A 142181-nucleotide genomic window follows, 5' to 3' on the forward strand; every position below is an offset into this window, starting at 1 on the left:
ACAATACAGAGGTAGGCTCCAGACCTGTAAGCTGTTTCTTGTCAGTAAGACCTTGCAGCGTTGGAGGCCCTGTGTGACAGATGTTTGTACAGACTGACAGCCTGTCCATCTGAAATACTTAAAAGGATCTAGGCTTTAAGGCTTAATTGTATTAGTATGGGATAGTAAAGCCTTTGTGCAAAGCTGTCACCTTCAATGGACTGTAGGAGTTAAAATAGACTTGAGTAACTGCAAAGGTTTAAGGTTGTAACAGCTGCTGTAAAGTTGGGTGACATCACACTGAGTAGTGTTTTGAATCTGTAAACCTGACATGTAATTTGAACAGTTTTCCTACTAAAAATCACGCTGAGCTGGTAAGATAGCAAAAAAATCTCATGGTAGTTCCTGGGGAAATTTCTTATGGTTCCTTGGTGATTCAGAAGTACAAATGGCACTGAAAGCTACCTCTGAGCTTTCAGAAATCTTCTCTTAAGTGTTCGTACTATTTAAGCTTTTCAGAAAAGCTATGAGAGCCTCACTAAAGAACTGCTAGTTATTACAGAGACAGTATTTAATTAAGAGTCAAGGCTGGGACAAATAAGCGACAGCTCAGAGGTAGCAGTGAACAGACCCTTTTCACCTCATTGCAATGTAACTTAGATTGATATTAATAAAGTTAAACTTTGACAATTATTCTGCTGATGACTGTTTCAGCTGAAACACCAGTTGTTTCTAAAACAGAGGAACCAAATTATCTTATTCTAATCTGATCATGCTGGCTTTTTTATACCATGCTACCCTCTGGTCATTGCTGGGGAATAGTTCTTCTAGTAGAGATAAGCATCTATTAGAGTTACAGAATTTTTATATAAAAAGAAAATATCTCAAATATTTTGCTTTATATTTTAATCTTTAAAAAGAGTAATCTACCTAGTTGTTGTAACTTCAGTTGGTCAGCAAAACTTAAGTTATCTTGCTGTTCACTGAAGGTCTGTGCCTTTGCAAAAAGGCAGTTGTGTTAATGGCTTAGCACATCTTACAAACTAACACTTAACTTTCACCTTCTTTGCTTGCAGCAGTAATGTCAGTAATTGCAGTCTCTTAAAACTCCATGGAAAATTACATTCAGTGCAGCCATTCGGAAAAGATCAGTTTCCCCTGCAAAACAGAACAGGTCATGTAGCTGTACATATCCTGGAAGAATGTACTGCTCTAGAACAATCTGTCCTGGCTCCAAGGAAAGGTTTTAGTTCAGTTATAGACATACACAGATTAAATTATTTTCTAACACTTCATTTATACAAGGGTTTTTTTTCCCCAATGGGGATTTTCAGTGATAGCACTGGTTGGTTGGCTGTTTTGGGGTTTTTTTTCAGTTCTTTGGGGAAATTTGTTAGTAGCATACAAACCCATCAACTTCAGTTTTGCTGCAACCTTGCTTACATCTACACTACGTGGAATTTGTGTTTGCAGAAATTAGTGCAAACTACTGGTATGTGAACTTGTGAGATTGGATCAGAGAGCTTTGTTTTCAGTCTTGGATTTGAAAGAATCACTGACATCTTTGAAATAATTCTATGGTTTCCAGCTTCCTCAGAAGCCAAGGATATCTAGGATCGTTTGGATAAGAGGTGTAAAAATCACAAATCAGTCATAAACTGAAAATGGCACCTAGTAGTCATTTAAAAGCAATTCTTGGATATTTCCTTTGGTTTTGTGGGTCTTGAATTGTCTCAGTTAAATATTTTTCCTTTTATGCTGATTTATTTATGCAATTTTAAAATAGGAAGAATCTAAACCCCTGAGAAGTTACTAACAATACAATAAATACAGTGACATCTTATTAAAATAATTTTAGCAGTGAGTCCAGTGGTGAACACAAATAGGGACTTATTATTTTATAGGAAGAATATTTTTGCAAAGAATCCTGCGTTATTTGGAGCACATTAGTTCTGTTCTAGATGTCCCTGATGTTTGTAGGTTGTGAAGTGAAAGAAATATACAAACAAAACCTGTAATTTGCTGGTTTTTGTTGATCTCTTGAAGGTGTGTGCTCCAGTCAACTACAGATGAGATCGTATTGTCTAGGAAATAGGGGAGCAGAAATAAATGGGTCAGTTAATCCATTGTAGAAAAAAACCCAGATCCATAAGCATTCTGGCCAAGTGAGGAACTGAGGATTAAACCTCAGGAATGGCCAATGCTTTAAATAGGTAAGTGAAAAGGTTGTACCAAAGTGGCTTGTTGCCAAAATCAGTTATCCTGACTTCTACATGCACTGTCAGTCATGAAGAGGGAACACACACATGCCGGAAGAAGGTAATTGTAGCGGATTAAAGCCCCATGTGAAATGAAAGAGCCATCAAGATTCTTTATAGTTGCTTGGCATGAGTTCTGATAAGACAAAGTTCTCTTTTATTATTATTTTAAAATGAAGCCATTTACCACAGACTAAACAAAAATCCCACAACACAATAGCACCGGCCTGTACATATAGTATGTTTAATTGCTGTGCACAGCTGGAGCTGGCCGGTTAAAAGTAGAGACATGACTTCTTATTCAAATAAGAAGATTTAGATTTCTTCTTTCCTGTTTAACTTCATGTCATATTTTAGCTGCAGATAGGATTTTGTTGTTTTGCTATATTTTGGATCTATCTACCTGTTCTTATTTATTTTACATACAGAGAAACATTTTTTGTGTTCTCTTGTGTGTCTCATTGGCAAGAATAAAAAAGGCACAATTCCGTAGTGTTGGGGTCACAGTGTACAAGCCTGATCATTATGCAAGCTTAAAGAATAATGCTTATTAAATGTAGCTCTTGTGAAAATCACACGTAACAACATTGACTTATTGTATATGAAGCCAACCCTATGATGATAGTGTTAAGACAGATGTATGCACTTGAGCAGAGATCCATAGGTCATAATTTTCTTCAGGGTTGTGTTTAAACTACTGAAGAGTTTACACACCAAGGAGGAGGAATACAGGACACGATCTTACAGTTGTATTTTCTCTCTTGCCAGTCATCAAGTATTATGCAGTAATATTGCTTGTTACATTTAAAACAACTAACATGGGTTTGCACAGGTATTGATTCTTCTGTGCTCACCGTGTTTTATGCTGGTTTAGGTCCTATTGTTCCTGTTTGAAGTCAATAGGTGCTCTTATCACACAAAAAACCACAGCCTTAAATGTTATGCAGCCAAATTAGGTTTCCACCTGCCCAGTCCTCAAGGAAACATCAACAGTTGGTGACAGGAAAAGGCCTCATTATTAAAAGGTAATTACTGTTACTTTGATGCTTTTCAGTGCATTTGCTAGCATATTATCATCAGCGCGATCACACAATTAAATTGCTAAGATAGTTGCACGTATAAAAAAATGACACTAGCAGTTATGAGAGATAGCATAGTAGTTCAGATTTGATAAAACAGTAGAATAAATATTTAAAAAGGAGCTGTTTCCTTCTTTGAATAACTTAGGACTACATGTTATATGTATAGACAATGTCTATGTGCATGCATAGATACACACTGTAAAATGTTGCTTTCTATATCTGTGCTTTAAAGACAAATTATGATTGTTGATGTTGAGAAACTAAAAACATTTACTTTCTTGGGTTTTGTGTTTGCAGAACCTCAGGCACAGTATTATTGACTTTGATTCTGATTAAGGGGAAGAAATATTGTAATGTTATTGGTGGTTTATGTGCTTGTACAGTCAAATATATTTGAAAGCATGCTCCATGCTGTTTGCCTGCGTGTGTACTGTGCCCTGTGCATAAACTTCCACTCAGTGTTGCCTGGTTCTAAATTAATTCAGGCTGACAGATGCTGCCGTGCATTCAGTGTGGATGGATTTCACAGAGATTTTGAAGTTTTAAGTTACCAAATACTGAAACTCAACTACTATTACAGTATTAACAACTGTTTTTAGTGATAAAAAGACCTAGTGTTATGTACAAGTATGTAAATGCAAGATGTTGTTCCAACTAAATAAGGTACCAATAAGAAAAATCTCTCAAAGAGAATTTTAAAAGAAAATCATTGTTCCCAAAAAATGAAAACGTCAACTGAACTCAATTTTTCCATTTGAGCTTCTGCCAAAATCATAGAAACATTTGTCATTTCAGTTTTCTTCTGTACATTTTTTGATTTGGACAACTATGGAATTCCCAGTTTTGTTTTTGTTTTGCTAGCGCAACTAAACCAACCAAGGTCATTGTAGAAATGAAACTTACAGTAAAATTTGAACAAAACCATGACTTCCCTGCATCTGCTCTTTCTCTGTTGTCTGGCCTACTATTTCCTTTTGTGGTGCTCTAGTCTTTTCCAGAGTCTGCATTTTCACTCATCCTCATGTTTCTTCCCTTTTTCCCTTCTTTGCTTTATGGTGGGCACTCTTCTCAGTTTGCTTTTTCACCATTTTTCTTGTCAAAGTTTCCTTTTTCCCCTCCTTTTATTTTTTTTTTGGTCAACCTTTCCTAGTTCTGTCTCATTCCATCATCTCTGTTCCCTTCTGCCTCCTCTGTCCCCACAGCCCCCCTGGCCGCAGCCATAATCACAGGCTGGTCTGGTTCTGAGGTGCTGGTAGCTGGACATGCCTGGGGAAAGCTTTGTCCAGGGGTCTGACACTGCCCCCGTGCTGTTCCCTCTCACTGCATATGGTGGGTACACAGAGGGAACCGTAAATTATCCCGCTGTCCCAGGGACATCCCTGGCTTGGTGAGGCAGGGGACCAGTTACGGGGAATGAGGGAATGATAACTGGAGAGGGAGGCTTGCATTTTGCTGAGTGAATTCCCACTCATCTCCACACAAGTCCAGCAGCTCTAGGTCTTTGCCTTTTCTTAGGGACCACAAAGTGTCCCAGTCCCACTTCCCGTCCACAAGGGAGCCATCCTTGCCCTGCCAGTAGCTGCAAGGGTCTTGTTGTCCACAGTGAGTCCTGTTTCTGTTTGCAGGGAGCAATGCCTATTCCTGTGAGGGATGTACGCTTTTAAATGTACTGCTCTACTTATTTGAAGAGATCTGTCAATGACAGACCCTGTACTTTCAACATACTTCTTATTGTTCCTTGGTGAGTACCCATGCATAGAAATTTTATTGAAGTTGTGTAATTTTCACTCTCCAGACATTTGCAGCTATCATTGATTTGACTGTAACAGAACTTGTTGGGTGCAAAAATTTGATAGTAGTTTAGAGTTGCTTTAATTTTTTAATTGTGCGTGTTCATGGATCAATTTCAAATTAAAAAAAAAAATCTGTAGCTATTAGAGATTTATTTTTTCTGATGTTTTCCCATAATCATTACTTTTGCTGCCATCTCTACCGTTCAACCAATTAATAATTCACCAAGCCTGTAATGAGACAGATGTTTGTTGTAGGAGTTTACACAGATCTTTGCTACCTTCAGACTGCTCGGGAGGAGGGACAGGATAATCAGCCTGTTGCATAGTTCAGTGGTAAGCATAGAGATCCTGGGATGTGAGCATGCTGTGAGCTCAGACTCTAGCTGCACTGCACAATTAATCTTTGTGAAGGTAAAACACTTGTGATGGCATCTGGTAGGAAGAGCTGCAGTGGGGGTGAGGTATGTTTTTTAGGTATATTGTGTGGTGGAATGCTTGCAAAGTAAGAATGTGTCCATGTCTTTATTTTCTTGGCATCTGTTTTTCTCTGCTCTTTTTTACCTTGTTCCACAGGACCTTCCATGAAAGGTGTAATCTTGGGAGGAATGGGTGGGTTAGAGCTAGTTTTAGTTGCACCTGGCCTCCAGCTCTTCCTGCAGATAGACTGCTCCTGTTCTTACTGCTCAGCTTCATAGCGTCTGAACTGCATACGGATAATGAGTCCATTTTCTTCCTCAGTGGCAACAGGGCCAGACTTTGAAAACTTCCTTTGCTCCAGTTAGATCCCTGGTTAAATCTGAAAGCAAATGGGAATATCCCTTTCATGTGATTTCATAAAGAGATGGTTCCAAAAATCCTTACTTTAGTTTGGTTGGGAACTTAGAACAGATAAGACAAATGTATTTCACTTGCAGCTCTACACCCAGCAGAAGAGTTACTGGCCTTTGATAAGTAAGTATGCAAAAGTAAAGATGAGCTTGGGAAGTGGATATACTAGGGAAGTGGGATCTGTATTTTTGGGTGGAGTGACTCAATGCTAGCATGGAGGGGCTTGCAAATACAAATATCTGTGTAATTAGCCCTTTTTTGAAACATTTTTAAATTGCCTTCCATTTTGTACTCTGAAATTTGCTGCTCTTCTCCCTCACTACAATAAAAATTCTGTATGGTAAGTGCTGAAAAGTGTATTATTAGTTCTCTTCCTCCTCTATGGAATTTGATGTTTACCCTCATCAGTGGCGTATAGGAAACCTGCATAATAATAATAATAATGGGTTATTTATTTGTCCTTAAAATGTAGTCCTTTTGGTTTGTTTTTAAGAGGTTATTCAGAAAATAAGCAGAGCATCTGGAGAAAATACGTTTGCTGGCACTATAGCTTAAATACATGTTTGTCTACCAATGTTAAGGTGACAGCTGGGAGAAGGAAAACTTGAAATGTTTTTTAGTTTGTTGCTGACTGTTAGGCAGGCTTTATCTGGGTGAAGAAAGATCTGAATCTGGAAATTTCCACCAATTGGTAGTGTCCACATTTTCATGTACTTGCAGTAATTCTGTATCAGCTGTTTTAGTTGTTCGTAACATTCTCAAGTCTTTTTGCATTAAAACTGCTGACAAGCATATATATTATTTGCTTTCTTTGGAGCTAAAAAGCATATATACTCTGAAGTATATCCTGTCTGTTTCATAACAAGAACATGACCAGCTCTTATTCGTTAGCCTCCCATACAAAATTGTGTACACTGTTTTCTGCCTGCTGTACCTCCCCTTCCTCAGTGTCTGTAGTTCACATACTAAACATGCACTGGTACAGTGTCTCCAGGAAATGCTTCTTTAATATACCATGATATTTATTCCAGAAACCAGGATGGTGATGTGAGAATGCAGGTCTTGAAATGCCCATCTTTGAGAGATTTATTTTTCTCATCAGGGACAAGTCGTGCTGCCTTTTTTTTTAATTTTTTTTTTTATTTGGCAAGGATAATGCAAACATTGCTTATCATAGCTTGCAATATATATCTTCTTGTCACAAGCAGATGTTGCAGCAGAATAGGGCAATGGGCATGATGTTGGTCTGGCTGCTCTACTGACTTGCCGAGTCGCAAACAAGCTATTTAATCTCTGCTTCTGAGCTATCCCCTCCTTCTCCTGGAGCACCCTAGCAAAGAAAATTCCGCCCTCACACCTGCAGCAGCTCTGGCATAGAGGGTGGGCTGTCCTGCATAGATTCCTCGCCCGCCCCGCTCCACCCCCACCCTGTGCTGCACTCCAAAGTGACAGGGACGCTTGGCTCCTGCTCCCTGCCACATAGCCCAGTGCCTTTGAGTCTGGCAGTAAGTCCATTGTGTTGAACTGCCACAAATCACAGATGTTGCTCTGGTTTAGGCTGCATGCATGTTGTCATTTTGTTTCTAAATAGCCTAATAAGGTGTATTTGCTGTTTAATGTAGTGTTAGGATAGGCTATGGGGATATCTATGCAGGCACAGGTGTTCCCCCTCTAACAGCATGTGGCTGCAAAAGCAGATGGGTCTCCTCTTTACTCTCTCTGGCAGACCTTGTTGCAGGTGAGTGACACCACAACAGCCTGGCAGCATTTACCTGGCATTGCTGTTTAAGTGCAAGTCACAATCCAAGAACTGTGCCATAATTCAGAGTCTCATAGGGTTCATCCAAAGCCTCAGGATCCTTTTCCATGTCCTCAGTGTGTTTTGTACTGGGCCTCTGCTGAGAGTGAGTTTGGAGAAACTGCCATCCACACTGCTCTCCCTTCCCGAACAAGCGCAGCAATTTGACAGCACACCCGTTTGGTTTTGTTTGGTGATATCCATTGCGCAAACTTCCTTTGTCTGTGGCTGCTTAGCAGGCAGTATAATTTATCCTAGTTTAATGTGAGGTATTAAGCCTTTTGTGCAATTCTGACTGTTCCTTTTTAGACAGGACGAATGTTTTGTAAGAAGAAAGGCAACAAAGTAAAGATCATTACATATGTTGTCCTTCCTGCTGTGTTTTAACTAAACACCATCTGCTGAAAGGCTGAATCCCCTTTGGAGAGACATCAGTTGTCTACTGAAGCACTTCTGAAAAACTTGTTGTTTTAAAGAGGAGAGTGGCATTTGGATAGTCTTTAAAGGAATTTTGAATAGTTGAAATAGCACCTGTTCTGGGAAACACTTTATACTGTCAGTTGTTATTTTGAGTGTTTATGGTGTAGTAGGCACTATAGAATAGAGGAGCAGAATAACAGTATTTTGAAAATCCAACAGTAAGGATACTAAATAGCTCTGAACATGTGCTAGTCTTTTACATCCAAAATTTCAGAGGGATCCCCTCACTTTGAACACCTAAATTTCTATGGCTAATCTTTTTTGCATACTTCAAGTGTCTAGAACAAGGAAAAGCAATAGATTGTAAAAGCTGGATGAAAAAAATGCACCAAAAAAAGAGCCGCTTCTGAAAGTGTTGGCATTAACTGCTTGGAAATAATAGAAAGGTATTGTGCTAGGTCGTTAGGATTTACCAATTATTTGTAAACAATCTTAAACACTTGGTGCTGAGGAATCAAAATAATTTTCTTTTACAGCTATTTTTCAACACAAGAGAGGCCTCTAGCTAGCAAAATAATTTCAGGCTTCCACTAGATGTGTTAGAAGAGCAAATATAATTTAAGTCACTGATTCCTGCCTGTATACTAATGCTTATCAGGTTATTTCAGTAACATGCATGTTAAATTAATATTTGGATTTGCTGTTGATGGACTAACAGTGACAATTGAGTTCTTTTGAAACTGGACTCTGTTCTTGGGGTCAGTTCTGTCCATTGGCAGGCTTACCAGCTGAGTAGAACTGCTACTTATACAAACTTTTAAGGTTGCCAACAGAATGATCAATCGAGTTCACAGCATGAGTAATCTGTGAAGCAGGCTAGGAACTTCAGGAGAATTGTCTTGCTGATCAAAGATTACCTGCAGGTTACAGTGAATCTCTTTGTTAGAAAGGTGCAAAAACTCTTTGAACCCCTGTGCCTCTAAATAAATCCCCCAGCCTGGGTGGGGATGTCTGTGAGAGTAAGGACTGGGTAGAACTGGAGTGCCTGAGGACAAGATGTGATTCACCATATCACAGTTGGGGTCAGCAAAGTCAAATAAGGAAATGAAAGAGAGTGAGAAATGTCTGATACTCCAGGCATGCTGGCTGCCAACATTAAGCAGAGCAGTCCTGCAGAAGTATTTAGTAATTTGCTTTGCTGGATTTGAGATTCAGTATTTTGCAGCACTGGAAACTTGAGTGTTTAGAGCCTAAAGCAAGATATTTTGGGGGAAAGGTGAACCCCCTGTACCTGCTGAAGACATCGGATGGGAGTTGTGTTATAATGACTATAATGAGGCTAAGATTTGATTGTACATCATCTAATTCCAAATTTCTGAACTAATTCTTGGCTGTGTTTATTCTTGTTTGACCTTCTTAAGTCTAGAGGGGGCGGCTTTGGCTTTTTGCCTTTGTGCCAGCATTAGTAAATCCGGCATCTCTAAAACTTCTTGAATTCTGGGTAGTTCAACAGAATATTTTAAGCACAAGGAATTAGAAAATCAGTGATGCGTCTAAATCATTCTGTCATTAAAAAAAAATAGATCTGTAGTCTGAGACTATTTTGGTGCATTTTGTTTAGCTTGAAAGATGAGACTAAGAACTTCCTACTACTTGATACAGTTTGGGGAAAAAAAAAAGTCTAGGAAGGCAGATTGCATTCCAGAAAACTGTGGAAACAATTACATAATTAGGTTGTATTTATTGTTTACAAATAGGCATTGTCTTAGTTCCAAAACTTGCTTCTAAATTTTTAGCTTGCAGCATTGTTGTAACCTGATAGTAAAATAAGTGTAGCTGAGCTTGATTTAGATTTGATGTTTTATTGTGCTGTAATAGATAAGACTTCTGTTCCTAAAATGTTGCAGTAAGAAGGTTTTTGAGGTCTCTGAAAATGAAACTGTGAGGAAGAGGTTAGATGGAAAAGCTGTGTGAATTACTTACATTCACTGTCAACACCTGGGAAAATTTCTGGTTTTTTCTTTTGAGTAGTCTTTTATAGCATTTATACTACATTCTGAAGTACTAATCTGTTACTTGAAAATGACACCTTTATTATTTTATGGTAGAAATCTTTCACACTTCAGCAGGCAATCGTTTTCCCTTTGCCAGGTTTCTTTTTTCAGCCAGAAGCCTTTTGCTGTATATTGCTATCTGTGAGCCTTTTGAACAGCATAACAAATTCAATAGTGCCTATGAAGCACACACTAATATTTTCAGTGCTACTATTCTTTGTAGCGCACACCAAGACAGGACAAAAGAAAGATGCACATGAGAGAATGCATAAGGTGACTTTATCTAGTGTATTGCCTTTTGAAGGTGGTGGATGGCCCTCTGAGGAGTGGTCCGAGGTATGAGTGCTTCCACATTATGAGATTAAATTTTGCTTTGTAGCTATATATGGATATGTGGATGGCTAACTGCCCTGAGAGGGCTCATCCCCTGCCTTGTGCTAGCTTTGGAAGAAGAGTGGGACAGTTTAGCGAGCTAACTGGCAGAAAAGTTCTTGTGGGACTTGTTGCTGACCATTTAGTTTCCTGAACTAGCTCCCTGGAGGGATATCAGGTGAGCAGTTCAGCCAGCACAAAGACTGACATAAAAGGACTGGGTTACATCTTGCTGTAGCAAAGACAAAGTGCTTCCTGTCTGGGAAGAATGAAAGGTGTGAAGAGTTACCAGTCAGGAGAGCATCTCTTGGAAGTGGAGAGGTTTAAGCATGGCTTGTTGAGCTACAGCTTTGCAGCACTGGAAATAACAAGTTGCAGGGGTATCTGATCAAAGATAGTGGATATGCCAGAAATGCCGTCAGGATTGAAACAGATAGGGTTCCCAGTTTGTGCACCTGCTACTGCTGGAACTTGCGTACCCATCAAATGGACAGCACTTATAATATAAAATTGGATCCTGTCTTTTCATTAAGAGAGGAGGTTGCAACTCTTATTTTATGTTAAAAGCTTTTGTCTGCTTCTGCATAGAAGAAACATGTTCCCCAATGCTTCTGCTGTTGAACAGAAAAAGCCAATGGATGTGTAAAACTAACTGCAAAGTGGATAAATCTTTAGACTGAATTTGGCTGGATTTGAAATAGGTTCAACAGGATCAACCAACCATCACATTAATGTGTTAAATTCCATAATATGAAAAATTCTTGTGCTGGAAAATTAAAAGCTGATCTCCAAATAATTTATTCAGCATCAGGCAAGAGGAAAAAAATTAATCAGATTAAACAGTAACATATTTCTTATCCACAAAAGTTATTCCATGATATTTTAGAGTATAAACACCATGAGCTGACTTCTGGAACTATCACACAATCAAAGTACAGGGCTATGTATGCATGTAAGGCTATGTGTCTGGTCCCCACTCCAAATTCCAGTAAATCACAGATTAAATTGAGATGTGGTTTATCTGCATTTGTTTCCACTTATCAAACATTTACTGTCTTCAAATTCCCTGTCTTCAACTGGGAATTCTGTGACAGTGAGAAATGGATGAAAGTGGGAAGTCTGGGGACAAGGTGCAACTAAGGAGGCGCAGACACCTTCCTGGCCCTTTTCAGAGAGCTCAGTCTTGTCTGGTGTAATTTGGCCTTTTGAAACTGAAACAAAAACATTTTCTGGTACTCATGGGATGAAAGGGATTTTGGTTGCCCTATCCAGAAAACACTGGGGTGAATTTACAGACTTCGGGTGCCACTGCAAAATGATGATTGTTCCCCTTGGAACGGTAGATCCGTCCTGGGAATTCTTAGTCCCTCCTATGCTATGTCATATCAAAAAAAGTTTATGGCATTGCTCCTGGCTGTCTTGTCTCCCTTCAGGCAGGGACTAAAGCAGTAGCTTTCGAAGATCATGTAGCAAAGGCTTAGTACTTACCTCAGCCAAGGAATGAAGGTCCTGAGTCCTAGACCTTGGAGGCACTAGGAGCCTGAATTCTGGGCCAAGTGGTCTGTGGTGCAAATCTAGGTTGTTCTTCTGACAGGATCCTGGTGAATTTTTGAGAGAAAAATGCTGTCTGGCTTATCAAGCAGGCTGAACATCACTCGGAAATTACACTTCCACTTATTAGCTTGGCCACGCTTCTTTACAGGAGGCTGTTTACTCTAGTTCTCAAAAGCTGTACAACAGAAGTACCCTGAAAAGTCCCTCTAAGCCCTTTGAAAATAAAGTTTTTCTTTGTCATGTCATCAGAAAATGCTGTGTAAGAGAATACTTGCACCTGCTGTATCTCCCATAATTATCCTGAACTCGGCACTGGATTTTGTGTTCCTATTTTTAAAAGCCATCTTGCTAAATAGATGTAGAGAATGTTCCTTTGGAAGAGTTAGTGAGCAGCAGCGCAGCATTAGGGAATCACCATGAACTTGGCATGCCTGGTATCAGCTGAGAGACTGAAAGGAGGAAGATAAGGGAACTGAGTAAATGAGCATGGTTTTTTGTGTGCAGAATACTGACTTGCAAATCTGGCAATGACAGAAAGAAAAACTCTCTTTTTAAGTCCCTTTCATGTAGTACCAATCACCTGAAGGATAGTTGGAATCTTTTTCTGAAGGCATTTATCTTATATACTGTTTAAGATGGAATAGTTAACCAAAGGAAAAAACCCTTGGCTTGCAAGCATTTGAAATAAGCATCTACAAAAATAGACAGCAAAGCAGAGATATTGCAACCAGAATTCTGCATACTGATTGCCAGGTTTTGAGTCTGTTTATAGAAGCTGGCAGCCTTGCATGAAACAAGAGCCAAGTCGTTGGTTACAGCTTTTGAGAAAGCAGAGAAAACAAAGAGAAGAAAAAGACATACAGAGCTCCTGTTTGGATATGCTACGTATGATTAAACTGAGGTTTACAAACCTTGGAGCCACATTCTGCAATTTGCATGGCTTATGCTCAGCAGAGTTACGCTCAGAACATAAGGGGAGGGCTGTGAAAAGTTGGCTGTCAGTCCCTCACCTGCCGTATCAGTTGTGGAGCCAGCTGGGGACTGCTTCAGTCTGCACTTCAATTTAGTACAGGCTTAGCCCAGCCAGTAGTTGAAGCACCTGCTGGCTGTCAAAGCAAGAAGGCCATGAGTAGTAGTGAAGGCTGTGCTGGCTTACGTGTAGGGAGATACTATGTTTCGTAGGAAAATGCCTACAGCAGACCTATCCAACAACTACGTTGTAATATCTGAATGGCTCAGCACAAACCATGCATGCCGTCTGAGCAACAAGATGAGTATGTTTGGGCAATGAAGTGGGGAGAGAGGGAAAAAAAGAGTTAAAACTTAGTGGGTCTCTCCCCCCCCCCCCCCCCCCCCCCAGTTTTTTTTTTATGTGTTCAGTAGAAATACACTGCAGGGCTTGTCTGTGCTTAAACTTGCCTAGTTTAATTAAACTGATCATTTAATCAACGTTAATACCTCAATGTGTGCATGTATCATTTTCTGCTTCTTTGTATGAGTTTTGTGCTCCCCTGTAAACTACAGAGCAGTTTTAACTGGACTGACGAGCATTGCCAAATGTGTTTGAAGAGTCCAAATTGCGACGGCCAGTCTTTCACATTCTTTTACTTAGTGTGTAAATGTTCTGTTTTGGGAAGATGTATTGTGCTGATAGTTCTTTTGGGATTATTCAGGACTGTGTAGAGGTCCTGTCCGAAATGGTGTAAGTCATAGGAAGCCTTATTCTGTCTTGATCTTTGAGTCTTTTCTTGATTTACTTTTGGCCTTGGGGAACCAGCCAAAGATACTAGACTGGAATTCCTGGGAGAAGGAATTGCTTGCTTATGTTTGACTTTTTGTAGCCTGCATGCATATAAAGCAAAGCAATCTAGAATACATCGTTGATTTCTCCTCCAGCATGAGACTGATGGCAAGACTGTAGATACTGGCTGCTGCTTGGCAAAATGTTGATAATGATGTCAGAACAGGACATGTGTGCGCCCCCCCCAATTTCTAGACAGGAAAACATTAAGAAAGGGGTAGCTGTATTAAATGAAGTGGCTTTTATGAGAGAAAAGCAATAATGAATCTAAATAAATTATGTAAAACTCCTCTAAAAGGTTATTAACTTATAAGAGGGCAGAAGTGTAGACTATTTCAATGCTATAGGAGTGTGAATCCATATGAGGATAAAAGTTTAGACAGAGCTGAAAACTTCTGGTTGCAATGAATATTATCACTTGAGAACAAAATAGATCACACCAAAAAGTCCTCATCGTTTGTGGATCTTTACAAAGGAGGGATTTGTATATGCAACAATATGGGTGGTGGTGGTGGTTGCCTGTTTGTACCAACAGACATTCACATACCCAGTGTTAACCAACAGAAGTACCTAATGCTCTACACTTCAGTTACAAAGCGGCAGATGCACAACTGGGTGTGCTGCACCTAACAGTACAGTAGGATAGAAGAACGTGAGCCGTAATAAAAAAATTACTGCAAGTGGGTACATGGATGATATTAGCGGAATCATTTCAGTGTGTAGATGAGGAACATATTTTCATCTTATCTAGATGAATGAGCTAATTTGACTGGAGGCTATTATTTGCTTTTGCATTTATATATTTAATGAGCATTTCAGGAGGGAAATTGAGAGGAAAACAGATGTGAAAGGTCTCTCTCTACTTTGTTTTCTAAAATGAACCAAGTTCCAGACCTGGGTTAGTCTGCCACCACCATCAAAAATGGATCATTTTTCTTGTGATTAAAGAAAATCACCATTAAAGCTATGTTCTGTAGGAGGTGTCAGCACACAGTGAAGAAGGCACTGTTCACTGCTTTGGAAAGGAGCTCCACATTTCACTTCCACACAAGGTATCTCTGTACTCAGGCAGTCTCGGTACATGCAGGACTTGGAGCAGACCTCAGCCTAGGTCGTGGAATGCAGAAAACAGCTGTTTTGCCTATAAATAAACCAAGAGCCTCTTCTCATACAAGACTTTTTTAACAGATATGTGGTAGGAAACGAATTGTCATTTTAACTATTGGTGTTTGGATAGTAACGGGATTCACATTCTAATGTATGAGAGTCACACTGTGATCAGGTTTCAGTCTTATCGTGTTGGTATCATGTTATAGTAAAACCACTTGTGCTGCAAGAGTTAAATCTGTCAGCTTTTCTGTTTCTAATCCCCAGGGTGCCAGAGGTTTTTATTTTGGGTAGAAAACAAAACTGCATGGGATTTACTCAAAAACATCTCCATGCACCAGTGATTATTCTGTTGTTTCATTCTCTTGTTAGATGCTTACTTTTTTTAATATATGAATTAACACAGAATTTTACCATGGGGGGAAATGCCTGTTTGATCTCCTGGGCTGATTTGTTTTCATTTTTTGGCTTTGGTTTGGGTTGTTTATTTTTTGGTTTGGTTGGGCTTTTTTTTTTTTTTTTTTTTTTTTTCCCCTCCTTTTTTTCATGTGAATCCACAGAGCAGCAGTAGGAATTCCACTGATCTTGCCAGCTGGCTCAGTCCCTGGTGACAGTTTCTCAGTGACCAGCTAGTTCAGATGGCTCCGCTTGACCTTTGGCTACTTGCGGATACTCCTGCCAGGTAACTACGTGCATTTGTGATAACAAGTAATGTGAATATTTGTCATATAGTGGGATACTGTGGCAGTAAAGGGGAAAAATCTTTAACTAGCAGCCAGAAGTTCTACCACCTGTTTAACGGGTATAAATCAATCATCGAATTAGCCCCAAAACAGCAGGCTTCCGCTTTCCATTACACTCAATTCTAATCAGTCGTTATCAGAGAGCAACCTTGGCTGTACCTCGTGCTCGTGGAAAAATAGCAGTTTTCCTCATCTCAGAACAAAAGCAGGAGCTTTGAATTGCAAGGGTATTTGCTCAACTGCAGTCTAGCCCTGTACCAGCCTTGCTGAACCCGAGCAAGCTGGGACAAGAACAGAGCCAGCAAAATTACCGATAGTGAGTGTTGGATCCGCCCAGTATGAGAAGAGCCCGGCACTCCCAGTTCCCGCAGTGCTGAGCAGTTCGTGCAGCCCTGGGACTGCAGCGACTGCTGTCGGAGATGGGCAGCAGCCAGGTCCTAGCACCAGCGATCTTCCTTAAACGCTTCTGGCTGCCTTTTAAGGGGCTGGCCTGGGGCCATGGTTTGAGTTTATGTCATCTTATCTCCTGATTGCTTGGGCTGGAGGGAGGGGAGAAGCTTTTAACCCTGAGCATTTCTGTCCCTTCTCCTGAGTGGCAGCTGGAGCAATTGGAGACTAAGGAGAGCACAGCTCCCTTTAAAGGAGCTAAAGGAGATAAGGCACAACTCCTTTCTTCAAAGGAGCTCTGGACCCCTTCAGTCTTTCTCTCTGTTTTCGCTCTGAAGTGTAAATGCCCCATTTTTGAACAGGACTGCCAACCCAAAAAATAAAAGGAAAAATGCTTGAATTATGTTTAATAGGCTTTGACATTCTTGTATTTGCTTTGTGGTTTCTGAGATTTGGCATTCACTTGGAGGAAGAATGGGGGACTATAATAAAATTCTTCCTTCTCTGTCTTAAAAAAAATATAAAAATCTACAGTTGATGTTTTTCTCAAACCATACATTGAAAACAAAACAACCCCCACCCCACCCCCCAAATGCTAAAATAAGAAATTTAAGCATAGTGGCTGTTCACCTAACAAAATTGGCATTGACAGTCATGTAGCCACCCCCCGCGGTAAGCAGTGCCTCTGGTTACCCCGGTTTCTGGAGCAGCAGGCATGTCCGAGTCCCATACAACACAGGCAGCCCGAGTTGGGTATTAGTTCTGAATTTTATGCTAATAGCTCTAAAAGGTTTCATTAAGCTTTTCTTCTCAGTTTAGCCAATCAATTAGTTCTCAGAAAGCAGCTTACATGCTAGCAGCCCTGTCCTCAGGGCTGTGGTTTCTATTCTGTTAACAGAATATTTGGTGTGTTATTTCTCTGACAAAAGAACCCCCTCCCCTTCTGTGATATGACCTCTCTGTGTCAGAGATGTTAATGAAAATACTTTTCTGATTACAGTTCTTCTGCACTGGTTAAAAGGGTTTTTCAAGTAGTACAATAACCTTCCAATAAGGAGAGGATAAAATGGTCCAAATTTCTTACAGCACGTTTTGCCATGGGGAGGGGGAATTGCTTAGTTCTCCGCAGCTGGGTCCAGCCAGACTTCTCTCTGGGACAGGTTCCCTGAGCAGACCCTCTGCTGAGGCCAGCAGCTGTTGCCTTTCTTGTTTGTTAGAGAGAGGATATTAAATGTTCTCCCTGCTGCTCTCTGAACAGAATATATGCATAGTCAACCAGTTAGTAACTGAGGATGGTAGCTAAGGGGGTGAAAGGATGGTCTATTGATAAGGGTAATAGGCATCTGCAGGCCTCTAGGGAAACTTGCCAAAACCTTTTTCTAGTAACTGCAGGGATTATCTAAAAATCAATAATAAAGGCGGTAACTAGGAGAAGGAAAAATACATCTCTAAGGGAAGCCGAATTCTGTAAGTGCTCTAGAAGAGCAATCATGGCAGGATTTAGTGTAATTGTAAAGCAAATCAGATTGAGGAAAATTGTTTTAAAAAGGACCCTTAGCTGGCAGTAAGGACCATATGTTCTTTCTTATCTCTGCAGAAATACCCTACTTTTTTAGCATATTGACTTATGTGAGTAGCTGTCACAGTTATTCTGTGTTATTCCTAGCAGATGGTCTGTAGTAATGATGTAATCTCTTCTCATGGCACTTCGAAATGCTAGTTTGGTTTGTGTGTGTGCATTAACACTTTATCGTTCCAGAAGAGCGGTAATTGCTATTAATACTGAAATCTTATTTTGTCCGTGATGCTGTTTAGATCAGGAATATCAGCTGTTGAACAGAAGTCTTTAAATATGTAATTTAACACTGTCTGTAAAATTGAATCTGGGTAGGACTTCACAAACACTGATTTCTTTTTCGTTTCTAGGGGCAGGATTTTTAGTGAACTTATTTCATTGTAGCATCTAGGAACACTGGCCATCAGGCTCCCCTGTGTTTAGATAAATGCATGAAAAATATAAGAAATATTTCTGCCTCCTCGTAGCTAGTGACCTGTAAGGCATATTTGTAGCCTTTTAAATGTCTGCTTGTATAGAGTAAATGGGAGTGTGGGCCCCTTAGCTGCTTTCTAAAAGGTTCAACTTTGTGTTTTGAGGGTGTGGAAGTTAGGTGCCTACATGCTGTTAAAAATCCGTCAATTAATCTCACTTAGAAGGGACAGGGAATTGTGTTAAGGTTTTTTCTTTTGTTTTATTCCTGCCTTTGTTCTTAAATGGTTGTGTGATATTGGGCAACTCTGTATCAAATCTAAACAATGTAGCAATTAAAAGATTAGCTGCTATCTTCCCACTCCAGAGTCTTCCCCACCTGTGCTATTAGCACTCTATTTCTTTCCTTTTTCTTTCCTCACTCTCTCCACTATTTATTTGAAAGGCCATTAACTTATATGAGTTTCAACCTTCCCTTAGCCTAATGCTTTCCATTATGTCTTTTCCCTGGCTTGCTGTGTCCCATCCTACAATAGTATTCTTACCCGCTTTTTAACTAACTCGGCATACAAAGTGCTTTTCTGAAGTCCAGACTGCTAAGAAGTGGTTTTTATATAGATAGATAGATAATAAAGTAGATCTATTCGAAGGCAAATGCCTGGTTCATGGAGAACTGATCTTTTACCAATCTGTGTTGCATTATATCTCATTTTTCATACTAAACTTTGTATCTTTGTTTTTGTAAAAGTATATACCTTTAAACTTTGCATGTTGTCAAGGCTAGGTTAACAGATCCACAGCTGATTGTGTCCTGTTTTCCTTCACTTCTTAAATATAGCTGCCATATTTGCAACTCTCATCATATGATACTACCCCCAAATTATTTTCACTGCTTACTCCCAGATCTCTAACTTCATATGGCAGTTCTTCTAGAAGTCTGGGATGGAAATTGCCTAGCACTTCCTCTTAGAATCATTAAGATCTTCAGGTTTTGCTTCTACCTGGGGAGTGGCGATGTCTGTATGTGTTCCCACTCTGGCCTATGTTCCACTGGCTGCCATTATCAGTGTAGATGGTCATGTAGGATTTTAAGTTTTTAGCTTAATTTTGAAACCTGTTTATTTTCATTGTTTATCTTTGATTTCTACCTGGCTTTATTCCTCCCACCTCAGTTTCAATTCTGCTTTCCCTGAGTTGATCTGTTAAAAGTGCAAAGAACTTCTGTCATCTTTCTAGTGTGCTTTGTGAGATCTAATCCATCTTTACTGCTGCAAAGTCTTTTATTATCACACTTCCTTATCACTTTCAGAAGTAATCTAAACTGATCGCTTTATCGTCAGTATGTCTTTGTGCCTGCTGAATACCTAATATTTGTTATTTTCAACATGGTTGGTTATTCAGTTTGGTTTGGACACTTTCCTACATTTTTGTTCTCTTCTTGTTGAGGATACAAACTCATGATACAAGATAGACAGGAATTTTATTCAAGGAAGCTCCAAGCTTCCCACTTCTGACTATAGAAATTCTTTACCTTATATTATAAATATTAGGTGTATTGATTTCCTTCTTGATTGCAGAACTGTACATATTGTATTCTTCATTTTATCTATTCAGATTCCTTAATTTCACATTTAAGGCCTAAACTGCACAAAGGTCTTTGAAACCAGATGGCTGCACAGACAATTACTAATGCAGTTTTACAAGTATAGAAGTGTACCCCTCAGTGTTTGATATAGGATACTGTTGGCCTAAGGGATGTATTTTTTTAATATATTAAGAGAAGCCTTAAAAATGCATATTTGTTTACTGAAAACCATATTCCAATAAGGAGACCTGCAAGTATGTTTTGAATCTGGACTTCGACATTTCTCTAATAGCAGGATTTTTAATAAAATACTAAAGTGTTGATTACGAGGTACCATTCGTATTAAAAAAATACTGTCCTTAATTCCTTTTCTTTTTCCCTGGGTGGAATTAGTCACACGGTAATATTTTTCTGAATTAGATGGTAAAAACACTGATAAAATCAGTTTGGAATCATGGATAAGTCCTTATTAAAATATATTATACTGTGCCTATAAGGCTTACTTGTAATAAGAATGTAGCTTTTTCTGCCATAATTACTTAAGATTATAAACTCTTGGGAACTGTTTTTATACTGTGTAGTTCTTAGCACAGCTTCAGGCTCAGTGGTCATGAGGTACTTCTTGCTATGTAGATGCAATTAATCATGATAATTTTGTCATATGCAAACCTTTCCCATACAGCAATGACAATTTAGATTAAGATTCCAGAAACATTATTTCATTTGGCATCCATACAGAAGTGAACAGCAGCCCAGCCCCACTCAGGCTACTGTCAGAAGCAGTCCCACAGAAATACAAGACCTTTTGGGCTGTCCTCTTTAAAGAAGCAGAACTTGGTTCTTGGATGATGATGATCCACTGGAGATCATGGCAAAACATTTGTCTTTTTTCTCTGCAGAAGTGCTTCTGTCTTTGTGCTAGCCAATACTTTCCTAGTAAGTGCTGTAGAAATAATAAGATAATTTATACTTCTCTACTTCAGCATTCTCGGCTCCAAAATGGTTTCCATAATGAGCTAATCCTAACATTTCTGTTGTGAGCATTACTGCTGCCATTGCTGCTTTTTTTTTTTTTAATCTGAGTGAGCTTATGAGACAAACCCTTGGAAGTTATATGAAAAGAGTGCAAGTTGCTCCATATTCCCTGAAATTATGTTGAACAGTCTTTGTCAGTATCAGAACTTACACACATCTTTTATCTTTTCAGCTCCCATGGAAACTGCTTTTTATCACTTCTTTTGAGTATGAAGCTATGTCTGTAAAGTGAGATGAATCAAAAATCAAACTATGAAGACCTCCCAAATTCAAGGTAGTGCTTGTCAGGTATAATGTAGGTATTTTTTTCCTGTTCCTGGCAATGTTTTTGCAGCAGATTGTGAAAATTAATGTATTCATGGTAGATAGGCGGCTTTTGCAGGTGAATTCACCCAAATGCTATAATCTAAAGTCCTTGATTTTCCTATGAGTATATCTAAATGAATAGGTTTAAATGAGTACTCCTCCCAACTTTCTCAAACCTTTATGCTTTTATTTCTAATTGTAAAATATCACCAGTGAAAAGTGAGTTAGGTATGCATTTCTCATGCATATAGCTGTAGGCAGTATGCAAGCGTATGATATAGTTTCTTCCTGGATCTGCAAAAGGGTGGCCTTAGAGCCTTCACTGTCAATTAGAACTTCCACTTGATGCTACACAGTTAAAGCTATTATTTTTTCCCTTGTAATAAGCACAGACATTTGCAAAAGTTGCAAAAATCAGAGGCTTCTTACCCTGCTCCATGGGAAATTATGAATAGAACCAACCATCAGCACTGTTAACTCCTGTGGACAATTACTCAAATCCTCTGGTCTAGAGGAGTTTGTTTATGACACAATTGCTAAGTCACTGTTGATTTAAAAAATGGATAAGCCACCAGCAAGGCAAAAAGTGGTGTGCCAGAAGGGCTCCTAGCGTCCTTCCTTTTCTCTGTGTTTGTGTGGAGTTTGGTCTCTCACCTAAATGCTATTTTGAGACAATGCTTTTTCCTGTCTCAATCTCATCTCTTAACTGGCCTATAGCTAGTAAGTAATGGTTTGCCACTTAAGGGTTTGGAGGTGAGAGAAAGGTTATTGTAATTGCATAATGCTGAACTGGGTATGACATGCTGTCCTTCCCCTGTATGTTGCAAGAAGTATGACTGAATAGAAGACAGAAATTGGAAGTAACAATGACTACTTCTCACCCTGGGTTGGAGCCTGGATATTAAATACCAGTTAAAGCCCTTAAATCATAGATTCATAGAATCATTTTGGTTGGAAAAGACCTTTAACACTGAGTCCAACCATTAACCCAGCACTGCCAAGTCCACCACTAAACAGTGTCCCCAAGTGCCACATCTACACGTGTTTTAAATGCTTCTAGGGATGGTGACTGAACCACTTCCCTGGGCAGCCCGTCCCAATGCTTGCCCACCCTTTCAGTGAAGCAATATTTCCTAACACCCAATGTAAACTGCCGCTGGCATAACTTGACGCCATTTCCTCTTGCCCTGTCACTTTTACTTGGCAGAAGAGACCTACCCCACTGTACTACAGCCTCCTTGCAGGTAGAGACTAGTTGTAGAGACTGATGAGGCCTCCCCCTGAGCCTCCTTCGCTCCAGGCTGAACACCCCCAGCTCCCTCAGCCACTCCTCATAAAACTTGTGCTCTAGATCTTTCAGGAGCTTCGTTGCCCTCCTCCTCACATCTCAGCACCTCCGATGTCTGTCTTGTAGTGAGGGGACCAAACCTGAACACAGTGCTGCAGGTGCAGCCTCACCAGTGCCAGGTACAGGGGGACAGTCACTGCCCTACTCCTGCTGGCCACGCTATTTCTGAGCCAGGATGCTATTGGCCACCTTGGCCACCTGGGCACACTGCTGGCTCATCTTCAGCCGCCTGTCAACCAACACCCCCAGGTCCTTTTCTGCTGGGCAGCTTCCCAGCCGCTCTTCTCCAAGCCTGTAGCATTGTGTGGGGTTGTTGTGACCCCGACGGTGAGGTATAGTGTTGTTAAATGCTAATGCAATGCTGTGGTGTTAGTGTAGTTACTCTAATGACTGATTCTGATAATCCTGTGACAACATGTATGGAAATAATAGTAGGCCTTTTTATTTAGGTTACATTAGTTGGGTGCTGTAGCAGATGTCAAGCATTTTGAACAAAGCTCGCCGTCTAATGGGTAATACTTCTGCAGTGTAACTCAGTCTGTGTAACGTGGCCAGTTCTGCAGGCAGATGCTTTCATGAGGCTGTACTTTAATTTGTAACTGAAACTTTCGTATGAAGAAGCTCTTTTACTGACTTCATCAATAGAAAATCACTGCCGTGGAGAGTATAAATTATAGTTCCATGAGACATTGGATTTTATTACTATTATTCTGATGAAAATCTTTATTGATCTTCTGCTATTTCTGTTTTAATTGAAGACAAACTGTGCACTTTATGCCCAGAAGAATCCAAGGAGAAAAAAAGGGATTACTTGAAAATCCAAATGAAAGAAAGGTAAAGCCAAAGTTTTTGCCATTAGACTAATTGTAATAGAATTGTGGTTTGGTAAATATGCCTTGTGTTCTTCCAAGAAACAGCAAGCAGGGATGCGTACTGACATGCTGCTTGTGCTGCATTTGAAGAGTGTAATGTTGTTAATTTCAGGCTGCTATTTCTGACTTCTACTGGTACAAACGGAGATTTATAAAAGCTCTGTAAGATCAAGGTAAATCTGAGGAACAAGACTGTATAAAAATTCAACTTAATTCCGTTGGCGCTTCTGAATTTTGTTTTGCTTCCATGGCCCCTCTTCATCTGTTACAAAAATCCTAGCATTTCCCCCATCCTCTCTTCAAAAATTAAGAGTTATTCTTCCTTTGTTGCTTTTATACCTGTCACCTGGTGATGCAGAAGAAATTTGTTTTGCAGTCCAAAAGAGACAGATACCTGGCAGAAAAGGACTGTGGAACTGGAAGCTGAACTGAAAAGATGCAAACATGAGACACCTTCAGACCAAGGGAATGAATACGTCTGCTTTTCTAAGATAAGTCTTCTGCCTTTCAGCTGTAGAGGATTGCACCTTTTCTTTTTCATTTCCTGTGCTTGTTGTCAGTGTATGTTGGAGTGTGTTTCATGATGGAATTCTACACAGAAATGGCTATATTGACTTCTATATGGAGTCACTCATCCCTTCTGTATGAAGTCATGTCTAGCTCCTGTCTATGACACCCACATCTTTTCTAATTATTTCTGAGATAAGGTGAAGGGATAAGAACCTATAGTATTGATAGTATGGATTATGTCTGCTGGGGTTTTTGGTTTGCTTTTTAATGGATACTCTCAAAGATTTAAACAAAGCTGTTTGTCAGCGTTGTCACTTCTTGATGACGTTAGTGGTAAACAAAACGCTCATAGGTCATTATTTGTTTGGTTTGCTGGTAGAACTGATTACTTGGAATAATACCACTAAGTTTGTCTCATGCTGTAAATCCCACCTTAATAAAACATTTTTCAAGGAATAGGTAAAACGAAAATTAGATGTTTCTTTGTGGAATGATGTGCTTTTATACGGTTAAGAAAATATTTTATCCGTAACACCAAGAAAGCCTTCCTGCACAGTTGTTGCCTGTTTTGTTTGAACTTCTCAAAAAGAGAAAAATCAGTGGATAACGTAAAGCTTAAGCACTTTTTTTTCCGCACTGTCTTCCTCTCCCCACATTCTTGTCCTTGAGCCCCCTGCCAAAAGCGGGACCTCCTGCTCAGGCTTTGCTTGTCACTGCTATCAGCAGATTGTCACCTGATGGATGCCCTCCATGGTGTCCTTGGTCTGTGCTGGGACACTACCTGCAGCTCCGTTAGCAGGTGTGGCAATCTGGAGTTGGGAGCTCTCAGTGCAACAACCTGATGTTTGATCTGTGGGGGTTTCAAGGGTTTTACTTTTGCCTAGCTCTTAGTCCTTGGGACCAGATGCCCAGTGGTGGCTGGGATGCATCTTTTGGTTGATTTGATCCAAAAGGAATCCAATTTGCATTTTTTCAAGACTACTCAGTGATATGAACCACAGCGCAAGATGCATAGACAATTGGAAGACTTGCATCAAGTGCATTCTGCAGCCAACCAGATGGTGACGTGGAAGTACCCTTTGATTTGTTTCATCTCTTTTATGTGCTTCAGAAGCTTGAAGATGAGTTTAGTTCTCCTGAAGCGTGCCTGCTGACCATTATTCAGTGGATGCCCTGCAAGCACGGAGCAGCCTCTGGCAGGAGGGCCTGTGCTGCCAGTGTGTTCCAAGCTGTCTTGTGAAGACTGTTCTGAGCTCTGAAGGCAGCCCATCTTCCAGCCCAGTGAGACTGATAACACTGCCAGGGAGGTCTGATGCAGACAAATCCTGCCTGTGAGTACGTGCATTCTTGCTTCATTGCCTGTTCTGAGCAGAAGCTAGATTTCTGGGAGACAAGGAAATCTCCCGGTCTCTCCCCTGGAATGTCCTACTTAGTAATTCTGCATGCATGAGGCCTTTCTGCCCAGTAATCTCATGGAGTATTGGGAATGTGGATGAATATTTGCACTTTATGGCTGAAGAAGCCAGAAAGCTGCTGTCCTGCCACCCACCAATGGGTCAGAAAGAGAAGACTGAATCCTGTTTTCCTGCTCAATAGATTCTGTGAGTGAGTATTCTCTGTATTCACTACTTGAAGCTTTGTATGCCAGCCCCCTGCTCATTATACAGGGAATTCATAACTCTCTTACGTGTCTGTTCTTTTCTCCATGGCTGTTAGATGCACTCTGAGAAGGGAAGAACAAAAGAAGAAAACATTTAAAATCCTAAGACACTCTTAATGTCTGGCAGTTAGACAATATTAATTATACATGTATCTGTGTATTTGGAAACTCAGTAGAACTTTTATTTCTCAACGGTTCAGAAGAACAGCCTTTTCTGTAAAAGGTGTTTTCTAACTATAGACAGATATCAATTCCTTTATTGACTGAATTGATTCCTTCCTCTGCTAATGTGTCTACCATCCTACACTGCCTGATGAAGGTGACTTTGACATAAAAATTTACATCTTTGATAGAGGGGATGAAGAAAGCTGTTTCGTTCCCAATGCTGTCAGTGTACAGCCACTGCACACTGGTGCTTTGAAACAACTGGTTGCTTTCATCATCCTGAAAGTTCCCTGGTATCTGTTAACTTAAATAGCACACCACTCCATATTCTACTTTTTCCATGGGCCAAACATATTATAGGAATGAAGGCAATCTTGGATATTCACCAATGTTATTTTTGTCTCTGACCACAAATTTAATTTGTTCAAAGGCTGATGAGCTTTATGTCTTTGTGGTGTCCCACACACTAGAAAATGAACTCCAAGCTCTCCTTGTCTAGGAAGCATTTGCCAGAACTGATAATACCATTAAGCCAGAATATGCCAGAAGGAATTCAAGTGCAGGTGAGCTCTAGTCTTTATATTGCTGTTGTCCCTTAAGAGAGTTGTTTGAGTCAGTCTCAGATATTTAAACATAAACTTGGAACTTTTTTTTAAAGGAATTCAGAGGCTTTTGAAGGTGCTTTTAAATCATCACAGCAGGAAGATCTAGCGTCATAGTTTTAAGATGATACAGGAAATGAGTATACCTCTTGGGCAGAGTGTTGGGGAATAGGGAAGTTCTGAAGGAATCCTAATGGAAAGACAGCAAGAGAGCTAGTGAAGAGCAACATTCTCTGGTGGTCTGCAGCTGAGAGATGTAAAAGACCCTAGGCATGAAATTCTTCTGCATATCTAGAGAAAGATAGGTCTCTCCTGTATTCTGCACAGCTTGAAAAGAGAGGAAGCACTCAGCCTTACCGCATGACGCATGCTGTGTCTGGCAACGGCTTCCTCCTTCAGAATGTAATTAGCATTGGACTTGGACATATCCAAGAAAGGGCTAACATAGACACAATTTCATTAATATTAATGGACTTGCTAAAGAAGAATACTAAATGTTGACAAGATAATGCACAGCTTTAATATAGACAATTTCTAGAGCTGGCAGGGATTCTGGAGTCTTCCTTGTGGAAAGTGCCCAGCTATAACATTTATTTTCAGTGTTTAAAATTACTCCTGAGAGAGATGTGGGTGAAACCCTGGTCCCTGTTTCAGCCAAAGCACCCACTTCTCTTACTGGCACCTAGCCTTTCACCTCGCTTTTTCGAATAAGTGCTCACATTCTTGAGGCTGAGCAGAGAACATTGAAGCTGTTTTTCAAAATAAACATGGAGCACGTGGTGTCTTTTTCCCTCTACCCAGGGCAGCTTGTTTAATTAAAGTGGAGGACACAAGCCTGTCTGGAAGGAACTCAGGATGGAGAGGAGGTGCAAACCCAGAGGACCACCATGAAACACAGCAAGCTGTTTGTTTTTTGTTTAAATGGAAGAAGGACAAAGGAAGGGAAAAAGGAAAAATCTTGATTCTGGAAAATGAGAAGGTGCTTATCAGAGGAAATGCAGGTGTGTTGATGTATGTATACCAGTGCACAACAGTTTTCTTTCCAGTTCCCATGCTTATTCTAAAGTGTTTTGACTTTTGAAATATATTAAAAGACAGGTGGGTTGTTGCTTGTTTCCGGTGTTGAGAGAGATGAAAAAAGAAGAGGGGGGCAGGTTTTGCACCATTGAAGGGAGGAGAGGCATTTCCTTAATGTCCATTGGTATTGAGTAGAGAGAAACAACCTTTTAGCTTTGTACAGTAAAAAAAAAAAAAAACTAACGTGATATTTTGGTGTTCCTGTTAGGAGAGAAGCATACAACCTCAATGTAAACTTTGGATTTGCTACAGTGCAAAGAGAAACACTATGTTGCTGGTAGTGAAGATGTATTCTTCATGGCAAAACGCTGGGGGAAGCAGTTAAGACCTCCCAACACTTCCATGTTCTCCAGGGCTGTGAGTCTGCAGGTCACAATACTGCTGTGTGACTAAGGGGGGTGGGAGAATTTTTTTCCTCTAGTAAGTCAAATCTTGAGAACTGAATTCTTACCGTTCCTGTAAAGTCAAAGGTAGGGGTGTTGCTAGGAGTAAGAATGCTTGGAAATCTGCTGCTGAGTGCTTTTCTGCCATGTATCCCTCATGTATCAAACTGGGATCTGAGCCTCATCAGCAGTTGGTCGCTGAACCTGCCCCATTGCAAAATGGATGACTTCATCTAGAGAGTTGAGATGTTCCAACAAGTCACCTTCACTTTCCATAACCTGCAGAGCTCTCCAGTCCTGCAGGTGTTGTCAGAGTTGTGCTCTAGGGAAACTTACCCCCTGAAAAAGCTGTGTTAACCTCTAGCAAGTCCCTTGGAATCTGCAGTGCTGTCCCAGACATACAGTGCGAACAAAGCCCAGGGTGCTGTAGCACATTTGTACCAGGGTTTCCTGATTCTAAGTGCAGTGAGATATGGCCTAAAATGAACCATTGTTATAACAATGACAAAGATGCTGGGGTAAAAATAACATTATTTCCTTTGGAAAGAAAAGAGTTCTATTTTTAATTATTTTTTTCATTAGTCTTTCTATTTCACTCTACCAGTGTTTATAGTACAGAGTACAATACTTTTTGTTATGATTGTTCTTTGTGTGACTGGGACATAAGTAGGCATTCTGTAGCAAAATGTCTGGGATACAGAATCCAAAAAGCTTGTGCTGCAGGAAGTTCTAAAAAAGCCCCACACAATCCCCTCCCACCCACCCTCCAAAAAAACCCAAACCCCAAACAAAACAAATGAGCAAAAACCCTAAAAGACTGCCATAGTTTCTGTGTGGAAAGTTATTGTATCCTTTGGAATGTAAGCTTGCCTATCTCTTCTGTTAGGACACTTCTCTTAAAACGAATACTTTCTTCGTGGAAAATCAGATTTGCTCCAGAATTGAAAATCTTGATTTTGATTGCTAAAAGACATCAATCTGCCATTGGCAATGATTTTTTTGTTGTTGTTGTTGTTGCTTTTTTTAGTGGGGAGTGGTTGGCGGGGTTTTGGTTTTGGTTCTCCTGTTTTTCCATACAGCCAGTTGATCCAAACAGACCCCTGTGACTGCACGGCATTGTAGTCTTCAGGGAGGCTTTCACACACGTCAGGCTGGTATTACTGCTGAAGGAGGTTGGTTTTTCCTCTTTGCTATTATTCACATTTCTCCCTGTGATGGCAGAAGCGGCATGGTTAGCAAGGGAACAGATCAGGAAACTAAACTGAGTGAAAATTTGTAGAAATTTGGAAGGCTTAAACTGATTTGAGGAGTCAGGGGAGAACTAAAATCTTTAGTTCTCTGTTCATTTTATCTCCTCCAGCTTTGTGGGGAGGGAGGGTGTGGTTTTGGTGGGTTGCTGTTGTTTCCTTTTCTCTAAATTTTAAAGGGTTTTGGCCATTGTTAGAGGGGAGAATGGACTGTTTGCTTGTACCTCAAAAACCATTAATTCCGTGACTGTGGCAGGACAATGTGAGGAGTTTGCAGTCCAACTGTAGACAAGATGATATACTGTAGGTGCTGCAGAAACACAAATATTGTCTGTTCAGCCTCTTTTGTGGGCGCTAAGGCTGCACCCAGTTGAGGAATTCCAGGGGCACACCGGTATACCACTGTGTACCCTATGCAGCTACTGGCAAAATTGTATTTGACATTAAGGGGGTCAGAGGTGGGGGAAGCTGTAGCTGAATATGTCTTCCAGCAACACAGTCTTGCTGGTGAAAAAGTTGTTTCTGTGTACACGGTTTTGTCTTTTGACCTGCACCTTCCAGCTGTCCTTTGTAGAAAGGAAAAGTCTTAATGAACAACAAAGGTAAAATTTTAAAAATTATTGTAAAATATCTGTGCTAGGCTTATATCAGAAGTCTGGGGAAAATGATAGTCAGATCCCTCCATGTGTTTGAGAAGTGATTTTTGTGCAGTAAACAAAAAATAAGAAATGCAGGCTTGGGATGTGCTTGTACATTATGACTGAGACAAATTAACAACTCATCTTGTTCTTTACTTCTCCCGCCTTATTGGCAGTCATCTGATCTTCCCTCCCCTTGTGCTTGCCCTGCTGCTCACCAAAATGGCTGGGAAGAGCTTTTGTTGTGGTGTGGAGTGTTTTGCTAAGATTATTTCTACTATTTTAGCAAGGTGAATAGGCTTGCTGGGTGCTCAGAAGGACTTTTTGATCTGCACTTTACACGCCTCAGACCCTGTTCAATAGTAAACGGTCAGGAGAGAGGAAAGGGACTGGTCCTTTTCACCTGAAGCAAACTTTTAGAAGCAAACTTTCAATTCATTTCAAACGTTTCTGTGAAAGCACAGGTTGATTAAGAAAAAAATTTCACAAGTACTTTATCAAGTATGTCATGCTGACTCAGTCCTTTGCTCTTGTTTATGGTGAGTGAATTGTATCCACAGACTTATATGCACAAATTGCAAATAATTTATCAAATTAAATCTTTTCCTTTATTTTACAGGGTGCCTGCCTGAAGGAAATAGCAGAGCTGAAGGCTGTGTTGAATGGGTACTGTATGAAAGGGGCTCTTGTGGTGGTGAGTTAGGCTGGAATACAACTCGCAGCAGAAAAGGGAAGCATATTTTCAGCATCTCTATGCTGTTGTTTAGATAATGTGTTTTACTGAAGTTTTTCTAAAATTGTTATTAAAAAAACCCAAACAACAAACTAACCAAAATCTTACCACATCATGGAAACTGCTTGGTTTCCTGCAAGGTGACTTATGAAAGCAGACAAATTCTGCTGTGCAGCTTCTTTGGATTGTTTTGCGCTCTGTTTGGAGAAACCTTTAATGATACAATGCTGTAATTGCTGCATGAACCTTTGTTCTAGAGATGAATGTATTTAGAAAAGAGGATCATAGCTATAAAACTATGAATCCTTAAAAGAAAAGGAGCAAATAAAAGAGTTCTGTGGAAGTTTGGATTATGTAGAGAAACTAGCTTTTAGTTGCAGGTTGGCTGTGTCCTTGGGCCAGCTGTTGTTTAGGCCTTGTAGTTCTTGTATGTAGCTACTAACCATGTAAGGAAGTGTTTATCTTAGTCAAGGAATGTGTTAAGTGATAAGAGAGGATCTGTAGCAGCAAAACCAGGCCGAGCTGGTTCTATGGTTTGTGAAGAAATGCCAAATAAGGGATGTGTACCAAATCTAGGGGGTCACAGAGTGAACCATGGGATGAAGAGGAGTGAAGAGGAAGTAATGACCACAGACCATCAAGACAACCACCTAGAGGCCTAACTGCACAGCCATAAAAGGACACCATAAGGTCCCGGGAAGACTCGTACATATGCAAATAATTCTGGGAAATGTAGTGAATCTGTATAGCTATGTGACATAAAATGGGACCTGTGAAATAGTTTGGGATGCACGTTAGGTGGAGCGATCCCCCGTGCATCCAGCACTGCAGTAAATAATGCCTGCTTCTTAATACTACATTGCTGTTAAGGAGTTGTAGTCCCAGGTTTTGGTGACATTAGGAATCTCATCTACAGACTTTGTTCTTTATCCTAATACTTGTCCTTCCAGAATGTCTTCTACCTGAGGAATTAAAAGCTTTTTGCAGGTTTTGTAGGAGTTGTCTTTGTCAAGATACAGGCCTTGTGAGAATGGGGTGGAAAGTGCTCTGTAGGCTGCATGCTGGATGGTCCTTGGCGTACCTGGACAGTCCCCACTTAGGTTTCCATCCCCTTCAGCTGCCAGCGGTTGCAGGGGATGGAAATTCCTTTAGGATGTGGCAATGCTGTCCTGGAGAGAGGAGTTATGCAGGGATTCATTTCACAGAAACAACTTCCAAGGTGGATTTTCTTTCCATTTAGTGTTAAACTGAGTGTGTTTCACAGGTAAATAGTGCTGAGCTCAGCTGTGTGGCCTAAAGTGGAGTTTGCCCCATGTTTTATAGTTGCTGGTTCTACGTTAGAGTAAGGAGGGCAGGCAGTAGGCTTTGGTATTGTACTGTCTAAAAGAGCAGTAGTTGTTGAATAAAACTGAGAACTTTTTCATAGTTACTCTTTATATGATGATGAATATTACCCAGTATATTTGCTGCCTCATCAATGCTAAATGTATCAATGACTGGGTATTCTGTAGCTAAATCTCATTTAGAAATAATGATGTCTCCAGCCATTGTGAAGTGGCATCATTGTGCAATATCCCTGTGCTTTGTAAGTAACTTCAGAAACATAAAGATCTTGGTGGATAGCATTTTCTTTAATGTGTTAATGTATTCGCACATCTGGTTTGGCCGGTAAGAACAGAGGACAGTTTGCTTCTGGAGAAGATGAGAGAACTGCAGGAAGCCCTTGAGAAAATCTCCCTCGCGTAGCTTGGCCTCAACTGTTCATGAGAATGGAGCAAGGTTACCAGCTTCCCAGCAGAGACCAGTGGATGTTGGGTCAGGTACGCAGATTGCAGAGGCATCATTGCCTGTGCTCAGAAACATGGTCAGTCACTGAGATAAATTTGTTCTGCCCCAGACTCAAAACTGTTGGCATGTGGTTGGTGATTATTGGCTTCTGAAAGCAGTGGTGCAACTTGGCTGTCTCAGTTTTAAACAGTTTCATTATTTTATGCATGCACTTTTATTATCCAGTGAGGAATGGCTCTAGCTGTTACAATCAATTAGAAAAGTCTAGATACTCCTTTCAGAAGCTGCTCAGCCCCATGAGTGAAGTTGCATGGCTGGTTTGAAGCTGAAGGCTATTTCTGTGCAACATTGAGCTGCCTTTCGGTGGGAAAGGGAGGAAAGGGAGCTGTGTGGACAGGCAAGCCTGTGTGCTGCATGGGTAGTTCTGCTGCTAGTTCTCAGGGTTAGAAACAAGCTGGAGCAGGCAAACAGGTACCTAGCCAGCTACACGAGGAGGGTTAAACTCAGCTTCAGCTTGCTAGGCCAAAATTAAATCAGCCTTAACAGGGTATGAGGAGAAAGGAATTCACCCAGGAATAAACTATGTATCTAGTTAACAAGCAAGGGCTATGGGAAATTCTGACTGAGGAAACTAAATGGACAAGGATTTAAAATAAGAGTTTTTTCTAGTCTTCATAGTGGGTGACTCTGCAAATTTATTTTCTGAGTTTTATTTAAAGTCTTAACTGCTTAGTATCTCAGCTCTGATACTCACGTGCTTCTGGTCTGACTGCCTCAGGAGGTATCACAGTTTTGCAGTATCATAAACCTTATGAACCCATTGATAGCCATTTCTTAATAATGGATATTTTGCAAAGGCATGATAAGCAGGCCTGTGGTGTCAGCCAGACTAGCCTTAGCGCTTTGTGCTGAAATTCTGCTGTGTAATATTTGGAATTGCTTTTTTTTTCTTAGAAAACTCTTTGGAGTTCAAAACCCCAAAATGGCCATCAACAAGCAATATGTTAACTCACACCTAGCTGTTTGCGTGGCCCCTTGAGCGTTAGACCTGAGAGCTCATCACTTGGCTAGCTGTGGTGGTGCCCTTGGCAATTCCAGTACTTTCAGGGATAAAGTTGTTACTGGACTGAGCTCCCCAGAGCTGAATTCAATGAATGACACACACACACACACACAGAAACAGCTATAAGAGCTGATTTTTCTTTATTTGCTTCTACTGCTTATTACAAACATCACTTGTGTATCTTTCATCCATTTTAGAAAATGTAAGATGGCCTAAAATACTCATTTAAAAGTATAATTATATATATATCTATCTAATGCATATATAATATGCATTAAAAAGCCCTTTGTGAGAACCATGTACATCTGTATGTATGGAAGGCTATGTTTGAAAAGACAGTGATGATCTGAATGTGGTAATGGGATGGTCTGTAACAATTCGTTATGCTGGCAACTCAAATTTCCTAGCTGTGTTAGCTGTGTGGTTCCTTATTGTTAATTGGTAACCTGCTTAATCTTACTAACCTTCTTGTGAACCTGCCTAACTATTGTTAGTAATCGGCTTATTGTTAGAAAGCTCTAACTATTAGTAGCAAGTTTTGAGTCGTGCAAGTGCAAATACGCTTGTTTTGAGTTCTGTTGACAACTGGCTTTCATGATACCATTTGTGTTCATGAAATTAAACATGGGGTCATTTACAGTCTTAATTATCATTAAACAACAGTATTTCTTGCCTGTTAATGTTTGCCTTCTCTGAACTACAGCGGCTTAAGTATAGGAGGGATTTTCTCATGTGGCTATTCCTGGGATGCAGTTCTTTGAGATGCTGATTGTAACTGGCCAGCATGAAAAAGGTGAAGTCCTGCTTGTCCCTGTCATCTCCTAATCTCACCCCCTCCATTTGGCTGGGCTGTTTTAGTAAGTTAATTTGGGTCAGTGAAAGTGTCTGAAAAACAGGGAGGAAAATAAAGCATGGGGAGAACGGAGCTTGTGCTCTTTGGGCACAAGCAAGCTGTTTTATATGCACAGCTGGCTATGAAAGGATTTACTCTGAGAGTGAAAAATGAGGTACTTCCTCTGAAATATGCAGAGATGCCCAGTAAGACTGGACTGGGGTTTTTTTTCCATGTGTTTGTGCACACTTAGCACAGTGGAAGCCTCTTAATACTGTTACTGCTCAATACAGAACTAATATTTTTCTGATACTATTGCAGGTCTGTTCTGATCTGACATTCCTCAAACACCTGAAATTCCTATTGAAGAAAGAAGCAATTTTGAGTTTTGCTGGAGTGTGCAAGGGCTTTTTTTTTCCTAAAGCCAGGTGATTCTCAAAATACTATACAACCACAGATCTAAGACTGAAATTCCACTGAAGGGTGAGGAGGACAGACATCAAACCCTTTCCAATTTTATCTGCATGCTAACATTTGCAGCTGCTCTAACTTGTAATAATGGACTAGTTAGTATTCCTGCACAAATGTGTTTTGCATACAAAACTGATGTTTGACTTAAATTTGTGGGCAACTGTATAGACATACTTTTAGAAATAATTTTTAATATATATTTTGATCTTTATAGTGCTTATTATCTGCTAAGCTCAGGCAAATATTTTGCTTTCTGTCATTCCAGAAGCCTGAGGATTCTGAATGAGACTATAATTAAATAATTTCAAAATAGTGATGACTTCAAACATTTTTTTTTCAAAAAGTTGAATTATATTGTTGTTCTCTTCATTTGGAGCAGCTGTAAAAGGTGGTGATGTAACTTTTTTTTTTCTTAAAGGAAAAAAGAACGTAACATCCTGCTTGATATTATGGTAATTATGTACATGAGAAGATGGTTTCTAGAGGAAGTGTTATCGTACATATGAAGAATGTTTGAGAAATGCAGGTAAATTTGGAATGCAAACCAAAAGGTAGAAACACCCCTAAAAGAGGGGTGATTGGCTGCCCAAAGCTCAAGATGTTGTTTAACAGTTCACAGTAGCAACTCTTCTTGCTCCCATAGCCTCACTGGAGTCCAGCTAGGGAGTGTGCTTTTGGAGCCTGTTTTTCAAGTTTTATATTTAATATTATATTTATATATTGAGTTAGATTATATATAAATAGAAAGAAAATAAATATTTATATATCGAGTTAGAAATATATAAAAATATACATATAAGTAGGCTTGATGTACAACCTGTCAATATTAATATTTTAGGACTGTATTTAGTCCTAAAATGAGTATTTTAGGTGTGGGTGCTGAACAGTCACACAGGGCACGGCATGTGGCTGTAACTTAAAAGTAATCCTTATTTCTCTGTGGGCCTTGTACCTCTGTTTGGTTTACTTGACAGTGATATTCCTTTTCCTGTAGAATTTGCTACTGCTAAAAACATACCATTTCCGATGTCTCTAAACTTCAGCAAACACAGATGGTTTATTACAGTGTAGGTCCTATGACCTTATGACCATTTTCAGCCTGGGCTTGCCAGATATTAGAGCCTTTTCATAGCAACTGCACTGCCTGCGAGCACTACACTTCCAGGATCTGTATCCCTTTCCTGGGATGTGTATCCCCACTTGCAAGCCAGTGCCTTGCAGCCGAGTGATCATGCTGACCCTTGAGACTGGCTGTAACACCAGCCTTCTCCAGCGCGGTGGATACGGCTACAGCTTATCTCTGTGGGAACCTGTTGGCGGGTGTAAGCAGATACGCAGTGGGAGGCTTAGTACAGAATTTCCAACCAAGGCTATTGCTCATATTCAGTACCATGAGAATCACTCAGAAACCCAGAATGGGATCTGCAGTGTTTGTGGACATAAAAGACATAAAAGTATTTCCAGTCCTGCTGGAAATACTGTGTCTGCCATATCCTTTGATTCTGTCACCTTTTTTTATGATCACATTTTGTGGTACAATATCTGTTGCTCAACAAGTCACCTGGGTCTTTCTCCTTAGAGCTTCAGGTGATGAATTTCCATTAAAAAAATGTTATTCTTGCGTTTAGAAATTACTGTTTAATACTGCAGTCTACATGTGAAGTTATCTTCTTCTTCCCCTGTGGTATTTTTAAACCTGTTTTTGGATACACCTTTCTCATTTTCTTTGCAAATTTTTGAACATGTTTCTACTTCTGTGCTGTGGCCATTAATTAAAATATTAAAGACAGAATATTCAGTAATCTGTGAGAAACTTTTCTGTTCTTCTCAGTCCTGCTAGGTGGCTTTCCTGAAAGTACAACTTGCATCATTTCTCCTGTAATGGGCTTTTTACCTTAAAATGTTGTATTATATCATCTTTTATGAACCAAATGATATCTTTTTTCCTCCATGTTAATTGCATCAAAACATTTTGACTTCTGACAGGAAGTACCGCATATTCTATTTTCCTTTCTATGGTACTACCCTGCATCCTGTAATTTACCAAAATCCTAGATTTGGATTTTCATGTTGAAGGTACAGGGTTTTTTTCCTTAAAAAAAAAATTCCTTTCAGTGCCACAATCCTATTAGTTTTTTCCTGTTTTGTCTATGCTTTAAACCATCCTCCCTGCCAGAAAAATAAAAGAAGATCAAATGATGACTGGAACAATAGGCCAGTCCAAAAAATATCCCATGACAGTGTGATGTATGTGCCTCATTCTTTGTCTGAAGAATTTTTCTTTGGTGTACTTTGCTTCATGGGGTTTAATTCATCCTGACCTGTCTCTCGCCATTTTTGTTCTGTCATCTGTGATTTTTCTTTGCTGTTTCTTTCCTTTTTAATTCCTTATTGGCACACTTACCCTTTTCTTGTTTGTAATGCAATTTCTGAATGTTTTTTTTGACTGCAGTTTCATTATTCTTCCGCTTTCAAAATCTGTGCTGCTCAAAGTGATTTTCATAAATGGTTCCTTTAATATCTCAAAGTTTGAACTCTGCAATCTTTTCCCAATTAAAGAATCCTACTATGTATTGTCATATGAAAACCAAACTACCTTCTTGTCATATAAAAACCATTCTCTATCTTTGATCATTCTCGTTGCCTTCTTCCAGTTACATAATAAAACCCTTTTAAGATGGGAGGACCAGGACCACACACAGTATTCAAGATGTAATTGCTTTGTTTCATTTTATAGTACTACATAGTTCAGGAGTATTTTTTTACCTTCATGTGCATTTATTTGCACTTATTAAAACTTCTGTAATTCTCATAAGATCCTTCAGCATTTTTTTACAGTCATTTTCATTTTTTCACAGCATTGAATAACTCTGTGGCCTCAGCAAACTCTTTGGAATGGATACGACAGATCCCTTCGGAGTACGCTGAGCAGTCTTAATCTCATTGCATGTCTGCCAATAACTGCATTTACACTGTGAAAACTGACCTTTTCTTTCCTAAACTTTTAACTAGTTACTAATTTATGAAGACCTTTCTTTTCCTACAATCAGGCTGGTTTCTTTAAGATCCCTTGATAGCAAATTGTGTCAAATACTTCCTGGAAATCTAGGTTAACCTTGGTAAATTCTTGGTAAACCAAGTGTCAGTCGGATCCCTTTAGTCCACATGATTCTGCTTGAGTTTTTTGGAAATGCTAAAAAAGTCGAGACATAACCTCCAAAAGCTGTACTACCCTGTCCTTGTTGTATCATATTTATCAGTGTTCATTAATTTGGTTATTGTTAAGGTTAATATAGTAAAAAATTGGTGAAAAACCCAATCTAAGTTATACATAGGTCCCTAACTCCTCCTAAAACCTTTAAAAAAAAAAAGGGCATTTGTTGTTACTTCCAGTTCAAAGGAGTCCTAGTAATGTTTTCAGTCTCTGTATTAACAGTTCAACAATTACATATTTATTCTTTTACAACACTTAGTTGAGTGCTGTCAGATCTTAGAAACTTGATTTTTTTTCTGAGGAAAAAAATCTTCAAGTAATGTTTGAAAAAAAACCCCAACCCATTATTTAGAGCTCCTCTGCCTTCTTTCAAAAAAACCTGATTTCCCATAGAGACAAGAATCAGTAATACGTAACTGTGAATTCAATAACATATTGTACAGAATTACAGAACACGGACAAAGACAAGCAAACCAACCTCAAGTTTGTATTGTGGGGCTGTCAGGTATAACTAGAGATTGTAAACAGCTATTTTCCTTATGAAGTAATGATTCATATTTTCATTTATGACATGTATATAATGTATATTTTATTTAAGTAAAAAAATGTTTCACATTCACAATAATTATGCTCACACTTCAAAAATAAATAAAAGTAATAACGTTTAAAAAAATTCCAAACATTGTTACACAGTTTCTCAAAGTCAGGAGGAGGAAATAATAACAGATTTAGCTAATGCTCTTGCATGCAGCAAGGAAGAAAATAAAAAATAATCCTTGTTGTTAGTCATTGTAGATGCTTTTTCAAACCTGGTAGTGTTAACAAATGCATTTACTATTCAGTGAACAGGTTCTGAGCACCTGTGCAATGCTGCGTTATACTCTGTCCTGATGAGGCTTGCTTGCAATCCTTGTTTGTGGTCTGGTATTATGTGGATGCATTCTTTCCTAACACTACATATGACAGGGTAGCAAGAAAGCTAGTCATAGGAGGAGAAGGTGCTACTATCATAAAGAAGAAAAAACCAAAACCCTTCTATTTTCATTCTTTGTTGTGTAGCAGCTAAGTCCTGAGTAGCAAGTGTGTAAGAAAAGGTACTAAAGCACTTATTTCCATACTTCCATGCAACTAGAGCTGCTTGGGCTGCATTTTCCCCTGGTGTATTAAGATTCTCTCTTTACAGTGTATGTTTACTGTCTCAATAAAGAAATTTGAATATTAACGTCAGCGTTTGTTATTATGTTATGCAGAATGATTTTACATGATCCACGGGAAGAGCTCTTCAAAACAAAAGGAGTTGAAAGAACAGTTTTGGGGTTTGGTTAGGTAGTCATACAAGATCTGCAGCATAAATGCTATTCTGCTGACTGACTCCTCTGCCTTACTTGTGAGTGTTAAAATTCTTTGTGAAAGTTTAAGTGGCTCCTCTCGGTGCATTCTAGGCATTTTCTTCACTATAGGGAGAGCAACTGCAATACTCTTTAATACTTCAGTTAGAGGAAGTAGCTGAATTGATAAAACAGCTTGTTTCCTCCAAAAACAGTGATCTTTTCTGGCCCTGGCATTCAGCTGACCCATCACTGAGCCGATTCAGCTCACTGAAGCGGGCAGAAGACAAACCCCCGGGGAAGAAGAGGGAGGAGCTGAACAGATCAGCTTTGGCCATATTGTCTGACTGCACAAGTTGTCTTCCTAGCAGCTGCTCTGCTAAAACCACTCTGAGGGCCTGTACAACAAACCCTCGTCTATTCGCTGCCATCCCAGGTGTTGCAGGAACAGACCCCAGGAGTACTGAAATACCCGAGACTGGGAAGCACTGGTAATGGCAGACTGCTGCTCCAAACGCTCATCTGGCTTTGCCCGCATGTCAAAAGAGCTGGACATAAGACCCGAGTACTTACCAACACAGCACGCAAGACATTGTTATTAAACAGTGGTTGCAGTTCATTTTATGAACAGAGGTACGCTAATTGCAGTCACAGAAGACTAGAATAAAGAAGACTAATACAAAAGTAAATTCTTTTCTTGGTGGAAATTAGTAACTTGATCTGTCTTATTGGAAAATAGACACAATTTCTGTGCTGGGAAGACTGTTAAGCTACGAGGTTTACATTCACAGAATTGTGTATCGGTAGCGAAGCACCAAGTTTTTCTTTGGTGTCTGTTTCACTGCCAGCAGTGAAATAGGTTCCTGAGCCCAGGCTGTCCTGCCTGCCCCCCTCTCAGTCAGCTTCGTCATCGCTGGGTTTCTCTTCTGAATCATAATTTTCATATTCCTCATCCTCATATCTGAAGGCACCCTCCGCTTCAGCATCAGACTGACCTTCCTCTTCATGTTCATGTGACTGGTCAGACTGAGAGCTGGATCTTGACTGCTCCTCCTCTTCCTCTTGGGAATGGCCAAGTGACATGCCTGCCTTTGCCTCCTCTTCCTTCTCCTCATCCTCTTCAGGGTGCTGGTCAGAGGAGGGGCTGGACCCAGCCTCCTCTGCATGGCACGGCTGATGAGCAGAAGGGCTGGCTCTCGCCTCTTCCTCACCCTCCAGCTCACTGGACTGGCCATCCCGGGTGCAAGTTTTGATGCCTTTCCTCTTCTCTCTCTCTTCCTCCTCCTCACAGGACTGCTCAGACCGAGGACTGCTGTTAGCTGCTTCCTCAAAGGATTCTTTTTCTTTCACTTTGTTTTTGACAACTCTGAAAAGACAATTTGCACATGTGATTTTATTTTCAGGTTAGGTGCTTTCAAGTAGGTTTTAAACTACTTTCAGGTAATCTAGGACAAATCCTGGTAGACTTGGCTGGGGTGGAACCAGGGAGATAAAAGGGAAGGTGGGGACACTAGAGTCTCCTTTTATGCTAGAAAGTAACTCAACAGTATTGCTAATATATTTCTTCTTTTTTTAAAAAAAAATATCAGTGAAAGTAGTGCAGAATGAAGTGACTTCCTAGCAACCTGCCAGAATTTTTGGTGAAAGGAACAAATAAAAAATGCTTTTCTTCGCTCTTCTTTGAGGTGTGTTACGTAAACATATCCAGTGCTCGCTCTGTTTCATGAAACAGTATTTAATTCAGGAAAACCAATAAAAAATACATACTATTGCTAACAATAGTAAAGCTAACTACCTAGTCAAATATTTACCTGGGAAATATTACCAATAATTAAAAAAAAGCCCAAACCTACACATCAAAAATTACTTTCTAGTTACTAGCTACGTGGGGACGGGGGGGATGGGGAGGGGGGAGAAAGCCTTCAGTAATCTCTACCTTTCTCTGGCATCAGTGGAGATACTAAAATCTTCAGAACTGGAGCATTGTAGCAATTTAGTTGTTTGTCCTTTCTTTGAAACAAACTCTGGGCATATCCCCAGTGCTCTCAGTCTGTTAGAATAATGCTTTTCTGCTGCTATTCTGGCATTTTTCTGTAGGAAAACCACAATGGTTATGTGTTACCTAAATGCATTAAATGCCTGTCTTTCGATACTTTTTTTATATTAATACTCTCTCTCATTAATTGCATCTGATGAGTTGAATGACTATTCACTGCAGGGAAGAATGGCAAAACAATACTTGAAAACTTTACACCAGATTTTCCTTTTCTGTACCTAAATCTGGTTTGCTCCCTGCACCTACTGGCTAATGAAGAGTTATGTATTCTGTATATAGCCGGTGAGGGAGGAGGGGAAGATGTGGACATGTAGAAAAAATGCCCTTAAAAAGCAGTATTGATTAACCTTCTTACAGCGCTATTTAACAAATTACATAGATGTGTATCTCTGCCTCTGAAACTGAGGGTGTAAATTCTGTTCCTGCAGGTAGTATCGAAGTGAGGAGGACTCGCCCTCCAATCTACGCAGATGCTCCTGCCCCGCAGCGATGGCAGAGCAGGAAACCCACACAGCCAGAAGGGACGAGGGAACCAGCGATCTATGACTTGCTGCCTCTCTGGGTGTGGAAACAGGGCAGAGCCCACACTACCAGCACATGGTCGTACTGAAATGGAAACAGAAAAATATGCTGCACCTGAGCTTTACAGTAGACTCTAATTTCTTATCACTTCTTTCCCAGCTTAAACCTCTCACATTTCTGCTGTAACTTTTTGTTGTGTTTTCAGTTATCACATGATAACCCTATCGGACAACATATTTACAACAGTCATCTCGGTTCCCTGTGCAAACATGCCATGAATGTTTAATTACAAAATTTAGTAATATTTATACAGAGATGGGGCAGCAGAGATTAAAATGGGCTAATACTGGTGTGAAAAGTATTTTTTAGATATCTTCTAAAAATGTTTGACTAAAATGTCTTTTGCAGTATTTGAAGGTAAGTTTAAGAAGTAATACAGAAGCAAGACAACCTGAGTGACTCTTTCAAAGAGCAACGGCCTTTGGTTTACTCTTTCTTCCATTTCTTGCAACTCTTGCAAATATTCTTGCATTCTCTGTTTCTCATAATTCCTAAGGGAAATAGAGCACAAGAGAAATTATTATTAATTTATCATACAAGTAGTTTTCTACAGCAGCTAAATTGCTCATAACAAACTAAATATTACCCTACTTAAAGACACATAAAAGGTAAATTATTTTATGGTGGTTACAGGGTCTGAGGTATACTGTCTCACTGTCTACAGTAATTGCTTGCCTCTAAGTACTGAACAAAACTGTCTCTGGAGTAGTCACTTTGGATAAGCAGAGAGAGGTCCTGGCTAGTGAGGTTAAAGAGAGGCTGCCTGAGTTTGCATTCTTTGGGGTTTTTTGGGTACTAAGTGGTTTTTTTTTAATTTGGATACTTAGGGTTTTTTAAATGCTGACTTCATACCGACATATTGCAGTTGTTCTAAGCAAAACAAAACAGAATTTTAGACAGAAATTAGTATTATTAAATAAAAATCAGGACTTTAAGGTAAAGTTTGACGATAAGAATATTGCTACTTTAACCAGTCTGTTTCACAAGAGGGGTGGCCCATTCTCGATCACAGCATGATTTTTTTTCCTAGTTGGTTTTTCAAGGGCCCAATCAGTATAGAAGGATGATGAAACTGTTGATTCCTCAACTGAAATGGTATCTCAGATCATAGCAAGCACTAGATAATCCAGGTAGCGTGGGCTGTAATCCTCGGTGTGTGACAAAGACACGTTTTTGTGATGATGCCTCTGTACTGGGCCAGCTCTAGCATTACTAAATCAGACACTTAAGGGCAAGTATGAGAACTAGGGAGCATTTTACACTTCTGTCTCCTCCTGCCTCTTTCCCTTGCCATCCTCTGAATTTCTGCAATACGGCTGTGCATTAAGGCAAGTTATTCACCATTCTGAGGGAGTGAACTTCATTGTTGCTACTTGCTTGCTCTCTCAGGCGGCTTTCTACAAACCTAATTATCTGTTAGAAAAGCACTTACATTAATATACCTTATTACCCAGCCTATGCTGAAATAAGCATTATCAAGTTAAGCACTTGTACCAGCCTTAATGCATCAGCACTAGGGAAGTAATCTTGCTTTGTAATAGCATAATTTTATGTGCAGACAAGAATTAAGCATGAGTGTTTTACAATACTCTTGAAATCTGATTAAGCTAAATACTGTAATGTGGAGTTCACTGCTGAACGAACTCAAATCAAACCTGTAAACACACCCACTGTCTCTCTTAATTGTCCGCTCTGCTACCGTAACGCAAATTATTTTCTGCTTCTGTCCTAGAGTCAGCAGATCGTCTGCCCAAGGACACTTAAATTACAAAGCTCCTGTTATTAACAGTATCTGCTGGTCATGTTACAAAAGCAATTGTGCTTCAGCTCTTGACTAACAAAATAGTTAGAAGGGACTGCCCTCTTCAACCTGCATCTCTACCGCTGCATCTCTGCTCTCCAGGACCCTGTGTAAGCCCTGCTTCTCCTAGACCACCGCTGCTTTCTGTGTGTGCTTTGGCTTCAGCTGTCTTTGGGGGAGGCTGTAGGCGGGTGCAGGTGTACGCTGGATAGTCACTGGCTGCCCCTGTGGCCAAGCAAAATGCTTGTTACAGCGCTGCTTCTAGCATATCCCGGCTGAGCCACTCCACTTCATGCTTTCAGCAGGTGAGAATGCACGTGCTTCAGCTCCTGCTCCATTTTCTCTTTCTGGTCACAGTGAAGCAACATTGGTGGTGAATAACCATTAGAAAGTTTGCTGGTGGAACAACCTGCAGTATTGTCTCGCAGGCGGTGCTGCACTATTTTAGCAAGTTTGCTTATAACAGCCCAGAGTTTAAAGTCTATTAAGAATATATCCACAGTTTTCTGTTTGAGCTATACAGAAAGAAGAGACCAGTGTAAAGCAAAAAAAGAAATGAGGAAACCTTATTTGTAACCTTTCAACTCAGCCACAAAGACTGCCCTAGCCTCCACCCTCATTTCAGAACGATCTCTGTCCTGAACCGCATTCAAAATGCCTTAGAATTTAGTATGGTAGCTTAGAAGTTGCTAACCCAAGCTATGACTCTTGTAATCAGGCCTATCTCTTTACCATTCACCCTCATAGTGTTTTGCCCTACTACTGTCAGTTGCTGGCAATGTGCCTGGTTACTGGGAATTAGGATTCACAGGCACTGCCCAAGAATCCTGCCTGTGCCTGAAGCAGCAGGTGCAGAGCAGTCGGTACCTCTCGCTGTCTGCACCTAACAGCGCCTTACATGGACGGTACTGCTGCAGTGCCACCATGCCAAGGCAAATTATAAACCTCACTAAAGACTCAGTCAAACAGGACTAATATTTCCCACCCCCCCACCCCCCCCGGGGTTAAAAAGAACAAGAAGCAGCAATGGCTAAATTAGCCACCAATGCGAGGTCAAGCAGCACTCCCGGAATTAGATCAGCATCAGGGAGCTGGAGCCACCTGGCCGGCTAGCTTACCGCACGCTGAGAAGGCACGGATGCTTTTCCCTGTGTACTACTTTTCTCAGTCACATCGGAACAATTTTTGTATCTCTGCTAAAGTTAACTTTGGATCCCACTCCTCCGAAGCACCAGCAGCTTCCTAGTTAGCTGCTGACAGGTGTGCCAAGTTAAAATTCCTGCTCCAATTTTCCCTTCTTAAGTGGGTTCACAAAGTGAACTGTGGCAGTTTTGCTACTGTAGGAGACAGCTAGCACTGAAGTTGTACCAACACCCATCAATCCAGCAGCGCAAGGATATTCTGTAACTACACTGTTCCTTTTCCTTGTGATTTTCCTTTAAAATTTTCCTAGTTAGTTGGTATGTCAACTGAGAAAACACGGGAGTCTCCTGGTAGCTAATCTATAATACTGTAAGGTGGAACATATAGAGCGAAATCATTAGAACAGGCAACAATTTCCCAGTTGGAATTTGGCCACTTTTTTAACTAGCTGCTTGTACAGTGTATAATTTATCAAATGTGTAAACCTGTAAGCTTAGACTATGCTATTTTTTTACATTGTATGTTTAACATACAATGTAGAATGAGAGGTTCAGGATTCAGGGGAATGCACAAAATACCTTAATGTTTTTAATTTGGATTTAGACATTTGAGCTAGGCTCTGATGTGGGTCATTGGCCTCAGCCCGAACTGTTACAATTTTCTGGAGTTTTTTCGTTCTTTGTTTCTGCTTTGTTCTGTTCCTTTTATGTTGTTCTTCCAGCTTTCTCTTTTCCTCAAGTGAATTCCTAGTGGAAAAATAAACTAAGGCTGAATTGATTTTAAATCAAGAGCAAGACTCCAAAGGAGATTCAAAAGAGAAAAACAGGGTGGAAACACGATTGGCATAAAAGGACACAAGCTATGTACCATTTTAAGGGATTCTGGCATACATACCCTAGGAAACAGCAGCCAGTTGTCCCTTTCCGATGGATGTTCTGAGAAAGATGCACTACTGTTTCTTTAACAATCATAAGTACTAGTTAAGTCCTCTATTTAAATATTTTAAGTTTTATATTATAATTAAGCCCTTATATTAATATCTTAAGTCCTATATTCACTGCATGGAAGAATTAACTACATATGTAGAAATACAAAAGAAGTTGCTCTTATTAAAGTTTATATAAAATGGAGATCGTCACTAAAGTAGTCACCTTATGGCTTGCAGCCGTCGTCTTGTGGATTCTGTGATTTTTGGCAATTTATATTCTCTGAATCCTGAGAGAGGTGAATTTGCACTCGAATGTCTCATTTCCGGTTTACGTCTTGGAGAGGCATACGGCCAGCGTGTTTCTTTCAACTTCTCTTCATCCTCTTGGATGTCCTTCAAGATCTTCCCCTTGTTTGAGGGAATATATGGAGTCCGAAGGTTGAAAGGTTCACAGACTGTAAGGTGTTTCACTTGTTTTTGTTGCAGGAGCCGTTCCTGAAATTTCTGGTGTAGTAGTTCAAAATCTGGAACGCTTGCTTTGATCTGGGGTTTGTGTTGTGTTTGCCTTGGTTCCACGCATTTGTGTTTCTTCTTATTATTACCTTTTAAAGCCAGTCTGCTGTTGGGTAGAGATGAATTACGTAGCAACTCTTCAGCTCTCATCCTGATCCTGATTTCTCTGTACAGCTCTTCCTCCTTTAGCTTGTCATTAACAGCTGGACTGTAAACACATTTAGGAACTGGTTTTGCTTTGAACAGTTTTGTTTTCTTTTCAGGTGTGGAAAGATCTCTTAACTGCATTTTCCTGATTTCATTCCTTTGCTTCTCTCGTTCCATGAATTTAAATGGTTTCTGAGAAGCCAAAAGCCTGAGTTTGCTTCTCTCTTTCATGGACCTCCTGCGTTCTTCATTTTGTTGCACAATTTCATGGTAGAGTGGAAGGAAGACGGCAGCGGGCACTGGATTGGCTCGAAATTTTTTCTGACACTCTGCTTCTTCCTCTAGTTGCTTCTTCAATAAGTTCTTTTCTATTTCAATCTGTGACTTTGATTTGACGTTCTGTTCTTTTTTTCTAGCTTCTCTGATAGTCATCTGGAAAGGCCTGGGCACAGTAACTTTTGGTGACCATGCTTTCTGTTTCTTCCGTATCATTCTGAAGGCTGGCGAGCTTGGTAAGCTGTGTTTGGTGCGGGAGATGTAGTCTTCCACAGAGAACCCATCCCACATTTTTTCGATCCGTTGCTTAGCAAATGCAGATGATTCAGTGTCACTACCATCTTCTTCAAACACTGATTCTCTGTCAGACCCATCAGATATGCTTGAGCCTAAGGGATCACTTAAGTCAGAGTCTGAAAAGGATTTGTGCAAATTTAGAGGCTGATACAAGCTCTTCTCCCAAGTTGGCCTTTAAAAAAGGAAAAAAGAAATTGTTTTGGGTCCAGTCCAACAGTGATGCAAAACTTCCACTTTAAGGTATTAAAACCAAAAATTAACAGCACTGGTGGGATGAGTAGAGGAGGAAGAGATGGGAAAAGAGAAGCGCACTGGGCACTCACGCCAGGTCACAGTTTTAAGTAAGTGCCGATCACGAACAAGTCAGCACTGCTCAAGAAAAGGCACTGCGCTCTACTAAACACGTTGCCCAGTCTCTGCTGCACCCACACTTGTAAATCTCAGTCCGTTAGCAAGGTGAATAAGCATCATTTATTCTTAAAACTAACTTTTCTGTGATTATCTGCTTAGAGCAGATGGGGGGAGTAACACTTTCCAGCCCCAGAAAAAAAGCCTGTTGTTTTACAGATGTCTGCAAAGCATCTGAAAATCTTCAGATAAGGCACCGCTAAACTTACCTACAACACCTCTTAGAAGCGGCATTTTTCTTGTCCAGGGGTTGTGTTCCTTTTAAATGCGGTTTATTCCGATACATACTTTCTAATTTTGCCATGGTCTCCAAGTGGGCGTTCTTCAACTCTTCTAGCTTCAGGTAATATTCCTGATTTGAATGGCACATTTTGGAGACGTCTATCCACTCGTCACAGTCTCCGTTTTGAGAGACAGTTTGCTCTTTGTCGGTATTTGAATTCAACTCAAAACCACCCTAGAAGAGAGATGTTTGTAAAATTTTCTCACTGTTAGAAGAAAGGGGAACAAGCTTCTTAACATTGCTTTATCCTAATTAAGTCTAAGGAATGAGACAGTAACACCAAATAGATAATGTAAGTGCAGCGTTACACGGAATAATCTTACTGCATGATATTTTATATCCTAGTGGTCCTGTTTAAAGCATGTAAAAATTCCAAAGTCTATCCTGTAATGAATATATTTATACCAGGAAATAAGATCAAAAGAACTTAATAAAAGAAAAAAGTTTAACTATTTTGTAAAGTGTAATTTTTCCTTGATCACTATGCAGCTCTAAAAAAGCCCTTATTTAGAAGCAAACAAAACCACAACAGAACCTTCTCTGCCTCCCATTTCCACAAGCATCCTAAAAGTAAGTCCTTAGATATCTTGTGTATTAATGTTTATTTTCATAATTTACTGTGAAACAACAGGGATTCTGCACAGCTTATGATTCCAACACTGGCTGCTTGCAGCCGTTTGCAGGTAAGCACGTTCTTTAGTTATTTTTAAAGCTTACAGAAGTTAGAGAAGTTGTTCAAACCAGGTTAGTCTGCGTTACAAAGGCTTCCTTTGTGTTATTTCTAAGCACCGTGTTTTGAAAAATTAAGAGCACAGGTTTTTTTATCAAAAATTAAAGTGATATTTTTTCACACAGAGGGATTTTTATAAACTGACATTCCAACAAAATTACTTTATGTTGTCAGGTTTTCACTGCAACAGTCTCTGACTCGTTTTTTTCCACTGCATAGCGACCTAACAACAGGAGTTACAGGAGCAAAGAGGTAAATGTGAAGAGCCGTTACGGAGCGCAGTGCTCTGCACCCGCTCCCCGACGCTGCGTATGACCCTCCTGTTCGGAGCCACCCGGGCTCCTGCCCGGCCCCGGGCATCATCCCCCCTCTGAGCGCCGCGGTGCAGCAAGCTGACGAGGAGGCTGGCGCTGCGCCCGGCCGTCGGGCAGGTTCCTGCGCCGCTGCGTGGCTGCGCGGGGGTGGCGGCATGGGGGTACTGGTGGGTGGGTGTGCAAGTGGGTGGGTCAAGGGGGTGCTGGTGCGTGGCTGTACGGCTGAGCGGGTGCGTGGGTGTACTGGGGGGTGAGCGTGCAGGTGGCTGTGTGCGTGGGTGTACTGGGGGGTGGGCGGCTGCGCGTGCCTGTGCCACAGGTCGCCGCCCAGCGGCGCAGACGCGAGCGAGAGGCCGTGCGGGCTCCCATCCCGCGCTGAGCCCATCGCCCGGCCTCAGGCCTCCCGCGCCCCCCGGCTGCCCCTCCCCCCCCGGCGGTACCTGCGCGGCGCGGGGCGGCGGCCCCCGCTCGTACAGCGCGGCGGGCGTGCGGCGGCGCGGGTGGAGCGGCGGGCGCACGCAGGATGCGGCCAGGCGCGCGGCGCGGTGCGCAGCCTCCATGGCGGGGCGGAGCCTCCGGGGCGGCCGGGCCACGCCCCGCGCCTGGGCGGCAGCGGGAGGAGCGGCGGGAGCGCCGGCCGCCCTGCCCGCCCCCCGGGCCGGCTCCCCCCGCGCCCGCGCCCGCTAGCCCCGCCGAGGTGGCCGCGGTTGCGCCGCGCTCCCCCCGCCCGGCCCCGCTCTGCGCCCCTCGAAGTTCTGCAGCATCTTCTCCCGCCCCCGCGTCTGTACTTCAGCGATTCCAGAACGGGGGTAACCGGGATCGGCGGGAATATTCTCCCAACTCGGCACAGAGGCGTTACCGAGCCACACGTTTATGGTAGTGGAATTACGAGTATTTTTACCGTAAAGAAGCAGATGAATAGATTAAATCACACACACCAGTTGTTCTAAGTCTTGTCAAGAACTGGAAGTTCGCGCTATGGCAGGCAAGCTTTAATGGACGTTAACACCCAAGCTACAAGAGATCATCGCTGGATGTCCTATGGGACATTCAACAGCTCAGGCTAGGAAGCAGAAGCTGGAAAATGTTTATTCTAAACTATGAAATGTAACATTAAAAACAAACTAAATTAACTCAAAACTGAGTTCTCGTGAAGTTCCCTGGTAGCCGAGAACCCCCACACTACAGCTCACCCTACCCCCATCACTACCTGATGCACCAAGACACAGGGACCAGAACAAGGGATGTCACTTTCCCTTACGCAGTAATCCAATTCAAGGGATATTCTAGGACTTTGTTTAAGACAGTGTAATTTGCATTATTATACAATAGTATACTTTAGTATACTTTGATTTTTCACGCACCTTGGGGAAAACAGCCTGATCGGGGGCTGGGTGTGGAGCTTATGATGTCTAAAAGCTTCCACCACTGAGTAATACCCCTCAATTTGGAAAACTTTCATAGAAGCAGCTCCGAGCAAGCACGTCACTAGAGCGCAAATTCAATGGTGTTTTTAAGAGTATGTTACAAGAGCTAATTATTTGCTGTTAAAACTTTCCAGAGCTAAGTGCATGTGGCACACAAAAGCAAATATAACAAGGTTTACCTTATTTCCAGCAAATTTATAAAACGAAGACTCAAGCAGACTACCGCATGTTTATTGATAAACAGGATTTCCTTTTTGAAAACACAGTTACTTTTTTTTAAATTAACCTGATAAAAGTACGTAAGCCTCTGGGGGCTTCAAGACAGTTCACGCAGGTGCTTCTGGCGAGGAAACCAGACCCCAGGGAAGGAGGTCTAGGGCACGGTCCCCAATCTCCGGAGGTTCAGCTTATCGCGTGTTCACCTGCAAAGAGGAGCTCACACAGTCAGTCACGCCCACCAGATACGCAACAATTACGTCTTCACTTAAACATCGTGGCTTTTTAGTCACCTTTAGCTCCTTACTTTAGTGCCAGATTTATAATGCATTTCATTTTGTTCCAACTGCGGTTAGTAGAAGACCAAATGGTTTAAGTAGCATACAACTGAGAAAACTACACCACAGTTGTATTTTGAGGTACAGCAAATTAGATGACAATAACCATCCTGGTGCTTGTGGAAAAAAAAAAAATAACCAAAACAACGCAAACACTACTCACCACATCATCAATCTTAAGAATACTGCGCACAGTTTCTGTTGCAAGAGTCAGTGCACTCAAAGACACTAGCAGTGGCTGGACAACCAACTCCTCCAAGATGTTGGAAATGCCTCCCTATGAGAACAAGGAGCTTTTACTTTTTGCAAATCAGACTACAGTTTGATTTGCAAGTTTTCTTTTAGTAGAATCCCAAGAAGAACAGTCAGCTCTAAACTAGCCTATCAAAGGGCTTGTACTCTCCCACCCTCAACCGGAATATTATGGTACACATCATCTCCCCCAAGCACTTGGCATATCCAGTCAAAAATCAGCCATGAGAAAAGATAAGCACAGTTATGCCAGCTTAAGGAGTGACAACTGAAAGAAGCTAGCCCAGGTGTGCTACTCGTAGCATACGGGCACCTTCTGCTGCCGGTAATATTGATGGACCATTCTAAATGGATCCACTTTTGTAGCTGAAGTAACGTTTTTGAAAAGATACAGGAAGTTTCTTGTATTTAATATCTGCTATTATCAATACTCAAGATAAGCTGTTAAAGCCTCAGCGAATAAGCTATCATCTACCTGAACACTGATTTTAGGGACATTTCGACACTTAGGAGAGACAAACTTGCCCTGTCCTTAGCTCTGCCCTAATGCTGTGTATTTTCCTTGTACTGCCCGAGTATTTTTTTAGCTATGCTATGCATATAACAGTTACCTTTCTGACGTTAATGCCAGCTGTTTTCTCTCCTTGAGCATGTCTGTTTCTTAGCTCTGTTACAGTTGAAATAGGGTTGAGACCAGCGTTCTCAGCCAGTGTAGACGGTATGACTTCCAGTGCGTCTCCATACGCACGGACGCAGTACGAGTCCATACCCCTCAGAGTGCGAGCATACTCATTCAAGCGCAGTGCCAACTCAATTTCTGGGGCTCCACCTCCTGCTATTAAAGCTCTGCGGACAAATTAAAGTTACACCCCATTTCACCTCAGTACCTAAATGATTAGCTCTCTGTAGTATTAGCACACTAATTACTCTAACCAAACGCAGACGTTACCTTTTCTTAACTAAGCATCTTATGACACACAGGGCATCATGAATTGAACGCTCGGCTTCTTCTAGAACAAGTTTGTTGGATCCACGTACCACAATGGTTACAGTTTTTCCAGGGTTTGTGCAGCCTGTAATCTAAAACATAAACCCGAATACTAAGACCAAAAAAAAGTGCTTCTGGACAGAAACAGACTTCAGTTTGTATTTGCAAGCTCTACAACAGTACTGACATCTGGCTAAGCAAAACCACTACACTTCCCAAGTCAGTGGCTACTCAGGGATCAGAAGTAGGCACTTCAATGTAGTAATTTCGGTAGTAAAAAAACATTAAAAGTTAGCACTTGTTATTAACATAATTAAGTAGGTATTAATATTTTGTCACTCACTCACCTTTATTAGTTTCCCAGAACTGTTCAAGTTGACCTCCTCTGCCAGCTCAGCAGACCCCAGCATGTCAGGAGTAAACTGGTCAATATGAGCAACAGGCTTAGTTCCAATTGTCTGAAAAAATAATGGGGGGAACAAAAATAATCCAGCACATGAACTGCAAAGTCAGCAAGTACACCACGTAACTTCTTCTGCCTATTACAGAAAAACGCAGCTAGGACTTTAACTTTTACATCTGTACTGAATCTTTCTAGAAATGTGACTGTTCAACAGAACAGGAATGGTTTTGAGGGATGTATCGGAACATGAAGCTCATGAAGTGTCACAATAAATGGCACTGGCTGGGTACAGAGTTTTGGGGTAGACTTTAAACACCACTGCTACTTTAACAGCCATTTATAGAACTCACTTTACCTTACATATAAACTCAATGTCATCTCTTTCAATGTCTTTAACCACCATGATCTTCATTTTGTTCAGAAAATGGAGGGCTAGGTCACTAAGAGCATCCCTAAAAACAAGAGGGAAGTAGTCAGTCCACAGTGCTATTTTAGTAACCGGGTCATACTACTAGCCAGTTGCATGCTTCTTACCAGCAGTGCTGAAATTCTTCAGACTGCAAAGTAGGGATGTCATTAAACTCAAAATATAGACAACACTAGTGCTGCTTTCTAAAGGTATGGTCACTGTTACAGCCAGCCTGATGCTCTGCCAAGTGTGACTGTTAGTATTTGGCTTCAATCTTCCACGTATTCCAAACAATTCCAGCTGTTCCCCCAAACACCCACATAAGTCAGTACATCGGTATTAACATACCGCAAAATAGACTTCTGAATCAGCAGTACGTTGCATCCAGCCTTCTTAATCTGCTTCACTAAATTTAGAATATAGGCTCTCTCCTCACGCAGTACTCTGTCCATTTGCGCATAATCAGAAACAACTATTTGGTTGTCCATCTATTTAATAAAAAAAAAAAAAAAAAAAGAGAAAGAAAAACAAGTATTATGCACTCCTGACTTTAAAAGCAAGTGTTAAGATGTTCCAAATTCTTTAACTTAGGAGCCTGCGATTCAAAGCAAACAAACATGACAGTAGAATATGTCTAATTAGAGATTGTTTAAATCATGAGAAATACTGGACTTTTGAACTATTTTCTTTCTTATACCAAATCCAAGTTCTTAAAGAGTTATGAGTATCTATGCAATACCCAGCAGACCTTCATTATAGCTGTGGAATAGAGCTGACATCACATCATCTTAAAACCCAACGTGTTACCATTACATTTGCATCTCCCAAGTACTACAGCAAAAGGTTTCACTGTGGTCATGGTTTAACTCACATCTGTCTTTGGAGCAGACAAGCAGAACTGAACGAGGCCAATTTTGGCTTTTTCCACTCTGGTTACACCAGTATTTGCCACCTTCTGAGTCAGGACTAGTCCTTCAACCAGTTCACAGTCATCAATTGTGCCTCTGGAAACAAAAAACATCTATGACTCTAGCACTTTGGGAAGCTGAATCCAGAGACAAAATTCATCTAGTTACGAACTGTTTCTTACCCCAACTTCTTAACAATTTTAATATCTCTCAGGTCCACACTACTAGCTGTAGTTGGGTCAATCACCTTCATCACTGCGTCCACACTCATTGGAGAAAGTAAACTAGAATACTGACACACAACCTAAGGGATTGAATAGTAAAGAAAGGAGAGGGAAAAAAAGGTGAGAGATTTAACACTGATAAACAGTAAACTCAAAAAAATACTGACACTGTATTTCAGTGTCTGACTCTGAATTTTAAAACAAAGCTTGTTTTCCCTCCTTGTCCATCAACCAGATGTCATAACGTGGCGTCTTCTTAATGGCTGCTCCGTTTAAAGGAAAGCACAGCCATGTGGGGGGAAAACCCATGCTTAGCGGCTTTAATTTCTCTTGCTTAGACTCTTAGAAGAAGACTTTTGAGAGTTCCCAGATTATTGCACTGGAAGGGAAACTAGCACACTTCTCCAGATTTGGATACTGTCTCAGGAGTTTCTGCCACATGAACCAAAACACCCTGCACAAACTGCTGGCAAAAGCTCTCAGTATCCCACCCGATTCTTCTGTTGCTATTTTCACTTGAGGCTTGTTTTTACACTTACAGTCGACATCTAAGATCGCCATGTATTTCAGACTGACATTCAGTTTGAGTGCTTCAATTTAGTCTGAGGCAACCATGACTTTCTGAAAAGTCAAAGGCAATGTCTGAAAACCAAGTGGATTTGTGATGCACAGGGTATTCTTATCAAGCGAAGAGCAGCAGGAACTGGGAAAAACTGAACAAAAAAAAAGGCCCAGGTACCCTGGAGGTACAAGCTCAAGTATCAGTCATACCTTTGAATTCAGCGAAGTAGTTGCGCTATTCAGCAAGGTTTCTCTGTCACTCAGTTCAACCGGCTGTGCCATGTTGGTCAATACTTCAATACCTTTATCCAAAGCTTTCTGGAATGACTCCGAAATGATGGTGGGGTGAATTCCTGTGGGCAGTATAAAAACGCTGTTAAACAGTCATGCTTTCAAACCAGTGGTTTTTTTGGGTTTTCCTCACCCTCTCCTTCCTTTTTAAGATTAGAGAGACTCCTAATTGTCAGAATTAAAGTGTCAGAATAAATTGAAGATATTTTAGCAACACGTGTTCTTCATGAGTGTATGACCTCCCACACTACTTTCCAGTTTTAAAGCTGAGGAAAAAAGCTCTACCGTTCCTAATAATTTGTCCTCACAGTCAAGTACAGCACATTTCCTTGCAGTGTCTGACACCCCAGAAACATAGTTTCTCTGTTTTCTTTGCCCTTGGCATTCTTAAAGCTGCTTCTGTTCAGGTTACCTACAAGGAGCCTAACAGCAATCTCATTTCAGATTTCCAAAGACTTGTTTTCTCCAAGTTGTGTATGAAAGTCCTTGATGTCTCTGTAGTGTGTGACACACCCTTTATCTTTTGAAAGCAGGCAGCTTACGGGCAAATGTTAAGACAGGGATCTTCTAACTACCTCTTACAGCAGAGGGTGCCAGGCTGCTGGTCTGGCAGCACCACCAGCACCAGGAAAGGAAGTAAATGAACACAAGCAAACTACTGGTAGGGGCCAGAAAGAGGACAACAAGCAAAATGGTGTCTGCCAAGGTGACGCCAAGTTTAAGTCCAGATCTGAGGCAGAACAGAACTTTGCAGGTCCAACCATCCTCACTATTTCCAGCACAGACAGAAACCTAATTCTTATGTGGCTGGCCAGCTACAAAAGCTCCTGAACTGCAGGAAAGATGACTACATGAGAATGCCCTGAGATGATGGAAAAGAACTCACATTTTTTCCCTGACTAGACTTTTTCAAGAGCCATATATTACAAGCGATGGGAGGCGATAAATTTGCCAAATATAAAAAAACCTACAGAATCACTGGTCCCAAATTTCATTTATACTTTCTTAGACTATCTCTGTCCATGCAAGAAGTACAAATACAATCAAAGTGAGTATTTGCACAGAAACATTTATCACATGATTAGCTACTACTTCCTGTATCAACAGTAATGCATTAAATTAAAAATAAAAAGCTAAATGGATTTTTTAAGCAGGAGTGGGACCCAAGTAGAACCTGGGTGTGAAGACTCCAGTTACCTCTCATGTTTCAACCGGACACAGGTACTTTAAGCTTCATTAGATACGTGCAGGATTTTAAGAGACTTACAATTACCTTCAGTCATGTTTTTGTATTAAATATATTATTTACCTTTCTGAAGAAGTCTGGAACAGGCATCCAAGAGAGCTCCAGCAATGACAACAACAGATGTAGTGCCATCACCAGCTTCGATATCTTGTGCTTTTGACAGCTCTACCAACTAAACAACAGATTATAACAAAAATTTATACATACTGCCACTTAATTGCAAACACTGACAATTGCAACAACAACAAAAGGTAGTCAAGAATGCAGCATTACCGAAGTTAAACTTGCTATCAGGACGAATCATGTCTTTTCTAATCTGAAGTTTGTACCTTTTGTGACTTACTTCCCATACTTGTACACCTATTTCGCTGAAATACAGCTATGGTAAAACGAAACAAAAAAGCTTTTCTCCCAAGCTTAAATCTGATCACACCTGTCTAACAGGTCTACCTTTCCCCTTCCTGCAGGAGGGTCACAGGAGGCTCATTTCCACCTCCAACCACAGCCAAATCTAAGAGGTCTAACATCTCAAAAGGCCAGGCTACCTATCCTCAGGCCACCTGACCATAACATTAACTCATACTCTTCTTTCTTTCTCTTCTGTCCTAGTGGTCTGGGGCATCACTGACTCTTCTCTCTCAAATGAGAGGTGAAAGTCTGGGCTAGATGCTTTTGTGTCTTACAGCATGACCAGAGCTATTATGCATAAGGAACGTGGTAAGAAATAAGGACTTGGAACTCTTCAGCACATTTTACAATCAAAATATATGTTCCTGGAGCACACGGCACAAAACTTCTTGCTCTATCTAGTGAGATACTAGCAAGTAACGCTCTTCAAATCCACATAAAGTGTTACTATGCTTTTTTGTCCCAGAAATTAAGCTCTGCCGTTGTCCAAGCAATGGAAAACAAACAGTTACCATTTTGGCTGCAGGGTGCAGAACTTGCATTTGTTTCAGGATAGTAGCACCATCATTAGTGATTGTCACATCTCCTTTAGCATCCTGAATCTGAGAAGGAAGAGGAGAAACACAGCTCTGATCAGTAACTACAGATCTTTAATTTGATACTTGATGTAGAACTTTTCTCCTGACATTATTTTTCGGAGACGTGCATTTAGGTCACACGTTCCCTTAAGTAAATGAAAACTAGAAAATAATTTCAAGACAGAAGATGGCATCCTACATAAACCACGCTGACTTTACAGCATCTCCAGTAAACTTAACATTTTAAACGTTTAAGTATGAAGCTTACCATTTTATCCATTCCCTTTGGTCCAAGGCTTGTTCTAATTGCATCGGCAACAGCTAGGGAGAGGGAAAAAAACCCACACGTTTGCCAAGAAGATCTGAAGAGCTACAAGCGCTGGTTCCACCATTCCAAACGTTTCTCCTGGCCAGGCGGCGCCTCCCGGCACCGGGCAGTGCCCAGCCACCGCGCCAGCACCGAGCAGCGAAGGCACCCGGCGCTGCCTCGGGGCTGCTTCCCACAGCTCCTCTGAAACAAGGGCCGCCTGGCCACGGCCATTTTACAGCTGAGCACGGGCACGGGGCCGTTCCACGCCGAACAGCCCGCCCGCGGCCTGTGCCACACGCCGCACACGGCCCGCACCGGGCCCGGCGCCTCCCGCCGCCACCAACCGCGGGGGCGGCCAAGGGGAACGGCTCGGCACCCCAGCGGCGCGGCCCTGCAAGCCAGGCCCGGGCCGGGCCGCTCCCCTCAGCGCGCCGGGGCCGCCCCTCACCTTTGCCGGCGGAGATGTTGCTGAAGCGGATCTGGGAGGGCTTGTCGCGGTCCTGGTAGGTGCCCTTGGCCCGGTTCCCGGCGCCGCCGTGGCCCTTGGCCCCCGCGTTCTCCGGCATGGTCGCCCGCCGCCGATGGGCACGGATGGGCCGAGCGGTAACGGCAGCCCCGCCGGGAACCTTCCAGAAGGCGCCGCCGCCGCTCCCCCCGCCTCGACGCGCCGCGCCCGGGTCCTGCCGGCTGGCGCCCGCCGTGACGTCACGCGGGGCTGCCCGCCGCGCGCCCGCGCCCCGCGCGCCCAGACGCGCCGGCCCCGCCCGCCGGCGAACGCCGCGGACACCCAAAGGCCCGCCCGCCGCCTGCGCGAGGGGCCGCGCGGGGCCTCGCCACGGCTTCGCGCCCAGCGGCGCGGGGCGGGGCTCCGGGGGCGGCGCTGCGCCAATGGCGGGCTGGGCCCGCGCTGCCGCCACCGCCGCTAGGGGGCGGGGGGGCGCGCCCGCGCTGAGGCGGGAAGCGGGGCCGCCGCGTCCTCCACTGCGGCGCCTCCTCCCCCCCATCCCCCTCCGCCTGCCCCTCGGGGGAGCAGGGGCACCGAGGCGGGGCTCCGGGGGGCAGAGGCACGGAGCCGTGCGTGGGTTCTGCGCCCGTGAGGCGGCTGGTGAAAGGGTCCCGCTAGCGGTGGCCTCCGTGAGGGAAGGCGGCTCCCAGGGCTGTGAGGAGCGGTACCTTTTCCTTATGTTATGGCCACCAAGTCCCGCCGTTGGTCTCATCGTCACCACACAGGCCCTGTGAAATCCAGCTGCACGCCTGTGCCAGAAACACCTGGCAGGCGGTTCTGGGCGGGAGCACAGCTGTAGCTCGGCGCCATTTCTGGCCTGGCGGGTCTGGCCTTGGCCCTTTACATGCCTTGGTGTGGCGCCTTGCCGCCTTTCCCTGCTAAGACCAAGGCCTGCCATGGCATCCTGGCTCTTCTGGGCAGGTTTCAAGCACCTGGGTTTTTGTGCTTTGCAGAACCTGTTGCCAGAAAGGGGGTTTAAGCAGCAGCTTTATTCACAAGTGGAGTTAGGCCGACTTAATTGCAGGAGAAGAACAGAACCAATGCCTGAGGGACTCATGTTTCAGCTTGTATCACCACTGTAAAAAGGTAGGCTTTATTACCAATAAAAATAATGTTAGAGTTGAAAAATAGCTCACATCTCTTAGGAGGATCTTGCTTCAACTACTGTATTGATACAAGATGCTTCTGTATGCCTGTCTTTTGGGGATTTCTGAATAGCTCTTTAAATTATTTTCTGCAGCTTGAACAGAATACAAACAAAATACGGTTCTGATGCAAAGCATATACTTGAATCCACAAAGTGAATTAATTTTGTATGCTGTTCAAAGTAAGACACAGCAGCTCCAAAGAGTTCTGACTGAAAGAAAAATGCCCAAGTAATATCTAAACCATAGCATTTTTATGGCATATCCCTTTCTAACTGGATGTGAAAAGTCAGAATCTATGATATGGCAGTGCTAGTACAGTGCTCCCATGTAGAGACAGTTATACAAGAAATGTGTCCCTGCACTAGTGAGGTGCTGCTGATGTAAGACAGTGCGTTGTAAGAAACGGGCAAAGAATGTGAGCTCTTGAGCTCAGTTTCCAAGTATCTTCATCTATATCAGGAGCTCACTGCACGTGAAGCATATCCTCATGGCGAGCAATTTTCTAGTGCCAGCTTTGTCTGGTGATACATAAAAATCAAGCATTTGGACAGCTCTGTTGTCAGGAAAAAAAACAGGGAAAAAAGACTCCGCAGTCACATGATTTCATAATCTCTCACCTGTTCTTAACAGTTGCTTTGGATTTTTTTCTCTGGATTTATGCACCACTGAAACGTAGATAACTGCTCTTTGTCTGTTGGAGATTATAGAGAGAAGGTTTTGGAAGTGAATTATCTTTGACTTTTTATTTTCATTCATATTTTAACAGGCAGAGAAGAAAAGAGTTTTACATAAAAAGGTAGCGATACATCCAGGGCATAGACAGGGGAAAGGTCTGCTAGTAAGAGGCTTGACCTGCATTTATATCACCTTCCAAATCATCAGAAAGACATCGTAAATGACCGAGATCACTGGGGACTCTGACGCTGATCTTAAAGTATCTCAAGCAGCGATGGAAACAGCACTAAATCCTGGACATTTAACGCTAATGCAACATTAAAGCTAGAACCCATAGAGTGCCAAGCTTTTAAAAGAGCTATTGAGGTACGTTTAGGTTGCTGTAGCTGGTCATCCGCTTGTCGCCTCTAGTTAGGCATCATTTAGATTTTGTTGTGGTATTACAGGAGGCTCCTGGTTTCTCCTGAATGTATGTAAGTGTTATAGCTACATTTCAGGCTATTGTGTGAATTCAGGCAGTGGCACATAGTGCTTCTCTGGTGCTGAACGAGGTTTTGAATTTGGTGATGCCAAAGAGGCGCAAAGGCCCTGGTTTTCTGACACAGCTAGCTTGTATGCTCTTACCATCCGTGAGCATATGCTGCTCGATGTTGCGCTAGGCTTAGGAGCAAGGTTTTTTCAGGATTTTGAAGGAAATGAAGGTTAGACGTGTTGCTGTCACAGCCACCTTGCCACACATAGCTCCATGTGTGGCAAAAACAGCCCCTGTAGTGTTACAAATCATTTGGGGTTGGAGTTTTTTCCATAGCTGGGTGGAGAGCCTGGACTTTCACTTGTTATGTAACAAGCTGGTGAGCTAAGTTTAGGGCTGCAATGGTTAGCAGCTACCTTCTTACTAATAATTTTGGTCTGGCAGGGTTGCTTCTCTAGAGCTAGGCTTCAGGGCTCGGTTAGGATTAAGGGTTTTGTAAGCGTTAGCCTGTGCACTCAGGTTTGCACTGGATTTAAAAGGAGTTGTCTGGCTAATTTAAAGGCTGTTGTCATCTAGTGTCATCTTGATAGTCACAGCTGTACAAGGTGCTTGAGACTCTGGGAGGATCACATCACCTCTGTCTCTCTTATTTTTCTTCCTCAACTGTTTCTAGTCCGGTGCAGTTAGATGATACGCTTTTTTACTAGCTGTTTGTGCAGCATCTTGTCAAATGGAGTCCTAATATCAAGTGGACCTTGCTAGTTCTGCTGCAATGTGAACAACATGAACAACCTTCACAGCATAAATATCGTCAGCGGACAACTAAACATATGATTAGGATAAAATGGGACTTCTGGGAATATTTGCATCTCTGTCCTTTTTGCAAGGAAAAAATGCCTGGGTTGTGTATCTTTACTACTTACTGCACTTACGTCAGGTTGGATATAACCATCAGACTCATGTAGGGTCTTTTTTCCTGGAGATAACTTGCCAGCTATTCTCAAGGCAGTACTGATGACAGCATAACAAATGATTGCCAAAGAGAAGGTGACATCATTTCACCTAATGGCCTTAGATAAGTTATTAAGAATCGTCACTTAATCATGCTCAGATAAGAGAAGTGGCTTCTAAACACTTAATAAACGCAATACTCATGACTTCCTAGCACAAAATATTTTGCACAACAAGTAGATTTTAGTTTTTCAAGGAAGAAGAAAGTCTCTACCTAGCGCTGAACGTGTGATTCCTTTCCCTTCTGGCTAGAGTTTCAGCCCAGAGGTTATGGTTCGTGGTGGGGGAGCGCTGTGCCCCGGTTAGAGCCCTGCAGGACCTGCCGGCACGGCCCGCCTGCATGGCAGGGTTAGCTGCACCGCTGCTTCCACCTTCTGGAGGAGACGGCGAATGGGGTTTATGGACTTCTCTTGGGGGTCTTTTACTTGTTTTGATTTACTTTGGTACTCTCCCGCTCTGGGTGTATCCAATAGGCTATGTATTGTGGAGACTTTTTGTCCCTTTTCTCACACTCCCTCCACACAAACCCTTGTGAGGGTTTTTTCTCCCTTACGTTCCTTTAAAAAATATATATAGTCTGAGAGCCATGGTAAAGAGTTGAAAATGCTGCTCATCCAGCCTTTTCAGCAAAAGATCTAGCAAAAATGAGGACATGTACTGTGGTAGTATGTCAGGAAATACACAATGTGCCATACAAGTATTATCTTCTTACATGTACTTGTAGGTAATACCATCCAGCACGGAAGGGTGAGGATTAAGTAGCAGTACAAAATACAGTGCTGCACTGTGGTTTGGGAGAGAAGAAAAATACTCTGTTTATAGTGACTTTGTTCTGCTAAGACAGTAGCGTAAACATTGCTAATCCTGTGCAGAGTTTGCTATAAGAGATTCCTATAGATTCAGACCTTTTTTTCAAAGATTGTCCTTTAAAGGTGGCTACATTTGTCAAAGCACTCTTAACAATGTGTTGTGGTATGGGAAATGTCAGCTTGAAGTTAGGGGTTGGTCAGCTCTAGCAGTGAAAATGGAGATTATTTATTTCACGCTTGCTTGGCAGCCCCTGAGTCTTCAGAGGTGCTAGAGCTGGGGCATGCAAGCCGCTACATTTTGCATACGGGCAGATCAATTATATGTATCAGTGGGCCTGGGGCACTGATCTGCTCAGGTACTGAGTAACCAGATGCTGCAGAGGCACTGCACCTGGCTAGGCAGACCGCGTAGGTACTGCGGCACGGCTCAGAGCATGGTCCATTTCTCTGCCCAGCACTATAAAAGTCACCACTGTGCCCTGGATCTACAAAATCCACAAGCATCAGTTGAATCATCAGTGGGTTTTGAGGCAGGTAAGAGCTGCTTAGAAGATCCCCATCCAGTTATTGTACTATTCCACAATAATATGATACGGCAAATGAATTTCAAGATACCAAATAACACAAACATACTTAATGTTACTTACCTTTGTCTGTGCTGAATGAAAAAACACTGAATTCTTGCCTTTCCCCCTCCCATAAGCGCAATGAATGGTATCTGATCTCTGTTTCCAAAATCTACAATATTTTTAAAAAGTCTTATTGCACTTGTAGACTGATTTACTGGTTTGGGTTTTCCCAGACAGTAATCCCCTCCTTGCTCTTAAGAAAAATTTTACATTTTTCCTTATGAGTGTCAGGTTGGCAGAGAAATGCTGGTTGTCAGGCTACAGGAAGAATTAGAGGGAGGGACAAATGAGCTGCTGAATGCCAGCTATGGAACTGGGACTGTTGCTACTGTTAATTCTTAGCACTTCTGCTTTCTTTCCCTTCGGTTGTTATTAATAAGCATACACAGGCGCACACAGGTGAGCAATGGGTAGTGTAAGTTAGCAAGCCTTGGTTTGTAGGGTGCAGGCTGAGGGTCTTCGGTGAAAGCGAGTGTTTCCGTGTGGGAGAGTACCTGGGGAGATGATTTCCACTCGCTCCCTCTAGATGACAGCAGAACACCAGCCTGGCTGTAAGGGATTGTTTCCTGAATATATTTCAAAAGAATATAATTTGTTGTCCTGCTTGATTACTTTTTAAAGAGGTTGGAATTATTTTTGTAATATATTACCCTGCTTCAAAACAAACTCTGCATACTTTGGACAGCTGATAAAAAGAAAAAGCACCCGGAGTTTAAACATGTTCTTTTATTAGTGTCTGTTTCCGCAAACATGAAACATGTTCGCACCTGTGATAAGTATCTCTGTATTTCACAACTAAAGTGCAAATCAGATGATTCTTGGCAAGCAAGGTCTTGAACCCTCAGAGGCATCCTCATTTCTAACACCACATGAATGCATTTTTCTGGAGATCGCTGCGGAGGAGTGCAGTGCTTGCCGAATGAGCATGGTGGTTTGATTTTTGCATCCTTGCAGGAAGAGGCTGATAAAAGCCAGTGGTATGATGTGAGGTCCCTGCCTTGGGCTGCTTTGTCTCCCAGCTGGCCCATTAAATGCCTCTCACAATTCTGGCCAGGGACAACTCTCAAAAGCAGGCTCCCTTCTGTCACCGAGGTGGATCAGGCTGAAGCGCCCAGTCCTGCTGTGCTGGGCTTTCCTACCCACCCGCTCCTGCTGCCCAGGACAGGGCTCTTGGTGACTGCTTCTCTAAATGGCAGCTGTTGTACCAAAGACACGGTGGTCCCTCTCTGTTCCCTGACAGCCAGCAAGGCCTTTGCCTGCGTGGGTTCTGGCCCTTAGAGAGCTGCTTTTTTACTGTACGGAGGCATTTTCAGGGATCGGCTCCCTTTCCCAGAGTGTTTCTGCATGAGACTCAGTGACTGATTTTCAAATGCCAAGTTAGAGATGGAGCAGCATGCACTTCTGCCGTGACACTCTGGGGATGCACCCACATGCACCACTGGCTATTTTGGACTTCTTTTGCTTGAACTTGGTTCTATAAAAAGAAGAAAAAATTGACAAGCAAATGGAGAAGGTTCTTAGGAATGCAAATAATGGTTTCTTCTTAGGAAGAAAAGCCAGAGAAAAAAATTACACAAGCTCTTCAGAAAACATACTTAAATGCTGTCTGCGCTTCCCCCAAGTGATCTTCCTTTCACAGAGAAACAGGACAAGCTGAACTGTGAAACAGTAAGTGGATTATTAGTTTGTGGGGTTTTTTAATGGGTTGGCTTTTTTTAGTTTGTAAAATTGTTTCAGATATGTTTGGGTATCCCAGTCACACTGCCAAAGGTTTATGTCTTTGGGGTTGGAGACGCAAACAGGATTTGCTGTTGGGTGCAAACAGGAAGAGGGGGAGGAACAACCAGGAGAGCTGGGCTACTTCAACATGGCTTTATGCGTGGGTGGGAAAGTTTCCGTTTCGCTCCCTGGTTGCTCTCCTCACCCGCTCCAGTCCCAAGCAGCACCGTGAGAGCCGGCTCCACTGCTTGTGACTATCCAAAGCAATGACAATACAGGAAATGTCCAAAGTAGTTGTTAGTTGTGTTTACAAGAATGGCAGCGCTGGGTTCTGAGGTTGGGGAATGGGGTAACAGAGGGTTTTTTTCTGCAGTTATACTTGGATTATGTAGAAGCCAGAAAATGGGCTTCAAGATAACTTTACCCTAATGATTAAAATACTGCTTGCTTTTTAGGGTTTACTTTCTAAATCAGTAGGTACAGCTACAATAAAAAAATCTATAGGGAATAATGTGGTGAATCAGTTTTTCTAGAAGTATACACTGTTTTTAAGAACTAGCAATAAGCAGTGCTTTCAAAGAAAGATTTTATACTTGAATAGTTACTTTGAAAATACTGTGACTTACTCAAATGAAAGTTGCCCTTTTGACTAGAGTGCCATTTTACCTCTTCTTGGGCTGCAGCAGCTATTTACAAGACAACGCAAGTTCTGGGTGAAAATACAATGGAGGATTTTTTATCTAAGCTGGAATTTTTGAGCTATGGCAGGATAAAGCCATTAGCTTTTGTGACCTGAAAATTATTTCAGAATGTATATATAATATATCCAAGGAAGAGTGGTTGCAGCTTAGCACAAATATCAGGAAAAAGTGAAGCACTGATTCAAACAGAAGGGAAAAATTACAATGCAGTGAAGTTGATCATTACTAAAATAAAATTGGTGAAACTATAAAGTGGTAGTGGTGGGGAAAGCACTTATGCACCTGAAGCACTGATATTTACCAGAAATGTCGAGAAATAAAAGTCCCATGTTTTGAATCCTGCTGCTAAATCTCTTACATCCCACTTGTGAAAGGGTGGAGCGTAACTGGGCAAGAGAGAGATACTACCCCTAGCTGGGGGTCTGTGCTTCATCAGCTGTTGAGGGCTATTTTAAGTACAAGTAGGGGACATGGGAGTGGGACTGATTTGCCTGGCTCCCAGGAAGGGGACTTTTAAAGAATGGGAGGCTTTGACATGTTGCTTTGGCTTGAAGGCAGTGAAGACCTGTGAAAAGTCAGGAGTGAGAACTGGTTGAAGGAATCAGTCATGATGAACCTGCATCTCACAATAGGTGGGAAGGTTCAAGAGACTAGGGTTGGTATAAGGTTGTGCTTCCAGGTGGTGTCAGATTGGAGTGTCCCCGGTCACTGGCCCTCAAGAAGTCAAATCCTCTTACTTACATCTTCTGCTGAGCCTTGTGGCTTTCTAGTTAGGTGTTGCAGTGATTATGAGTTGCAATGTTGTAAAGTGTAGTTAAGATGTATCCTCTCAAAATCTCATTGTAAATGATGGCTTTGGGCTAACTTATCGTTAAGATGGAACAATCTTTATTTTTAGCTGTGGTATTTTTTTTGTCCTTCTCCTCTAGAGCTAATCTTCAAGACTATAGAAATTGCTATTCACAAATCTCTTATTTTGCTCCACTTTGTTTCTGTTTCTGGTAATACCAAAGACCCCTGTCAAGGTCTCTTAGAGCTGTGTTGTGCAAACCCAAGGGAGTATATGATCTCTGCCCCACTTTGGAATAGTGAGTCAAAGACTGAAGGTTCCTGCTCACTCCAAACGAAGTTAAAGTATCATCTATGCCTGTTCACTAGACCTTCCAGAAAATGCAGGGGAAAAAAAGGCCAGAAATAAATACGAAAAAGGAAGTCTGAACTACCAGAATATGAAAATAAAAGAGGTTTTCAAAGTGAGAGGTGACGCCATCCTGGCTTCTCTATTTGCATTTCAATTCTATTGTGAGTTTGAGTCATGAGGCTCAGCCAAGCTCAGCAGCTCAGGACAGACACGGCGGGAATTTGCAACAAGCATCAATCCGATGACAGTGTCATTCCCAGCACTGGTGTAGGGGAAAGGACAAACATCCATGAAAGGACCACCAGCTCATAGTGGTGAGGATGGCACAGGCCACCTTATGCACATACAAAATGAAAGCTCTTATGACATCAGAGAACACGAATTTACCATAATAAAAACATTACTATATGCTGAAAGTTTGTTCCAAAACAACAAAATGTTTAATTTCTCAGGCTAAATGTTGTAGATAGTAAAGACAACACGAAGATCTAGGTCTTTAACAAAGAACCAGAACTCAATTCTGTACCTTTTATTTCCATTAATACTGGAAACATTAAAAAAATAAATGAACAGAACATAGACTTTTTTACACTGTATAGCAACTTTCACTCTCTGAGCTCTGGGGGGATTTTACATATCTATACAGCAGTACACAGCAGCAGAAACTCGCAGCTACTGGAACATAAACCTATGGGTCTCCGAATAGAAAGTATCTGATCAGGACAAACGCCTCCCCTTACACAAACATCTCGGAATTTTAATGGCATGCTCAAAGCCACTGAAGAAGTGGAACTTTCAGCATCTCTTACTATTTTTGTAGCAGAAATTAGCACCCAAAAGTACATTTGAAAAATGCCTGCATAACTGCCTGCTGCTAGTGGATGGGTGTTCAGTTTTTCAAGTCTCAGCAACACAGGCATTAAATTGTTTCATTACTTGGCTCTTTGCCTCTGTATGAGGTAAGTCGTCAGCCTGCGAAATCTGTGGATGGGATCTGAGCAATCACCTCTGCTTAAAATCAATTTTGAGGCAAATGCTAATGTGTTCCCCGCTTCTGTGGGTTACTGCTGTACTGCAGACTCCTCACTGCCTGCGAACTGGTGGGAGCCTCACTTGTAGAAAACATCATACAAAGTCAGAACAAAACAATTATCTCTCCCCTAAGTATCCCTGCAGTGTCCCTTTTTACAATTAATCTTCATGTTTCTGTTTCCTGACCTGAAGTTAGGCTGAGCAGTTACAGTCATGGGAGTTATTTAATGGAGTTAGGTCTGCACAGCACCTTGCCACTGAGCCCAAGGAGGCCTTTCTCTCACTCCTTCCAGTAGTACTCTCTTTTTGCATAGTAACTTTATATGGACATTAGAAGAAACTGAGAACCCAACTTCACTTACGCGAATAAAAGCAGAGTCTTATCTTGCTTAGCTAGATGCATCTTGGGTCATGGCTCTCAGCGGGCTGTATTCATGAGACATACTGGAGACAGACAGTGGGCAAGGCAGCCTCTCACTGTGTGAAATGTGTGCTAGAATATTTGTAAGTGATCGTAAACACAACTTTTCAAGGTTAGTGTCCAGGTTTGCTGCTGCGTAGCAAATGAACAAGAGTCCAAGGACTTTTTTCTGTTTGACTACCTTCATTATTATTTTTTCTTTTTTTTTTTGTGCTTTTCTCTCCCTTAGAAACATAAGGGCTATGAAGTCTGGTCTTTTGTAGGTTTGCTGAAGGACATTTTGTGATTCTCGCAAACACGTACCAAGGTGATAGAGACAGTGAGCTTTGAAGGTGTGGAACAATCACCTACAGCTAATTAGTGGTTTGTAGTTTTAACGGATAATCAAATGCTGGGTTCTTATAAGAGACTAAGTGTGTACCGTATTGCTCACTCTGAGGCTTTTTACATGCCTTGCACAGACAAACAGACAAAATAATTGTGGAAATGAGAAAGAGTCCACTTGCTGCAGACAGAGCAGCAAAGACACACTTGTAGCTAGGTTTTGTTTTAAATTTGGTACACGAATTACCTGGAATTCCCTGACTCTCTGGCTGGCTTGACCCTGCTTTGTTTGAAGCAGTCACACAAATGTGGTAAGTGGTGTATGGTAATAGATTATACAGAGTGTATTGCCTTGCTGTGGAATAAATATTGTCCAGGACAAACTGTCTGTCCTCATTGCCTTGGGCATGAAGTGTCAGCTTATAGGTGTGAACAACTGAATTTGGGGCACACCAGCGTATCTGTGCAGAGCTGTCTGTAACTTCAGACACCTCTCTGAGCCTTGGTGGATCTGGAACCTCATCTTCCCTCGACATGCCAGGACATAAACACGGGGATGCATTCTGCAGTTCACTGCATGGCTTCTGAAGGTGCCTACAGGGATTGTAGTCACAGGAGGTATATGCCTGCACTGGAGTTTTTGTTGACTGTTCATCGTAATCGTAGTCATCTACATAGTGTATCAGTGATCTGGTGGATGCAGGCTCTGACTGAGCGTCGGTCCTCGTGGAGTTCAGCTGTGGTAGGTTCATACGTGGTGTACCTTCCCCAGCACGAGTGGCAAAGGAGTGCATATAATGGTCGGTGGCGTTGGGGTTTCCTGTTGCTCTAGTAGAATAATCACTAGTGGGTTGGTTGAACGGGCCTTTCTGGGGAAATGTTGCATCGGTTGTTCTGAGCTCTCTCTTTAGCTGGTCTGTTTCAGTTTGACTTGTGTAGCCATAATTTGAGGGCTGACTATAGAGCTCTCTGAGAAAACCCAGGGAGGTTGTTATGGACGTGGAAGAAGGGAGATGGCTCGTGAATTCAGCAGCTGCCACCTCCTCATGGGAGGAACTGTTGGCCTTTGTGAGCATTGGCTCAGTTGGGTTGGCTGCAGTTGTGCTCGTTACATTCTTCTGAATTAGGGAGCTGGTGTAAGTGTCTTTGGTTAGTGGAGCAGAGTCTACCGTTGTTGCTACAGTAGTGGTGTCATAACCGGTGAGGCTGAAAGCATCGTGTTTTGGAGAGGGCGTCTTTGAATCGTGCAGTGTAACATTTCTCTCAGACTGGCATTTGTTGTAGAGCTCTAGCAGTGAAAAAGATGTTGAAGGTCTGCCCCAGTCTTCCTGGGATGTGTTGCAAAAAGTCTTCCAAGCTCTGCAGGGGGGACAAATTAGAAAAGATCCACAAGAACATTACAGGCTCCCGTAAGGCTGCCAAGATTGGAATTGGCAACCTGCTGTCCAAAAACTGTTTTTATATTAAAGAAGACGTGAAACCTAGACCAAAGGTAAGTTGTCTTAACAATAGTCCTGTGCTTGGCAGATGGCTTTCCACAACACTGGGAACTTAGCTGACTGGCTTTTTGGTTTTGTATTTTGTTTTGAATATCTTTTGCCTGAGAGGAAGCATCCTTTAGTACAAGGACTGTGAACCTTAGCAAGAGTGTTGGGGCTCATGACAACTCATCATAAAGGGTCAGACTTTAATGCCACACTAAGAGGGGAACGCATGCAGAAAGCTGTAGTGTGGTCCCCAAGATCCTTAAGCCAGCTGGTTTAGGCAGCTGGAGCTGTGCTGCTATGGGATGTGCTTTTCAATGACTAAACTCTTTCTTTACTCAGGCATTGCTTGTTTTTGTAAAGAATGCAACTGCTAAGCTCATCCTGATGAGAAATAATCTAATGTTAACAATCTACTTCCCTGCTCTCTCTGCTAAGAATGACAAATCTTCTTGGTGGCCTTTCAAAAGAAAGAGATCATACACATGCAAAGTACTTCTTTTAACTACAGCTTATTGTAATTAGTCTGTCAAACTGTAGGAGAGCATGAAAACAATAGGTGACAAATGGTGCTATTTGCAAGGGATTTTGCTGACCGCCTGTGCTGAAGTAGGCTTTGGGAATGCAAGGACAAAGAAGAAAATAATTTGCTAAAGTTCTTGCAAAGTCGTCCGGTTTCTGCACCCAGTGCTGGCCCATATCAAGGCCACCAAGCTAGCTCATTTTTTATCTCCAGGTAACAGAGAAATATGAACTGAAATAGAGAGAAAATAAGCTGTTCTCACCTTAAAGTAGAATCCACAGCTAATAACACTTTATACTGTTCTACATGTACCCACTGGATTTGCCTACATGCAAATCTAACTCAGCCATGCTTTGTCCCTGAAGGGGACTGTTTAGCGTTTCTACCTCTTGTGGAAGGGAAGAACACACAAAAGAATTTGAGTAACATAGATGATGGTGAATGTTTGGTCCCCAAAAAACTTAGACATGTAAGTTGTGTCTGAAGAGCGTTATTTTATCTCCTTGAACTCACTTACTTTTGCAGTACAACTTTGTTGGGTATGGAGAGCAGCCAGGAGAGCTGGCAGTCACATAACAGAGGATTTCCGTACAAGTTGATAATGATGCTGCTGTTCGATGAACTGATATTCCAAGGATTAAAGGAACTCAGGTTACAGCTGCGAGATGACAAATGAAATAATTAGCAAGCACTAAGCTACGTACCGAGGACTGGAGTGTGCTTAGTATCTCAGCATGTGTAAGACACAAAGCAATATTCCCAGTTCCCTCGGAAGCAGCCAGTTATCAACATCACCATTCTGCATTTTAAAGTCCAGGCTAACCATCTCTCATTTGCACAGTGTAGCTGCTGTGTGTTAAAGTGTAACAAAAGCGTGGTGAGGGGCTAACACCTTTAGAGGTGGCAACTGAAAGGGCTTAGCATTTGGCAAGGGTCTTCCGTGAAAGGCAATCGCTCTGCCATCATGCGTTCGGCTACACTTGTTACCGTACCGTTTTATCATTTCTCTAGCTTCCTTCTCAGTCTGCTTGTCATGGCTTGACTGTATGCCAATCATCCTCTTCATGTTAATTGCCTCTTTCATAATATAGACTCTCACCTACTAAAGTCAAATGACTGATACAGGAAGACCTTGCTTGCCTTCACTGTTAAGCTGGCCTAGCTGCAGGAGTGTGATAATGTGGCCTCCCTGCAGTCTGAGTGCTCAGAAGATGCTCTTTTGTCTTTGCCTTTTAACTGCTTCTGGTTTGTTTTTTAAGTTTGGGTCACGATTTTTAGCACTTTGAACTGGTATTCCTGTAGGTATTGTAAAGTGCTGTGTAAATTCAGTGTGGCTATCCAGTGGGGGGTGGAATCCACTGGGGTTTTTTTTGCTTAAATGGGTTTATTTCCCTGAATGGTTCCTAGAGCACAGCCAGTGCTCTTGTGTTTGTTTTCTGGGTTTATAGTCTGGGCCTGTATTATAGGAAACTTCTAGGGTGCTCTCCAAATCTTTTCCTTTATGCTGACCGTTCAGTGTGCAGTTTACCTGCTCTTATTTTGATAAATCAGAGTTTTATTTCCCCTTAGTATTTCAACAGGCGTGTGACATACCAAGCAAATCACACACTGAGGCGTTACCTCTAGAATAACGAGTAAGCCGTTGCTTTTACTAATGCCGAACAAGGAACTAATATTAATTTCTCCCGCTAAAAGTGGAAGGGACAGGATTTTTGACTGCTTCCAAGGTGTAGATTTTAGCAAATGTCCACGTTCATCCTTTGTGGAGCAAGGAACCCTCAGTGACCCACTTCTCCTCTGGTGAGACACTGCCATTGGAACTGTGTTGGAAGCGTGGTCTGTATCACACGTGGGCTTCAGTGGATCTGTGCTAATCTTACCAGCGCTAGACAAATTCATCCATTGGACAGGGAGATAAGGCAGAAGAGCGGGAGCACAATGGATACAATCTCAGGCAACCAGTAACTGTGCTGAGTGTTGTGCCACCTTTTTCGGCTGTATCACCTCTTCTACTGTATCAGGTCTACATCATAGGCTTTACATGGCATACCTGAGTATAAGACAGCATGTTTCTCCATGGCACACAAGACCATACCTCCTTCCTAAATATTTGATAAGAAGCATACTTTGCAAAAAAAATCAGCTCTCAGGCACCATGGTGCTGTGAGGCAAAGGCAACATTATGTGAGGAAGAAAAAAAAGAAAACTCACTTCTCGAACGAGAGATGGCTCAGATGAGGAGCACTGTCAAACATCTCTGTCCTCACGAAACCCAGTGAGGGGGAGTCTTGACAGTTCAGCTCTTGGAGCCCAGGCATGGACTTGAAGAAGTCAGTGTTGAGGCTTCTTAATCGTGACATCTTTGTCAGGTGAAGTGATCTGAGGTTGGGCAAGTCTCTGGTCCACTCTGGTTCAACTGAAGCAGAAAAAAGATTTATACCTGTTGCCTAAATAGAGCATTCTTGTGGATTTCTGCCTAGAAAAATGTTTTGAATTCATTGAGGTATGAAATATCTCTGTAGTCTTCTGCAGCTATTCTCTTCGGGAAAGGAATAGAACAAAAATCAGTACACCAGTGTATAAACACCCATGCAATCACATTTTTGTAATACTACCTGCAGGTCATGCTGTCGCAGGACAGAGGAAAAGAAGGGAAGACAGAAGGGCAATAAAGCTGATAAGAGATATGGAATAGCTTTCCTGTTAGGTGAGATTAAATGAACAAGGACTTCTCTGCTCAGAGAAGTGGTGGGTAGGGGTTGATCAGAGAGATCAACAAAGTCCTGACTGGTGTGAGAGGGGCAGATAATATCTGATTTCTCCTAGCACAGGAAGAAGAGCCGAGAGGCATAAACCTGAAAGAATAGGTCTTACACAAAACTGCCTTTCCATCCCATGACTCAGTTGTGTAAGTCACTACCACAAGAGGGATTAGGCAAACTCACGGAGGAAATTTGGTGGTGTGTCTGTTAAATGTGAGCTGAGGTGAAACCTCTAGCTCAAGGAGTCCCTAAGTCCTGGCTCTGACCCAGGAAGAGGGCAGCTGGGCAAAGCATCTAACATCTGTCCACCTCAGTTATAAACTGAGGCTGGCAGGGAAGCAGACAAAAGAAAAAAATGACACTGTAAATTGCTCAGGGCAGGGATTGTCTCGCTGTGTGGAAGAATTTGGCCAGTTGCGGTTGACACAAAAAGCCTCTCTCTCTGTGCCACTTCAATACAGCGGTATAAAGCAGAGTGCAACTGTGGGGATAGACAAAGAAGGATTTCGGTAACATATCTGGAAAGAGAAATTCATTTCCTCCTGTGTGTCCTAAAGCTAATCTCAGGGCTGACAGTGGGATGACTGTCAATAGCAGACAGTGAAATTAGGATGGAGGTGGGTGACTGCAGTGGGACAAATAGTCCTGGTTCGTGGTGTCTAGTCTCTGCCCATCCTTTGGGAGGCTGGTCTGCCTAAGAGTTTCTCCCCCAGCAGTTACACGACCAGCTGGAGAGTGCCTTTCACACTTGGACCAGCTGTTTGCAGCTTTCAGCATGGGATGTTCCCCCCTCCATCCTGGGATCAGCCAGGACAGGAGCTATTGTCCCAGCAAAACTTCTGCTGCCCCTGACCTGACCAAGCCCCATGTCTACACCGGGAAATCCAGAAACTTACTTTTCTCAAGAAAGGTCCCACTCAGATCAAGCACGATGATGGTGTTTCCAGTTGTGTTCATGGCCTCACTGGGAGATGTGCTGATGGCAAAAGCAGACTCCCTAATTCCTCTGCTGTCATTCTGCCCGAGCAGCGTTGCAGAGAGGTTCAGGAACTGTAGTTGAGGGTAACAGGAAAAAGCCAGTGGCTGGATTTCAATCAGTGGATTTCCAGCCAGGGACAACCACCTCAGGTTAGGTAGGGCAGAGCTGTGGCATGATGGCACAGATGACAGTTTATTAAAGCTTAAATCCAGGGAGAGGAGACTGCTGAGGACTTCAGATCCCCATCTAACTGACCGGAGAGGGTTCTGCCGCAGCGAGAGGGTGTGCAGGTGTGGGAGGTTTGCTATCTCCGTGCTGTTCACCTCTTCTAAGAGGTTGTTGCTGAGATCCAAGGTCTCCAGGGCCTCTGGTAGGCAGATGGGGAAAGCTGTCAGGCTGCTGTTGGTCAGCTGCAGGGTGATCCATGTCGCATTCTTTCGATCCTCACAGGACATGCTGGTGAGATTAACATTCTCCCAAGAGTCTTCCTGAGCCAGCTGGAAAAAGGTGGTGACATCCCTGGATGCTGCTGGCTCGGCTCTGCTCAGCCGGCTGGACGCTGTGTTCCCCACCAGCAGGGAGAGGACGAGCAAGGGTGAAAACATCCTCCTAAGCGGCTTGGAATTAACTTGCAAGATCTGTTTGGGTTTTGTTTCAGGGAGAGGAAAACAAACCATCATCAGCATTAAGAGCTAAATTAAAATCCCTCCAGGCAGCTACAAGCTATTTAAAAGTGAAACATTTGTAAGTCCTTTCCTACTGCATCCAGACAGTGAAGTGATAATTAATGTCTCTTCTGTAATTAAACCTAAGTAAACATGAACCCTCGGGGACAGAAGTACCGTGCGGTCTAAGTGTACCTACAGTTTTCCATGCAGAAAGCAACCAAGTTGTATCGCGTGTCTGGTTCCCACACCAGTACCCCCAGTACCAGTCTGGCACCCAGAACAGCCACAGCGCAGAAGGTGGGCTCCCCAGCAGCACTGGGGGATGAGGGAGTGCCAGTGCTGCTCCTGGATAAAAACACCAGTCGGTACTATACTGGACAAGCGGCAGGAGAGGGCTATTGCCATGTTACGAGACTTGACTTCTATATATGACTATATATTGCTCTCTACTGGTTTGTTCTGCTGCATAGTGCCCAGTTTGGCCAGCCCAGTGGGAAGAATTATCTAATGGGGTGATACCTGAACTTGGGTGTGACTGTAGCAAGGGATTTTGTCTGTGAGGTTGTATGTACAAAGCAAACGTATGGATCCAAAGGCAGGGGAGGGTTTGTCAAAATTAAGGGACATATGAGCCCAAGCTGGGCTGAGTTGCAATGGGGTGGGCAGGCAGAAGTGTTGTTAGGATAAAAGCAGGTTAGGAAGGACTTTCCTTCCCTTAGCAGAAGTTGAAACAGCAAAACCCTGCAGCTTGTGTGGGCTCTGCCAGGGCAGTTCTGCCCCGTTCTGAGTGACAGCCATGATGGGGACCCCAAAGGCACTGTGAGACTCACCCTCCTCCTCCACTCCTGACCGGCTGGCAGCACCCTGGAGCCCCTCTGCCAGTGGGGCCCTGCTGCAGGTGGGTGCTGCAGACGTGCCGCGCAGCCCGACTGCTGGCGAAAGGACATACTGAAGGATGCAGCTTCTGAACCACTTCTCGGTGAAAGTGGTCAGAAACTAAGAGTATGCTCCTGGATCAGGGCCCAAAAGGCCTGGGTACCAAGAAGCACCTTATTCAGTGTTACAGTTCCCTCTGTGCTCCCTCCTCATCCCACCCCAGCTTTGCCTTTGTTATTTAATTTTTTTTAAAAAAAGGGTCCTAAGTGACTTGTCCAGGGCTGCGCAGGTAATCTGTGTCACAGGAGGGAGTTAACCACAGCCCAACACTAGCGCTTTTCTTACTCAGCTGTCTTTTGTGCTGCTAGGCATTGTGCTTGTTCCTCATCCAAAAATATATTACAGTATAGGGGGGTGGCTGAAGCCCCATGTAGTATGAAATATCTCAGACTTACTTCAAACCTTAACAGCTATTTGCTATTCCCTGAATGTTGCCAGGTCTTGTCCAGACTGTCATCTGTTGCTGGTTTGAAGTAGGGACCAGCAAAATAGTATATTTGACCAGCAAAAGAATATATTTTGGTTGCCTGTGTCCTTTTCATCATCTGGAACTGTGCAAGCACCAAACAGCCTCAGGGTTTCTTGGTCACCGAAGCAGCTGGATTCCCTGCACCACAGCACATGGCAGGGAGAGGATGGGAGGAACTGGACTGCTGGATGCCGATTTTAGATTTCATCTTAGTCCCTGCCTCTAAACCGCATCCGCTTGCACGTACCTGTCCAGACGTCCTGATGCCTCGTGCCTCCGCTCTGCGTGGCTCCGATTGCCTGGCCTTGATTTTATACACTTCGGTGACTCAGCCGAGAGCGTGAAATGCCTCTTCTCTGTTCCCAGCTTTCCCTGCTCATGGCTCTGCCCACCAGCGCAGGCGAGGTTTGTTCCAGGCTGCTCCCCCGCATCCAGCTTCCCCCTGCCTAGAGGGGGTGGCTCCAGGCAGCTCTCCCGCTCCCTTGGCCCTGGAGTCGGTGGGTGGGAGGGCTCTTGTTTCCCAACGCTCAGGCAGGGCTGCTCTGTCCCTCTTTGGCTACGCAGAGGGGGGTAAAGGGAAGAGATCAGTGTCAGTAGTCCCAGCTCTCACGTCTTCCACTGACAGGGGGGAAGGGAGAGGAATGATTGTGTTTCTTTGCTGACAGATCAGAGTGATGTAAAGCTAAGGCTTGCTCTGCTGACATGGGCTTTGGTTGCTCTCTAGGTGCCAATAAAAGGATTCAAGTGTTTATATTTCTCTCTTGAGATTCTTACACTTGGGAGTAAGTCCTGGAAATGCTCACATAGGACAAAGGACTTTTCTAAGGAGGCCCTTGGGAAATGTCGAAAGTGAAACTCACCTGCTGCTCACACAGAGAGGAATTCTCTCAGCCTGTGGAGAGGGCCTATGGCATCTCACGCAGTATGTGATGGACTTGGCAGGCCTCTTCCGATCCTGCTGTGCGTGGGTTGTGTTCTCTGTTCTGCATCTGCTGTACTGCATGGCTTGGGAGAATTCCTTTCCTGCTACTTCTCTCATCCTTTGCTGGATATGTAAGAGTGACTATGCAAAACATCTCCCACCAAGGGACCTGCCCTGAGTTGGGTTTCTTAGCATTCTCACAATTCAAATAATAATTAGTCTGGTCAAGAGCTGAGGGTCAAGCCAGGGAACTGAAGAGGGGTGAGTTGATAGAGATTCTTCCAACGTAAAAGCAAAAGGTTGGTTATTCAGTTGCTACTATAAGACAATTAATGACTAACATTTCCAGGGACAACAGTAGTCAGTGCTTTTCATTTATCAGGACAACAAAACAGATCTGATCCATGACATGAAGGCAACACAGACCTGTATGCTTTAGTGCTAAAGTGGAGATAAAGGTCTTGGTTTCCCAAAAACCTTGAGTCTGCATGTACGCAGGCAGGCGACCTTATCTATTGATGGTGCCATTCATTATCTGCGTGGGGAGGGAGCCTTGATAAACACCAGAACATCCACAGAACAAGATACTGTCTTTTAGTGGACTCTCTGGAGCTATTGCAGTTCCCTTGGAGGCTGAGATGTACATACTGTTCCCGTGTGGAATGGCTCTAAGGCAAGACAAATAGTTCCCCTAAATGAGGGGCTAATCCCACAGATTAACCCCGGTGGAGCAGCTCTCAGGCCTGGGCTGAGGGCAGTGTGCAGGCTGGGCACGTGCATACTAACAGGTTCCTTCAGAGATCTGCGCTCTCTTAGGTTCAAAGGGCAAATTGGAGCAGGTTAAAAAAATCCAAAGAATCTGGTATAATAGGAGGAAAGTTCAGCTCCAGGCAGGCCGCTGGAAACCTTGCCTTCCCTCTGGCTTTGCAGACCTGATGGCTGCAAAGCTCCTCTTTGAGAAACTGGGGAGCAGGGAGTTGGCCCCTCTTTGCCTTGAGCTATGCAATATTAAGACAAAACACTTTTAAGTGTTGTGTTTCTGCGGTTAGCTCAGTATTTACAGACAGTGAATTTTCATTGGTTGTTTTATTGTTTTTAATCTCTTAAAAAACTACTTCATGAAACCTGGTGAGCCAAATGCTGGCTCACCTTTAACGTGTTCAACCTCACTGCCTTACAGCCTTACTGACTTCATTTTGGAGACTGAGACAAGCAGCCTTGTAAGGCTGGAAAAGCAGCCCAGCAAGTGGGCCACTCATTTCAGTGAAGGGGGAAGAGAGGTGGAGTCCTTGCCCAGAGGTGCTTGATTTCTGAGTGATATTAGAGAACCTCTCGCAAGAAGCAGAGCACCTGTGGAAAATCAGCTTTTGTTATTTTTATTTTCCACCTTTGTTTTCTGCTTTTTGGATGCCCAGGTTTTGCGGTGGGCGTTGTATTTTCTCAGCTCTTTGCCTAGCTGCAAGTGCTAATCCTCTGGAATATGACTGCTACGGTACTACATCTCCAACAGCTGCTCAGATATTGGTGAAGGTTTTCGAGGCCAGACAGCAGCCCTCTCTCACCAGTTTCTTTGAAATCTTGAAAGCAGGCAGAGATTTCCCCTTCGTGAGTCACTTTGGCCTGTTCTTATGCTGCTGTGTTTCTTCAGGTTATTATCCTCCTTTTTTCTACTTTTCTAAGAGTTTCAGTGGCAACCTGGGGGAACCTTTAGTAAAGGCAGGCATTTTTGACGCCCTTTTCACATGGATGATGCACAAAGAGCTGAACCAGACACCCCCTCCCAGGGGCTGATTCAGTGCAGCACAAAACCCCTCTGCCTGCAGGAATGCTAGGGATGAGCCCTGCATTCCTTAGTGACACCAAGATAAGTGGAGCATGGTGAGAGCAGGAGAAGGCGAGGATGGTACCAGGCTGTAAAGTTTGAGATGAGTGTTTCTCACTGGCCATGGTCCAAGTGATGGTTAAGAATGAAAATATCCTGAAGCAATCTGGAGAATGGCTTTCAAAGCCAACAAAAGAAAAGAAGCATTTTGCAGGTCAGTCCACAGAGCAAGCACAAAGCAAGATGTTTCCTACAGAGAACAGGGAGGGAATGCAAGAACAGGATTATTTAGCCTGAGGTTTCAGAAAACTACAGGGTGTGTGTGTTGTCCACTGCAGTAACGCATGCTGAAGGCAGCGGTGAAATCCCCTTTGGAATTTGTTGTGAGTAAGAACAGACACCAGCTATCTGACATGAGTAGTGTTTTACCCTGAGCTGACTTTGGTTTAATTAAGCACGATGTACAGGATAGGATTGCAGCTGAGCTGAGGTAGAAGTTTTCTAAAGGTTTTTGTTTTCATCTAAACAACATTCCTATCCAGGATTTTGTCTGCATTGTGAAATTTCAGGGCAGATGCCCTTGTTCTGCTTTCACTCTCTCAGTGAAACATCTCACACACATCTGGCATTGTGCAATTAACAGCTTCCTTACTATAGCCCCCTGAGCCTATGGTCTTTAACCCGACGTATAAACCAGGCGGTGCAAATAAGCGAAAGCCAAGTCTAATCAGGTTGTTGCATGAGTAAGGGAGGGTGTGGTTCCCTGTGTGTATTGAGGGGAACATCTGGAGTCTGGCTGGGACATGCTCGTGACACAGGGTGGGATGAAGGATGACTCGATGCTGTGGCAGGCCCCGAGCTGGGCTGGTTGCGGGCGCCAGGCTGAACAGGCTGGTGCAGGCCTCCTCTCAGGAGCTGCTGACCGTATCCAGCTGGGAATTATGGAGGTGCAGCAGTGGCCTGGGTCGTGCCTTCCTGCTCCGACCAGTCCAGGGGCTGCTTGTAGGATGCAGAGCTACAGTCACATGCAGCTGGATAGAAACAGATTCCTTTCCTACGTGTTCCATACCTATCATGGAAAAGCCTTGCAAGGTGAGTGGAGCAAGCAAAGACAGCTGATGAACTAAAGAGACACGGAGAGAGGACAGCAGCAAGGGATTGTTCCTGTAAAGCTACAGTGTGAAAGGGTGGGGCGTACAGCCTGCCTGGATGAGCTGGCAGAGCTCCTCCTTGCAGAGCAGAAGCAGTCTTTACTAGAAAGGCAGTGACACATGGAGCGAGACTGAGGGAGGAGCAGGAAAGAAAACGGAAATGTTTGATAGTTTCTCTGAAATCCAGCCCAGACAGCTTGGGCTGCAAACAGGCGTGTTTACTTAGCAGTAAAATGAGCCACACGCTCTTCTAAGAACGACGTTCAAAGTTCCTTTGTCTCTGCATTCGTATGTTCATATCATGTAGACAACAGGTGGCAACTACAGGCTTCCACTGCAGTCAAGGGACAGGCTGTGCTCTGAGAGCGGCCACCGTGGGGCTGCGCTTCCCAGTGAGCAATTCACAGGAGCCTGTCGGTTCCAAGCGAGGGGCTCCAGCGCAGGCACGGCCACCATCCTGGCAGCTAAGCCTAAGGGGAGGCCGAGGCTGGAAGGCAGCTGGCTGTGGAAGAAGTGCTGGCACTAGGGTTCGCATTCAGCCCTGCCATGGCACCCTTGGCAGGTTTTAAATTACTGCAAACGTGTGGGCTTGGACTATCTGTTACAGGTGGTGCTCACACTCCTGAGGAAAATACAAGTGTCAAGCAAGTGAGAAGTGGGTAAGTTCTCAGCTGAAGGAAAACTGAATGGTCCCTCAGCCCCTCTGTAAAAGGGCTGAGGAAGGTCTGGGAAGCAGGCTGTCGGCTGGCTTTTCTGCAAAATGTAAAGCTATAGTTTGGCTAAACTGGCACAAATTGGGAGTGATTCCACTACAGCCTAGTGACAGGTGCTGGAGAAAAGCAGAGGACATCAGCAATATCCAGTCCCAGTGACGTTTACAAATTATGCAGTGATTTGTGCAACACCTTTTGGTGACATGACACCACCTGTCCATTGTATTTCTTTAGATACGTGAAACCAGTTTTGGTTTCTCCAGCAGTTTCATGAATCCTCTTAGCTTCATTCTCTCCTTGCTTTACTGATTACTTTGCACTGTAGGGTAGAACCAAATTTCTTTCAACTCGGTGGACGTGTGTGGCTCCCTGCAGCATGCAGAGCTGGCTGCTACTGATCTCGTTCCTCAGGTGCAGCATCACCGAGTCATCTCTGCATCACATAAGTGAGATCATTTCTACAGGCATTTCAGCTCCTAACTCAAGAACAAGTTTAGTTTAGTTAGACATCACAGTGAACCAGAGTAATGGGGACAGAAAATAGAAAGGCCTACACTCAGAGGCCTTTTTAACAAGCAAACACTTGAAAATAGTACCTAAAGCATTTTTTTTCAACCTGGTAATTAACAAAGTTCCTCAAAAGATCAGTGTTTTGAATCCAGTTTTTCCAAGATTAATGCTTTACTTTAGGTGTCTTGTAGCTTCTCTGGCTTTAAGGGAACTACTTAAGTGGATGAAGGTAGATATGGCTGCTACATTTTTGAACAACTGTGTACTACTACGTGGGTTGTGATAGCTCAGGACTTTGGAACACCGATGGAATGTTTTCTGTTCCCAGTGCAAGTGTTAGACAAGTAATGTAGCTTTAAAATATGTATTTATTCAGCTTTAGTTCTGTTAAATGCTGGCCTTTTAACAATAGCCAGTTTAACAGTGGGAGTTGCATGGCTGTAACAGAGAAAATTTGCTGTACAGTATCCTCAAGTTACTTCTTCTGGATGCTTGAACAGATTGTTGCAATTAAAAATACTAGATTCAAAAATGCCCAGTGGCTAGACACTGTTTTTTTAAAAACTTCTAGCTGTACAAAAGGAAAACAAAGACGACTTCATTTTCCTAGTGCTGGTGATGGAGTTGCCGTACTGCATCCAGTGACCTCAGCTTCAATATTTAACAAAAACTGTAAACAGTCCAGTCATATTACAAGATGGATAGACATGTACAATATTTATTAGCCAGCAATTAACAATCGGAGAGATTTTTGTTTAATCTCTGGTCTTCTTAGCTGTGAGCAGAAGCAGGCGGAGGGGAGAGAGTTTACTTGGCCTCATTCCTGACCTCCAGTTAATTTATGGAACAGATCTTCATCCAGTGTTTCATTCTGGTCTTTGGAACGGGTTGACAAGAAGATGTAGCCCCCAATATACTCATGGATGATTTTGCAGTCTGCGCTCAGACATGTGAAAGCGATAGATACGTTCTGATCAAACTCGATTGCAACCTAAATAAAATGCATATGGCAAAATCAGGAACAGAGATAAGCTGCAGCCAGGAAAAAAGAACAAATGTGAGAGCACAGCTGGATCAGAAATACCATGACAAAGCAGTACCTGTCCCTCCTAACCAAGATTTCTGGGTCTACCGGATTGACAGGGTTTGGCTGCTTGTTTCTCAATTTTCTGCTATGGCAGGGCCCTCTTGTGGTCAAAATATTTTTGCTTGTTCAGGCAGGCCACAAAAACACGCTTTCAACTAGATTTTTTTCTAATGGCATATAAAGTGAACACTGAGAAGAGCAGGAATGGCACTCCCAACTCTTTATACACTTAACCAGTAATGTTTAACACTGCCATAGTTATGTGCTGACCTTAAATTTGCTTTTGATGTTCAGGTTTTGACTTCCAACGACCGTCAGCTCTAAAATCCACCAACCTGAGCTTAGTTGCTACCTATGGATTCTGCCTTTTTTTGAGAGGGATTTAAAGCAAACCCAGCAGCTTTGCCCAGAATTACAGGCTCTGGCACAGGGAGTACTGCAGGAGAGCAATAGGGATTGTACCTGATCTCTCCTAGCTCCTGCAGATGGATGCAGAAAACTGTAAGCAGGAACAGTTGCCAGGCTGCTTGAGTTTACCTCAGGTCATGCTAGTTCCACCCTAGAAATCTACAATTTACAGAACTGGCTTCAAGCTTTCAAACCCAAATTCTCCAGTGGACTGCTGGGCATCAGCTGGCTGCGCTGGGCAGCCGTCATCGGGGTCAGGACCACCCCAGTATAAATCATACTACAGAGCTTCTTGGGACTGCGTATTGACAGAGAGAAGCTTGCATTGTGGCCCTGCAATCTCATTTTGGGATTTGAAAGACAAACTGGGTTCCTGTATACTCAGTCTGTAATAGACCGAATCACCACAATTTAGAGGGTGATGCATGAGTTAGAAGATTATACACAGAGTTAAAATTAGATTTTTGCTGACAGAGCAGTAAACATAATGGATTGGAATTTACCTTTGAGACACTGTATTTCATTCCATCAAAATCAAGGACAACTTACAAAGAATAAGCTTGGTAGGAACCTTTAAAATTGGAGATCTTTTTAGTTTCTGATTTTTGACTACAGACTCCATTAAGAAAAAATTTAGACTGCTTATTCAATAACATGTCACAACGCGTTCAAACTCTTTTCACTGAGGTTTAAAAAGATTTTCTAAAACATCTTCCAGCGTCTGAAATGCAGTGACTGAAAGCAGAGAGCTGTTCCAGTTTTACCTGGCGTATTTCCCAGTTCACATTCCACTGCTTCATGTTGGAGAACCTCCATGTTGTGATAGGATCTCCTGTGGCTATATCTATTCGTATCAGCCTGTTATAGGACACCCCAAGCACATCATCCTTTTTGCTTCCTTTAAACCTGAAAAAAACCCAAAACCTTTGAGCAGATCTGGTTTGAAATGATTTCTGTCTAGAGAAACATTTCACCTGCCCTCCTCTGAAAGTGCAAAAAATATGGGAAAAGTCACAGCAGCCTGGCATTGAGGAGAGTTGGACCCTTATTAGAATGTTATTTGTTAATAAAGCTAAAATGTAGGCTGGTGAGCTATGGTGTAAGATGGAAAATAATCAGGCTAGATCTGGTAGATCTGGCTGAAATCTTTCCAATTCATTGTTTTCCACTGAAAATTACTGTTCTGCCAAAATGCATGAATTTAATTATATTTTTACTGGAAAATTGTCAACAATAATTTTCCTTGCTTCATTTCACTAACGTTTTAACATGTTCTAGTTATGTTCACCTAAATTATACAAGCATACCAAAATAGATTTAAAAGATACTTTATATTATGTATCATCATTAGCTTATCAAAACAACTGTTAGCAATATATGCATGTTTCTGAGTATAAATCACATTACAAAAATACTGAGATATTTCAACTTTCTTCTGATTAGAGACAAAAAATAAATACAAAAGTATCAGAACTATCTGGGGGACAGAAATTTCTGAGTTGGGAATAGCTAGGAAAAGAATACTCCAGTGAAGAAACCACCTTCCTCTACCTTCATGCTGAAAGCTGCAAGAAATATCATCCGTCTGCTGTTAATATTTTTGATCCTGTTTCTGAACCTTCTCTCCTTAGATGAAACTGGCCCTTAGGGAAAAAATGTAACCTGGACCACAATTTGTGCCTTAACGCCCCCACTGAGATACTGCCCATTAGCTTGCAGAAATTCATCACAAGATGTTTTGCTTACACTCCAAAATGCAGTTTAGATGTTGGGTTTGTTTGTTTAACAGAATTAGTGGTGACAGATGGGGCAAAACACCTTTATCTGTTAGTAAATTAAACGGTGACGGGGAACATTCCCAGGCACCAAACTCATGTTCTGTTCAGTTGCTAGAAGAGTCCCAGACAGTCTTCTGGCTGCAGCTAAGCAGCGCTCTCTCAAATGATTCCCTGGTACAGCTCAGGAACTGGAACATCCAAGGACCAACACGATCTGGTAGGTCACACGAGGCTACTGGGTTTTGGGAAGTCAGAGTGTTTCACAGTACAGATGGGGGCTGTCCTATGCCAGCTGGCTGCCATGCCAGAAAATGGTTCCCAGCTGGTTCAATTTATACTACAGATGATTCCTAACTGGCCCCGGAAGAGGTGTTAAGCACAAATTAAGAATGGTGCCTCCAAGTATGGTTGTGTCAGTACTTTTCAGATTTTTGGTATTTTGTCAAGAGAAAAGACTGCAGGTCAGAACCTTGTCATATTCAAGGTAAGTGGCCAGGGAAACTTGTGAACCCAACAGGACCTTTCTTGTGCTGACTGCTCTTGCATATTAACCTAAAAAAAGGGTAATCTCCCATTTTCTTAATGAAATGCCAAAGAAATTAGCATTTTATCATATTCCAACGAGCAAGAGTCAGAGCAAACAAATATCCTGCAAACCCGAGAACACCAACAAGACATGCATTTTTTACGTCTTGTTCAGTTTATGTCAATAATGGTTTAATCTTAGTGATGTTACTTCAGGCAAAACTTGACAGGTCTGTATGAAGGCAGACATATAGGTGACTCCAGGAACGGAGTTACTGAGTGCTACTGCTATAGAAAAAAACCCCAACAGTATGGAAGTTACTAAAAAGAGGTCTGTGTGTGGGGAAAATAACAGAGAATGTTTCCAGAGCAGGGAGTCAAAAAACTTCCTGCAAATCACTAAGCGTGAACATGTTATGGCAGCTTGACATCGGTGTAACAGTGTGCTTACCTTACAATGTAGTAGGATAAGCCAAACTCAGGGAGGGACTGCCACGCTTGAATAAAACGCAGCTTGGCCTCCACTAGTGGCATGTGGGATACATTTTGGTGGGCTTCCAGAATACGAGCAACCAGCTGGGAATCACAGGATGAGAGAAAGGTTTCAGTTGACTGGAGAACAAAAATACCCTTGGGCTTTCACTAAATCAAACATCATTAGCTCTGATGCCATGTTCAGACACTCGGACATCACTGTTCATGCACTGTACAGCAAAGAGCACTTGGGGACGGATCCTGAACTAAAAGGGCAGAACAGTGCAGCAAGGACTCAGGTCCAGGCTTGTGCTGCACTGGGTCTAGCTCCAGCATACCGCTGTGGAGACTGTGTCCTCAGGCTGAACTCTTTCACAGCAGAAACAGTGGGCAAGGAATTAGGTGGGGAGGAAGGAGAGGCACACAGGCCAAGAGGACAGGAAGACACTGTTGTTTAAGATGCAGGCAGTAACTTCCCGTCCTTAAAACCCCTCCTTTCTTACTCTAAAGAGACTTTCAGGGACAGCGTTATCAGGAGGAGAACATGCTGAGTGACTTAGGAGGCGGTGTGGAGGTAGGAGTACTTAGAAGAAGTGCTGAGACACCTGTCCCTGTGTTCAGTTTAAAGAAAAGGCCTCTTGCAAAGGGACAAACGAGTACTGCACGGTGATTCTACTGTATGGTTTCCAGCCTCACCCCTAAGCAACCATTGGAACCACCCATACCCAACCATCGAGCCATGCTCAGGATACCTGCTTGGGCTTGTATTTTTTGGTGTAACGTAGTGAGACGAAGCATTCTGGTTTCATATCTATGCTTTCTGGATCAGAGACAGCTTGGGGAGACATGGTCCAGTTCTTCATCTTTAGAAATGAAAGGATCTTGTGGACCTCAGGATGGTAAGAGCTGTCGGCCATTGTTTTGCCTTTTGAGGCTAAAACGCAAGCAGCCATCCACCGGGCGTACTGATTCTCCTGCAACAAAGACAACTGTTGGATATTTTTGCACAAACCATTTATGAAGATGGCTACTGCTCATGTGTCTTTCACTGCGCAATAAAACCCCTCTGGAGTCATTCTGCTTAATTTGCGGGGATGCGTAGTTACCATAGTACTGTTGTTCTTCCCTGACTGGGCTTGTTCCACTTACAGGACTGCCTTTGCAGAATAGTTTGATTTAAAATTTTCAAAGAAATCTAGTACTTTGGAATACATTCTCTTGGAAATTTTATTGCACGACCATTTTCCACCTAATGAACATTTTCACACAATTTGGATTGATACACTGCAATATGAATGAAATAAACTGAAACTGAAAATTATTCTAAGATCCTTATCACACTACCCTCACCTGAATGGGGAGAGTTCTAATTAATAAAAAAGAAAAGAACAAACCCCAAACCTCAGGTCTCTGAAAACACAGGAACAAAATACTGTAACTTCTTTTTACTTTTTTGGTAGTTTGGTCTTTTTTTTCTTTCCAGCAGCTTTACTTGGAAACTGATCATAAACACAGAACCATTGTCCTTTTGTCCCCTCGACCATTAAGACTGATCACCATGTAATTCTTAAATTTTACTAAACATGTTGATAATAAACTCTCTGCAGCATCCTTATTTTTCTAATCAAATTCTAGAACAGGGCAATGGGTCTTCTAGACAATCTGCCAATCAGTCTGATATGCAGACTTTTCCTTGTCTTATTACTCACGTTATCGCATCTTAAGTATACTTCATTCATGCCATCAGCAACAGGAATTAGTAATTTGATTCCAAACTTCTTCGCTGCAACATTTACATCTGGTACAACTTCACATCCTAGGTCACAGAGAATCAGAAATAAATTAATTTATTTAGTTACTACATCACTAACTTTAAGTATTGATTAATAATACAGAACAGTACTTAATGGTTGTTTTCCTTTGAGATCAAGGGCCAAGACTTTCGAAGCTTAGGCCTGGTGAAAAGTTTCTGTTCTAGTTCACTGCCTGGTCTGGCTTGCCAGGGTGATGAATGCTCAGAGAGCATGTTAGTCAAAATGGAAAAGAAAGGATGCAAGCGCTCTCAAAATGTCAGCCTGATCTTAGGAAATGCTGAACACCTGAAATGGAGAGGAACTGATGAGATGGGCACTTCTGGAAATGTTCCCCTAAGTGACTTGAAAGCCTGGACTGTATTTTCAGAAGCAACTTAGTACTGACAATGGGATGCAGATGACATCTACAACAGAGCTAGCCAGTTGAGGGATCCCAGAGAACTCTAGGAACCTGGTATTTCATGCTGATGGTGCTATTACAGGACTTCTGGATTCAGCTGGAGTCAAGGATGCCTACAGTTCCCCCTTGTGTCAAGGGACACCAAGGCTGTGGGCTATCTGGTGAGGTTCCAGCCACCCTGGCTAGTTTTACCATGCATTTATCTGACCTACTGAGGATATGCAGATTGGTATGCAGAGCCATTTGTTCACAGGGATCAATCTTCTTTCTATTTCAAAGGTTTCTTCTAGGATGAATCCTGGGCATCACTGGTTCCCTGACGCTGAACAAATGATGTCCCTGCAGGAGCAGATGTAGATGGAGGCTATATATGGTGCTGGTGTTTGCCATGTGCACACCCGGGGTTTCTCTTCCAGAAGTATCTAAAGCTGCTTGTAGCTATGGAAATCCCCATGCATGTTACAAACAAGGCCCAGGGAAGGTCTTGGAGCTGTCCTTGCACAGCAGTATCTAGGTGCAGCCTATGGCATTCCTGTCCACTGCATCATCCGTCATCCTCTACTACCAGTGTGCATTTGGCAAGGACAGAGGTGAGTACTACCATTTAACACAGAGCAAAAATATTTGGAAATAAAAGTGTCACACAGATCACATTCTCTATCTGACTCATCTTTAAGTGAATTCAACAGTACATAGCATTTTACAAGCCAGGCCCAGATGATGTGGGTTTGGGCTGAGCTATTGAATCCTTTTTGTTTAGATCTCTTCTGTAGATGCAGTCTGCATGCTTTATGAGTCTCGATAACTGAAACAGTTCCAAGACGAAATGCTAATGTGCTTGCCTTCCTGAGTGTTGCAGGGATTTTTTGATTTATTCAGTTCATGAATGCAATAGAAAAAGGAAAAAAAGGAAAAGAAAATTCCTACCTTTTAGGTTTAGTTTCTCAATAGGTTCTCCCTGTGCAGATTCCTTGTTTTTAAAATAAGATACTGAAGTGTCTTTAAAGACAAACCAATATGGTTTGATAGCTTTGAGTGACAGCTTCCTGGGCCTAAAAGAAAAAAAGAAATCACATTTATTTATATTGAAATGTACAAATTTCTAAGTCACTCACAGATATTACTGTGGATCTCACATTGCTTTGAGGTCATACACATGGCTTCAGCTGGGTTACTCATACTTGTGTCAATGGTGAGGGGGCAAACGCCTGGAACCAGCATTATACCTACCCAAGCTGTCCTGGTATGGACATGGTTTTATTCTATATTAATTATTCTCCATTATTCACAGATTCTAGCTGAATCCCATCTATGATTTCTCTCAGGTTTTTTTCTTTCTAGTCTCTGTGGTTTTTCTTACTTTTTTCCCCCTTACATTCCTAATCAAAGCCATTCCCTTCTAACAGACCAGTTCTGTTTTTTGCATGAATTCAGTAATGCTACCGTAACCTGCTGGTTTGTTTACATGCACTAGAATTAGCTTGTTTTTCATAGTTCCTGATCTAGAAGATTTGCACCCATAAAACAAACTTGTATTCATTAAATTGTACAGGAGTAGAGATCATCTTTTTGGCTTTATCTGAATAGTATCTAACACAGTGAATTTCTATTCCTTCACTAAGTTTATGGAGCTTCTGTAGCAGGCCAAGACAAGGTAAGTTTAAACCATCTTCCACTAGGGCAGTGTTAATCCAGCTCCTCACACGTATATATAGATGGATATAATACTAATTTTAATTATTTTACTTCATTTCAATACTTCGCTAATGCAAACTGATTTCCTTCATGGAGTAAATTTAAAAATATCTATTTGGAACCGAAGATTAACCAAGAGGTACTAATGGCTAAACATAATCGTTGTGCCAGACCTACCTGTCTTCAGTAAGAGATAAAAACTGTAATTAATTCTAAGAATATGCTAACAAAGCCACAGGGAGGGGGCAGGATAAAACAGGATAAAATCCCAGATTCAGTGTATTTCAGGAGAGAAAACCAGAGGTATTAGCACTATTTCAGTAGAGAAATACTTCCCAATTAGCTACAAAGGTCAAGAATGAAGTCAAAAAGAAGAAAAAAGGGAAAAAATTCCACTATTTAGTACTTTAAATCTAAGATGTTGGTACAAAGAATATACAGCTGGCTGGAAAACAGTGATTTATTATATCCACTCTTCCCTTCTCCAGAGCCTTTCTAGAAATCCCAGTGTAGAAACCTTTCTAAGAAATGGTGATCTTATGTTTAAATTATAGAAGTAACTTGGATTTTCAAAACTGCCAAATATGTTGGCTTTTAGTTTTCCAAGTGACAGTTTACAGTGACATTCTTCAAAAATAAGGGACTATAATTTTTTTAGACTAAAAAAATTAAGTTGCTGAAAGCTTTTTGTTGTTCTGCACAACACAACAATATGTTCTCCACATTGTTCTCCACAATGTTGTCTCCTCCCTGAAAGTAGTATTTACTAGTGTGCTAATGCGGTGCGTACTGTGAATAAATGTGAATAAAAGTTCACTGTATGAACGGTCAGCAGTATGACATGCAGAGATTTGCATTTAGGTTTACAATTAAGCAAACAACTATGGTAACAAAATGTGGGTGTACCTTTAAAGACATGTTTTACACCTTATCTAGTTTCTACAATGTCTTAGGTTTAGTAAACGATTTATCATGTAGATAGGAAATTTTTCATGATGAAAAATAACTGCTGAATGCTTTTAGAAGCAAACGGTTCTACTACTGGGGAAAAATAAACAGTCCATTGTTAGAGGTGAGTAACTGACAGAACTTAAAAGGCTTAAATCCCCTTTCATCTTAAGCCACCTTAGTAAATTGAATGCCAAAATTCCTAATTGGAAATTAATAATTAACAATTCTTAAACATTAACAACAGATAACAAATTTTCAGGTGCAGTATTCAGTTCCCTGACTACAAATAAGATTTTTCAATAGAATGACTCTGATAAATATTCATGCAATAAACTTTCTCTCTCTAGAACATGAAGACTGTTTTGTAATAAAAGGCATTACAGACTTGAGGTCACTGCAGTCATTTAAATAACCCATAAATCAACGTATTACAGTGAGATCACAGAAACGCGTTTTGATATTAGAAAAAAACCAGACCCCATGTTAAGTTAGAAACGGGTATTTTTTTTGTTTCTTTTGTTTAATAAACCAAATAACTTCCCGGAGTTGCTTTTAGAAATTCTTCTCAGGGAGAGCCATTTTTTTTTCCTAGCTTTTCATTGACAAAAACCAGTAAAATGTGATTGAAAACAAAATTGTAGACTCTTGTTTAGAGATTATGACTGATTAGCGCTAGGAAATATAAAGAGCCTGGTCTTTTAATAAGCATAAAGTATAGCTACCCCAGCACCCTAAAAGCTAGAAAGATTTGCTGAGAATCTTGCTCAGAAGCAGTGAGATAAAGATTTGAAGAGGATAATATTAGGTGAGTAAGACCTATCTGGTGTATTTGTTAATTTATAGCTGTAGGACCTACAGTTAGATTAGGATGAAAAACTAGAGATCTCTTGTATGGTTAAGCTTTTTGGTTTTAGTAACTCACCTAACTAGCCTGAGATAATCAGCAAGTTTCGGGATGTCTGTGATGTCCTCCTATCAGGAATAATTAGGAATAATTTTAGTACAATGCTCTTTGTAATTGTCTGTTAAAAAACATAAGGAACCAGGCAGGCTCATCAGAGACAATGACATTTGACACAGTGAAAGCAATTCTGGGATCTGAAAGGACATACCAAAATGTTGCTTGCATTTCCACCTTCCAGTGTCACTTCCAGATTAGAGAGTGCAGCTTCTACTTCATCTACTTCTGATTCACAGGTGAAATCTTGTGCCTCTGATGATAATGATAACTTGCTTATGTGATACTAAAATAAAACATCAAAATATATATATATATAAAATCAATTAGCAACACACAGTCATAGCATATGAAAACGGGCTATTTGGTCTTCTGGGTCTTGCACAATGTGTCAAATTCTGCAGCACAGAACCATGGTTTTTTTCACAAGGAAACAGGCACATCCACTATGATCTCCAGCGCAATTACTGGTTACAGTTTCCTATTTTAACTGACAGTGTTTGTATTTCTTCGCTGTATGATTGTCCCTGTTCTGCGGGGCTGACAGTGCTAATGTTTGCATCCCTAGTACTGTCAGCTGTAAGTGCCATCCACACCAGGTGGAAACTTCGCAGCAAGTTTCTGTGGTGTTCCGCAGTGGCAGGCCATGAATTTTTTGGCAGCTCTGTTTACATTTAAAAGGAAGGAGTTTATTATTAATAAACACTTGTGCCTTATTACCTACAGTAAGGGACTAAGCCACACTAGATGATGTTAAATTTCTATGTACTCCATAGCATCCCTACCTTCACATTGTGCTATAGGTTTTTTTCAGTCTGTTGTGAACGTATGTACTTACACATTAGAGAAGTTTCTAGGAAGAATATGTGAAAGGGTGGCAGCTGGTACGGGAAGCAACACATCATACTAATCCCCTTCAGAACAGACTGGTATCAGAGTTATATCCTGGGTATGGTTTGCTTTAGATAGTGTTAGTAAATGGTTCCATAATTGTATGTGTCAGTTTGAATAATGGTGTGCTGGTACTGAATTTAGCTGTTTAGTTGATGGATGCTGCTTATTGTTTCTCACTCAAAGAGCAGACCCGCAATCCAAGCAGAGCTATTGGCCTGGGCTCTATCCTAGTCTTGTCCTAGCTTGTGTCTGTCTCTTGAGGAAACGGGTTTTGCAACTTGCATCAAGTACGTGCCTGTAATGCAGCGAAGATCAGCATTTCTTCCTCTGTGCAATCAATTTCTTCTAACAGGATGGCCCAACGGGCTTGTTCATATATTTGGTTTATTCGCACTGCATCATACTGTAGCAAAAAAGAACAACACTGGTCATTAATGACCATCAAGATATGGATTCATGATCTGCTGCAGCTGATCTAATATTGGGCTGAAGCCATAACGGTTGTTTCTTTCCACCCCCCACCTCTGCCCTGCCATATGTTCCCATTCTGTTACTAGCTGATGTGATTGTGTGTAGGGTCACAGTGGCTTGCTGATCCAACAGAAAATTAACTAGGAGTCCTTAGCTGAAGCAGAAGGGGAGATTAAGACATCCCCTTTTTGTGGTAGTAGCCCTTGGACTGGCTTAACCGAAATGTGAAACCACACTGTGATAGTGAAAATAATGTGACATGGCCAACACATGACATTCAACAGCTTACTACTGCCAAAAGACAGAAACTCTTATTCCTCACTTCCCCTCTTCTGCCCTTGGCTTTTTCAGTTCTGGCTTTATCTTTGAACTGGCTTGACATTTGTCAGTCAGCTCCTACTGCGAACTGCTTTAACTCACTATCCATTTTTCAGATAGTGATCGTTTCTTACTATCTTCGTTAATAAACTGAAGTGACTCACAGAAATATTCAAGCCCCAGAGCTGCTGAAATGTAGGTGATGGGAGGGTAAACCTTGGAGCGTGACCTCTCCCAAGAGTGGTGAGCTATGACGTTGCCTGAAGCTCGTTTGGGTTATTTCATCCTATGGCTCCATGGCTGCCTCAGGGGCAAAGAAGGGAAATCTTTGGGCTGCTGAAGTTGAGACAGGTACTAGAATTTTAGTGGGGATGGCATTTACCGAAAAACAGGCCACTGGAACTAGAAAGTGCCCTTCTGTTTATCTGAGATGCCTGAAATGAAAGAGTTTTACAGAATTTACAGAAAACAACATCAAGGCCAAATCCGCTAAAATTCACATTTGAACTCTTGTTGATTTACACTGGTCAATGATCGTGCTTTTATTTCACTAAATGTATTACCCAGGCTGTAAAAGCACTGGCTTAACACAACCACTGTGACTGCCTTTTAGTGGAAATGAAGGCAAACGAGAGGCAACTTGAGAAAAACATGTAAGTGACTTTTGAAGACCACGTCCTGTTTTCAAATGGGACTTAAACCCTTTTGCTGAACTTTCCAAAGGTATTTAATCACCCAGCCACATTGAAACAAATTTAAGTGCCTGAGCACTTCTGAGGGCTTCAGCCCAGAAAAACTGAATATTCAGCGAAGGGCAGCAGAACATAAATGTCATTTTTAAGTCCATTTTTCAAAAATAGGGCTTATACCCATACATCATTTAAGATACTGTTGGTTTAGTTTTCCCCTTATTTTTTCTTGTTAAAAGAGAGGCAGAAAGTAAACCAGCCCCTCTGGAAATCTGGATACTGTTTCTGGCGTTCTTCAGATATGATCTTTATACCTAAGATCTTATTTCAGGTGAGGAATGGTGGGTGATTCAGTGTCCAGAGGGGAAAAGTGCAGCTTTAGCTGAGGGGAAGAAGTTGAATATGATCTCTGAAGGGCCTGTAACAAATCTTAGCTAAAATTTGGTATCCTTGTGCTGTATAGCTCTTTGACATGAAAGCAGGCAAACAATGAATAGCAATAAAAACAAAGCTCTTACTTTTGGATTCAAATCAAAGAAAGTGTAATATTTAAAGCGCAAAAGAAGTTGATCATCTTCCAGAATGCCTTGTTCCATAAGTGATCGAGATGAATCTAGCCAGCTGTGGAAGAAAACAACCCACAGATTCATCTGTACAGGAAAAACTATCACACCTGCAGAGCTCCAATGCAATTGTGAAACAAAAAGTGGGAACAAACAGCTCTAATTCCTGCAAGTCTGGGGAAAATTAACGTAACTCGAGAAGGCGGAACGTTCATACAGATTTCCAACTTTCACTGTATAAACACAGTACCTATAGTCTTCCTACTTTTTTCTCCAGTGCTGTTCAAAACATCAGAAGTAGATGCGAGAAGCTGAGCATTAACTAGTTGTGGGGTGACCTATGCCAATAAGATCCTTTCTTCTTGATTTACAGAAACCGGAGGTTTATTTAAGCCAGGGCAAAAGTATGCCTGTAATATTTAGAACTCCCACTTTTCATTTCAGTATTTTCTGGGGTTTGATTCTACCTACTTCTGTTCTCCAGTGAAATCCAATGGAAATAAAAATCCACGTCACTGTTAAACGCTCCACAGATCTAAAAATGACAATCTGTATTTTAATGCTAGAGAGACAATCCTCTCAAACACTTGCACCACCAAAACTCCTCGTGCTCTGTATTCTTCTGTGGTGTACAATAAACAACGTTTGCTTGTGTATAATTCAGTAAGTCACCTATTTGTAATGCTTTACTGAATTTATCCAGGTGTATTTCCACTGTCCATTTAAAGCCTTTAAAGTTTGCTATCCAAACTGTCCTTTAGCTGCTCCCACAGTGCTAAACTGGATTTGCCTTCATCTAGCAACAGAATTTAGTCCAGAACCTGCAACATTACATCAGTCATCACTTTAAAACAAAATTGCCTAACCAAGAACGTTGAATAAGGAAAAAAGATTAAAAAGAAGAAGCATTTCTGAAACAAAACCTAGATCAAAGCATGTTTTCAAGTATCAATATAGCCATATATCATGGATTTGTTTTCAAATTCTGCTTTACACCTAAAAAAGCTGGATTAATGGTACCCTTATTGAGCCAGCCAACAAAGATCTCAAAGAGAGGCATCTTACCCTGCATTGAGTTTGGCTTTGTCAGCTAAAGTCCGAGGCTGGTACATTTCTGCTAGTGTTTCTGGAGAACAGTTGAGATGACTGAAGGCGAGGATGCTGCAGTTCTGCTCAGTCAAGGGACTGTCACTGAACCAAGTAATTGTAGAAGAAGCTGGTGTCCCACTGATGGGATCATAAATGGGTGTCATGGTTTTACTATATAAACCTGGACTTCCTGCAAGTTAAGAGAGTAACGTATTATTCCAGGGAAAACTGCCTTCCGACTTAGGGAGTCTGCCGCTGTCCGTTGTAAACGACTAACCCTTTTCTTTCAAGACAGTCTCCTATCTCTGCTGTCTGCAGCAGGCCTTGTCCTTTCACAGCTGAGGCGACCTCGGGACAGAGGTGCTTTTCTTGTTCTGTGAGACATCTCAGTTGTGTTGAGGAAAGGAAACACATACTTTCAAGCCTTTATTTCTCGTTTTCCTTGCAGGTTTCCGTGCTTGTTGAATATTTTAATATTTAAGAGTGGTCTTGTATTTTCACGGAGCAGCAGCACATCCTGTGTGCAGGGCCGCAGCTGATCACCTGTTTTCTGGTATGGCCTTTCTCATATCAATGGAAAGGAAAACATTTATACAGACAACAGAAAAATACTGATATATTGGAGAATGTAGTACTTCTTGAAGCCACTAATTTCAGGCCAACTGTGTCTCTCTGACTACTGAGCTACATTAAGCCGGTCTCCCTGGTTTTAATGGTATAACAAAAAATTTCTTCCCCTTTTTGACTTCCAGTCAGAAGAATAAACTCATACTGATTTTTCATTACCTGATAATCCAGAACTCACTGGAGAGTTGCACAGGTTTAAAATATCTTCTGTAACTGGTTCTTTGCTGTTCTTGTCTTTTTTCTTTTTCTTTTTCAGCGTGTCTTCTGATTGCTTCAACAAAGAGAGTTCTTCTGACCGTCTAATATCTAAAATGGCAATTTGGGAAGTGAAGCAAGATAAACCATTTGAAACTTAGCAGATTACATCCAAAAAAAGCCCATCATTGGCAATAGCATTTGGGGAAGCTCCATGTTGCAATCTGGATTTTATTTTTAGCAGGTTGAAAGTAGTAGCCGTGGAAAATCCAGTAATTCAATATCAAGGCCAAAGACTTTGGGCTGTAAGAGTGACAGGATTTAAGCCTGCTTTTGTAGCGAGCGTAAGTGTATTTTAGAACACCAGGGAAAACCTCTTTCTCCCTAATGGCTCTGCAGTCACCCTTGAGCATCATAACTTCAATGAATTTTCTGATTTATGAATAAGCATGAACCAAAATGGAACCACTGTATTTGAAATTCATGCCTTTTATTATTCACTATATTTCACATACAAGATTCTGTCTTGGCTATACGCTGTTCCCTAATGTGCTAGTGATTCAGACATGTATTGCCAGTTGCAAACCTGGCACTTTGTTTCTGAAAAACATTTTTATCCTGGGATATGCAAAGACATTTTTAACAGTATTCACTCATGAGGAAAGTTACTGACTCAACCTGGAAGAAAAATGTGGGCAGAAATATTTAATTTGGCCAAATGTCAGTTGAACAATTATGGCATCATTTTATCAGAGCTGTTCAGTATAACAAAGACATATTACACCTTTCACAATCCACTGCTGTAAGATTAAATTGAAAGTTCCACTGTGGTCAATACGAGGCGGTAAATTCCTTCTGAAGATGGATGTGTTATTGGGCTAAGCTTTGAAGATCTAAATTAAAATGAGGATTTTAATCCCCATTTTACCTTAAACCCAAGGGATTCTGAAGACTGTTTGCAGCCTTGACTTATTGCTGTTTATCACAGGCACACAGGTCTGGCATGCTCCAAAACCTCTTCTCTACTCGGAGGTGCTCCATTATTGGAAAGAGCAGAGACCTGGAGACCCAGTGGTGCCAAGCATTGATGGGCTTGTCTGGCGTAGTTAGGCATGCCCCGACCTGAAGGGGTTTCAGCACATAGAAGTTCTGAACGTTCAAAACGTGCTCCTTCTGAAGTAAATACATGTAACCAATAGGAGAAGTTGAGCATCATTAATGGTAGTGAAAATAGGTGATACATCAGTTGACACCAGTAAAACTGCCGATGGTAAAGGCTGGCGTAGATTAATAAACTCAAGGTCTTAACTAATGGCATAGAATAAGTAGGACTGAGTCCCTCTCAAGGAGGACAAGGATCCTCTCAAAACCATCAGCAAGACTTCGACTATCCAGTACTCTGCAGCTCATGGGACACATTTCTAACACTGTTTGCATCAGTTACCACAAAGACTGAGAACCACTGACATGCGCTGGATACTAAAAGGAAAAAAAATATCTGTCTTTTGATCTTGGGTCAACTCAATCAAATTTCACCTTGAGCTAAACATTTTTTTGAGTGAGGACTTCACATTAAAACAAAGTCACCTAATAAAATACTCCAACTTAGCTGCCAAAGGGGATTTAGCTTTACTTACTGAGAATTTTGCAGATATCACTGACAGCTCTGAAAACCATAGAAGAGAAGCTGACTTTCAGTCGCACAGTCTTCATGTTTGGCAAGCGAAGCCGCAGCATTTTGTGCTGAGTAGTAAAGAACAGCTTGGCATCTGCCTGTACCCCACATTTATCAAGTGTCCAGTGGGTTTTCAGAAGCCAACATTTTTTTTGCTCCCACCAAAGAGCATAGTCAGACCAATCTTGTGATATTTCTAGGAAAAGGCAAAATGGTTATTAATAAACAACGGAGCAAATGCACAGAAAACTTGGTGCTCTGCAAAAAGGAGCATTTATTTACATTAAAGCAGCACCTACAGTTCCTGGGACCTAGACCCCATTTGCTGAATACTTGTGGCAGTCACTGGGAACTAACTTTGTTAGTTAACTGAAGAGTTAAACTAAGTGCTGACTGTGGCACTCCCTTAATCTTGCAGATATCCACAGAGAAATATCATCTCCTGATTCTGGTGCTATACATGGTCCAATGCTGCATGGATTGTGCTGGGATACAGACTAATAACAAAGGTACCCGCTTCACAACTTGATAGTGCAAACCGAAATTCCTCCCACAAAACCTTGTGTGCACTCTGATGGGCACAAGTTCTTCCACAGCCTCCTGGGAAGCACCACTGCACAGCTCCTCTCTATAGTGTTAAGAACCAGCAACGAGTCCCTTGAAGTTTTGGTGACACACAGCTAAGGGCTGTTCTCGGCGCTCCTCTGTGGCTGCAGGCAGGCGAATAAGGATGTTCACCCGAGTGCAACATTCTTTAAATAATCAAGGAAAAGAATTATTATTGAGAGTAGCCCTGTGACAATCAGGAAAGCATTAACAAGCTCTCCAACAAATAAGATCACCTTCTCTACCACAAAGGATGCAGAAACTTGTAAGAAACGTAGAAACTTGTAAGGGAGGTAGAACGGGCATGATGCAATATTGTACAGTTAGATCTTCTGTTAGTCTGTGCAGGAGGGCAGGCTAGTATGACTAACCAGGGACTGAAAAGGGTTGCCTACAAAAACTTCTGAGAATAGACAGGCCTGCCAAGAGAGGACTGTCTTATTTCATTAACATGGACTTGCCTGTGTTTTGCTTCAGTAAAAAATGTTTGTGTATTTTGAAACACACAGATGAAGTAAGGCTTTCTGAATCAAGGACAGATAGGAGACTTTGTTCGTGACTTAAGGAGTTTTGGAGGGGGAGAACAGTGGCTTTTCTTTGATTACTCTTGAGCAGTAAGCTATCCTGCCCTGAAAGGTGTCAAGCCTTGACCAGATCAGCATGAGAAGCATGTGCATAAAGAAAGAGATAAAGCATTGCTGCTCTCAGTTCCATGGGGAATTCCAAGATTAGATCCCGGATGCCAATGATGTGTAGTAGTGGGTAAAGTTTCTGTATGAACTTGGTCAAGTTGTTTCAGTCTTCTGCATCATTTCTCATTCCTCCTCATCAACTCTGCTAGGTAGGGGTTACTCCTCAGTGTATCTATAACACAGTAAAGGCCTATCCTATTTTGGAGTTGCTTGGTAAAAATTGTGGCTCGAGAGAGCGGCTGACACAAATCACTTACAGATTTGCTTTAAATATTATTTAATATAGAAAGCTTTTTGCTCTAGTTGACTACTAATTATAAAAATACTGTGAAAAATTAGCCTTCTGATCCAAGTGAGAACTCCGGCTACCATTGGTTTGCTGACTGAATTGTGTATGCAAATATGCAGAGAACTTGGTAGAAACATATTACAGATTTGCTACCTGCTTTAATGCTAGAAAAGAAATTCCCTGATAAAATCGCTGTGTTTAAGTACAGCTTTTCCGTCACAAAGGGTGTTCATGTAAAAATGTCCTTCCGTTGAATGGGAGTCTTTTGGAAGGAATATATTGTGCAACTCCATTTGTTTCCTTCAAAACTCGCATTTGAAAACAAAACCTTTCACTTGGTAGTAACAACTCTGAAATTAAGTTGCCGATTTAAAATTCCTTGATGCTCTTTTGCTGAAGCGTTTTGTTATAGCTCAGTTTTTCTCTTCTTGTTTGTCTGAAGTCAAGCTATGTAAAAAAGACTAAAGTTTCAAGGAGGCTCTTGTGACATTTTTGTTGCCGCAAATCTTTATATTTCTAGAGCAATGCCTAGAAACGCAAAGCTCATGGTCTTCCCACTTGGCGAGTCTTATCTAGCAAACAGGTTCATTTCCATGTGAAGCTGGTGACCGAAGACTTCTAGATTTAAGAATCCCAGGAAAAAGAACAATACTTGAATAATGAGTCACATATGAAAACCCTGTAGCATTGCTACATTAATCAAGTACCGTACTATATTGTCTGTATCTATCATTCTGCTGGCTCAGAGTACACATGGATTATTTTGGGAGGCAGCTCCGTTTGATGGCTTTGAGTTAAAGAAACCTAGATTCTGTTATTGCCTGCAGCATTGACTTGCTGTGACTGTACAGGGGGTATTTTACTTTTCATTTCCTAGCTTTGACTCGCCAATCTCTGCTCTTCACAGCTGTTCCCTACTGGATACATGCAAGGGATAAGGTGGCTCAGACTGTGGCTAGAAGGCCACAGTAGCACAGGAAACAGTAATTTCTGGAGTGCCTTTGTAACAACTAATCCTGTCTCTCTGACTGCTGCAGGTGGATAAATAGGGTATCAGCTACCTTTATTGCCGCTCAAACCAGCCACCTGTGAAGTCTATCTGGAAAGGGAGTTGAATAGTTAGTCTAGTCCAATTATATTTGTCTAACTGGAAGACAAAAACAAAGTAAAGATTTGCTTGCGCTGTGATAGTACAGAGGGTTTAGTCACAGACAGGGCGGGGTTCTGGCCACATAAAAACCCTGAGCCTGCAGCACCTACATGCTCCGTGTACCATTACAAAGAAAGTGAGGCAATGCCATTTCACAATGTGCAGGAGCCTCTTTTTGTAGAGGGAAAGCTGCATGTATTACTTGAATAACACTGTGTAAATTAAACAGGTCTTTACTCACTGATTTGCTCTACTAATTTCAGCATCAGTCCTCCAATATGAAGGTCCCCTGTGACCCGTAGTAAAAATTCCTTTTGTACCTCTTCATGATGATGATCAACTGTCACCAAGAGCTCCCAGGAGTGAGACCCATATTCACTTGAGGAAATCATTTTGGAAAAGTCTATGTAAGCTCTACAAAAAAACAAACAAAAATATTTTCCCTTCAGTCTCTGAAACAAATGCATTTCTCCATAGTCACACAATACCTCCACGCTGCCAAGACTTCACATTGGCCTTGGCTGGAACTTCTGTGTTACCTTGTTACCTCTGCACTAGACTGTGCTCTTGTGATGACTCTTGCAAGACAGGCATGTGGGATTTTTTGGTTTTACTCTGATTCTGATCTCTCCCCTGAACTCAAGTGTCTCCAGTTGGGTAGAGACAGCCTGGTTCTACCTGGGTTTCCCCACTGTACAGTGCTAATCCACCAGTCTGGACACCGCAAAGCCTGTGGCTGTGGGTGGGATCTGTTTTGGCGATCTGTCCAATAAACAAAGGAATTTTGTTGACTTGTACACTTACAGCTGTAATTTTCACTGCAAATGAAAGTCTGCACTTGCAGTTCTGTCAGCTTGGTCCCATGGGACCAAAACCAGAGAGTAGTTTTACCTATTTGGGTAGATGTTTGGGGAGACAAATAACTTTAATGGCTCTCTGCTGGCAATATCCAGGCCCATAACTGCAGTTTCTGCTGTCTGCTTGCACAGAGATGTAGGCATGTATCCTGTCTCAGCAGGGTGAATTGTCTGAGATCCCACCAAGCTCCTGCCAGGACTGGTGAACAGTAACCCTGCCAAGCCAAACTAGAGGAGATGCTCAAAGTAGCAGCTTTGCTTATCATCAGTAGAGTTCTGCAAATTATAGGTATAAGGTGACTGATGCTGCAGGAAGGATCTGTGATATTTAACCAGGGACAGAAGATAGCAGATTAGCACTCAGTACCCTGTCAAACCGAACCCAAAGAAACAAGCCTTTGCAGTTGAAGTAGATGACTTCCACTTACTGCAGACTTTCAGCAATACCTGAGAACTGAAGTCACAGAGGGAGACTCTGTTTAAGATGCCATACACAGACTGCTTCTAACAAAAAATAACTAGGTGTTGTTTACAAAGAGGGCTAGAGGGGATGTTACAATGTTAACAGACTTCTGTAGCTCTTTTTGAAAAGAGGTATTTAGTAAAACCTAACCTAAAAAGTTATGTCAAAGCCAGAAAAATCAGGGACAGTTGTCACAGGTGAGGAGTGACAGAAGGCATGACCTTTTCTAGGACCGACTGCAGAACAAGATCAGACTAGCTTAGGTTACATTAATGTAAAATTAAGGTAAAGGCATGCATCTAGAAACAGGGTGAAAATTCAAGTTCACCTATTTACCAATTTATAATAACAAATCTTTATGCTACTGTTTAGATAATAAAAGAGTTTTTTAGTGCCAAACAATAGTACTGCAGGGCAGAGCCCAGTTCAATGTTCATTCTGAGGTTCCCTTCCAGAGGCACAAGGAGGCCCTTGCGCCTACACAGCCGCCAGCCCGTTACAGCCTTATCTTCCCCAGACTTTCAGGTATCATTCATGTTTCTGAACACCTTACGGTTTAAGAATTTCAACAGGAAGACTTCTAATATTTTGTTAAATTACATATCATGCAGTATTCGGATTATGTAGTACAACGTAAACCAAAATCATCTAAATGTTTCAGTGAAGTTCTTTTAAAGTCTGTCCCCAGAATACTATTGTTGTAGACTTGGTTCTTGGTTCATTGAACTCTCTGGGCCTAGGCCACGCCTGGTATCAACTGTACTAATATAAAATTCAGTGTCAAAGGGATAATAAAAATGTGGCGGCAATGACAATGAAAAGTGGTTCCAAAAGTTAAGGCAATGAAAGCGTATCTGTTAAAATTAGACCGATCCCCCCCACTAAATGAATGACAATATAAACAAAACAATCTGCCCAGCCCAAAGGCATCCTTTTAGGGGAACATCACCTTCCCAAGGAGTTTCACTGGAACCGTGCTGGAGTCTGCCCTGAAATTCTAAAGTCATGACAACTTATAGACAGCTCTAACTCAGAGAACTGGGACTTCATAATCATTTGACTCCAAGATGCTAATTTACACTGAGGAACAAATGCTGTTTTTAATTAGGTTCTTGAATGTGCCAGCCTACACCTTTTCAGCAAACAGTTACTGAACCAACAAGGGTTGATACTTTTCCAAGGAGTTTATTTGGTTTGCCTTGGTAAATAGTCATTCTGCTGGACACTGGGAAACACTGTGGCTCTCCTGCCTGTGGGACAGAGCTGGGATTTTGAGTTTGTGCTGCTGCGTGTGACACGGATTTACTAGCTAAGGCATGGAGCCGGGGCTAGAGGGGCTGTGTCTGTCCTGAAGGCAGTGTCCAAGACACAGCTCCTGGGCCAGGCTCCCAGGCAGATGAGGCTTGCAGCACAAGGTGGAGAGAACAGTTATCACGGCACTGTATTCGTAGCAAAACAAAAAAATCCTGACTTCTAAGTCAAAATGCCACTAGTCCCGCTCCTAAGCACCGATAACAGCTTTAAAAAGAAATCTGTAGTTGGCCTAAGCACGGGAACTAGGTGATTTCATTTCAGGAGCACAGGTATGAAATCTGGCTACACTTGGTCCACCAGAAGCCAGCATTGTTACAGAAAAGCAACAGTTTCACCTGCCCTCTTGCGCCAGTGGAAACATCCTGGAGCCGATCTGGACTTTTTTTTTTTCTTTTTAAATTTGGTTTAGCTTCCCCGTCTAATTCTGCACACGAATGCCTGTGCTGACATGGGTGAAAATGAGCCGCCCAAGGGGTGGGTGAAACCTTTCCTTTCATTCCCGCCGGCTTGGGAAACCATGGCCTGGGCGCAGCGCCTGGCGCCGTCATCCCCGGAGCCGCGCTGCCCGCGTCCTCCTCCAGCCAGCGGCTTTCCGAACACACACGAGTGCCTCTGACTGCCGGAGCAGGCGGCACAAACAGAAGCCTGGCCTGAGAGAGGCAAGCCGAGCAGCTGGGGCAGCCGGTGCTGTGTGTTAGGGGCCACGGCGGCGGGACCCGCGGGCCAGGCCGGGGCTGCCCGGGCCCCACAGCGCGGTCGGGCGGTGCCGGCCCAGCCCGCCGCTACCGAGCGCTGCAGCCGACGCAGGTAGACACGCAAAAAAAGCAGCGATTCCTCTGCGGATCGAGCTCCCCGCAAATTTTAGCCCTTACAGCTCCCAGCTTGAAACTGTGTGTGGGAGTAGAGGAGGCTGTTGCTCGTAGCGGAGCACGAAAAGCCCCGCTGTAAGGTGAAGGGGTAACGCGCAGCGCGGTGTTTCCCGGCCTGGTTCCGCGGCAGGCGCCGGGGCCGGGGCGGCCGCTGGAGGAAGCGCCCGGCCGCGCCGCTGGGCTCCCCGCGGGGGGGGGTCCCGCCGGCGGCCCGCAGCGCCACACGCCGCCGCGGCAGCAAGCGCGCCCGTGCAGTAATAGTAAAAATAAAACCGAAAACAAATGTAATAAAAATGCTGCTGCTAATAATAATAATAAATCCCCGGCAGGCCTCCTGCGGCCCCTCCGCGGGGCCGCCCGCGCCGTGCCCGCTCCCGGCCGGCGGCGAGCTGCCCCTGCCCGCGGCCCCTCACTCACTTGCGGTCTCCGGTGGCAGCGCCGTGCCGCGCCTCCCCGCCGGCTCCGCTCCCTTCGCCTTCACCTGCCGTCTGAGGGCCGGGCGGGGAGGGGAGGAGCGGGCCGGCCCCACCGCCGGCGCCCCCGGGGGGCGGCCCTTCCCGTCCCCCCGCCCCGCTGCGCTGGCGGCCGGCCGGTGGGGAGCTCGGCGCCCGCGGCGGTGCCCGGCCCCGGCCCCGGCGCTGCCTGCCAGCCCGCACAAGTGTGTGCTCCCGGTGGCGGCCGCCGCCGGCCCGGGGCCACCGTGCGGCTGGAGCGGGCGGTGGGAGCAGCGGCGGGAAGGAGCCGCTGGCGGAGGCGGCCGGGGAGCCGGTAGTTGCCCTCCGGGAGCCGTGCCTGAAATGCTGCCCTATCAACCCTTCGGGAAGTGAGAACTGGGGCAACGGTACCAGAAATACCACTTACAAGTTAAACGTTAACTTTAGGGAAAGTTTCAAACAGCTCTGAGTCTGCTTCAACACCGACCAGTGTTTGAGCACACAGCCAAGGAGACAGGCCACTCGGTAGCGACCATGGCTGAAGGATTTCCTCCTCCTGTCCTGGCAGAGTTCCTGCCTGAGGCTGGATGTCGGGTGTGAAACGGAGTGAAGGAGTGGTGGGACACTCACTGGAGCCACGTGCAGACACGCTGTGGCAAGGATGGTTTCTTGAGGGACTCCGTTTGTAGAATCATAGACTCACTTAGGTTAGAAAAGACCTCTAAGATCATCAAGTTCAACCACTGACTGACCCAGCACTGCCAAGTCCGCCACTAAATCATGTCCTTAAGTGCCACATCTACATGTTTTTTGAACACTTCCAAGGACAGTGATTCCACCACGACCTTAGGCAGCCTGTTCCAATGCTTGACCACCCTTTCAGTGAAGAAATTTTTCCCAATATCCTATGTTTAACTGCAGCATCATAACTCTGAGGCCATCAACACACATTGGACGTACAAGGGGTTGTTGCTTTTAGGCTGCAGTTGATGAGAGTTTTGAGACTACTCGGAGAAAATAAGTTCAGTTCTGAGGGTGCAATGGCAAAGAATAAAAAATCGTATCTGTGATATAGAGATGTGTTATGATGCACAGGATAAAGGTGGGTTGGATTGACTGGAACTGGACAAAGGCATCTCCAAAAGGTGGATTTCCACAGAAAGCCTTTCTTGCCTTAAACTTTTGGCTTGCTTGGTGGTATAGCAACTAGATAAAACACAGTGGGGAAAAAACCCAAACCAACAACAGGAAAGAGAAACAGAGAGAATAAAGGGGAAAGTTCTTTCAGGTTAAACTCGTAGCCTGGAAAAAGAACTCCCAGAGGCTCTAGAGGTATAAAGGATGCATCTTTGACACTCCATGGGCAACAGTTACTTTCATTAGAATAAAGCAGATGCAAAGTTGCCAAACCACAGGTAAAATCACAAGATATTTGCTCCCCTTACTGCTGTCCTAGACTCAGTCACCGAACCGCTCTAGTCATGCTCATCTCTTCAGGTTGTCTGTGCACGCACCAAGATTGTGATAAGTTTCAGACATCTTTTGAAACAGAAACTTGAGACCTCGTGCTTTTCAGGGCTCTCAATCACTTGAGGGCACAGATAGGCCTTTAATTGCCCTGGCTACACTCACTTGGCACCAATTCCAGGAGCTCTAGTAAGCTCAGGCTAGGTGTTGTCTTTGCCTGAATGATGTTGTGGGTGCCCTCGTCGGTGGGAGCACTTGAAGGGGTCACCCTGTGATCCTAGCTCATCCTTCCATGTGGAGAAGCTCTGCTTTTGCGGCTCTTTGGCTACGTCTTGACTCGATGGCTTTTAGATTTCATAGGACAGTTTGGTAAGCTACCTACTTATTAATTATTTCTTTAAAATACAGGTACATATGTAGAGGAGCAAATGACTTTTCATGAAAAAGGTCGTGAAGTAATATGAAATTCAGGTCTAAGTTACTTTCAATAGTGGAATAGAAAATTTTCAATAGAAAAGCAATTAGAAAAACTTAAAAGGTTGTTCTTGGGCCAGAATATTCTGGTGTGTGCTCTTGCTGGCTTCATGAGCTTGTTTTGCCTTACCTATGTGGCTAGGACACAAAAATAAGCTTTTCTTGGCACATCTTTCAGCCTAAGTAGAGACATGGTGCAGAGGTCCAAGGAAGCTTGTACACAGCAGAGTCTGCTGCTGCTCAGCTCAGAAACAAATCCTTGTGTTTTGTTGTTTAAACAAATAAGGCATTCCTCCTGTGGGCATGACTGCAGGCCCTTGATTAAATTGGGCAAAAAAGATGCTTGGGAGATAAAAGACACAAGAAAAGGTGGTTGCCTAGCCAAAAGTATTAATAAACATTGACTGTCATCTCCAGGTTGGTCCAAGTCATGACTTTCTAAGTGGAAGTGTTATTTTTTTCTTCCCTCCACAGCTGCCTGTGAATAACTAACCTGATAGAAGAGACTGTACAGTTTGATGTCAGCCTTGTTCTGCTGTGCTGGGAGGACTGGTGCATGTTCCTTCCGAACTGCTCTGGGACTGCTGGAGAAAACTGTTATCCATCTGCCAGATCCCTTTGAGAGGGAAATGCACTCACTGTATGCTGGAGGAACTGGATGAAGAGGAAAACACTTGGGAAAAAGCCAGAAGACAAAGAAGTCTGGGTAAGTTCTCTTTGAATCTGGCATAAACTGTTACAAGGTGTAGGTGTCTGGAAATAGGTGGATTTTCAGTCAGCATTGACCATACCCATGTCATCAAAGGCAGCGATGGTTTACTTCTGAAGAGTTGCAAAGTTAAAGTGTGTTTTTGGAGGCCACACACTCATTTTCAGCCAGCTCACGGGAGGCTGAGGAGGTCAGATTTGGAGACCAGTAATTCTCTCATCCTTTGAGATGGTGAGTGGGGGGAACTGTAACCGAGCAACAACTTTTCTCTGCCAGAGGGTTCCCGTGGAAAAGGACAGGAAATGTCCATTTGCACCTTCTTAATCAGTTTATATGCTAAAACCATTCTCTGCTCAGGAATGAGGCTTACTGGATATAGATAACATATGACTTCATTCTTGAAGTTTGCTAAGACTCAACATGATCTGTTTAGAGTTTGATTCCTTTTACTATAGAGTCTACTAAATTCCCATAGCTAAGAGTCTCATAGAAGACAAATGTATATTTTGAGAGCATGGGAATGTAACATGACAAAGACAGAATAATAAATACTCTTAAAAGATGTGTTTCTTCTTCCAATACACTTTTTTTAGCTTCTCTGTACTTTTACTAGGCTGGTGTTTTAAATTATCACCAAGTGGGCATGTAAGACTGGCCCTATTGTTTTGTGTGTTTATGCTCCTATTAAGAAACAAGGTGTGGAGAAAGTGTCTTAACAAACAAGGTGTGGAGAAAGTGTCTTTTCCTGTCTTGGGTGGTCTCTGGATATCTATTATGGACTTACCTTAACTATGGGGAAAAATTTTTGCTCAGTATTAAACTTCAAGTACTGTTGGGGTCACTTCAGTTCATGGATCCATCTGTGTTCCAAATTCCTATTCCTATCCAATTTGCATTACTTAGAATCTCTTCACATCCTCTACGTAATAGATGTAATACTTCCTTCTTCTACGGAAGCAGGCTTTCCCACTTGGGGTGTGTCAGGCTGTGTCAAAAGCGGCTCCAGAACAGAACTGCAGGAAGGGCAAGGGGCAGTGTCAACTTGTTGCAAGTGCTGAATTTGTTGAGGTCTCTTTAGATGCTTACTCACTCAGCTTTCCCAAGTAACTGCTCATGAGAGTGTCCTGGGTTTGGAGGGCAGTAGGTGAGCTCTGAGGTGAAATTCACGTGAAGGCATTTGTAAAATGCTTACAGATGCCCCTGCAAGTGTCTGGCACCTTTGAATTTACTAAAGCCTTGAAGGTAAGATGCTATTGTTGCTGTGCTGAATATCTTGGCTTAGATTTCAGGTGAAGATTCTAATAAAGCTGAGAAGAGAATGTCAGTGTCATGTCCCCGTGTCCTATAGCTGGTCACCGGAGACCTGTTTTTCATGTAACAGCATCAAACCCAAAAAGCAGAGATGTAAGAGTGGTGCCCTCTCTCACTGTGGAGAATTTGTGGGTTTTCTGTAATGTGATTTCTGAAGTCTGCCTTTGAGACACAGTAGGCAGGCAGATGACCTTTACCTTTGTTGTGCTAAATAAAAATATTTTTCGCTTGCTCTAGGTGAAGAAGTAACGCATATATATTTATATATATATATTCATTTTTTGGTCAGTAATGGGAGGGATACAAAAATAAACACAAACCCTGGAATGGCTACCAGGTGATACTGACAAAGCGGCTGAGAAAAGCTGACCTTTACCTGATCTGTCGGCCTCCATGTTTAAAATCTACTCTGTAATGAATGGTCAAGATGTGCGGTGGTAGTACTGTATCTTTTGGTATCCCATGGCTATACTGCCAGTTGAAGAAACCAGTAGCTGGGGTCTAAATATCTGAAAATCTGGAAAAAATTCAGCTCTGAATTGAAGTCCTGTAAGCAGTACTTGGATTAAGAGGAGCAATAAATCTCCAAACTTACTCTCCCTTTAGAGTTCGGGCTTCTATTGCCAGTCTGAACTGGGGTCTGAGGTTGATGTCATTGGGTTTCCCTCGGTGCAGGAGCAGACAGCAATGATCCATAATGAGTCAAGCTCGCAAAGAATATATCTACCCTCTGGGCATAGGTGCTTCTGAAGGATTTTGAAAGTCAACCTCCTGTCTGTGGCTGTCTCATGCTTGAAAAGCAACTCGTGATGAAATACTGACATGTCTAGTGCAAAATCCGAGTCTTTTAATAGCATTATCAGAAACTCCTTTGATATGAGGAACAGAGAAGGTTGAGTGGGAGGGGTCTTGTTACACAGAACAGGCCAAAGACAATAATGCCTGAAATGGACCATAACAATGCATATGTTCTCCAGACAGCTGATTTCATGACTCAGACCTCTGTCATACTGCTTCAGCTGAGGCAGTGAAGCTCTGCAAAGGCGTAGTTGCAAGCAGAACTGCTTTTCATGACTTGGAGTGAACTCATCCTACCATTCAGCCTTTTACCTTCCTTCAGTCCAGTGGTTGCAACACAGAGCAGAAAGTGGTGATTTGGACTGTCTTACAGGCTTTGAAAAATTAGTGGCTTCGTTGTCAAGAAGGCTAGATAGTGTAAGACTTTCAGGAATTTTTGGTGTTACCTTTTCTGTGCTCCTGTCAAGTCAGGGCCACAAGGGTGTGGTAACAAGTGGATGTTGGTCAGTTTTTAAAACTCTGCCCTTAAATGTGTATCTGCATGGTTTATTAAAAGAAATACCTTTTCTTTCTCTACCCTTAGAGTCTGAATGCCTGCTGTGGAGTTGTAAAAGTTATGACTTAGAAGTTCTTATTCCTGACTGCATACATAAAGATTGCAGGCTACAAGATACAGCGTTATCTAAAATGGTGGCCATTGGATTTAGTCAGCACTCCTATTGTGTTGTGTTTCTTGTAGATCCCAAGTCAAATTTTAATATGTCCGTGACAAGCTTTGCTGTAGGTGTGAGAAAAGACGTAGCAGTTCTCATTCTGCAAGTAGGAAATAGGAGGACTGGAGTGGCTACAGGTCTGTGCAGAGTTACATGTCTTTTAGAGAATGGAACTAAAGCTAAAATCCTGATGTCAAGCCTGCGGCTTTAGCTGGAAGGCCGTGCACGTTGTACTTCATGTACATAAAACTAATGCTTGAACATCTTTTGTTTCTAACAGCCTTTTGGTAATAGGACAAGTTATTCACAATACAAAGTGGCTGTATTTGTGGGGGGTGGGTGTGGGTTTGGTTTCCACATGCTGATCTGGAGTGTGCTGCTTACCACACAAATAACTGAGCCTCAGTTCTCCATCCTGCAGATTTTGATAATAATGTTCCTTTATGTTTAAAAACTCATTCTGAGATCTTGGAGGACTGTACGGTGTCACCCTGTGGTGTGCTGGACTGTCTATTATTAAGGTGTTGTATCATGTCTGCTGGGGATGTCTTGCAGTTGTACTCTTAGCTGTAGGAACAGGTGAAGAAAAAGTCCCAAAGGCAAACAGGGTTTTGTACTATTCCTTCCAAAACTGGAATGCAAAAGGCTGGGTTCAAAATAGTTGTTTGATTGCATGCTGTTATAATAACTGTTTTCCTTAGGATACTATTTCTCAGTTGGAGTGACATTCTGAGATATTATCTGAAGCTGGATTGGGGCTATTTGGATGGAAGCTTTTAAGATAAATAGGCTCACCTTTGCTTGACCTGTTAGGTTTAAAATTGTTCATATTAATACTACCCTAAGTCATTCTTCATCCTTTTTAGACACTTTAAATATTACAGCTCTAATGACAAGATCTAAATGAAACTGGATGTTATATGTCTGTGCGGATTGACTAAAGATGGTCTTTTGCCTCAAGGAGACTGGAGCAGCAGCAGGGGGACCTCTTGGAGTAAAAGTGGCCTTATCCCATTTGCACAAAAAGAAGAACAACTGGAGGTTGCAAAGTGGTTCAGTTGTAAGTCAGGCGTTTCTGAGCCATGGGTGGGAGAAGCAGAGTTGTACAGGTGTTCCCCGGCTCCAGTTTGGGAGGTCCTGCAGAGCCCCCAGCTCGGGGGCAGGCTGGTGGGAGCAGAGTGCTGCTGCTCAGGGCAGGGTTTGGGCGTACAGCCCTGTGGCTCACAGGGGAGCGGTGCTGGTGGGATCTGTGCTGGCTTCCAAGGAGCTCCTGTCCTGTGAGCTGCTTCTACCTGTTTCCTGGCCTTTGGGCTACAGCCCTGGAGAGAGCAGAGGTGCAACAACTCCGCCTCCGAGGCAGCCATATAAGTGTGTCCTGTTGGCTGGATTAGACCCATAGGCCTGCATTAGAGGATCTCAAGTGAAGAGATCGTCCCTGGTCCATACAACGTGGCGTGGAACAGAAGGCTGCATCTGTCTTGGAAGCAACGCATTAGCAGACTTTTTTTTTTAAATGATGCTTCTGCAAAAGTGGATTGTGCAACTCTCCTGAATGAATAATTTCTGGTGACAGCAATGCAAATGCTGTGTTGCTACATTTTGTTTTCCCATTGAAACACTCTTTTTTTTTTTTTTTTTTAATGCTAGACCCAGTCTTTTAAAAACAGAAACATTAAATAAGACTTCCCTGTCTCTGTTCCGGCACCTAAATCGGTGTCAGCCTTTTCCAAAGGGCTGATCAGCACCCAGAGTTCCCCACAAGGGTCGTGACTGACCAGTGAAAACTTTAGCGTAGTTAACGCTCTGAAAAATCATGTTGCAGATTCATCTGCCTGAGGGTAGGGTTTTTTTGTTGTTGTTTTTGCTCTTTTTTTCCCCCAGTCTCTGGCTGGATTGCCAACCTTATGTTAATTCATGTTTCTCAGAGCTTCACCCTAGAGCAAGGCTAGGCTTTGAGAACAGTGAGGAAAATTTGAAAATATGATTCAAGTGTGTTCCAAAACGAATAGCAAATATTGTATTGCTTATTTAATTAATTAATTTTAAAACTAATTTAAGAAAAAAAATAATCTCATCAGGGCATGACTGTTTAAAAACTGGCAGGGTTTTCAAGCCTTGAAGTACTGCCTTAAATATTTCTTTAAAAAGGAGTCATCTTTGAAGATGACTGAAACAGCAGTTGTCATAATAGTGGTGTTACTTGCATCTCTCTCTGTTTTCTGGCCCTGACCCAATGCTGGGCTTCTTGCCTGTGCTTGCACTTGTGGTTGGATCAGTTATTATTTTATTCCATGTGACAGAAGAAAACTCTCATTTCTTTGTAAGATCAGGTGACTGTTGGATACTTGAATTTCCACAAACTGAGAGCTACAATACGATGCTTTAACTGCATTCTTCAAACTCAGCCCTTGTTTAGTTTTGCTTTACAGTTAGAGCTGAGCACTGATAAACAAGAAACACCCTAATGGCAATCTGCTTCCTTGTACTGACACACATGTACATCAGTCTCACTTCATTGTTCTTGCCAGACCGAGTTCAGCTTTATTTTCTCTCTACCTATAACTGAATCACATCCTGTCTCTCACTCATGCAGATCTTTTGGAGTACCCGAAGAAATGAAACTATTGCAAGATGTGGTAAACTGAAATACCAAGGAAGGTTCAACTGTCCCAGCTCAGTGGCTGGAAATAACTGGTTTTGTAGGCCTTCTCAGAAGCCCCAGCTAGTCCAGGCGTAACATGGCACTGAATTTTGTTGTACCTACTGATAGGATACAGGCGTAACTGTGGGCTGGTTGGAGTGATACAGTTGTATCCTGAGGTTTTTACTTATCTCTTCCTTGATGATTGGCAACTGTAATATCCGTTGCTGTAACATCTCCAAGACAACTTCACAGCAACAATAATAACTGACAACAATAAGGAATTATGCAAGAAGCCTGAAAATCTCCTCTGTCACATGAGAAACTTCTGAAGCCGACAAAAATACAGCCTGCCTCACTGGGCTGTGACCAGTAGATGCCACTGCAGCCTTTTCAACAGGGACCACCGCAACATGGATATAAGTGAATGTGACTGCAGCGTAGGAAAGGGACATCTGGTGACCTTCTCAGTCATGTTAGCTGATGATGGCATCTGTGACACCACCTGATGCTGGAGGTGTACAGGACAGACATGAGGTAAAACCACCTTATGTACATGTCTACATGGTTAATTCTTAGGGCAGGTGACATCCTTCCTATTTAGGAATCTATGGAAATCTTGTTTTCCTGTCTGAATTTCCTGTTTGCCCTTGCCTTATGGTACGAGTGGGAGCCATGATGGTATCTCTGCCCCTGCATCAAGGAGTGCAATTTATATTTCTTTCCAGGTTACTATTGTTTTGGGCCCAGCAGGCACTGAAGGTTTCTGCCATGATAGACAGGCGTGCTTGGCGTTGTGGTCTGCATTTGGTAAACACTGGCTGTTGCATGTTTATGAAATAGTGTTACTGAGCTGTATTGGGGTTTTGTAAGTATAAAGATGATATTTGGGAGAAAAGTTCTTCCACTGAAATGTTATTTGATAAAAAAATAGGTTGGTTTTTTATATACTTTTTTTTTTTTTAAAAAAAGCAAACAGTGGAAGCCATACAGCTTCCTCTGTAGTTCTATTTTTTATATGTATATAAATATATATTTTTAACCCACCTGACTATGAAGTCTGTCTGGAACATTATCTATTTAAAAAGTACCTCTTAAGCCAAAGTGTAGAACTTGTTGCTCCTACAAAATGTATCCCCATCAGAGGCTTTACATTGCTAGGAGAAGACTCTGTGGTGAGGGTGTCTGGGATTGGAACCAGTGCAGCTGTACTGTACAGGCGGCAGGAGAACTTGAGAATGTGGTGGTGGTGGGTCTATGTCATTCATGCTTTTGTGTGGAATTTATTAAGGGCAAAAGGAGTTGGCTGTTGTACTAATCTCTCTTTGGGGTATTACAAGCTTGCAGATGCTATTCCAGCCAATTTGCTCCAGTAGAAAAATCTCTTTCCTGTTGGATCTTATCATCTCTGCCAGGCAGGTGTGTGCAGGGGCTTTGTGGCTGCTCGTGGAGGAGCTCTGCTCTGCGCATCTGTGATGTGTTTGGGCAGACCTCCGGGAGCACACCGTCAGTAGACTCTCTTTCTCTAGCCTGAATTCCTCTTACCAAGAGCCCTTTTTCCTAAGAGTAAGATTATGTATTCTGGATCAGTTCTGCAAAGCACTTCAACACATGCTTAACTTATGGATATGAGTGGTCCTGTTGAAGGCGTTCCTTGGTGCCTTGGCCTGGTATGAACTCTTTGCTGGACTGTCATGGATCAAGCCATAAGGGACTTTTACTGTGGCTGACACTGGAGAGGTGGCCTATCGTTTTCGTTAGAGAATGCTACAGTTCAAGCAGTGCAGATCCCTCATGATTTGATACAGATACACACTCACCCCTAACAAATATACTTACTTTTGAAGGAATTCGGTGAGCCTCCATGATCAGGCCTTGAAGATCTCAAGTCGTGAGCTGCACCTTCCCAAAAATTAAATCCCACCCCAATATTTTGGCTTTAGGCAACTAGCTCTGCCCAATTTCATTATTTTATTTGTCACTTTGTTATCTATTTGTCATTTTGAGCCCTTGTGATGCATGCAAGTCATATTGTCAGTCTTTACTGTGCAGCTGAAAGAAAGGGAGATAACGCCTTGACGAAGTGGAAGGTGAGATTCACGTGTGATTACATGAATAGAAGAAAGAAATATTCTTAAAAATACAAAATATCTGAAGAATTGGATCAGCAGTTGTGGTAGTCTTTCAAGGATTTGATTAAACTGAATTGGAGTTAGGATTTTCCTTCCTCTAAAAGAAAGCACATGGATGCATGTAACAAAGGAAGAGTAAAGCAGTTTAAATGGAGCTTTTTTTTTTAATAGATGGATCTTGAAAAATACTTTGTCTCTGTATGCGGGTTCTTCTAAACTGCTTATACTAATGTGGTTGTTTCTGTAATTTAATTATCTCTGCACTCAATGAGAACAAGGTAATTAAAAGTCTCTTCTTTTGTTAGCTGAAATGTATTAGTTTTTCCTATGCAGAACTTGGTAGCTTTTGTTTGCTGCTCTTGTCATAGGCTGTTTTTGTTCAGCACAGCTGTGCTTTCTATTGCATAACAACTTAATATAGCTGGCTTTATAGCTCTTCCTTTTTATAGGCTGGACAAAGTTACCTCCAGGGATTTGCAAATGTAGGTCAGTAGTGTAAAAGCACAAGTCCCGCTCCTATATTAAAGCTCGCCCTGTATCGGCCAGTCAGTTTTGCTTCCAGTCCCTTCAGCAGGTTGTGGTGCAGGCGCTTTGGTGTTAGAAGGCTAAATGTGTGTGCAGGGAAATTGCTGGGCTTTCAAGCTTGGTCCCGGTAGCCTGGGTTTGGAAATCATATTTTGTTTTTAACCAGAAAGGTTTTTATTTTAGAAAGCTCTTGGGAGATGAGCTTAACCTTGGACTACGGTAATATCAGGACAGAACAGGGCTGGGCATAGTTTGTGTTTAGATTGGCGACAGCCAATCCTTCGGAGCTGCATGATTCAGTAGCTGACACACTTCCTTCTGGGCATGAATGCCACAGCACGTTGGTAGGAGGTACTGCATTGCTCCATGAGTCATTAAATCCAAAGCACTGATTTTTTCCTCGTCATTAAAGATCACTTGGCTCCCTTAGTAAGAGCGCAGCTTTGCCTGGCTGTTCTGACTAACCCCTGACTCCAGTAAGCTCCCTTGCCGCGCAGTCTCCTCCCTGGCAGTCTGCTTTCATCACTTGCTCTTGGGGTTCCTGCTGAAGTGCTGCAGATTCATGATGCTGGTAGAGAATAGCTGGTCCTTTCTGTACTGGGGAGATCCATGTGTTTTCACAGCTCTGAAACTAGAAGGCTAAATAACTAGATCATGTAAACTGGGTAATTTCATTTGCTTGTCAGTGTACGCAGGCCAGGGATCTTGTGCATTCTGTGAGTTTCTTTTCCCTTCCAAAGAAAAGTCCTTAGAGTTTCACATTAGTGAGTTTCACTCCAGCATTTCTTGTCCATTTTGGGAGCAAGGAGAAGTTTCCCCTTCTCTGCAGCAGGGGCTTTGAGCTTTGCAGATTACCGAGGACCTCCTCAATCCTGTGATAGCGGTAGATGTGTTTATGTCTCCTTGTGTATCTGTTTCACAGTGACCTCTTTGTGTCCCAGTGAATGGCAGGTGGTATCCTGCCATAAGAAGACTGAAATATTTGCGTTATAACTGGCAGGCTAGCCCTGTGCCAAGGCTGCTGTGTCTTGAGAATGTTTTAGCACCTTTGTGCTAGAATGCTATTTATGTGCAACTGCTTTAAACTTGACTAGAGGTGGTGGTGGTCAGTTTACACTGTGAAGTGGCTAGCTCTCCTTTCTGACCCATACAGACCAACAGGACTTTTCTAGTCTTAGAAATTGCAGGCTCTGAGCTGGTGAGCATGGAAGAGGGAAAATGCAGAAGGGAAAAATGGGCGGTCATGCTCCCAGGACTCTGGACAGCTTTCTGGATCTGCATCTACTGTAACTTGTCATCTGTGCGAATTCTTGGTGGCTTCTGGAGATGTGTTTCCCAGCAAGTTTCATGTGTTAATCTTTTAATGAGCTTTTGTTAATGAAGCTTTTTAACAAGAATTTCTTGCTTATTGCATACTATACTCTGCTAACTCTGACCTGTGTTTGATCTGGAATTGTTTTGGGGATATCCAAGTATGAAGGAAATGTCTGTCCTTCAGGCAGGAGCAGAGGCTCCATTTCTAGGTGAATATTCCATAATCTTTAATAATATCTTGTTTTGATAATATGTTTTTTAAGTTACTTTCCCAAGAGCTCTAGTTCTGTGCTCATCGGAATCTTAGTTTATTGAGTTGATGGCCCATTTTGTCTGATGTATCAGGTAAAGGTCTTGGTCAACTTTCCAGCCCAGAGATAAACAGGAACTTTTCTTTTAAATCTGTTTTTCCAACTTTAATTTTGAAACCAAAAACTTACCTGCAAAAGAAGTGCCTATGTGGAAAAAGTAAACCATAGAGGTTTAGCTTTCTTAATCCTTTCCCAGAATTTCTCTGGAAATTAAGATGACTGTCATTCCAGTGTTTGAAATCTAGCGTATCGTAATCATTCTTAACATGTTTTGAGATGTTACTCAGTAGTTATGCATCTTGTAGTAGCTTCATCAGAGTTTTTAAAGGCATAGTTACATTTCTAGGATGAGAGGTTAGCAGTTTAATAAGTCTGTGACAGTAACAGGAGTCTTGTCTTAACCCACTTCCTAATTCAGTACCTGGAAAACTCGAAGGTCTCAGATTCAGTATCGCTTTTAAGGGGATACTTGCAATAATATTTGTAGCTCACATGCTGATACCGTGCTGTGCTTGTTCTGACCTCCCTTTAAGGACCTGATCCAAAATCAATTTTGAAGTAAGCGGAAAGTCTTCCATTGATGTTGGGCTTCAGAGCAGATCCTAGAAGAAACTGCAGAGGAAGCGATAACATAGTGGTGGGTCATGTGTCTTGTGTCTGCAGTGCTGGGGAGCTGATGTCATGTTTATTAGAAGCCAAGATCAGAGTTCACAGGCTCAGGAAATGTCTGCAGAGTTTAGGAATGGTTTGTAACTTCTATCCCAATGACAGGTTTATTTGGCACTTTTTGATAAGTGGCCTGTTTGAAATTTCCTCTCCAAGTAAGCAATTTGTAATTCCCACTTGAAAGGGCTACTGTGGGGGATGGTGATGGGGCCATATTTGAAAACCATTTATGGTTACTAACATCCTGGCATCTGTCATCCAGGAGTCCTGTGCCTTTATTGTTTTGATCTGTCCAAAGCAACTTCTTTATATAGAAACTCAAAAATTTTGTGTCCTGAGTGCAGATAAAAATATTAATGGTCCCTTAAAATATATAGATAGAATTAGTGACTAAGCTAAAGGATCATTAGAAACAGTTACAGTTGTTTTTTTTTTTCTGTGATGAAATGTCTTTGCTTATTTCTATCACCTTGTCTCATACAACCTTGCAGTGCGGTTTTCTCTGTTCCTCACCAAAATACTGTCATTGTGACACTTAAAATATGCCAATTCTAAGCTGTTGCACAGATTCACAATCCTCTTATCCTGAGCGCGGCTTCTGCTTTCTCTAGAACAGTGCAGTCATTTTGCAGGTGTTGGAGGTTTCTTTCACTGACGACTTCTATGGGCTGCTGGAGAAAGTTGGAAAAACTCTTGTTGTGGTGATGTAGCTGCAGTGCTCTAAGGATATCAAGGAAACAAAGTTCATTGAGAGAGGTAATGGCTTTTCTTAAACCAGATCGTGTAGTTGGAAAGAGCAATCAAACTCAGAACCTCAAGGGATCCGGTAAAGTGAATCTGAGCCCAAAAGTTTGTTCGGTCTTTCTTGATATGTTGGATAATTCTTGTTCATCTTCCTGAACTTTGACAGAACCGTCAAGCTCCATTGATGGGAAAAGCATATCATGATGTGCTTTTGGGATTATGGTTAGATCCTAGAACTAACTGGAATTATAACAACAATGTTTGGTTTTGATGACAATTAGGATTCATGAGCTTTTTTTCATGTATGATTGTCCAGCTGCTCCTCTGAGGCGTAGAAGGAATATGAGGAACACTGGACAACTGCCTGCCAAGAATGAAAATGGGTGTTTCCATTTTGCTGCTTTTTGTTCCATTTTCAGAAGCCATCTGGTGCAGTAGACCTAAACCTGAGTTTCAGCTACACTGGTTTTTATTTTGAGAATTGGAGCAGGTGTTAGGGAAGCGTTAGCAAAACATAAGCTCTTCAGCATCAGCACTTAGGGATGTGGAGGAACCCAACATAGCAGCTGTCAAATCCACTGTGTTTAAAGAGGAGTTAGGTCGCTGCCAGACTTCCTTGGGAGCACCCAGGTCAGGTAAGGGCCTTTTGGAACCTGGATACTCTGAAAAATCTAGCCTTTAGTACATGTGTAACACTTGTAAATAAATCCCAGACTCCTGTGTCATTTGTACTTGTGAAAGTTCCTCAGTTCCTTTTTGTGGTAAGATCTAGTTGGACAAATAATGTCTTTGCTGTTCTGATGCTTTCAAAATCTAAATAAATGGAAGAGACCTGATTTGCCTGAAGACATGTGGAGGACAAGCAGTAAAGTTGAGAGGAGATTCTGGATTCCATTTCCATGTTGCTGCCCTCTTCACTGGGTTTTGAAGTCACATAGGCTAATCTTGATTTGTGATCAAGTTTATTTCCTGCCAACAGATGTTTATCCATCAAATATACCCTGGCGTCTGCCCTCATTTGAGGTAAACCAGACAAGACCATCCAAATAGCGCTTTATCGTAGTGTTGATTTTGTTCTATTCTTGGCTTCCTGTTCTCACTATTTAATGATGTATTCATCCTGGTGTTCCCAGAATCACGGGGGAAGTACTGGAATTCGGCGTTACGAGTCTAGTTGCTGCCAGCAGAGGACATTGTTGTTCAATAAATTCCTCCGAGAGGCTGTCTTTTGGCATTTGCTGTGGCTCTTTAGCCTGGTGTTTTACAGAATTTTGATATGTTGGACAATTTGTTAGACTTATAAAAGAGCCTGTTTTTGTTGAAGAGTGAAAACTTCTGAGATGTTAGAAAACAAATTGCAACTGAGCTGCCACCCAGGTCCTAGAAGCAGTGCTCTTGGTCATGCCAGTTTTCAGCCGGTAAAGCACTGCTTATCGAAGTGCGGTTGACTGGCACCAGTACCGCAAAGTTTGCATGTTGGATAAATGATTAGCAGGAGAAATTGAAATCTAGGGAAACATGACGCATCTATTATTAGGGAAACTTTCTCCTGTACACGAGGGATAAGCAGGTGGCACGGCAGAAGTTGAAACCGAGGAGGAGTTTAAAACTGATGGCTTTGAGAAACGTGAATTTGACTGTGCCTTGTGCGAGGGTACCTCTCGATGGCAGCAGTGGGCTAATGCTGCCACAGAAAGTTCAAGGCGGGGGAAAATTTGTGTTTGTTCAGCCATTCCCTGATAGCAGGTGTGGAGGTGGGAGCTGGGGAGTCAACCTGTTACTATAAAGGAATCTCTATTGGGCCAACAAGAGAAATGGGAATCCCTGCAGACACAGAGCAGCCTTAAGTCATGTACGCAACAGGGCAGGTGCTCTGAGGTGTCGATGAACCTGGAAAGCAGCTCTCGGTTATGTGTAATTAGATGTACTCTGAACAGAGAGTGTATATCCAGTGAAATGTCTTCTGTAGGAGGTGGCCCCATGATTTAGAGGACTCTTGAAGGGCATAAATATCTTGTTTACCAAGCCCAAACAAGCCAATGCAAAAAATCCTATCCCCTTCTGAGGGTAAAACCAGAGATTTAACAAAAGAATTTTTTTTAAGAATTCACCTCAGTTTTGTTAAATTACTTGCTAAATAAAAGTAATGTGGAAGCTACGTACTTGATGCTTTAAAAATGTCTCTGATGTTGGCTCTAGTAGAACAATTCCTTAATTCACTGTTAAGTTTTAAAGTTAAGATGGGAGGGAAGGTTTTAAGCTGACTTCAGTTGAAATGATTTTTGATTTCTGAGACTGTTGGGTCAACAGGGAGGATTCAACTCTCTGAGAGCGAGCCAAAGAACATACTGCTTCTCCTTCAGCACTTCTAATGCCTACCATCATCCATTACTTTGCTTCTAATGAGTACTTGAATGAAAGCGCCCTGATGCCACTGCAAACCCCAGACTGTGGCCTCCTATCCCAAGCATGCAGACAGAATAATACTGTTCCCTTCTCTTGTGTGTTAGGAAAGTTACTCTGCCTCAGCACTGCTAAAAAGGACTGCAGCGGGGCTGGGGTGTGTTTGACAGGCCTTGCTCTATCAGCTTTAGTTGCACCATATTTGTATTAGCTGAGGATGTGGCTTTGGGTTTTGATTTTGGTTGTTGGTTAAGTCAGGAAACCTAAGTTTCTCAGCTGTGATGCCTTTTTTTTTTTTATTTGCATGGAATCTGCTTTTAAATGTGGAGTATAACTGACTGAATGTTGCTTTTCTGATGGATTATTTCTCTTTTTGGGATTTTGTGGCCAGATGCCTCCTGAATGCTGCCAAAGCCAATTGTTTGTCTTTTTTTTTTTTTAAATTATTTTTTTAAGAAGTAATAGTGGTTGATATTTGCAGTATGATGGCTCAGTTCCTCAGTGGAGATTGATCTACCCCTTACCCTGCCAAGCAAGGAGGCAGGCACACTAGGGCTGATTGTCAGTACAGACTGGTAGTGCTGGTATCGGGGACACTGACAGTTGAGAATAATTCGGTGGTTGGCCTCAAAAGTATATCTAGATCAAGTGTTGGAGATGGGTCTTAAACAGAAAAATATGATGGCTAAAAAGAAAAAACCCCTGAATTTCCTTTCACAGGAGAAAAGAAAATCACAAGCTTCTAAGGAAAGATGTGGTGAGCTTCATTCCTCGTAGCTTCCCTTTCTTACTCCCCCCTGAAGTTCAAGAGGTCTACAAAACCTCAGGTTCCACAGAATATGACCATCCCTAATTAGAAGGTTAAAGTATTAATATTGCATATAGCAATAGGAAGTGTGAGGGGGAAGCACTACCCTCCTTGCTGAACACCCCCTTTTCAATAAAAATAGCAAAATCAAAGTTTATATTAGGAAATGTGAAAGTCCCATGAGTCTCAGCGTCCTCTGAAGTAATTTCTTCCACTGCTAGGTAGTCAGCTTCCTATTTATTCAGGAACACTGTAACATCTGTGGGAGAGAGAAAGACATGCTAGTATGTGTGGCCTCCTCAGCTGAACCTCAGGGCCTGGCAGTCAGGGAAAAAGCGACGTGTTCCCTACCACTGTTTTTTCAGGTTTGCTTTTAACACTTGCACAAACCTGGTGATGTCCAAGGCAGCCAGAGTGCGGTTTAGACTACTTGAACTGGAGAGTCGGCAGCTGTTGTGCTGGTTTTAGGGTAGGAGCCGCTGGCCTGGGGCCCTCTCGTGTTCTGCAGGTAGCAGGGCTGGCCTGCCACCTCTCGGGCAGAGCCCCAGGTAAGGTCAGTAAGTCTCAGCTGGTTAGGGACGAGTTCTGAGAGGCTGAAATGGATATTAAAGGTCAGTGATGGAGAATTAAAACTCCTAAGATCGCTTTACTTCATAAACTTTATGTCACAGAGACTGGGTCGTGTCCAGCCTTGCATGGTTGAAGAAGGAGAATGCAAGAAGTTTTTGAAATCCCAGCGTCCTTGAGCTTTCCTGGCTGAGTGGGTTAATGAGTGGTCAAAGGCACAGTGGGTTAATGAGTGGCCAAAGGCACAGGCTGGCTCTTAACAAGTTACAGATGAGAGACGTTTCTTTTTGATGGTATTGGTGTGTTCTCCCTGTTCACTGGAAAGGGATAGGAGTGCATTGGTACCTGATAAAGTACTAGTTTGTAAGACTGGTTTATACACAACTGATAGCTACTATGCCCTTGACTAAGCAAATATAAACTACCTTACATTTTGGGATGTATAAAAACAGCTGAGGTGTGTATGTCAGAGGAGGCAGGGAAAATATTTGTCCCTTGCATGTTCCTGAAGCTGACTCTTTACTCCAAGGTAATGGAGTAATTGGTAATTGGAACATTCATTTGCTTGTTTTATTTAGCTTTTTCTTGCAGGTCGGTCTAGTCTCTTTCTGTGTAGGACTTGCACATCTGGCCCCTTCTGCTCTGCTCTCCCATTGTACTACTGGCAGCACGTACATTTTAAGCATCTCAGCTTTCCCCTGAATTCCCCAGCTGCCTCTGTTTCCAACCATCCACATCTGGCATTTGTTAGTGACAATCTATGGCATCACAAATCTCTGGCTGTCCACAAATGCAGTCCTGTGCTATGGCTGTGTCCTGTTGTGTGACTGGGCTTGTAGGACACATCCCTCTCATGATCTGGATCCTGATGCAAAAAGTAGAAAGTTCCCTCCTTGTGTCTTAAACTGATTTATTTATTTATTTATTTGAGGTATGAGATAAACCAGCCCAATGGAAGCTTAAAAATAATGTTCTCACTGTTTTTTAATTCTTTCTCATAAATTGGCTTTAGTAAGCATTTCTGAAGCAGGGCCCTTAAAATGGCAGTTGGAAAAACTTTAAGTGGGGCTTAACCCGAGTGATTTGTTTTCAAAAGTAAAGGATGATTAGTAGCTCCCATCAGCTCAGTGGAGGTCATGGAGGGCCCAGCACTGTCCAGAATTGTGCTGGTTTTTGTCTCCAGTTCATCAAAGTCTTTTAAGTACACCCTTCCCTTTAATCCTGTGACTAATGTTGTATGATGATCAAATGCAAGTTAAGAACACATTGCATTTTAATATTGAGCTTCAGGCTTTAAAATGACAGCCCATCTCTGCGTTATGTACAGATGACTTTTCATACACTTGTGTGACCATTGTGTGTTAGAGGATTTGGAGTTACTTAACGGCTCATGCAGACAAGTAACTGTCTTGCATGTTCATGTACCAGTGCTGTCAGTGTGCAAAAGACAGGCGAAGATGACTTTGTGCAAATTCAGGGGTCTTCTGTTGAAAATCATCCCCTTTGTGTGAACTGCTTGGGAACTGGCTTTGGGAAGCGACTTGAAGTAGCTTCATTTCTAGTATTGCTAAACTTCAGTCTTCCGGGAACAGCCTCTTCTGATGTGATTGTCTCTCCCTTTTATTTATACAGCAAGGTTAACGTATTTGCTCTTGTTCTTTATTATAGAAAAACAGAATTATTTTGGTATTAGTACATACGTGTAGTTAAAAATGGATGTCTGCATATAATGTGTGTGTGTGTGTGTATGTGTCAGTTTTTAGAAGATTATTGGAAGCAGCTGTGGGTGGAAGAGAAACAAAGCCATGGGTTTGCAAGCCAAACAATTAACATAGGAGTGGAATACTGTAGTTACATCAGTCTTTCTTTAAAAAGCCAGAATTTCTCCCTTATTCCCAAACGTACATTATTAATTCTCCTGGCATGTAACATAGCAAAATGACTGCGTTTATGAACTTGACTACTTCTTTTAACAAGTTCCAATAACTGCTTCCTAAACCTTGTGTTTTTATATCAATTACATACAGTAAGCATTGAAATCAACCAAAGAGAACTGTTGAGGCCAAGAAGGGTTATTTATGTTAAATGAGGATTGCCAACTGCCAAAAGTAAAATGTGGATATAATTTTATAACACCATTTTATAATTAAAGTCATAAGTGAGGTTTCCTGCTATTGTTTAAAAATGTGTCACGATAAATTTAAATCAAGGATGAAGGCACAGAATGGGCTACTAAAGAACATATCAATACAACAAAGATGGTACGGTGAACATGTCTGTTGCAAAAGAAAAACATGTGCTAACAATTTCAGTGAAATAATTATATTTATTGCATATAGATTCTGTTTTAGGAACTATAACCACTTAGAAACTGTTTTCATTCATGTCAGATTGAGGTTAATTTGTTGTTACTGTAGGTCTATAGATAGATTTTACTGTCAGAGAAATTTAATATGTTGGTTTAATGATAAGGCAGTCTTCTAGCCAGACCAGATTTTTTTTTTTTTTTAAAGGCCAAGAAATCCAGAAAAAGTTAATATTTCTGGCTAATATTTTTGTGTCCACAGTATTTTGGAGTTAATATTGTATCAATAAATAAAATAAAACGTCGGCAAGTAAGTACCCACTGGCCAGATTCAGGAAAATAGTTAAGCACATGCTTAACTTCAACGATTTCGGTGGGATGTTGATTTTAATAGGAGTTAAGGATATGCCTAAAGACTCAGCATATGCCTAAAGGCTTCTGAAGGGATTCTTTTCTCAATTGTGGCCTAAACTTGAAGAAGAAATAACTTCAAATCGTCAAAGTAAACAGGAATTATAATAGCCTTTGTTTTAATTTACTCATCTGAATATATAATTTTGCTACTCTACTGTCAGAGCTATTTACTTCAGAAGTTTTTAGAGCTGACTCTTTACAGCCTATTGGTAGTTGATAATGCTACCTCTTTCCCAGAAAGAAGTGGTTTAATTCATATGCATTTGTAAGAGTTAATCGCTAGAACATTCCTGACTCTGGTAAGTCATGTTCATGGAATAGGTAGGTAATTTCCAATGTATCATTTCATACATCGCTTTGCTAATACAACCCATGTGTTTCGTATCAGCACCGAAGGGACATTAATCAGTACACACCACTTCTGCCAGACATATTCAGTGCAAAGTCCCTGGTTACATCTCAAATGTCAATATGTGGAAAAAGATGAATAATAAAATGCAATAGATATCGTTTGTTACACATGGCATTTGTAAGTTCATTGTAAAATAGATCCTATAGAAAGAGCAGATGGCAATACAGCATTAAAGTTATGCAGTTAGGCTCTCAGAGGTAAGAAATGCCACAGTCGGGCGTATAAGGTGCAGTTCTGTGGCCTTGTGCATCATTATTATCCTATAGACTTTAACTGTAGGATCACAGGTTATTTCTCCAGTGACAATATTTTTTCCAAAGTGGAAAAACTTGGAAGGTGCACAATGCAGGAGCCATTGATGTCCCTATGATCCTACCTCATGCCTAGAAAATTTCAGCCAAAATGTATGCATTTTTAAGTTATTCATGACTCTTGAAATTAGGGCTGCTGGGACGGAGGCAACTGTATAACCCTAGCATAAGTGGTTACTGTAGCCACTGGTCTAATAAATGCTGGAAAACGTTCTCATTAGTGACACTAATTCTAACATAATTCGTTAGTCATTTGGGGCAGAACTCTTTAAAGTCTGATTTCCCCCTCCCCATCTCTAGGGGGAAGAGAGGGAGTAGTGGTGCAAGGAAGAGATTGTGAGGCAAGGAGAAATGAATTGGGATGTCAGGGACAAGGAGGAGCAAGAGGAGGTGCTGGGACAGAAGGGAGGTACTGAGAGCTGGAAGGTATACCTGTTATCAAGTAAATAATCAGCCTAAACCACCCTGACATGTCCTAGAAATCTGTGACAGGTGATTTCACAATCTCTCCAATATTAAACTCTCCAATAATCTCCAAAAATCTCTCCAATAATAAATAAACTATTACTTAACTTCTAAAAATTTTTTTGACCTGTCAACTGAATTTCTCTTGTTCTTAAAATTTAGCCCTTTACTCCTGTCATGTCCATGGGGGAGGAAGAGAACAAATAATTAACTCCCCCCACCATATTTGGTGTCCTGCAAGATGTCCCCTTCTTTTCCCTCTTCCTACTCTCTAAATCTTCTGATTTGCTGTTATTCCTGTTGATTTACTGTTTTCCAAAGTTGTCTAACAGGTCTGTAAACTTTTTTATGCTGGCTTCTCCAGTTCACCAATGTAACTTTAAATTCTGATTTTTTCCTCCAAAGTACTTGCACTCTTTCCTGGCTTGCTAACATCCACTTGTTTTGGGGTTTTATTATTTTTTTTTTTTTAATTAAAAAAGTCTCTCTCAAAAGCACTGTAAAGACTTCTGAATACTATTGCACCATGACAGATGTGTGTAGGATGAAGGCCCCAGGGAACACATTCTCTGTCTCCTAGTGCATGGTTAACAATAACTTGTTGAATGCAATTTTTCAACCACTTGACATTACTATAAAATAGCAAAACACGAAGACCAGGTTTTCCCTTGTTTTCGTAGAGGAGTTGTGTTGGGAGGGCCATACTAAAAGCTTGCTTGCCTCTGTATAATCTCTCTATGTACCATAGGCCAGTTATCTTGTAAAGGGTGAAATATTCCTTTGTTCTGTTGCATGTATACAAGGTATTTCTTACTGTCTTATTTGTATGGTAGGGCTTATAATCAGGTATATAGACCAGGCTAAATGTTCCCAAAATGTTCCCTATCTCTTAAAAATTGGTAAAATTATGCTTTCTGGTCTTCTTGAGTTCCATACGTGTCTTCAGTGTGCGTTCCGCAGCTAACCAGGAGTGGCTCAGGGTCCTTCATTTAACTTCTTAAGTGCTCTGAAGTTATCATGTGTGGCTGCTCTGGATGTATTTAACTATTCCAAATATGTTTTAACATGTTTTTTTTCCATAGTCTGGACTGTGCACTTACTCTGTTGCTATTAAGTTCAGCTTTAAGTATCTGATCTCAATTAACCTCCTTTAAAAACTAAAGCAGGGAAGGCCATGTTTAAGCCTTCTAGATGTTATCGATAATCAGAAAAAGCATCCCAGATGCCCTCTCCTATTAAGCAGTTTACTATCAATAGCCTGAGAAGGCAAACATGGAAATGTCTCGGACCATTTAGAGGAAAAGACTCTGCTACTGTGTGGGGGGGTTATGCTGCCAGAAAGCTCAAATATTTGTGGATTACTCAATGTGAGAGCAGATGACTGAGCTGAAATCACAGCCTCCTGCGTTTAACAGCAGCAGGAAGCATTTTGTTGTGCTACTTCCCTGGGTGCTCTCTAATGACAAAAAAATTGCACATTTCTGTCTGGTGAAATTCAGTCGGAATCCTTGGTAGCTGGACAGAAATCAGGCTAGACGTAGCTGCTTAACGTGGTTTGCATTACATACTAGCGGCAGATACTGCCTTGAGGAGAGTATGCACACAGAATATTTTGTCTTAATTGACTCCAGTCTGTGTCACCAAGAGGTTTCTAATCTTTGTCCTCCAAGTTAATACATTAAGAAGAACATAAGGCTTCTCTCTTTCACGTATCTTTTCTTATATAGATACAGAAGAATTTTGAGAAACAAGTAAAGAAAAAAAATACAGATCAACAACGTTTAAACTGAAGTAAAAGGGAGTGTGAGATCAGTCCAGAGCTGGCTAGTGAAGAGGAACTGGAATCTGGTGGAGCTGCTGCTTCTGTAACCAAAAGGATAGATGCAGTTGCTGTTAGGAGCTGCAGCAAACTTGTATTTGCACACCAGGCAGTTGTGACTAAGAAGAAGGTCTTTAGCGGGTCTGCTGCTAAACAGACCTCTCCAAGCTCTGCTGTGGAAGGATCTGCATGTGAATTCTTCAGCTGCATTAGAAATAAAGTCGATTGTTCTTTTGTTGCTTGGAGATAACTGCCATATGCTAATGCATATTCTGGATTTCAAAAGGAACTTAAAACTATTATCACTCTGCTTAGCATCCTTCTAGGATGGAGCACAGGCATAAACTAAAACCGGGCTTCAAACTGGCCAAGCCTCCAGCTTCACTCAAAATGCCTGTGTTGACCAGTGGCCAGTAGTGGTCTTTTGATAGTATTAGTGAGACTCATTGTGAATTTTATACCTTCTTGGTAAGGTACATGAAGTATTCATGTTCCCAGTCCTTGTTACAGCCAAACACCAGAAAATCTTTAAAGCTTTACATGACTTCCATGAGGTAGGAAGCCTCAGTTGCTTGGAAGATGAGGCAATAGATTGCAGAGAAACAAAGCTGTGCAGGAACACTGTGACAGAGCAAAACACTAACCCTGGATTTGAGTGGCTGAATTGTTTTCTGTAGCTTTTAATCTTTCTGAAAAAAGTGAGCTTAAAAGCCACCTCAGGAGCATGCTGGAGAATACGTGGCAATTTGGAGTGCCTCGCTCCATCCAGAAATCTTGTCCTGGATCCACGTGCATCATTGTTAGTATTGATGAATCAGCATTTTACAACAAAATTCTGTTTAAAAAGAAAAAAATGTCTATTTCTTATTTGTTACAGGAGATCAATGTTGCTCTGAACAGTACTTATCTTGCCTTGGAGCTCTGGCCTCCAAGATGGTGAATAACTTCTGGTCTCCCTGGGCCTGCTGTATATTCTAATACGGTTGTCACAGCTTTCCTCAACAGCTTGTACAACTCTCTCACAGGTCTTGTGCATCATAAGATTGGTGGCAGAATTGTTAGGTGATGTGGAGCTAGAATTAAGAAAAGCATTCTCAAAAAGCTCCTATGAAACTTCCCTGGTTTCATGGTTCATTAGAAACTTTAAACTCCTGCCATGCATGTTGAAAGATTTGCTTAAGTCAATGAAGTCTTTCGAGTGAACCTCATCAGGCAAAATTGGTAGTTCCACTGAGAATCCTGAAGAATATTACCAGTTTGAAACAGCTTTTGCTCTGAGATTTCTTTGATTCGTTTGGAGCTGACACAGTAGAGCTGTGGAGCAACTTGAGACAAAGTACTTAAATGATCTACAAAGCAAAACCACAGAGTTTTGTGAAGTTATCATTAGAGCTGTGTTGAAAACTAGATGGTTTTTTGAAATGAGAGGGGAAATATGAAACTTTAGGTCTGCAAAATTGCCTCGCTATGATTGCCATAGTAAGAAGCTTAAACCCTGGAAACATCACCAACTGCTAAGCTTCATCAGAGAACTTGGACTAGCCATCATGACTACAGCAGCAAGTACAACCTCCCAGTCAAAGCCCGCTCTGCTGAGCTGGACTCTGTGTGAAGAAATACACGATAGATTAGTCCTCATCTCAGAAGGCTGAGCCGGCAGAGGAGAGGTTTTCGCATTGGCTTGAGGGAGCTTTGTTACCCAAATGGTATTGAAATATAATTTTAAGCTGCTCTGAATATCTTAGCTGCAGGAGTCTGATAACATCCAATAGATAAAAATGGGAGAGGATGATCTGAGAAGATGGGGGATCAAAATGTACTTAGCTACAAATGGATGTCTTCAGATGTTTGCCTTAGACCCTGCCTTTCAAGCTGTGCCTACAGTAGTCTTAACACTGTGCTTTCGTTGTGTTTTAGTCACAGCCTTCTGAAGATTTTCCATAGATGCTAACACTGGTACTTCTGTATTATTTTGATTTTACTAACCTGCTTAAGTACTTCAAAAGCCTGTTTCAGTGCCCATATGGTCCCGTTGAGCAGGCTTGCCTAACCAGGTGTCCATAATGAACCACACTTGAAGATTCCTGAGATGCCTGTGCCATTCTTTGCACTGGGAGGAGAGAGTGGTACATACTGAGAGCTTTAATCAAACCAGAACTAGCTGTCTGTAGAGGAGTACTGGAACGTGAGGCAACTGCATTACACCACCTGTAATACTGGAATGGCATTTTCAAATGGCTTTACTGCTGGCTTTGGCACTTCTTCTTTCTTCTCCAGAAGAAAACTACCTTTTCTGTGGAGAAAGCCCGTCTTTCAGCATGCTGCACCCCAACCGACACATTTGGAAAGCTGTTTTACTCTGGGAGTGATTCTTACCCACATGATGGTGGCAGCTTGCTTCGGTTTGTTTCCTTTTCTTCTCAGTCTGGCTGGCATTTCTTCAGTGCCTGAAACCAAGATCTGCTTGTGAAAGTTCCTGCTGTTCTCTGTCTTTGTAAGGGGAACCAGGAAAGGGGAAACTACATCACTTAGGCTCCCATTTAGAATCTGGATCCCACAGGATTTAACTCTCATCTGGCCAATTTCTCCCTTGAATTATTACCCACCACCCAGAGAAGTAAATCAAGGCATATCTTGGCTCAGTGTATCTTACCCCATGCTCACAGTTCTCTGTTTCCACTTCCACCATCGCCAGGCATTGCAGAAGCACAACTTCTAAATATGAAGCCCTTTCTGATATCACTAGAGCAAGGGGAACACAGCCTTAAAATCCATATTAAATGAACCTAATTTCCTCTGAGATGTTAACGTGCTGCACTGATTTCAAGTTAATCAAAACAGATGTTTTCTAAATGCATCAAACAGGATGTAGAAAATTTGGCTATTTAATGCAGATTCAAAGGCAAATTCCTTATAACCACCACGGAAACCATGGCTGTTTGCTAAGGACTGCGAATTGATGCTGTGCTTTTTAAGTGCCACTTGCTGACTTCTGCACACTGTTGCCTACATACTGCAGGTTTATTTAAAGCTTAGTTATACAGAGGCACTAAAGATAGTTGGCCAAACCTTGTTCTTAGGGACATAATTAACATATCCTGCCAATTTCTTAAATAGATGCAGGATCAGGTCTAGTTCCTGTGTAGGAACAAGACACTTTTACGTATGTTATATGTTCTATTCTGGAAGCTTTGCTATTAAGTTCAGGCATTTTGCACAAGAGAATGATACAAATGGAATTAAACTGAGGAGTTCGTGTCAGTAGTTGATGTTTCTTTTAGCTGCAGATTCTTTGCATCTCTATTTGATCAGACACATTTCTCACGCTTAAATTAAGAATTACTTAGAAACAAAACCTGGTTATCTTACTCCTTCCAGTTCAAACCCAGAGGTAAAAGCGAACCTTTTGGTCCATGATACCCATTTATATGTGTACCTGCCATTGAAGTAGGTCAGTCCGGTTTATGCGATAACATTTTACTTGGGGATTAGTCAGTCTGAATCTTAAAATTTCTACTTTATGTACTAAGGGATCAGGTGAAGAACAGTCTTAAGCAGACAAACTGTCACAGTACTTCAGCATATTACATCTGGTCTGCAGTTTTGCATTTTTGTTGATCTTTATTTGCAGTTTAATGATTCTGACATGACCTAATTGAGTAGAATTTTATCTCTATCAGCACTTTTGAAAAGAACTAAGAAAACCTGAGGAGTTTTGGGAATTCTGGTTTCAAGAATGTGGACTCAGTGGACCACATATTCCCGTGTTTGACCACTTTTTTTCCTATGGTCAGATGAAGTTTCCTGTGTTTCAGTTTGTGCCTGTTGCCTCTTGTCCTGTCACTGAGCACCATTGAGAAGAGCCTCTTCATTCTCTCCCATCAGGTATTTATACCAGGTGATAAGATCTCCCCGAACCCTCTCATTTCTAGGCTGAACAGTCCCAGTTTTCCATGTCTTTCCTCATGTGAAAGATGTTCCAGTCCCTCAGTCACCTTTGTCCCAAGTCTTCTCTTGTATGGATCTGATATTCTTCACTTTCTGTTCTAAGCTGTGTTGCTTTGGGACACCATTAAAGGCTTGGCACTGCTGAAGTAGGCTTTTCTTCTTCTTCTTTCTTTTTTTTTTTTTCTTTAAGACAGGCCAAACTGTAGGAGTTTTTGGAAGGACCAACTATGAAATGTGATATATTTTCCTATTGCTGTATTCCACCAAAATGTCACTCTAAGTAGTGTGACAGTATTCAATGTTTATTAAGATGCACAAAGAATTTCTTTTAGCTAAGATGAATGGAGAAAACTTCTTATTGGCTGTGGAATGAAATCAGTTTAATCCGTGTAGAAGGACTTTTGCATTTGGCACAAGAAGGATCCAAGTCAGTTTTTACAGGGTACAGAACGATATAATCAAATATTACTAGGGAGTTTCTGTAAACTAGCTATTAAAATCCCCTCAAGTGCTTTTAACCCTTCTTCAGTGAACAGTGAACTATGGCAGTTGCAGGCTCTCCAAACATCTTGGGACTATATGTCATTTGTGTTGTTTTATGCTCCAGATGACTGAGAACTCTTAAGTTCATGACACTGAGACGATGGTGAACTTTGGGTCTTTGAGCTTTGTCAATAGGTCTGTAGTTCGGAAGCTTGTACAAGACCCTTGGTTCTGCCTCCCGCCAGGTACAGAGGAGCTCAAGTCCTGCTGAGGTCAGTGGCAGTTTCTGACCTAAATATTTTTGAAGATGTGGACTGACATCTCCTAAGATCTGTATGTATGATCAAGTCTTAGTATGAAATCTGTCCAGTGCTGGTGTAAATGGGAAGTGATGTTCCAAAGCATTATGCTCTACATCGCACCTCCTTGTTGACTGACTGTTCCTGCACTTGCATGTGCTTGAATGCTAGAACAATTTAGGGTGGAAGGGGTCTCTGGAGGTCATCTAGTCCAACCTTTAACCTCATCATTGTAGAGGAAGGAAAATCACTTGTTTAAACTTTCAGCGATAACCACTTGCAGTTGTTTAACTATATGTGCCTCTGGGCACCTGTATTTAAATGTTTAATGTGCACACTTGCTGTATCAGTTCCTTAATGGCAAATTAAGGACTAAATGAATGGATTCCAAACCAAACACAAAACAGACCAGACACACATACAACCAAGGATCTACAATGCCTGTATAATCCAGACCACATTTATGAATACAAGGATATGTTCTCTTTGGTGATTTTGATAATATGTTGTACTGAGTAGCAAATTCTAATTACAGTTCTTTGATACTCTGTTAGCTGGGGGAGAAAAGCAATCTTCCTTGCATTTTTGCATGTTTTGTTTTCTGGTTTGTAATTCATAATCTGAAAGGAGTATCTGTTTTCTTTGTGGAATCGCTATGTTTTGTGAATTTGTGGTTAGGAAAATGAGATGTATTCAAGGAGCAGTCATATATTTGACTGGGCAGTTCAAAACAAACACAAAGGGGCTTTACTTTTGGATTTCTTAATTATTATTATTATTTTTAATTCTGTGTAAATGGCTGAGAAGCCATGAACCTAGTGAAAGTTTATACGCTAATGACTGACCAGCAGTCTAGAGGCCAGGAAGTTGTTCTGTCTTGTGTAGCAGAAAGGCTTATAATTAATTAAAGGGTTAAATTATGCAAAAAACCCCACAACCATTTAAAAAATAAATGAACCACACGTTCATACGATGTACCTTTGGAATATATTTGGAATATCTTTCGGAGTATCTTTGGAACTTACTGCTGCTGATCTGTGGTGAGGTTGAGGAGGTATTAAGAGTCCAAATCAGCTTTAGTATTCGTGTGCATAACAAGACTACTCAGCGTGATTGTAACAAAAATTAATAGTGCTTTTTGAAGGGCTGTCATGCTTTGTGCTTTGGGCTGCAAAGCTCACAGGCGGGATTAGCTCTTTAGCTCTTGCGTTGTCTGTGACAGTGTTCTTGTACCTTCTGGTGTGAAGTTTGGTGTGGGTGGCTGTCCGGTCTGGGTGACTGTCTGAGTTTGGGTCTACTCCAGGGTGGCACTTTATGTCTTTTTTTTTTTTTTCTTTTTTTTTAAAAATCACAAGTTAAAATCTGAAGTAAAGCAGTAGGTGGCACTACAGACTCTCTGTTCTTTAGGTAACTTTCCACAGTCATTTCGTCCTTGCCAGCTTGCCCTGAACAAGTGTATGTATTTCCAAAAATAACAAGGTTGTTTCCAAGTTTTCTTGAAATATATGCACGGCTGGTTAGTCATTCATAATAACTTCTTTGCAAACACTGCGGATATTTCACATAAGAGCAGCACGTCAGGAATGGGATTTTTGCAGGAATTCCCAATATTGTGGAAAGGAGTCCCTGAAACGGTTCTTTCTGGCAGCAGGGGTGGTGCGTTTACCTACGTCAGTGACTGAGCTGGAGCAGTTTCCCTGCCTTCCTCCCTTAGCCCTTTCTGGGGGTTACAGACTGTGGGCACTGTTTGTCCACATGACGAGGACAGGTAGAGGCTTGCTGAAAGACTGCTCGTGTTGTCCGGAAGGTCCTTGGGTCAGCTGAAGTTGTCTTGCTCCCTTCTGCGCAGCCAACCCCTCGTATACGAGAACATAAATGGGAGGAACGGCTGAACCGATATCCACTGACTCGCTGGCTTTTGCTAATACTGTATGTGAAATCAAAATTGGGCCCTTGAGCTCACACACTATTACTGCATTCTTAACCTGTGGTCCTCTTTCATTGTACTAAAGTGCAAAATTTGATTATATGACAGGTACCTAAGCCAGGACCAGTGCAGTGAAGCTATATATTGTTGAATGAGTGGAAAAACTTCCATTGGTTTGTCAAGGTGAATGGTGTGGAAGGTAGCAAGCAGGATATGATTCTTTAAATGACGTATGAGCGCTTGGTGCCTACCTGGCCTGAAGTGCCTCAGCTAGAGGCAATAAAAAGCTCACAAATCAATGAAGAGGCTTTAATGGTGTTTTGGAGTAATTATCCTCTCTCCGAGAGACTCGTGAGGATAGGTGGTTGCATGCGAGGAAGCTATACAGCCTCAAGTGCCAGGTGTCCTGAGTACCTCCTGGTCATCCATACTGCCTTTACTGATGCAAGCCTGTGAGCAGGGGGTCAGTATTGGTGTGGTCCCACTCCTGTGGGGCTGAAGCCGTCAGGGGCTGAGTGACTGGACCCAAGTTACTTGAAAGCTTGTGGCAGAGAATAAGCTTAAACCGAGGCTGCTGCACATGCTTGCTCTGACTACACCAATGTCTTTGCTCAGGTCCTGCAGACTGGAATACTTCCCTTGCTGAAAACTTATGTCCAAACATGTTGTGGTTTAGATTTGCAGCTAATGAGAACTGTCTGCTGGAGTTTCCCACGTGACAAGTTTATATTCAATCTTCCTATGACTTTGAACTTTGCTCTTTCTTCCTCTCTCTCTTCTTCACCAACCTGTCCCATCCGCTTATCATACCTTGACTCTTGTACCCTGATTCACAAAACCTGGATTACATCTATTATTCAGGGAACTATGTAAGCACCTGTGTTTGGCAGGTGATTAAAAGCAGCTGGTAATAAAGGAATTAGTGGGACATGTGCATATGCTTAAAGCTTCAGCACCTGAAGATACTGGCCAGGTACGCTTTCCATATGCTTGTGGTAGCTGTTTCCTTGCCATTCACAGGGCGCTGGCATAACAGGGTTCTGAGCTACTTGATACCTGAAGCGAAGCCACAGTATAAATAACAATGTCGATTATTTTAGCTGACTACACTGCTGCAAATGTGATTGCCGCTTTTAATTTGATTTCCCTGCCAACCTTTGTTCTTGAAGACAGAGACTGTTTTTCTTTGCTATCCAAGAACCCATGGTGTGAAGGAAGAACAATAAATAAAGATGGGAGCAGCACAGGAAAGCTACAGCACGAGACAGAGCAATGTTTGTGATATTTTTTTCTCCCCCTGCTGAAAAAGCAATCATTTGATTATGTTTCTCTCAATTTAGACTCTGCATTGAGAGATCGGTCTAAGAAAGCCTGAATCAATTAGAAGACAAAGAAATGTTGTCGAAAAGTTGCATAATGAATTTTAGTTTGGAACAGACCCAGTACAAATGGATTGCTTTCAGCCTGCATCTACAAGGGGTGCAGCCCCTGCCTCCGGGGTGCTTATCTCGGGTCCCTATGCTCACAGCATCATCGGTGAGGAGCTGGGGGCTCCAGCTCTGGATCCTCTTCAAGGAACCTCCCCTTTCTGTCTCCACAGCCTGCCAGGGAGCCTAGGGAGATGAGCTTCAGTAAGGTGCTAAACTGTGGTATTTGAATTACTGCTATCTCTTTCCTCTCTGCTAAGAAAAGAGACTAGTTTATTTAGCTTTTTGGAATGAACTGGGAGTTTTAAACTTATTTTTCCATTTTCTAAGCTTGCCATGCAGACTAGAGGCTGCTTAGCTTGTGTGCTGTCTTCTTGTTTCCTTCCAGCACATCAGTCATGCTGATGTTGCTAATAAAATAAGATAGACTAGGATTGTCTGGTCACAGACAAATGTTGACTCTCCAGAAGAGCGTGTTCTACTCCTGTGTGAACACTTCCCGGTACAGAGTTGAGATCTAGGTGCAAAATCAGCCACATACTTACTAAGCAAGAGACAAAAGTCAGTTACCCCCTGGGTGTGCTTTGGAAGGAACTTAAATTCCTGCAACTGGATTTTGCACATGTGGGTTAAAGTATCTCTCCAAAGGCCACTGTATCATGCAGTGTATATACCATCCCCTCTAGTGCGCTTTCCCTTTTAGGCTATAATGTAAATACAGCTGCTGTCACAGGTCAATACTGCCTGTCAGATCTTTGTTACTGTAAAACTACAGTTGTCCAACATGAGGGTAATGGTCTCTTTCACGTCTTGTGTACATGTTCTCTTTCTCTCCCCCTCTCAAAAAGAGAGGGGGGGGAGAAAGAATTTGGGTGGTCTTAAGCCTATATTCATATAATTCTAAAGACCAAGAGTCAGAATAGCTAGGAGGCCCTGGGAATCTTTTTAATCTACAGCTGTGCTGTCACAAAGGCAATGCCTTCCTTGAACTTACAACTTAAAGGACTTTAAATAGAGGTTTTCGGAACTTCTTGAAATTGTTATTTATTTATTTCTTGACTTTTGTTATGAAAATGCTTGTTTAGCAAAGACAACTGCTGCTCTAAAACCACTGCACAGAGATGTGTTGGGCTGGTGGTTGCTGTGCCTAAGGGTAGCAGATGATACAGGCTAGAAGCTTCTTTGCTTCATTGAGCTGAATTTTGAGACAGTATGTAAAAGAAGGTTCAGTGTGATAATATTGGGTCAGTGATGCTGGGGCAGGGCAGGCTCTGGACATATGTGGTAAGTAGTTTACTTTCTCAATTATCAGCATGGCTAAGGTTACAGTCTGGGGTCAGTTAAGCCAGGAAAAAAAAATTCAATCCTTTCTAATGCTCCCCTTTAACAAATACACCCTCCTCCACCCAAGCTTTTGCATATCTCTAAAGGCCAAGCTGAAGCTGAAGCCTCTTGGGTTTTTTCAAAAGCTTATATAAAAAGCAACCTATATTCCATGTATAAAAGCTACCTGGTCAAGAGTTTGTTCAGCATGTATATCAAAAACACCCACATTGTAGGAGATTATCCCTAGAAAGAAACACTGAAAGCTTAGGAAATTGGAGATAATGATATCCTGAAAAAAACCCTCTTGACATGGTAATATGAGCAATTACAGAATCTAAATAATCTTAACTCTACATAGCAGGTGACCCTTCATTATGATTTTTAGAGGTGTGGAGCACCTTTAGTTCTAAGCAAAGTCAGTGGAAACTGTGGATACGCAGTACTCCTGAAACTCGGGCTCAAAAAGTCTTGTTTGTTCCCCTGTGGTCACTGCTTCTACCACAGGAGAGATTTTAGTACAGTAGCTCAGCAGGGAAAACCTGGGGTTATGATGAGGTTCTCTCTTAACGTCTTTGGATTTGTCTCTGTTTAGAGGTTAGGAGAGTTATGGTTTGCTGGCCTATGGGGAAGGTTTTTCAACATGCCCCAGGGTAATTCCCAAGAGGGCCTGGTAGCTTCTGACTCAGGACGCAACGTACGGCATAGCAGAATTTAAGGGGACATCAGTTTCTGTGAACAGGTAAGGCGCCGGGGTTTGGAAGCAGGGGTGTAAAAATCAGAATTCACATTCATAATCAGGTTTTCATAGTGCTTAGCACTCGGTAGTTTTTAGAGAAATGACTGTGAGATGATGTTCAGAAGTCTCCTTCATCCTCTGTGCTGGGCTCTTCCGCGGATCTGGCTCTGTGCATGCACAGAGGCAGAGCTCAGCATGGCAGCCAGTGGTTTCACAATCCTGTCTTTATTTGCTGTGCAATGAGCAAGGAATTTTCTTTTCATTACTACATCATTCATGACCTGATGTGGTGGCTCCAAGAATCACATAACCTTATCCTGCACTCACGTTAGCATGAATAGGTTAAATCAACATTTCTGTTGGGGGAAATTGTTGTTTGGGAAATGGGGAGCATCCAGTAGGCGTGTCTGTTGGTGTGTTTTTTCTGCTGAGTCTCTCCGTGGACTCAAATACCTGTCTAAATACAGCTCCCTAACACTGGTTATGCTGTTTCCTTGGGGTGGGCACTGACTTCAGATTGCTACATCACGAGGTACAGTGCCGACCTTATGTTTTTTCTGCAGATTTCTTCAGCAGGAGAGCTCTTGCCTACATATGCAGTGGTACCACTTTCACGAAAGGTGAAATTTAATTCAGATTAGGATAAAGGCTTGATTTTTAGTGGGAGTGAGGTTCCTAAATATACGACAAGCTGGGCCTTAGTCTCTGTCTCCAATGTGGAGCCCTCACTGCCTTGCTGGCTGTTCTGTAGAACACTGGGATGTTACAAGGAGTGAGGCTGTGAGAGAAGTCATGTTTGTGCTGTCGTAGTTCAGAAGAGTGATTTCTTTTCTTTTTTTCTTTTTTTGTAGAGGAGAAACAGCATTTGCAAGTGAGGCATCAGATACAGAACACATTCTATTTTGGGATATTGAGATGATAAAGATGCTTAGGATGTCTAGTGGAGTGTTGTCGGTGTGTGACACCGGTAACTGCTGTTTGTGAGATGAGGATAATAAAGATAACTCTCTTTTGGGTAAATCTGCCTTGGAATTGGACTGATATAGCTTTATCACTACACTTGCATCAGGCAGTAATATTGATAGTGGTAAAATCTGATTTTCAAATATAAACCTCTGTCTACTACCAACATGGTAAGAAAAATAGATCATTTTGATCATTCTAAATGCAATTTGTTCAGTTCTTTTCAAGCATATAATCCCAATACAAAGCAAGGATTTTTGTTAGGGCGTTTTTCAATTCAAATGGAACAAAAGCACAGACCACTTGGAGGCTGAATTATCACTTGCAGCTGCACCGATAAAAGAGCAAACACTAAATGCCTCTACAGTTCTGAATGCTTTAGAAGCAATGAAGTTTCTCTAAAGCAGCTGCTTGCTTCACTGTTATCTGGTTTCTCATTGAAAGCAGTATCTCCCTCCTTCCTAGGGCATTCCTACATCTGTCTTATGCATGTAACACAGGCAAGTATCAACAATGGGGAGAAGATCAGTTTAGTAGTCTGGTATCTGTTTCCAGAGAGATGTCATGCTATTATCATTACGCCTGTGGCTCAAGTGTATTCAAAACAATCCAAATGATCAGTTGTGATTTGTTATGTGGTCTGGGGCTATGGACTTTCAGTCGCTTCGTTGTGAATGGTAAATACAGAATATACCTATACATAATAAGTGTACTTATCTTCTGGAAGGAGAGACTAATTCCGTGGGGAACTTCCCCGCTTTCATTGGTACACAGAACATGTTTCATAGCTCCAACCTCTGATGTGTTTCTGGGATCCACTTGGAGTCTTGTTATGAAATCTATCAGTTTTTATTTAGTATTGACCAATATGTGTGTATATATATATTATTTTTTTCTTTTTTCCTGTGGCCGCCAATGCAGATAATGAGCTAAAAAAGGGTGTGTGAACTTAACCTTCTGGGCTCTCTGTAGCGAAGATCTCGATGTTTAGAAAGAGTCAGAAGAGAGGACTCATTAGCAATCTCAGATGCAGTGTTTTCCTAAAAGCAGCTGCTTCTGTTCCACTCCCATTCATTTTCACCTCACTGCTGACAGTCACTATCTACAGCCTGGAGGTAAGCCAACACCAGTGCCACTTTGTGAGTCAAGTGTCAGGACATGGCATGGAGTGATAGTGCCTGAAATCTTCCTGGGCCCTTAGAGATAACAAAGCCAGGTGCTCTTGAGAGCCGAAGTTCAATTCCCATCACCTTCCGTCAGGCCTGGAATCTCAAAAGGGCAAGTGGTGAGGCAGCGTGTGTTGACAAGTCAGAGGAGGGGTTTGCTCTGAACATTGACTTTCTGAGGAGCGGGAGAAGGTTGGCTGTATACACACACTTGCTAGATACTATTCTTACATATGTAACTGGTTTGAAGGGTCCACTTCTGCGGTATCTGGGCATTGTACCCGATAGTCGTAACAGATAGCGAGGACCTGGAACCCCAGTGAGAGGGTCCCCAGTGATGTAAATCAGCGCAGAGCTGGGTAGAGGTAGGCTGGCTGGCACCCTGGGCCGCGGCAGGCGCTGTAGGGGACAAGCAGAAGTACACCACCATGGAGGGGTCAACATGCGTTTAGACTTCTGGTTAGCACCAGTCCACGTGCACTCCCATATGGCCAAGGCCCTGTCAAAGCAAGGCTGTGTCCATCGGGTCTTCACACATTACGTGTTATCAGTTATTGACCAAAAAAAATTATGGTGAAATTACCAATATTATTTTTACAGATAGGCAAAACAAATAGTCACTCCTCTGGTTTATTTGCTGAAGAATCAGACTCAGTTCAACTGAAACTGCTTGAAGTCAACATTGTCACATTTGGCAAACAATTTTGGCCAACCTTTCCCACCCTGAAAAAAAAAGAGTGAAGTGAAAGCTGTTACCTCAGCATTTTTTTGCATGAAGTGTTTAGGCTTTGTTTTAAAATGGGTTCAATTAAACTTAATAAAAAATAAAATAAAATTCTAAAAGTAAGGAAGCACCCCTCAAGTAGAAGAAAACACTTGTCAGTTGTGAACGTAGTGAAATATTTCTTTTAGTCTCAAATGCATTTTCTCCCAAGTTTACTTGTTGACAAGAAATCAGAGACATTTGGTTTTTAGAGTGACCCTAGACGATTAGAACTAATAACCTGGAGAAACATTCCTTAGATCGTTCCCTGGTCCAGGCTCTGGTAGATCATGCAGATGTGCTGATGGTAATGGATGTGATTTTCTGGGGGCTGGCTTTGCGCTGAGGAAGCAGTGTTGCCTAGTCCTAAGCATCTCAATGTCACCAGCTCAGCGCTGTAAATCACTTGCAGGACTCCAAGCAGATGTAATGGCAGTGCTGGGACACTGATGTGGTGGTGCATTTTCTTGATATCCCATTTGTTTATATTTTGCATGAGGAGTGAGGGTGTCCACAGCATTTTTATCAGATAATGCCATGAAGCGGGATAAATGAGGGGAAATAGAAGAAGGAAACATTTACAGCCCATCACCACAGCAGAAATTTGCCTCAGTGAAAATGAGACCCAAGAGACACATATAAAAATAACTTAGGATATGTTTAGTTAAAATAAGACTAAATCTCAGCATTTTGGCTAAGCTAAGTGGAAGAATCAGATACTAACTGTACGTCTGCAGCCAGAAACGTTTTGGACATGGACCTGTTAAATGATCAAATGCGTGTTATGTGTGGAACCTTGTTTAAATCTGTATGTTAATACCACTCAGAAGATTTACAGAAACTGTTTGATTCTTAATACCTCTTCTAAAGATATATCTCTACAGTCCAAGTGTGTTTATTGCTCAATAGTAAACAGTGTCGACAGGAAACTCATACAGAGTAAACATGATCCTTATGTTTTACTTCTGCGTTTTCATAAGAGGTCAATGCCCTGCTATAGCTTTCTTCTCCAAATTCTTAGTAGTTCAGTTTAGATGTTTCTTCAATGATACGTCTCATCAAAGAGTAGAACAAGCTTAATTTAGTAATACACTTTTTTTAGGCCTGTGAAATATTTAACTGGTAAATAAGTCCATAGAAACACCTTATATAAACAGGCATATTTTTTTAATTATTATATTATTTTTTTTTTTTTAGTTCTCATAATGGCTAGCGCTAGTTTAATTCCCCTGATGCTAATAAGTCATGTACAAACCCTTTTCTTCTAGTATGTTAAGCATTGTGTTAACTAAAGCTAGATAGAACAAAATCAAATGTCGGCAGTATATCTTGTTCACATTTCCCATTCAAAACACTTGTGATGAAAGCCAACCTTTCTTACTAGATTAGAAACAACACTTTTCTTGCTTTTTCATTAAAAATAGAAATGTTAATCTTGTGGAATTTTGACATATTAGTTCTAACTCTTTTTCTCCTTTATTGATGCTGGATGCAGTTGAGCAAAAAAGTTTCAGAAGACAAAAGGAAGCCTAAAGACTTTTTTAAAAAAAAACTCCAACAAACTAAGAAAAAGCTGAAAAAGAAAAATAAATCAGAAAAGATATAGTTAGCAACAGTGCTGTTAGACATGATTTGAAACAATAAAAAAAGATAAAAGAGTAGCCTTCTACATTAATTAAATTGTACTAATTAAATTATTAAATTAAACTAATTAAAATGTAGAGGGCTATTTTTTTTGTCTTTTTTTTTTAATTGCAAACATTTTTATATTAAAATTTATTTTTTATAACAAATGTTGCTTTGTAACTCTTTTAAACATAAATTAATTCCATTATGGAATAAAAATTTCTTCAAAATCCCCTGCCTCTATCTAGAATTTCTGTATACAGTAGATTTCCAACAGCTTTTAGTCAGGACTTGAAAGATTGGTGTTTAACTAGGGAGAGCATCTTACCCCTTTATGTCT

General features: G+C 42.1%; 4 protein-coding genes and 2 long non-coding RNA genes across 16 annotated transcripts; 2 read left to right on the top strand and 4 right to left on the bottom strand.

Annotated features, from left to right (window-relative positions):
- Positions 1-5396: 5396 nt before the first annotated feature.
- LOC114017644 (uncharacterized) lies at positions 5397-41967 on the top strand. 8 transcript variants are annotated; one of them, XR_008734913.1, is made up of 12 exons: positions 5397-5573; positions 20956-21057; positions 23196-23271; positions 23686-25150; positions 27048-27247; positions 27532-28878; positions 30211-30257; positions 30901-32144; positions 33879-33968; positions 34329-34490; positions 34897-35004; positions 41505-41967. It is a non-coding gene; the product is annotated as an uncharacterized LOC114017644 (long non-coding RNA). The 8 variants fall into 8 exon arrangements; XR_008734910.1 differs by lacking the exon at positions 27532-28878 and adding an exon at positions 26115-26207 and having other exon boundaries at positions 5402-5573; positions 30211-32144; XR_008734911.1 differs by lacking the exon at positions 27532-28878 and adding an exon at positions 26144-26207 and having other exon boundaries at positions 5402-5573; positions 30211-32144.
- On the bottom strand, positions 37715-49980 carry FAM161A (FAM161 centrosomal protein A). Of its 2 annotated transcripts, XM_055725623.1 has the most exons (7): positions 48939-49980; positions 47381-47628; positions 45754-46935; positions 45181-45348; positions 42050-42149; positions 40957-41111; positions 37715-40386 (listed from the first exon to the last, which is right to left on the bottom strand). In XM_055725623.1, the coding sequence occupies exons 1-7, from the start codon at positions 49056-49058 to the stop codon at positions 39915-39917; spliced, it is 2445 nt and encodes an 814-aa protein (XP_055581598.1). In that variant the 5' UTR covers positions 49059-49980; the 3' UTR covers positions 37715-39914. The 2 variants fall into 2 exon arrangements, with proteins under 2 accessions (XP_055581598.1, XP_055581599.1); XM_055725624.1 differs by lacking the exon at positions 45181-45348 and having other exon boundaries at positions 37716-40386.
- A 155-nt stretch (positions 49981-50135) lies between these two features.
- Positions 50136-57744, bottom strand: CCT4 (chaperonin containing TCP1 subunit 4). The gene is made up of 14 exons (XM_055725625.1): positions 57506-57744; positions 57016-57068; positions 56682-56771; positions 55825-55933; positions 54435-54577; positions 53622-53743; positions 53403-53535; positions 52880-53019; positions 52478-52574; positions 52067-52177; positions 51681-51811; positions 51343-51577; positions 50643-50756; positions 50136-50347 (listed from the first exon to the last, which is right to left on the bottom strand). Exons 1-14 carry the CDS (start codon positions 57621-57623, stop codon positions 50333-50335), a joined length of 1611 nt encoding a protein of 536 aa, XP_055581600.1. The 5' UTR covers positions 57624-57744; the 3' UTR covers positions 50136-50332.
- Positions 57745-58036: 292 nt separating this feature from the next.
- Positions 58037-87990, top strand: LOC114017660 (uncharacterized). 2 transcript variants are annotated; one of them, XR_008734964.1, is made up of 3 exons: positions 58037-58648; positions 63854-63974; positions 87349-87990. It is a non-coding gene; the product is annotated as an uncharacterized LOC114017660 (long non-coding RNA). The 2 variants fall into 2 exon arrangements; XR_003562832.2 differs by lacking the exon at positions 87349-87990 and adding an exon at positions 73843-73960.
- LRRN4 (leucine rich repeat neuronal 4) lies at positions 66285-75983 on the bottom strand. Its single transcript, XM_005445609.4, has 5 exons — positions 75713-75983; positions 73310-74030; positions 71863-72067; positions 70169-70309; positions 66285-69003 (listed from the first exon to the last, which is right to left on the bottom strand). Exons 2-5 carry the CDS (start codon positions 73995-73997, stop codon positions 67674-67676), a joined length of 2364 nt encoding a protein of 787 aa, XP_005445666.1. The 5' UTR covers positions 73998-74030; positions 75713-75983; the 3' UTR covers positions 66285-67673.
- Positions 81274-104042, bottom strand: FERMT1 (FERM domain containing kindlin 1). Of its 2 annotated transcripts, none has more exons than XM_055725820.1 (15): positions 103852-104042; positions 100173-100345; positions 97157-97390; positions 95484-95630; positions 94674-94887; positions 93564-93666; positions 91863-91970; positions 90828-90959; positions 90638-90687; positions 87997-88121; positions 86565-86671; positions 85608-85829; positions 84833-84957; positions 82843-82984; positions 81274-81574 (listed from the first exon to the last, which is right to left on the bottom strand). In XM_055725820.1, the coding sequence occupies exons 2-15, from the start codon at positions 100321-100323 to the stop codon at positions 81401-81403; spliced, it is 2034 nt and encodes a 677-aa protein (XP_055581795.1). In that variant the 5' UTR covers positions 100324-100345; positions 103852-104042; the 3' UTR covers positions 81274-81400. The 2 variants fall into 2 exon arrangements, with proteins under 2 accessions (XP_055581795.1, XP_055581797.1); XM_055725822.1 differs by having other exon boundaries at positions 100252-100345; positions 103852-104011.
- Positions 104043-142181: the final 38139 nt, after the last annotated feature.

This window comes from Falco cherrug, chromosome 13 (genome assembly GCF_023634085.1).
Source record: "Falco cherrug isolate bFalChe1 chromosome 13, bFalChe1.pri, whole genome shotgun sequence".
NCBI lineage: Eukaryota > Metazoa > Chordata > Aves > Falconiformes > Falconidae > Falco > Falco cherrug.

Excerpts from the sequence above, each read along its gene's own strand:
- FAM161A (XM_055725623.1), bottom strand. The coding sequence starts at position 49,058 with ATGGAGGCTGCGCACCGCGCCGCGCGCCTGGCCGCATCCTGCGTGCGC. Across the intron at positions 46,936-47,380 it reads GCTTCTAAGAGGTGTTGTAG|GCCAACTTGGGAGAAGAGCT; the intron begins GTAAGTTTAGCG and ends CCTTTTTTAAAG. Across the intron at positions 45,349-45,753 it reads CGACGGCTGCAAGCCATAAG|GAATTCACTTGAGGAAAAGA; the intron begins GTGACTACTTTA and ends TTTTTCCACTAG.
- CCT4 (XM_055725625.1), bottom strand. The coding sequence starts at position 57,623 with ATGCCGGAGAACGCGGGGGCCAAGGGCCACGGCGGCGCCGGGAACCGG. Across the intron at positions 53,744-54,434 it reads CTACTTCGCTGAATTCAAAG|GTTGTGTGTCAGTATTCTAG; the intron begins GTATGACTGATA and ends TCAATCCCTTAG. Across the intron at positions 51,578-51,680 it reads AGATGCTTAGTTAAGAAAAG|AGCTTTAATAGCAGGAGGTG; the intron begins GTAACGTCTGCG and ends ATTTGTCCGCAG.
- LRRN4 (XM_005445609.4), bottom strand. The coding sequence starts at position 73,997 with ATGTTTTCACCCTTGCTCGTCCTCTCCCTGCTGGTGGGGAACACAGCG. Across the intron at positions 72,068-73,309 it reads TGGGACCTTTCTTGAGAAAA|TTGAACCAGAGTGGACCAGA; the intron begins GTAAGTTTCTGG and ends TTTCTGCTTCAG. Across the intron at positions 70,310-71,862 it reads AGCCATCTCTCGTTCGAGAA|CTGTAACCTGAGTTCCTTTA; the intron begins GTGAGTTTTCTT and ends GTCATCTCGCAG.
- FERMT1 (XM_055725820.1), bottom strand. The coding sequence starts at position 100,323 with ATGATTTCCTCAAGTGAATATGGGTCTCACTCCTGGGAGCTCTTGGTG. Across the intron at positions 90,960-91,862 it reads TGATCTTCGCTGCATTACAG|TATCACATAAGCAAGTTATC; the intron begins GCACGTACTTGA and ends GTTTTATTTTAG. Across the intron at positions 84,958-85,607 it reads AAAAATACAAGCCCAAGCAG|CTGGTTGCTCGTATTCTGGA; the intron begins GTATCCTGAGCA and ends TGTGATTCCCAG.